At 37.0% G+C, this 144,179-nt stretch overlaps 8 protein-coding genes across 10 annotated transcripts; all 8 read right to left on the bottom strand.

Annotated features, from left to right (window-relative positions):
* Positions 1 to 5,018: 5,018 nt before the first annotated feature.
* On the bottom strand, positions 5,019 to 7,653 carry LOC125235761. The gene is made up of 2 exons (XM_048142346.1): positions 6,352 to 7,653; positions 5,019 to 6,022 (listed from the first exon to the last, which is right to left on the bottom strand). Coding segments are annotated over exons 1-2 (795 nt in total). The 5' UTR covers positions 7,145 to 7,653; the 3' UTR covers positions 5,019 to 6,020.
* A 23,527-nt stretch (positions 7,654 to 31,180) lies between these two features.
* On the bottom strand, positions 31,181 to 32,229 carry LOC125236070 (carboxypeptidase B-like). The gene is made up of 2 exons (XM_048142756.1): positions 31,977 to 32,229; positions 31,181 to 31,408 (listed from the first exon to the last, which is right to left on the bottom strand). The coding sequence occupies exons 1-2, from the start codon at positions 32,039 to 32,041 to the stop codon at positions 31,195 to 31,197; spliced, it is 279 nt and encodes a 92-aa protein (XP_047998713.1). The 5' UTR covers positions 32,042 to 32,229; the 3' UTR covers positions 31,181 to 31,194.
* An 846-nt stretch (positions 32,230 to 33,075) lies between these two features.
* Positions 33,076 to 46,404, bottom strand: LOC125235846 (carboxypeptidase B-like). The gene is made up of 5 exons (XM_048142455.1): positions 46,316 to 46,404; positions 45,690 to 45,899; positions 34,326 to 34,431; positions 33,791 to 34,102; positions 33,076 to 33,699 (listed from the first exon to the last, which is right to left on the bottom strand). The coding sequence occupies exons 1-5, from the start codon at positions 46,378 to 46,380 to the stop codon at positions 33,103 to 33,105; spliced, it is 1,290 nt and encodes a 429-aa protein (XP_047998412.1). The 5' UTR covers positions 46,381 to 46,404; the 3' UTR covers positions 33,076 to 33,102.
* A 6,390-nt stretch (positions 46,405 to 52,794) lies between these two features.
* On the bottom strand, positions 52,795 to 71,659 carry LOC125235848 (carboxypeptidase B-like). The gene is made up of 4 exons (XM_048142457.1): positions 71,407 to 71,659; positions 70,626 to 70,835; positions 57,433 to 57,538; positions 52,795 to 53,159 (listed from the first exon to the last, which is right to left on the bottom strand). Exons 1-4 carry the CDS (start codon positions 71,469 to 71,471, stop codon positions 52,809 to 52,811), a joined length of 732 nt encoding a protein of 243 aa, XP_047998414.1. The 5' UTR covers positions 71,472 to 71,659; the 3' UTR covers positions 52,795 to 52,808.
* Positions 71,660 to 72,685: 1,026 nt separating this feature from the next.
* Positions 72,686 to 89,576, bottom strand: LOC125235847 (carboxypeptidase B-like). Its single transcript, XM_048142456.1, has 5 exons — positions 89,478 to 89,576; positions 88,853 to 89,062; positions 73,936 to 74,041; positions 73,401 to 73,712; positions 72,686 to 73,309 (listed from the first exon to the last, which is right to left on the bottom strand). The coding sequence occupies exons 1-5, from the start codon at positions 89,540 to 89,542 to the stop codon at positions 72,713 to 72,715; spliced, it is 1,290 nt and encodes a 429-aa protein (XP_047998413.1). The 5' UTR covers positions 89,543 to 89,576; the 3' UTR covers positions 72,686 to 72,712.
* Positions 89,577 to 95,800: 6,224 nt separating this feature from the next.
* Positions 95,801 to 101,308, bottom strand: LOC125235919 (carboxypeptidase B-like). Of its 2 annotated transcripts, XM_048142558.1 has the most exons (7): positions 101,160 to 101,308; positions 100,631 to 100,840; positions 98,384 to 98,492; positions 97,679 to 97,801; positions 97,293 to 97,481; positions 96,405 to 97,020; positions 95,801 to 95,887 (listed from the first exon to the last, which is right to left on the bottom strand). In XM_048142558.1, the coding sequence occupies exons 1-6, from the start codon at positions 101,228 to 101,230 to the stop codon at positions 96,415 to 96,417; spliced, it is 1,308 nt and encodes a 435-aa protein (XP_047998515.1). In that variant the 5' UTR covers positions 101,231 to 101,308; the 3' UTR covers positions 95,801 to 95,887; positions 96,405 to 96,414. The 2 variants fall into 2 exon arrangements, with proteins under 2 accessions (XP_047998515.1, XP_047998514.1); XM_048142557.1 differs by lacking the exon at positions 95,801 to 95,887 and having other exon boundaries at positions 96,377 to 97,020.
* A 16,155-nt stretch (positions 101,309 to 117,463) lies between these two features.
* On the bottom strand, positions 117,464 to 120,294 carry LOC125235851 (carboxypeptidase B-like). 2 transcript variants are annotated; one of them, XM_048142460.1, is made up of 5 exons: positions 120,107 to 120,293; positions 119,492 to 119,704; positions 118,918 to 119,242; positions 118,399 to 118,716; positions 117,464 to 118,047 (listed from the first exon to the last, which is right to left on the bottom strand). In XM_048142460.1, the coding sequence occupies exons 1-5, from the start codon at positions 120,169 to 120,171 to the stop codon at positions 117,493 to 117,495; spliced, it is 1,476 nt and encodes a 491-aa protein (XP_047998417.1). In that variant the 5' UTR covers positions 120,172 to 120,293; the 3' UTR covers positions 117,464 to 117,492. The 2 variants fall into 2 exon arrangements, with proteins under 2 accessions (XP_047998417.1, XP_047998418.1); XM_048142461.1 differs by lacking the exon at positions 118,399 to 118,716 and having other exon boundaries at positions 120,107 to 120,294.
* Positions 120,295 to 120,937: 643 nt separating this feature from the next.
* Positions 120,938 to 126,495, bottom strand: LOC125235872 (carboxypeptidase B-like). The gene is made up of 5 exons (XM_048142494.1): positions 126,251 to 126,495; positions 124,599 to 124,710; positions 123,859 to 123,981; positions 122,319 to 122,507; positions 120,938 to 121,628 (listed from the first exon to the last, which is right to left on the bottom strand). Exons 1-5 carry the CDS (start codon positions 126,478 to 126,480, stop codon positions 121,017 to 121,019), a joined length of 1,266 nt encoding a protein of 421 aa, XP_047998451.1. The 5' UTR covers positions 126,481 to 126,495; the 3' UTR covers positions 120,938 to 121,016.
* Positions 126,496 to 144,179: the final 17,684 nt, after the last annotated feature.

Below are 144,179 nucleotides of genomic sequence, written 5' to 3' on the forward strand. Positions count from 1 at the left end.
CCACTAGACTTTTTTCTATTTGCATATGTTTTACAAACTATCTCAATTAACGCTCTTTGTAATATGGTTCAATATGGCTTAAATTTGTTTTTATTGGCTAGTAACATTTATTTGTACAGTTTGAAATTTGACACAACTTTTTGTGGATTTGAATTTGACCAGGCGACATTTCTTAAAACCCTTACTGCAAAACCTTTATGACTTTGAAACAAGGTTCAAATTGAGTTATAAATAAGTATCTTAATATTTTGGTCCACTATAAATCACCAAGCTCTCCATCTAGTATTTTTAAAATATGTTCTACTTAAGATTAACGAAATTTTAAGTATCGTGAGACTGAAACAGGAATTTAATCAACTAAACAAAAAAATATAATTATTATGCTTGCATATGATGAAACATGGAAGTAAGTTTCTGACATGTTACAATCGCCTCCCAAAATTTACTGTAGCTTAAATATATTAAGGATATATATGTGCAGAAGTAAATTTTCGAACAAAAGTATACAAAATGCTAAACAAAAATGATAAATTACTGCAAGTAAAACTATTAATAAAAATCTCTTTTAACATTCTTTCCTTCGTGTTAGCCTTTTTTTTTGTTGCGGCTGTGTGTGTGTGTAGTGTGTGTTTAAACCAAACTGAAGAATGAACATTTCTGAAGGAATAAGTCTACAGGGCCATTTATGTTAGAAATAAACAATTAAAAATGCAGCCAGTTAATTTTGCCTCAACAAAAGAATAGAAGTTGTGCTGTGTATGCCAATGGCCTACCCTTCTACCCATCCGACTGATACATACGAGAGTTTCCGACTTGAGTCTATATTTTAGCGACCAAGAAAGGAATCAAACAGTATCTCTTTTTAAGACAAAATTGAACCTTTTACCAAGGAGCATTCTATGCCACTCGAGGGGTTACTATCTTTAAAAGATTTAATTCCAACACCGTATCTGATGACTTATTTCCCCAAAAAGCCTTTCCTAGTCTGGAGCATGTTCATCAATAACGGGATGTCAATTATAAAAGTTTAAGCTATGCTATGCTTAAACTTTTGATTTCCAAATGAAATGACAAATAAACTGATGAATAAACTGTTTGTTATACAATCACTAAACAAATAGTACTAACCAATAAAAAAGCACAACTAGATTGCAAATCGAATCTTTCGAAACGAGCTAAATTACTAAATATCCAATATTAAAAGCAAATACGAAGCTCACTTCGTGATTATGCTTTTCCATATGAGAGAGTACTAAACATCTCGTTACTGATGGGTGTGTAGTGTTTCCTGTTCTGATGTTGTGTGTAGTATAGAGATAACACGGCGGCAGCTTAAACCTGCTAATATGCTCTTTTTTTTTCAGCGAGCCTAACCTAACTCCAAACTACCGTATTACCTCTTTTGTGTATGTGTGTGTGTTCCGGTCAGAATGTCAAAAGAAATATCGTTGTTTAGTTTTGTTATTTTTCCAGGGCCCTGCATAAATAAAAACATTTTTTTTTTTCATGCAATTTAACATGTTTTCTGACAACCATCATATTTATTCATCTTCATTCTCACTTTCACACATCCCCGAAAATGTACCAAAACTTTTCCTTTTTAAAGAATTGAAACTAAAATAAAAATTACAATTATTTCATTATTAAGAAAATCTACCATTAGCAAACATATACCCAATATATTTATAATAGAGATATACAAAAAAAAACTATTATTTTTTTTTCATATCTAATGGAAAATGTTCCCCAAAATGATCTATTTAAAATCAAGAAGAAGGAGAAAGAAAAAAAAATATAGAGAGCTCAGTTCAATAGCAATAAACCTTTGTAAAATAAGAAATAAGTAGCTAAATATAGTTTAAATATTCAGAGAAGTATTTTTTAATTGAAATTATTTTAAAATAGTAAAAACAGTATTTTTTTTAACTAGGAATGTTTTTTGTCTAATTTGAATATTATTATTTTTAACATACTGTTTTTAAATATAATAGAAATTTTAAAAATCTACGTGTTGAAGATATAAAATGCTGCTATATAATCTATATAATAAACGCTTCATTACTAATTATGTATTAGCATTAAAAGTCAGTTATGAATATGTGTATTTATTTTTATATATTTTAATAACTTAAAAGTATATTCATATATTTGATGTAAATACATAAAGTTATCAAATACTATATTTTATTATATGAACATAAGATTTTAGGTTTACACGTATAATACTTAACTATTTAATACTAGTTTTAAAACACATAAACAACATACTAATAAAAAAAAAAAAAAACCTTAACAATAAAATACCTTAACAAACTACCTAAATTAGTCAAACAACCCACCCCGCATCGTTCCCGACGCAAAAGTGCCCATCACACTTGCCGCGTTTCCACGCTGAACCGCGATGGACAACCTCTGCGCCAAGAACGACCCGGAGCGGGGGTTGAGACCCCTCTCCTGCAGACGACGCCCCAGCTCCCAGAGGAAGGTTTTTGATAGACCTGCACGCCAGATGGGTCGGCAGATCTAGCAACTTACAGTTGGCTTTGCAGGTGAGTTGCTACAGGGCGCGTGGGTCGCTTACCACAATCAAACCTCGGAGATTCTTCACATTCTTTATTATAAAGAACCGGAGAAAAAGGATTACATTTTCAGGACATCACAGCTGACACTAAACATTAAATTAACTTACGTATGGAGCGCTACATATTGTTAATTAAATTAAAATAAGGACAGAGGAGAGCAATTACGTGCCTATTCCATTGGAGGCCATGACGGAAGAGAAGGAAGGAAACGTCAAAGACCATAAACTTACATATTACTTTCATAGACAATCAGAGCAAGTTTAAGTAGCCAATACAGATGGTATATGGAGATTATATATTCTAACACTTCCCCTTAAGCTCCGTAGACCATTTACTAAACATAACAGAAGCTCACATTCAGGGCTTTACATTCATTAGCTTTGTAAACTCTACATGCTTAACTCTACCTAGTGGTTTAGTAAGCACATCTGCAATCATGTTCTCAGTTGGTAAGTATTTGACATCAGCAAACCCGTCTCGTATTAAATCTTTTACAAAATGATATCTAATGTCGATGTGCTTACTTCTCTTATGACAGTATTCTTTACATTCTAGGAGCTTATGTGCACTCTGATTATCATTATAAATTACAATATTGACATTTTTATTTGTAAGCTCAAAAATGAAATTTTTAATAAAACATAAGTCTTTACATACATCCCCAATCGATAGGTACTCAGCCTCAGTAGATGAAAGGGTCACACATTTTTGTTTTCTAGATTCCCAACCTATAGTAGAAGAACCCAGTTTTACAATAAAACCACTATAGGACTTACGGTCCAGCAGATTGTTCCCATAATCTGCGTCTGCAAATGCAGTAATTTTTAAGTCATTACTCCTATAAAAATATAGTGAATGATTTAAAGTACCTGCTAAATACCTAAGGACGCGCTTGGCTGCCAACCAGTGACTCTTATCAAAAGCATGGTTAAATTGACTTAACTGACTGCAAGCAAATGCTATGTCAGGCCGAGTACATACTGAGAGATACATTAAACTGCCTAGCAACTCTCTATAACGAAACATTTCATTATCAAGCAGAGTTGCAGTAGTTGATTCACTTTTATCTAATTTACAATTCAACATCATGGGTGTACTAACAGGCTTACATTTTTCCATGCCAAAGCGTATTAATAACCGTTTAATGTATTCTGTTTGATTCAATTTTAAGATGCCTCTCGCTCTGTCACGAACAACACTTATACCTAAACAATTGTTGAGATCTCCGAGATCTTTAATATTATATTCATTTTCCAATAGATTTAGCAATGAAGTTGCACATTCACGGTCCTGTGTAAACACATAAAAATCATCTACATACAACGCTATTATCGATAATTTATTATTGGACCTTTTTACATACACACAAGGCTCACATTTGCTTTGCACGTAGCCATTATCAACTAATAATTTATTAACACACAAATTCCACATTCTACTGGCTTGCTTTAAGCCATACAGGCTTTTGTTCAATAAACAAACTTTATTTGGGTCAGAAATGAAACCTTCGGGTTGCTCCATATAAATTGTCTCATCGAGTTCACTGTTAAGAAATGCATTAGCCACGTCAATGTGCTTTATGTCCATATCAAGGTCATTCGCCAATGAGAATAAAATTCTCATTGTAGAATATCTCACGACGGGAGCAAAAACATCATTGTAGTCTTCGCCTTTTCTTTGAGAAAAACCACGAGCAACTAACCGAGCTTTATATTTGTCTTTTCCGGAAGCTTCACTTTTGACTTTATATACCCATTTACACTTTACAATGTTTGTGTGTTTTGGTCGGTCTACTAGCCGCCAAACATTGTTGTTAACAAGAGCATTATATTCTTTTTGCATTGCAGCTTTCCAATTATCACAGTTATCAGATGCCATTGCTTCATGATAGAAAAGGGGCTCAGATTCAATATGAGCCATAAGGGATAAATCATAATCACCATACCTGTTGGGCATGATACCCCGTGTACTTCTGATGGGGCGTCCCGTGCTTGGCTGAGCGATGACATCATGCTCAGATGCTGGCGACTGCTCCTCAGATTCCTCACCATCACTGCACGACAGGAACTGGTGGTCAGGTGGGCTCATGGTCCACTCTGAACTCTCAGCACCGCCTTCTGTTGGCGACTGCGCCACACGCTGCTCCCCACCATCGCTAGATGAAGCTGGCTCTGCATTCAGGGGCTCGACCCGCATACTGGTGGCCTCATCACCAGCGCAGGGCTCCGACACTGAAGTTTCTGAAACATTATAATGTTTGGATGAGTCATAGGGTACAATATCATTGTTATTGTGCACTATTTCTTTATTAAAATTGTTATCATTCTGGGAGATCTCATTATTTAAAACATTGTCATTAATTAAAATAATATGATTATTTAAAATATTATTATTCATTGAAACATCATTATTTAGAATATTATTATTCATATTAGAATCATTCATCACAGTTTCAATAAAATGTACAGATCTCGCCTTAATGACTTTAGTAGGATTTTTGGGATCAATTAATCTATACCCTTTAGATTCCTCACAATAGCCCACAAAGATACATTCTTTGGACTTTTCACTGAACTTGGAACGTTTACAATCAGGTATATGGCAGAAGGCTTTGCATCCAAATACCTTTAGGTGGCTCAGGTCCACTTTGGATCCTGACCATAGTTCCTCTGGAGTGGCACCAGGCACAGCGGCAGTGGGTGACCTATTTTTAATATATATCGCTGTCATGACAGCCTCACCCCAATACCGCATGCCTAAGCCAGAATCTATCAGCATGCACCGTGCCTTGGTGACCAAGGTTAAATTCAGACGCTCCGAGACGCCATTTTGGCTAGGGCTGTAAGGTATAGTTGTTTGATGAACAATCCCACAATCAGCTAAATACTTGTCAAACCTACTATTACAATATTCACCTCCTCCGTCAGATCTCAAACATAAGATCTTATGGCCTGTCTGTCGTTCTACTAAATTTTTAAATTCAATAAATTTGCTCATAACTTCACTTTTATATTTTAATAAATAGCCATATGTTTTTCGACTGAAATCATCTGTAAAAGTCACTAAGTAACGTGAACCCCCCAAGTTGACTCCTCCATAGGACCACAGACGTCAGAATGAACTAATGCAAGCAATTTTTGTGCCCTCCTAGCTTTACCTTTAGGAAAACTTTTAACCTTTTGCTTCCCCTTAATACAAGTCTCACAATCCTTTAGCTCACAATCTTTAACAGAAGCATTTAAGCCATAGGACATATTAAGAAGTTCACACATACCTGCTTTGCTTAAATGTGACAGCCGTCTATGCCAGATGTGCGCAGGCACATCCGAGGTTGTAAGAGCACAATCATGCTCCCTCGTAGCATCCACGGCAGCACAAGAAGTGTACTCCTTGCTTGTAGGGGTGTGGTGGCTCTGCACACATGCTGGGGTATTCTTGTTCTGTGGATTGAAGTTACTTACACAATCTAACACATAAATACCTTTACTACCAGAAGCAGTGGCTAAACATTGCTGCAATTTGTTAAAAATATAACACTTGTCATTTGAAAATAGAACTATGTGGCCCTTCTTGGTTAACTTACGTACAGACAACAAATTAGTTGCTATTTGGGGGACATACATTACATTTTCAATAGTTCTAACAACATTGTTTTCTAAAATGACTTCTACAGTTCCTAAACCAAGGCATTGCACAGTTTCTTTGTTGGCTACAGTTACAACACTGGTAAAACTTTTATCAAGAGTTTTAAAATAATGTTCATGCTTACACATGGAGTTGGTACACCCAGAGTCCACAATCCAGTCTTCGGAGCTATACGCAGCAAGAGCAGACACTGTTAAACCATGTTGAACACTGTCACTATTTTTCTTGTCTCTCTTGAACTTAAAACATTTCGACTTATGGTGATTAGGCTTCTTACAGTAACTGCAGATTATTTTCTTCGAAGTAGTTTTGGTAAATAATGCTGCATTAGCCTTATCGCTGTCAATAGTGGTGCGTCGAAACTCCTCTTGAAGTAGTCGGGCTCGTACCATCTCGCTTGTTAAAGTTTTAGTAAGACTAGCAGCCTCCAAGCTCGAAACCAGGACGTCATACTCCTGTGGCAGCCCCGACAGTAGTAGCTCAGCAACCTCTGCATCTTCTGTTGTGCGGCCAATATCATCTAGCTTTTGAACAAGCGTTGTGACCGCCTCAATGTATTGTTGCATAGAACTATAATCTGTATAACTTGCCCGGTGTAGTTGCCTCAGCAGCACGACCCGCCTGTAGAGACCTTTATCTTCAAAAATCTGTTGTAAATTGCTCCATGCTTTCTTAGCTGTGTCAGCTGTCCGTAAATGTTGCATGCAATGCGGTTTTACCGAAAGACATATTCTTGCCAGAGCACGTTGAATCTTAGTTGTGTCTGTCTCGGTGCCTTCCACCGCCGACCACAAACCTTCCATGATTAATGCGTGCCGCATACAGAATTTCCAGTTTAGATAATCGTTCACTCCGTCCAGTTTGTCGAACGAGAACGTAGCGTGAGGCGTTCGCTCATTCTCGCTTGTAGTTGCCATGTTGAGTATAGGTTAAGTGAGGTTAGGTTACCATGCGCTGTGGTCGATCGTCGTCGTCTTCCTGTTCTCGACGATTAACGCTGGGACCGGAACCTGATAGACCTGCACGCCAGATGGGTCGGCAGATCTAGCAACTTACAGTTGGCTTTGCAGGTGAGTTGCTACAGGGCGCGTGGGTCGCTTACCACAATCAAACCTCGGAGATTCTTCACATTCTTTATTATAAAGAACCGGAGAAAAAGGATTACATTTTCAGGACATCACAGCTGACACTAAACATTAAATTAACTTACGTATGGAGCGCTACATATTGTTAATTAAATTAAAATAAGGACAGAGGAGAGCAATTACGTGCCTATTCCATTGGAGGCCATGACGGAAGAGAAGGAAGGAAACGTCAAAGACCATAAACTTACATATTACTTTCATAGACAATCAGAGCAAGTTTAAGTAGCCAATACAGATGGTATATGGAGATTATATATTCTAACAGTTTTTGCCTCCGCACACCAGCACCCACTAGTCTCCACGGCCACCGGAACAAATAAATAATTTGATAAGGCCGAGTACTTGTCCCTTTTTAGGTCCGCCGCCTGCTCAGCAGCTCCTCCTGCCGTCCGCACGGTGCGAGCGAGGTGCGAGGCGGCAAACGTGCTAACTCAGGTGGCGTCCCATAAAAGGCACTTACCCCTCTCCCAAACTTAAAATATAATTGAATTTAAAGATGGAATGAAGCCGCCTCACAACCCCTCCAAAAACAGTTAATACACACTAATGAATATAGAGTTCTTGAATAACTTTCTCAAATAAAAATAAACGTTAATATATTATGTATAACCCACATAAGCAAAGGACCTTACACAAAACAATAGCATTTTAACTACCTCAAATAGCAAAGGACGTTTACAAAAGTATATACATATGTGATTTAAAGAAACAGAATCTATTTACATAAAACGTATATGTTTTATGGTCACAATTATGAACTTCTAACCCGAAACAGTAGCTTTCCTTAATTCATAAAATTTAACAAATTTACCATACGAATACTGTACCACTAATACCAAATTGACCAGTAAGCAAAGATCCTTATAAATCTACTATTACCATATTTTCAATATATGAGTACCTAACTATAGATGGGCAAGATCCTACTTTTTTTTCGCTTTTAACTAACTGACAGTCATGACACGCAAAGATAACTCGTTTTACTAAAATGGTGTTTTGCTTTTCTAATAGAACCGATCCCTAATATACTTAAAACTTTGTACATGCCTTGGTGACTCATTACTTTATGTATCTGCTCAATAAATCTATTCTTAAAACTTCTGGCAAATATGTAGATGACATTTTCTTGTGAATTATCTGGATTGAAATATAATATATAATTATCAAAACTACACTTGAGTCACTCAATGCTTAGCTATGAAAACCTAATATTTTAATTTCCCCTTGGTCGTCTAATTGGTACAAAACCCCAGCTAAAACTATGGTAGTGCTTACGGTTTGCAAATAAAATTCTTTACTAAAGTCAGGGTGATGTAATTGTATTAAGAGCGTTATAACATTTCGGCGTCGGGCGAAATTAGGTATTTTACCCGCCGCGCGAGCCCAATATGCCGACCCTTTCTAGCACGTCTTATCACTCGCTCGCACTACAATAATGGACAAAACAATCTTGATCCTTTCTATGGAATTTTGATAACAACCACAATCTACTATCTCGATATAAACTTTTGGTTTCTAATAAACATTATTTTGTACGAAAATACGAGAATATAGCGCGAAATAATATCAATTATGTTAAAATTTATTTAAAAAATTAAAGTAATAATTATAAAAGTAGATCCCATCCCAAATATTTGCTTTTGTTATATGATAAGTATTAGAGTAAAGTATAATTATATTAATATGATGATAAAATAAGACAAATACAATTCTAATTACTTCAAGGTGGTGCTCAGGGTCTGATGATGGAGCCAGATGGTGGTCACCAATACCAATGAACAATATGACTATACAACTTCGTGGTTTACATGTCATTCTAGCATTTTCACTTTCACATTTCAAGTGCATATACCACGAGTATAGGTTTTCGGGTGTGCTGATTTAAAAATTAATGACCGATTTGGAATCTGACATTGCTGACTGTCACTTTGACACAAAAGTCGTCATGGGTGTCGTAAAATAGGTTTTAGGGGGTGCTGATTCCAAAATTAATGGCCAATGTGGAATCTGACATTGCTGACTGTCACTTTGACACAAAAGTCGTCATGGGTGTCGTCAAATAGGTTTGCGGGGGTGCTGATTCCAAAATTAATGAACAATGTGGAATCTGACATTGCTGACTGTCACTTTGACACAAAAGTCGTCATGGGTGTCGTAAAATAGGTTTTAGGGGTGCTGATTCCAAAATTAATGACCAATGTGGAATCTGACATTGCTGACTGTCACTTTGACACAAAAGTCGTCATGGGTGTCGTCAAATAGGTTTGCGGGGGTGCTGATTCCAAAATTAATGAACAATGTGGAATCTGACATTGCTGACTGTCACTTTGACACAAAAGTCGTCATGGGTGTCGTAAAATTGGTTTTAGGGGGTGCTGATTCCAAAATTAATGACCAATGTGGAATCTAACATTGCTGACTGCCACTTTGACACAAAAGTCATCATGGGTGTCGTAAAATAGGTTTTAGGGGGTGCTGATTCCAAAAATAATGACTAATGTGGAATCTAACATTGCTGACTGTCACTTTGACACAAAAGTCGTCATGGGTGTCGTCAAATAGGTTTCCGGAGGTGCTGATTTGAAAATTAATGACCGATTTGGAATCTTGACATTGCTGACTGTCACTTTGACACAAAAGTCGTCATGGGTGTCTTCAAAAAGGTTTCCGGGGGTGCTGATTCCAAAATTAACGACTATTTTGGAATCTCACAGTGCTAATTGTAATTTTGACACAAAAGGAATCATGGGTGTAGTCAAATAGTTTTTAGGGGGCACTGATTCCAAAATTAATGAAATGATTTAAAAAGTAATGACCGATTTGGAACCTGACATTGCACAGTACCCCTGGAAAGGAAACCTATTTGACGACACCCATAACGACTTTTATGTCAAAGTGACAGTCAGCAATGTCAGATTCCAAATTGATCATTAATATTGAGATCAGTACCCATGAAAACCTATTTGAAGACACCCATGATCACTTTTGTGTCAAAGTGACAGTCAACAGTGTCAGATTCCAAATTGGTCATTAGTTTTCAAACACCTCCGGATACCTATTTGACGACACCCATGACGACTTTTGTGTCAAAGTGACAGTCAGCAATGTCAGATTCCAAATTGGTCACTAATTTTGGAATCAGCACCCCCTAAAACCTATTTTACGACACCCATGACGACTTTTGTGTCAAAGTGACAGTCAGCAATGTCAGATTGAACATTGGTCATTAATTTTGGAATCAGCACCCCCTAAAACCTATTTTACGACACCCATGACGACTTTTGTGTCAGAGTGACAGTCAGCAATGTCAGATTGAACATTGGTCATTAATTTTGGAATCAGCACCCCTAAAACCTATTTTACGACACCCATGACGACTTTTGTGTCAGAGTGACAGTCAGCAATGTCAGATTGAACATTGGTCATTAATTTTGGAATCAGCACCCCCTAAAACCTATTTTACGACACCCATGACGACTTTTGTGTCAAAGTGACAGTCAGCAATGTCAGATTCCACATTGGTCATTAATTTTGGAATCAGCACCCCCTAAAACCTATTTTACGATACCCATGACGACTTTTGTGTCAAAGTGACAGTCAGCAATGTCAGATTCCAAATTGGTCATTAATTTTGGAATCAGCACCCCCTAAAACCTATTTTACGAACCCTGACGACTTTTGTTCAGAGTGACAGACAATGTCAGATTGAACATTAGTCATTAATTTTGGAATCAGACCTATTTTACGACACCCATGACGTGTCAAAGTGACAGTCAGCAATCTGAGGTACTACATATTCGTAATCTGAAAGTAATCAAGTCAATAATTTCAGTTATTTTGAATCGACTATGATTCCGAATTATTGGTAATAGTAATGATTGTATAGATGATTAGTGATTCCTTTACATGTAATGGTAATTTACCGTTTCACTTGATTACATTACAAGTAATCTGACACCCAGTAGTGTCAGATTACAAAGTAAAATCAAGTAATCGTGTAATCCGGAATCGATTACGATTTCCCCATCTCTGGGTTTAGTTATATGGTTCATTGGTACTGGTGACCACCATCTGGCTCCATCATCAGACCCTGAGTACCACCTCTTGTCAAAGGTCTTGTTGAGACGAACCCAACGAGCCTAAACACGAAGTCGTTTACTTACATGGTTCACTGGTACTGGTGACCACCTTCTGGCTCCATCATCAGATCCCGAGTACCATCTTGATGTGTCTTATCATCTTGACCGTATTGTAATTTTCACATTTTTATCATCACAACGTTGTAATACTTTAACATTTAAACATAACAAAGTATTACAAAAGCAAATATTTACGGATCTAGGATCAAATTCGTTGGTCGCTGTTTACACACACACAATGCGAGGATAGCCCGTGTAGAAACAAGGCGTCCGACCCACACAACAATAAATATTCTCGACGTTTGCGATGAAAACTCGGAGACCAAAGCGACATACGTCTTACCTCCTCGAGCTCCGGCGCGGCACTGAAATCGCAGGCGTCCGTCGCCGGTAAAATAGCGACAGGAAGGCTAGTTTTCAAAAAATTGGCAAAAAATCATGATAAAATATTATAACGACAAATGGATAACAGCAGTTTAAGCACATTGTGCAGATTATTTATATACTAAAATAACTTCGATAACATGTAGATTTTCGGAGAAATGATCACTTGTTTCGATGTATTTTCAAGACAAAATTGAGTTCGTTTTACTTTCAATTTCTCAATTTCAAAGGATTAAATGATAAATATTGTTTAATGGGCCTTAAGTACAAGATATTTGGAACTTAAATTTACCTCATTTATGAGAGTGATCTTATCAAATTGTACATAATAAGAGCTCCGAATTCTGTGCTTCACGCGGTTTTTCCTAAACGAGCATCAGAAAAACAATCATTATTAATTGAAAAAGCTTTTTTTTTCATATGTTTTTTATTTAACCGACAGTTAATAAGATGTTCTAACTGAAACAAGTACTTTCACTGTCTTTTAGTATGAGTAAAGTGTACAATTTTGTCGATAAGTATTGTGCATTTTACAATATATCGCCTTTTTTTGTCATAGCGCTCTTAATACAATACGTAATTACGTTATACAATATTATACGTAATTACATTAATAAATTTAACTTTTACTTCGTAAAATGCATGCTGTTGAATACTACCCTAATTCCAAAAATCATTTTTTTTTGTTAATAATTCAAATAATATAAGTATTGAATTATATATATTTCCTACTACAACTAATTATAAACCGTCGATAAAAGTTCATGAGCCTAAAATGTTTTCAATTGTTTTATATCTTTAGGTACTGTAAATTATGTAACCGAGCATATTTACTTCATTACATGAAACACAAAGTGTTACTAATCAACTAAATATAACCTTCCCTTTCTTTGTCTTTACTTCACAAACTGAAATAAAACATTCGTTTAAACTAAACGCAACTACTATTATTAATATAACTGCAACTATTATTACAATTATTTTCTGATTTCAACATAAAACAGGCGGACCGTATGCTTGCTTGCCACAGACGTAGTATATAAAAAAAACCGGCCACCTTGTCGGCGTGATTGATATACACACTGGCACCAAACTTCAGCCCTCCAGTGCCCACGGTTACCGAGATCATCCGCGGACGGACGGACGGACGGACGGACGGACGGACGGACGGACGGACGGACGGACGGACGGACGGACGGACAGACGGACAGACAGACGGACGGACGGACAGACGGACAGACAGACATGGCGAAACTATAAGGGCTCCCTAGTTGGCTACGGAACCCTAAAAAATACTATATTAAAAATTGGTATCCCGCTGTCCAAAATAACATACTGAATTTAGTTATATATTGAGTATCTACAAAGTAATCAATAGGTATAACGAAATTTAAACATGTAAGAACAACTATAAAACATAAAAAATAATATTCCCTACTCGAAAATAATCAAGCTAACTAGCGATAACGTTTTTATGCAAAAACCATAAATAACACTTGTTATATCGTCGACAAATGGTCAAGTGGTTGGCGCGACAACTTTTTGTTAGATTAACAAAAACAAAGGGACTTAAGATTGTAACGCGTCTAGTCGAACTATAAGTGTTCTCAAGGATTTAAGTGACGCCAACAAAGATGCCATAAATAACAATTCAGAATGGTAACTTATTTAATTTTAGTTTACTTCAAAATGATAATTTCACTCGCAAATATACTAAAATGTACGTCGTGTAGTATCCTATTTAAACCGCTTCTATGTAAGTACGTCCATAACGTAATAAACTATTTAAAACACTTCTATGTACGAACGTAATGTAATAAACTATTAAAAACACTTCTATGTATGAACGTAACGTAATAAACTATTTAAAACACTTCTATGTACCTACGCCTCCCCATGTAGGAAACTTTACTTAAACTTGAACAATACTTGATACAAATTAAAATATGAGTATGAATGAATTACAGTTGACTTGGTATACCTACTAAATAGACGTATGAATAAAATTTAAAATATTAAAAAAGTACCTATTTCATAATATGCTATCCGTCTTCACAACAACAATTGTGTTGCTATAATCAATCGACTACACGAATCAACTATAACAACAGCTTTGATCCAATACAAGATATATAACTCAATACTATAAAAACTAAAATGAAGAAATTAAAAATAATGAATACCACTGTAAATGAACTCTAAGATTTATAAAAGACTAAACACTTTAATCAAAATCTACTTATCCTAGTTACGCTGGCCTACCCCACCAAATAAAATATATGTATATCGTGGTAACGCTAGAGCCACTTGCACTATTATGTACATCCCGAGTCACGACAGTAAATAAAAAATATATATATACATCCTAGTCACGCACACCAATTGTAATATTCTGAACCTATAAATACCTAACTAACATCAATTACCTATTTAATTAACCTACATAACCATACAAAAATTGAATCACTAAATTGTATTAAATAAAATTAATTACCATGAAACGAAATCAATCAATTAAGTTAATATCTTAAATTGGATCAGTATTTTGACCTAGTGATCGATTAGTGTCTATGTAGAACCCATTGTTGTAGCCGCAAATAGTAACCAGTCCTTTTCGCATATTATGAAACAGTAATGTCCTATTACTCCTAATAACCCTAAAAAGTCAATAACCAAAATAGATGGAATAAGTCCACAACAAAAAACAGAATAAATAATAAGTTGTAATTAAAATATGAGATTTAATCAAATATAATCAGATTGTTATAGTTAAATAGAACATAAACAAATGAGCATAATTATGTCAAAATTAAAATAACTAATGTTTGTCAGTAAATAATCTAAAATATCACCATTATAATATAGAAAGTCAATAGTAAATATAATACAATTTAAAATATTTTATTTTTGGGGTTATAGATGTCGCTCCGCCTCCGCGACAGTCCATGGCCATCATCCAGTTACGGGTCAGACCCCTGCCCCAGTTCTGAAAGAACTATTTTGTGGTCCTGAAGGGACATCTTTTCATAATGACAGGACTACTTTCATTTGCCCGAGTCATTATGTTGTGACACTTTCATCACCACAGAGAGGATTTTCAAAGGGACAATTTAAAATATCAAATACTGGTAGTAGAGCAGTGTATCTGACCACTCCAATTCTCCAGAATTCTGTAATTTTGTACATCATTGTTTTTGTAGGTATTTATCAAAATAATATTATCCAAACTTTTAATGTAGTCATTTTGTATCACCTTTCGGACCAAAATAAACCACGATCTTGCAACTTTCTGCTTCGATCCAGTCTAGACAAATCATTTATGATAGGTATTTGGAAAAATATGACTTTTTATTTGAAAGCCATTAGGTATGTAAAAATTACAAACTCATAGATAACAGAATAGACAGACAAACTGCTGAGGGACAAGCTAATTAAAAATAAACATTTTTATTTTAAAAACAAAATGAATTTACAATATTACATTATATTGTGAGCTATTTATTTTAATTTCCTCACAATATATTTATTTACTACCAGTAGGTATACAAGGATCAAAAATATATATAAAGTCATAAATGTATATGTCGAGTTTGTCATTTTGTCATAAATAAACATAGTATTATAAATTCCTATAAGCCCTACTAATCCCAATTCAATAATTGAACATCATTAAACGCAAGCCTTCCTGAGCCTACCGTAGGACTCATACAATCCGTGTAAGAATGTCTTAAATTATTTATTTATTTATTTATTTTTAATTTATAAAATCACACACAGTTAAAGTCTAACATATTAAGTAGCCAAAACCCGTGTTAAAATTATATAGCTTAACTTTTTAGAAAATGAATAAAGACTTGAAAAGGAGAAAACAATTTTAATACTAATATTTCCTATACCAAACAAAATCCTAGCCCTAACAGCTAAACTAACCATCTACTCTACCGACATATTAGCAAACTAGCGATCCGGATCGCACATTTAATTTACTCGCGTGATTTTCCGAAAGTGCAATGGAAAATCTCTAGCTAAAGCTAACTAAGACGGGCGAAGAATAACCCTTAGACCTGACTCCCTATTTCTTCACGTGGGCTGGTTCTCACACTAGGGATTGGGACAGCAAGAAGTCAGCCAGACGGGTAAAGTAAAATAGGAAAGTTGGACAAAATGGACAAGAACCTGGCAAATTTAAGAAGTTTAGATAACAACTCAAATCGTCCAGATTCCAGGAGCAAAATCCTGTCTTAATAAACGCAGGAAACTGCCAAGAGCTCACTTGGACTCTACTAAAATAACCCAAGAAATGTCCCTTGGTTGACTAGGGCTGTAGTTGAACACCGTTAGGTTACCCGCCCTATCCCTCCAAAAGACAGCAAAATATCAGACCAGTTCAACCTACTAAAATAATCTACCCCAATAATTATTTACAAAAGTTATTAATTAACTAACAGAACTAAGTAATATATGAAATCCTTCAACAAAGATTATTCTAGCGTAAAATACCACTAAAGCAATCCAAGCTAAAACATTTCACACATTAAAACACAATTAACTCTTTAACTAATAAGAAACACTCACAAATCTAACCAAACTTTAAAACTTTAGCAACACTATTGTTCTACAACTCTAAACTCTACTAGTACACTTTATAATACTAGCAGTGATCGAGCTCCAAAACAATAACAATTAAGACACTTAAATTTACACCAATTAAACACTGAAATATACGCTTATTAACAAAATACTCTATATTATCCTCCAACCCTAACCATACCAGTATCATGAAATACTAGCAAAATCTAGGCTAGGGCATAATATAGGTAATCTAGATTTACCCAAATAAACCAAAATAGAACCAGTCTGACGGTCGAGCAGAAGGCTCTCTAAATCCCGAATGCTAATCAATGAATCCCCGTGCAATCCCTTGCATCCCATTTCAACATCCCTTCCAAGATTCTGAAATCTCCCACTAACACCCACTTCCTCACTCCTGATTGGTATTTCTTAACCAACGCTGAAATTCATAACTTCATACAATATTTAAATAAAATATGTTTTATTTCCTGATTAGAATAAGGTCCAATTTGATCTACTCATAGGGTGTGGCCGAACTAGTTTTTTCCACATGTTAGAATTGGCCCACTAGACTTTTTTCTATTTGCATATGTTTTACAAACTATCTCAATTAACGCTCTTTGTAATATGGTTCAATATGGCTTAAATTTGTTTTTATTGGCTAGTAACATTTATTTGTACAGTTTGAAATTTGACACAACTTTTTGTGGATTTGAATTTGACCAGGCGACATTTCTTAAAACCCTTACTGCAAAACCTTTATGACTTTGAAACAAGGTTCAAATTGAGTTATAAATAAGTATCTTAATATTTTGGTCCACTATAAATCACCAAGCTCTCCATCTAGTATTTTTAAAATATGTTCTACTTAAGATAAACGAAATTTTAAGTATCGTGAGACTGAAACAGGAATTTAATCAACTAAACAAAAAAATATAATTATTATGCTTGCATATGATGAAACATGGAAGTAAGTTTCTGACATGTTTATTTTTTTTTTTATTTATTTAAACTTTATTGCACAACTAAAGAAACATGTACAAATGGCGGACTTAATGCCAAAAGGCATTCTCTACCAGTCAACCATTGGGTTAAACAGAGACATATATGTTGGCGCAGGAGAAATAATAGCTAACAGAGACAAATATAATCGTGACATCAAACATAAATTTACTAAACTCAGGTTGAATACTAATACTTATATAAATTTATATAAAGATAGACTAATATATATAATTACATATATATGATGGTGAACATTATTTGAATTCTTCTGCCAGAAGATGCTTGCGGAGCAGTCGTTTGAAAACGAGTTTGCTTGGGGCTTGTCGAATAGAGAGGGGGAGAGAATTCCAAAGGCGGATTGCCTCGACGGCGAAGGAGTTAGAGACGAAACCAGAACGGTGAGAAGGAATGGAGAGTTTGAGAGAGCGGGAGGAACGTAGTTCACAGCCTGGACGGGGGTAATGAAAGTGAATTTACATTTCAGATAACTGGGAGAGTAGGGCTCGAACAAAATGGAGAATAACATGCTCAGGATTCTAAAAGACCTACGACGACGAATGGAAAGCCAATTTAACTGGCGACGATATGAAGAAATGTGGTCGTATTTGCGTAGGCCGAAGATAAATCGAATGCCATTGTTAATAAGACGGTCAAGTTTGTTGAGATGCTCCTGTGAGATATTGGTCATGCACGCGTCTGCATAGTCAATGACTGGTAAAATTAGCGCTTGCACGAGTAATTTCTTAGTACCGACTGGAAGAAAATTCTTAAATTTATAAAGATAACGGAGCGTTCCACACACCTTACGACTGACTTCAGATACCTGGTCATTCCAAGTAAGGCTTGAGTCTAAAACAAGGCCGAGATCTTTCACTTGCTTAGATATTGGAATGACGGTGCCATCAAACAGGATCGGTGCAACGGCAACAGCACCGAGCTTTACCAGCTGATGTTGGCTTCCTAAAACAATAGCCTGACATTTCGCTGGATTGACGCTGATACCGAAGCTACTGGACCATTCAGCTATGTGATCCAGGTCGTCATTAATCAGCGAAATGGCAGAGTCTATGTCTTCTACAGGAGCTTGAGTGTACAACTGCAGGTCATCTGCATACAAGTGGTAAGAGCTACGGATTTTGGAGGTGATTTGATCAATGAAGACGGAGAATAAAAGAGGAGAAAGAATCCCACCTTGTGGTACTCCAGTGTTCAAATCACACCAGGCAGATAAGGAACAACTGGATTTGACTGCCTGAGCACGGTCAGCAAGGTAGGACACAAACCACTCGGTCGATTTTGGCGAGACTTTCAGATGAGAAAGAATCGCAACAAGTAAGTCATGATCCACCGCATTGAACGCATTGGAAAAATCAATGAGCACCAACACCGTCACTCTCGAATTTTCCATGCCGTTTCTTACATCTTCAACCACATTGAGAAGTGCGGTGGTGGTGCTGTGACCAGATCGAAATCCCGATTGAAAAGAAGAGAGCAGGTTATTACTATGAATAAATTTAGAAATTTGACTATGAGCTGCTGCCTCAAGAATTTTTGATAGAAAAGGTAGAATGGAGATAGGCCGAAAATGATTGACTGAACTAGGGTTAGATAATTTAGGTAGTGGAATGACAAAGGCCCTCCGCCAGCATGAAGGAAAGACCCCAGAGAGCAGAGAAGTGTTGACAATATGTGTGAGAATAGGCAAAATGCAGTCGAGAGTAAGGGTGATCATGACTCTACTCACATTATCGTGTCCAACCGCTTTAGACCTAACCGACATAACTATCCTTTTGATCTCATCTTCAGTGACAGAGGTGAATGTAAAAGTGTCAACATTTGGGAAAGGTAAAGATGCGATATAACACAAGGTTTTGAATTTTATTAAAGAATTGAGAACGGGTGTCTGAGAAAAATGTAAATTTAAATGATCAAGAGAAAAAGGAAGTGAGTCAACATCGGCCTTGGTTTTACCAATTCCGAGTGACCGGAGAAATTTCCATGTGTCCGCGGGTGAAGAAGTCGTAATGTTGTCGTGTATGTAACGTCGTTTCGCCGCTCTTACCACCTGGTTGCAGCGATTTCTGGCAACTTTAAAAAGCCGCCAGTTATCGTCACACCGATTCCGCTTGTAAGCGCGGAACGCTCCGTCCCTCCTCATCATTGCCTTACGCACGTCACTAGATATCCAGGGAGCTGGTGGCTTCTTTAGCCTAACTGGTCGAACCGGAGCATGACCATCAAACAGTTTCAGAAGAACAGAGTTAAAGTGAGAGACTTTATCATCAACAGTTTGTGCCAGCAATGTGCCCGACCAGTCAGCCAAAGTGGCATCCTCCTTAAGTTTTTGAATATTAATACGCGCGAAGCCACGTAAGTGAACTACTACTGGTTCCGGTTTTGGCGGCTTGATTTTGTATGAGACATATATCAGGTCATGTCGTGAAAAGCCAGGTGCTAACATTTGACCGAATTTTACTACGTGATCTGGCGACGATGTGAAAATCAGGTCCAGCCAGGAATCAGAGGAGTCGATATTGTGGTGCGTTGCGTCCAAGGGCAATAAAGAAAAATCAGATGACGTGACAATGGATCTTAGCTTGCGCGATCTGGAACTATCTCTCAGAAGGTCTGTATTAAAATCACCCATTACAATGTGATGAGCACATTCAGTACCAATACCAGACAGAAGCACCTCGAGTGTTGAAAAATAATCAATCATTGGTGGGCAGTAAACTGTCCCCAACATAATGCGCACACCAAGAAGCTTCACCTCAACGATTAAGTATTCCATGGAACCGGAATATTGAGAGGGAGAGGAATCAATTATTTTATAAGGAATGTCCGCTCTGAGATACATGGCCACTCCTCCGCCGCCTTTGCCTGTTCGATCGTTACGTAATAGGATGTAACCAGGAAGGCTGCAGGAGGTTGAGGATATATTAGGTTTTAGCCAACTTTCACTGATAAGAATGGCATGTACGTTACACGAAGAAAACGAATCTAGAAAGTCAGTGAAGTGGCTTAAGATACTTTGAGCATTTATATGGCACACATTAAAAACATTTTTATTATTTTGAAACTCGCCCCTCAATGACGTACCAAGACCAAGGTTAATCGAGTCATCAAGTGAGTGAAACGAGTTAGACAAGCTGCAAGCAGAATAAAATGAGTCGTCACATCCATCAGTAGACATACAAATAAATAAATATAAAAGAAATAAAAATAATATATAAAATATATATTTATAAGATACAATAAATAACTAATTAGCGAATTCTAAATGATTACGGGCCTGTTTAACCCGCCGGTCAACTACACTACACACACTTATCCAAATAAATACTAAAAACTTAGAGAGAATACAAAGTATACAGTACATTAATATTGCAAAAGGTAGTTAATGAAAGCAACACAACAGGATATAAAAACTACACTACATGATTTCCGAACGTTCCTTCAGCGCTGTCAGCCGTCACAACATGAGCGCTGTCATTGTCATTCACATAACCACAACAAGTCACAACAACAAACGATTTTTATGTCGGTAGAATGTAAAAGTACAAGTAATAGATAAAAAAAAAAAAGGGTACTCGTGTAAAACAATATAAAAAAGTAATGGAATACCTAACTACCGCAGTGAATATGAGCTTATTTCGAATTGTTCTTGGCTCGCCTCGCACCACGCGTCATCGTATCGCTGGAGTCCTTATTGTCACCATCGACACCGACGTCTGTAGCAGGGCCGCTTGACGTAGCAGCCTGTTCTGTGACGGGAGGCGGGCACTCGCTGACCAGCTTACGCAGCTGCTCCGCCGTAACCACCCGAAGAGTCTTACCAGCCGAGACTTTGATGAAAATAGTGCCATCTAAAGTCCAGACACTACGCATGCCGTAATGCTTACGCGCGTCCATGAAAACAGCTTGTCGTTCGCGCGTCAAGTACTCCGACACAACAACAGGAGATCCTTTAAGAGCTGTCTTCTTCCTCCAGATGGCATTTTTGAGTGCTGGGTTGTTGCAACGAACCAGGATAACACGAGTCCGGCCCGCGGTAGCAGCGCCAAGCCTGTGGCACACAGAGAAGGCAGATGACGAGGCCTCCGCCAGCTGCAGCCTGTCCCGGCATATGGAAGAAACTGTCTCGGCCACATTTTCACCGGCCACCTCGGAGACACCCGTGAAGATAAGATATTTACGCCGGTGACGCATCTCAATGTGGTCAATGCTGTTGCTTAGCGCTGAGATTTGTGCATTGATAGCCGCTACCATGCCTACGGTCAACTCCTTGAATGTTTGCAGCTCCGCTCTTAAGGCTTCAATTGTGTCACACTGCGGAGAGGCTGCCCGCAGAGCCGCTTCCATGTCTGCAAATCGTTTTGTTATCAAGGCCTCCAGTGAATTTTGTGCAGTTGATATAGCCTCCAGTGATGACATTTTTCAGATTTTTTATTTTTAATGAGTCCAAAGTCCAGTGCAGTGAGGTTGCCGGCAGGTGCTAGTGAATAACTTTTTATTGGAGCATTGATGGAACTTGCCTACACTGTATGTATAAATTTATTAATTTTACACTATTTTTATCACAAATTTTTGAAAAAATATTTATTTAATACTATTAAAAGTTTACTTATGTTTATGCTGACTTGTCACTTTAATGAGCACCTACCCTCAACTCATACCCACAACTCAGACATGTTACAGGATGTAGGAAGGATTTTAAAGGCGAAAATCAAAGATGGCGACTTAAACATAATATGCGATATCGGTCAATGAATAAAGGCAAGAAATTGGTTCTAGCTGGGAATTTTCTAGAGATTGAAGACATTATTCCACCATTTGAACTTATGTGCAATAAAGTATAAATAAATCATTGGTTTTTGAAATTGTTGATATGTCATTTTCATAGGCTAACTGTAGGTATTATATCATTCAGGGACAGGGTACAGGGTTTATAGTAAAATAAAAAGAAACTAGCTATAATAACTTTTAATTATAATATACATTACAAAAACTTGTTTCATTTACTTGAAAATATTAGAGGTTTACCACATCACAACAAATATATTATGTAATCATCAATGCGATGAAATAAGTTCTCAGGAAATTTATTTAAAATGTGATAAGCCTTTGGTGGATGGCCTGCTTCTGCTTTTCTTGTTTTCGTGCTCCTTCATCCCATTGAAACTTCGATATTTACGCATTTTTGTCAATTCGTTTCGATTTGTACACAGGAGTAGACATGGGGAAACAACTCAAATGATTTTGGAACATACTCGTAACTGGGATTGGCTTCCACATCGGCTTTTCTACCTCCAATAAAGTTTGCATTACAAATTCACCGTAAATTCAATTCAATACTTGTATCAAATGATTATGCACTTTAAATAAAACTTCAGAGGTTAGATGACACTTTTCTTCTTACGGCTATTATCCACTTAAACGGTGGTTTCGTTTCCACCACAGTCTTGGAAATAGCTAGAATTTAGTCGCTATTTTTCTTGGTGTTATTACAATTCACCATAACAAATTTTACTAGGCCCATATTAAATTTATCTCGAAAATGTTTACTGCAATATGGATTTGACAGCGTAAGTCAGTGACAGGAATGTCAATTTTGGCCATAGTGAGCGCTGTCATCCTTTTAGTTACCCCCTCCACCCGCTTTGCACCCTGCACCTTGCCAATACAGTACAGACTTGTCCTCCCATACATCCGTCTCACGTTTTTCTCTTCAATCATTTGACAGGTGCAACTTACTGACTTATATAAGTATTTACTTTTCAGCAGGAACATCGAAACGCCTGACACATTAGTGAAAGCTAGATGATGGCGAATTTCGGGCCAATTGTCAAGACACGTTATGGTCTCGGTTGAAGTTGGTTTGCTTTTCAAGCCAGAGATCACGGGTTCGAATCCCGGCGGAGAGACACAAGTGAAGATAAACAGTTTTTTTGTGTTTTATTTTTATTTTATGGTTTTTGATTTTTTTTGCATAAGTTTTAACGATAATTCTTGAGCTTACCATGGGCCTCAGTCAATCTGTGTAAGAATGACCTATAATATTTATATTTATTTATTTATATTTTAATTCTGAATTATCTTGAACCAGAGATTATGGATTTAGTAGATATGTCCACCCCATACAAAAAAATGCGACCGCCTCAAAGCACGGCAAATGTAGATGGCGTTGCCTTGAGATCACTGTTAGATGGCGTTAAGTGTCACTTTTGAGACATAAATCTTTAAAAGAATATAATGAATTTTAGGACTCGTAACGCCATGCATGTACTAGATTGAAAGTTAGTTAATATTTCGCCACCCTTACTATCGCATAAATAGCTCAGTTATAGTAGCGTAAGACGATGGACGCGGCCCTGACGTCGTGGGTTCGATCCTCGGCAGTGAAAATCTTTTTTTTTTCTTTTTTTTTTTAATCTTTTATACCCTTTTCAACCATCTCTTTTTAAATAGTGATTTTTTTAAATATTAGATTCACAACCCATTTCATTGAAATTTTGTTAGACACATGTAATGCAATAAGTATTAGTATTCGTACCCATCGTACCTACTAACAGCAATACTCTGTCTTAGCTAACCATAGACGTTATGCTCTTGTAATAAGGATTACAATTTACAAATGTACAGTGACAGTTGTCCAGTTACATTGAAAGTTAGTCTAGATATATTAATATCGACAATTACAAACCGTCAACACATGTTGCTTTATAATATAATTAATAAATAAAGATTTTTTTTGAGTGTAGGTGGATATTGTCGATTTTGGTTTCGCTCAAGAACCTTTGCGTATACTTTACAGACTAAGGTGTAAATTATTTACGCATTTTGTTATGAAAAACGATACAATATACGCCTTAAACAAAACGCGGAATATAAATACATAACAAAAATTGCCTTGTGTTGCTTAATTCCGTGATTCAATATATGTATTTACAAAAGCTTTGCCGCCATCCACGTCTTACTCAGCTTTGACATAAGACTTAAAATCACTTAAACATTAGTCTTTGGAGTCAAAATCTTTTTACTATTTTTACAATGAATGAATGACAAGTCTAGCTAGGAGGTTTTCCACGAACACCAGAGTTTGCGCTATGTGGCTATATATGTCACTCTATATGCCTGGATAGGAGTAAAAGAGAAAGATGTCCGCGATGTGTTAACCCAGGTGACAGCAGTAAGCCCTCAGTACTAGTACTGTCACTGGCTGTCATGGCCAACATACTGCGTTTCGACACTGGTAAAATATCGAAGTATCATTCATTATGTTCTTTTTGTATCTAGGTTATTAATTAAATACGAATATCAAAATATCAAAATGATGATAATTGATGAATATCAAGATGATTTTTAGTTTAAAGCAAGAAGATAAAAATATTTTCAGAAATATGTACCTACTCTTTTTATATAACAAAACGCATCCATCAGTCAAGCGCCGTATAGCCATCATCTTCTATTTCTGAATTGATTTTTAATAATAATTTACTAAGGTCTAAATCAGTTTACGACCAAACTAGAGTTATGCGACGTTGCAGTCAGCAGTCTGGCAACGTTGCATTTTTAAGTAACAAAACATTTAATATTCATTCAATTTGTCGTGAAAAGTCTTCATGACTTACTACTCATATTATACCTATAAGTTACCTAATTTCGTCACTCTGATTAAGTAGAAGTTTGGTGTGGCGGTCAAAGATACTGCTTTTTAGCTGCGATAACTTGAGCAAAGTTCGAATCTCGCCGGAGACCTTGCTTTTTTTTGTGAATCTTTTTGTATTTTTTATTTTTTTAATACTTTGTGTTTGATTTATTTTTATTCATTATATTTGATGGGAAAATAAGATTAATATTTCAAATCTCAGGTTTGACATGTTTTTACACCCCGAACTACCAATATTCAATGTTTTATCAATCTGGACCAACACTTAGTATGGTAATGAAGAAACTTTTCAAAGAATTTGGTGAATAAAATTGGCCTATTAATATAATTATTGTTTTATTCCCCAATAATATACAACTTTTGTCTCATTCTGATCATAGTGCCGTCTGACTCTGTCGTACTGATATTATGTAGTTGTTTGTGGTAAATAAAACATTTTTATACTACTAAAAATGAAATAATCAGAAAGTAATAATTCCGTCAGTGCGTTTTCACATTATCCGATCCGATATCAGATGTAGGACCGGTATCGATATCCCATAATATTTAAGCCGCCATCTTTGATTTTTGCCTTTAAAATTCTTCCTTCATCCGATATCGCGGATAGGATAATGTGAAAACGCACTTAGAGTTGTAATATTTTACCTAGCATATTTTGGTTTTACTGGAATGTACGTTCAAGATAATTCAGAATTAAAATATAAATAAATAAATATAAATATTATAGGTCATTCTTACACAGATTGACTGAGGCCCATGGTAAGCTCAAGAATTATCGTTAAAACTTATGCAAAAAAAAAATCAAAAAACGTAAAATAAAAATAAAACACAAAAAAACTGTTTATCTTCACTTGTGTCTCTCCGCCGGGATTCGAACCCGTGATCTCTGGCTTGAAAAGCAAACCAACTTCAACCGAGACCATAACGTGTCTTGACAATTGGCCCGAAATTCGCCATCATCTAGCTTTCACTAATGTGTCAGGCGTTTCGATGTTCCTGCTGAAAAGTAAATACTTAAGTTAGTAAGTTGCACCTGTCAAATGATTGAAGAGAAAAACGTGAGACGGATGTATGGGATGACAAGTCTGTACTGTATTGGCAAGGTGCTGGGTGCAAAGCGGGTGGAGGGGGTAACTAAAAGGATGACAACGCTCACTATGGCCAAAATTGACATTCCTGTCACTGACTTACGCTGTCAAATCCATATTGCAGTAAACATTTTCGAGATAAATTTAATATGGGCCTAGTAAAATTTGTTATGGTGAATTGTAATAACACCATGAAAAATAGCGACTAAATTCTAGCTATTTCCAAGACTGTGGTGGAAACGAAACCACCGTTTAAGTGGATAATAGCCGTAAGAAGAAAAGTGTCATCTAACCTCTGAAGTTTTATTTAAAGTGCATAATCATTTGATACAAGTATTGAATTGAATTTACGGTGAATTTGTAATGCAAACTTTATTGGAGGTAGAAAAGCCGATGTGGAAGCCAATTCCAGTTACGAGTATGTTCCAAAATCATTTGAGTTGTTTCCTCATGTCTACTCCTGTGTACAAATCGAAACGAATTGACAAAAATGCGTAAATATCGAAGTTTCAATGGGATGAAGGAGCACGAAAACAAGAAAAGCAGAAGCAGGCCATCCACCAAAGGCTTATCACATTTTAAATAAATTTCCTGAGAACTTATTTCATCGCATTGATGATTACATAATATATTTGTTGTGATGTGGTAAACCTCTAATATTTTCAAGTAAATGAAACAAGTTTTTGTAATGTATATTATAATTAAAAGTTATTATAGCTAGTTTCTTTTTATTTTACTATAAACCCTGTACCCTGTCCCTGAATGATATAATACCTACAGTTAGCCTATGAAAATGACATCAACAATTTCAAAAACCAATGATTTATTTATACTTTATTGCACATAAGTTCAAATGGTGGAATAATGTCTTCAATCTCTAGAAAATTCCCAGCTAGAACCAATTTCTTGCCTTTATTCATTGACCGATATCGCATATTATGTTTAAGTCGCCATCTTTGATTTTCGCCTTTAAAATCCTTCCTACATCCGATATCGCGGATCGGGTATAATGTGAAAACGGACTTAAGGTTGTAATATTTTGCCTATTCTGGAATGTACGTTCAAAATAATTAAGAATAATCGTGAAAACTTACGCAAAAAAAATCTAAACAAATAAAAAACCATAAAATAAAAATAAAACCCAAAAAACTTGATATCTTTACGTGTGTCTCCACCGAGGCTTGAACCAGTGACCTCTGGATTGAAAAGCGAACGAACTTCTGATGAGACCATAACGTGCCATGACAATTTGCCCGAAATTCGGTATCATCTAGCTTTCGCTACGTGTCAGGCATTTCGATGTTCCTGCATAAAAATAAATTGTTAGTCAGTTCCACCTGTCAAATGATTGAAGAGAAAAACGTGAGACGGATGTATCGGATGACAAGGCTTACAAATTTATTAAATATAGATATGTGCCAAATGGGACTATGAGCGACATCTATCAATTTCCGCTGCAAACAATAGTTTCGTTTTGACAGTCGCATTTTGTGGTACGGGGTGGCTTAGTCTGTATATATGTGGTTTGTGCTTGAACGTACATTCCAGTAAAACCAAAATATGCTAGGTAAAATATTACAACTCTAAGTGCGTTTTCACATTATCCTATCCGCGATATCGGATGAAGGAAGAATTTTAAAGGCAAAAATCAAAGATGGCGGCTTAAATATCGATACCGGTCCTACATCTGATATCGGATCGGATAATGTGAAAACGCACTAAGACGGAAGTATTACTTTCTGATTATTTCATTTTTAGTAGTATAAAAATGTTTTACCACAAACAACTACATAATATCAGTACGACAGAGTCAGACGGCACTATGATCAGAATGAGACAAAAGTTGTTAAAATGATAGATATTATTGGGGAATAAAACAATAATTATATTAATAGGCCAATTTTATTCACCAAATTCTTTGAAAAGTTTCTTCATTACCATACTAAGTGTTGGTCCAGATTGATAAAACATTGAATATTGGTAGTTCGGGGTGTAAAAACATGTCAAACCTGAGATATGAAATATTAATACTTATTTTCCCATCAAATATAATGAATAAAAATAAATCAAACACAAAGTATTAAAAAAATAAAAAATACAAAAAGATTCACAAAAAAAAGCAAGGTCTCCGGCGAGATTCGAACCTCTGTTGCTCAAGTTATCGCAGCTAAAAAGCAGTATACTACTTAATCAGAGTGACGAAATTAGGTAACTTATAGGTATAATATGAGTAGTAAGTCATGAAGACTTTTCACGACAAATTGAATGAATATTAAATGTTTTGTTACTTAAAAATGCAACGTTGCCAGACTGCTGACTGCAACGTCGCATAACTCTAGTTTGGTCGTAAACTGATTTAGACCTTAGTAAATTATTATTAAAAATCAATTCAGAAATAGAAGATGATGGCTATACGGCGCTTGACTGATGGATGCGTTTTGTTATATAAAAAGAGTAGGTACATATTTCTGAAAATATTTTTATCTTCTTGCTTTAAACTAAAAATCATCTTGATATTCATCAATTATCATCATTTTGATATTTTGATATTCGTATATAATTAATAACCTAGATACAAAAAGAACATAATGAATGATACTTCGATATTTTACCAGTATCGAAACGCAGTATGTTGGCCATGACAGCCAGTGACAGTACTAGTACTGAGCTTACTGCTGTCACCTGGGTTAACACATCGCGGACATCTTTCTCTTTTACTCCTATCCAGGCATATAGAGTGACATATATAGCCACATAGCGCAAACTCTGGTGTTCGTGGAAAACCTCCTAGCTAGACTTGTCATTCATTCATTGTAAAAATAGTTAAAAGATTTTGACTCCAAAGACTAATGTTTAAGTGATTTTCAGTCTTATGTCAAAGCTGAGTAAGACGTGGATGGCGGTAAAGCTTTTGTAAATACATATATTGAATCACGGAATTAAGCAACACAAGGCAATTTTTGTTATGTATTTATATTCCGCGTTTTGTTTAAGGCGTATATTGTATCGTTTTTCATAACAAAATGCGTAAATAATTTACACCTTAGTCTGTAACGTATACGCAAAGGTTCTTGAGCGAAACCAAAATCGACAATATCCACCTACACTCAAAAAAAAAATTTATTTATTAATTATATTATAAAGCAACATCTGTTGACGGTTTGTAATTGTCGAATGTCGATATTAATATATTTAGACTAACTTTCAATGTAACTGGACAACTGTCACTGTACATTTGTAAATTGTAATCCTTATTACACGAGCATAACGTCTATGGTTAGCTAAGACAGAGTATTGCTGTTAGTAGGTATGATGGGTACGATGTTGAACCTTAGGTTACCTTCCATCAATACTAATACTTATTGCATTACATGTGTCTAACAAAATTTCAATGAAATGGGTTGTGAATCTAATATTTAAAAAAATCACTATTTAAAAAGAGATGGTTGAAAAGGGTATAAAAGATTAAAAAAAAAAAAAAAAAAAAGATTTTCACTGCCGAGGATCGAACCCACGACGTCAGGGCCGCGTCCATCGTCTTACGCTACTATAACTGAGCTATTTAAGCGATAGTAAGGGTGGCGAAATATTAACTAACTTTCAATCTAGTACATGCATGGCTTTACGAGTCCTAAAATGCATTATATTCTTTTAAAGATTTATGTCTCAAAAGTGACACTTAACGCCATCTAACAGTGATCTCAAGGAAACAAGAAATTTGTAGTAACGCCATCTACATTTGCCGTGCTTTTAGGCGGTCGCATTTTTTTGTATGGGGTGGACATATCTACTAAATCCATAATCTCTGGCTAGGTTTAGATTTGTAAATTTTATTTTAAGTAACAAATATGAATGTATTTGTACTTTGTGTAATTCGAAAAACTCGTTTTTCATATACATTAATAGCTTTTGCGGTATTCAAGTGACCAAAACTATGTCTATTCTAGTACTTTCAAGTTTACTTAAATTATTAAAAAGTATTGTGGATAATCAGGTAGCTTTTTCTGAGAACGGATAAGTTCACATCCTCTTCTTATTTATTGTTAAATAATCTTATCAATATATAATAATTATCATTATTATTCATTAAGATAATATAGTATATCTTAATCCGCTTGTAATAATAAGTATCACTTTTGTTTTGGCAAAAAACTTTCATCTAATAGGTACCTTATATTTTCAAATAAAACTTTAGTAATTTGTTTAAGCAAGCAAGGTAATAAGTACTAAATATTGTTATAAAACTGCCTGTAGTGCCTGTAAAATTATCAGATCTGTATTCTCCACACCTAGTTGGTAAATCGTAGGATCAAAGCTCCAGCCCTCACGATACTGGCTAAATCTAGTGTCTACTGTTTGTTCTAAGAAGCTCTTGTATATTTCTATAGTGTATTTTTCTATTATTCTTCTTGCTTTAGTGTTAATGGCAGCGCCATCTCTCTTCGCTAGCTTGTAATCACCTGAGTTGATTCGGCTAGGAGGTCGAACCATACTGTTCTACCTCAGGGATGGCCAGAGGGCGCCACGAGCATTCGGAAATGTCATATACTTAGAAATTTCGACCCTTGCTTTCGTGGACCGATAGCCGAGTGGTTCTGGCATTCGCCCGGTAAGCGGAGTACGCTGGTTCGATTCCAGCTCGGAGCACTGGAGGCTTTGGTCACTTTTTCTTTGTATATGACATTTATTTAATGTTTAGAACATAATAGTAGTGTTACTACTTAAAATAACGAGTTAAAATATTTTCTATGAAAGTAATTTAATTTGTTCTTAGAATTTCTGATTAGTTCAGTTAAGTATTGGATTTTTTTATAGCGATCTTTCTACCGATAGTTCTATCGACTCGTTAGCCAAATTTTCAAGACAAGTCAGTATACATTTTAGGATCATGTTCGATTTAACCCGAAAACCGAAGGCCTTTTTTGAAATCTCACGGGCCATACCTACTTTAATATTACAGTCTACTTACGCTTTCACATCCTCGGCATGTACTTTGTAATTGATAGCCAAGCCTTCTAAAGCCTTAGTGAAATCTGCCTGATGTTTCGGGGCTACTAGAACAACGCCCTCCCGTTGGACGATGGGGTGACTTAGGACATCTACAGAGTATTTGTCGAGGAGTGGCCCAAGGCTGCTCAATTGCTCCGCGGAAGCTGGTCCCACGTAGTAGGACTTCCATCTGTGAAAGGTATCAGGATTTCGAAATGATGTACTTGTCTAAAACAGCTACATCACTGTTTCATTAAGAGGAAAATCTCCGTGGACTTGTCGGCTCTTGTGTTGGAGGCAAAGAGCCAAGCAAATTATATTAAGATTTTAATTTAAGCAGCTCAATAAATTGGGCTCCTCAAAACCAAAAATGTTTCTAAAGCGGCAGTGCTTTAAATAATAATTAGCTGATTTTATAGTAACAATAAGTATGCTTTAGTAAAATGGTGTGACTATAAAGCTCTTCGGGTCTTTCAGATATGCTTGAGTTATAAAACAATAAAATAAGTAAAATAACGTATGCCTGAATGATGAACTTTAATAGTATGACAGTTACCTAATATTAGAAGCTATCACTCTAAAATGCTTTAAAAATAATTTGAGAAGGAAGAGATAGAAAATAACACAAAATTAAAAACATATTCTTTTTAATAAGTAAATTCCAAGAGATACCTTGAAGGAAATGGCAAATGGACCATTGATGCGACAAGAGAGTTGAATTTAGAAATGTTGTAATTAAAATTTGTTTAGTTGCTTACCCGTTATATTTCTCGTGCTTGGCGTACGCCAAGGCGAACAATAGAACCACGGCCAACGACCTCATTGTTTCGACTGCCTACGAAGCAGAATCTTACTTCGATACTTGAGAAATTCGAGAGATAACTCAAACGGGATACCCCCATTTGCCAGAATTTCATTTGCCATAATTTTATTTGCCATCCTATTCAACAATCATAATATTGTTTCTCATAACATCTTATGCCATAATCATTGTTTACTATATTAATCTAGTGCCAGAAACTTTGTTTCCCATAAAGTCAGTTTCCATAATGTCATTTGTCAGAATCATCGAAATCCGTAATTACCACATTCCATACCATCATTTGTCATACAAATTAGCGTCCAGAAAAGTCAATTTCCATAATGTGCTTTGGCAGAATCGAAAATTACTATAATAGTTACTAGAAGGACTAGAGAATGAAACTGCTATCAGAAAGTAGGTTAGGTTAGGTTAGAACTGTGACCCCTGGAAAATGAAACTGCTATCAGAAAGTAGGTTAGGTTAGGTTAGAACTGTGAACCTCTGGAAAAGGAAACTGCTTGAAAAGTAGGTTAGGTTAGGTTAGAACTGTGACCCCCCGGAAAATGAAAATACTATCAGACATTAGTTTAGGTTAGGTTAGAACTGCGACCCCTGGAAAATGAAACTGCTATCAGAAAGTAGGTTAGGTTAGGTTAGAACTGTGACCCCCTGGAGAATGAAACTGCTGGAAAAGTAGGTTAGGTTAGGTTAGAACTGTGACCCCTGGAAAATGAAACTGCTATCAGAAAGTAGGTTAGGTTAGGTAATAATATGGGCAACAATTAATATGGCAATAATTGCTTATGGCGTTTGAATATTCTATGAAACCATATTATTGCACTTAATAATATGGCTAACAAATAGTATGGCATTGTATGATTATGGAAGGTAATATTCGGATAAACAACGAGTATGTCATATGATTTTTATGGTAAACAAATCATTCGGGCAAATGAAATTCAGGCAAGTTAGATTCGGGCAAATGAATATTATGTTAAATGACTGTCGGGCAAACAATAGACAACCATTTATTCATCTAAATAAAACACGTTACAAAAATATGAGATACTTTAATCAAATTCTTATCGTCTAAACAATTCCCCTGCTCTTCTAGCTCCAACAATGATGCCTTCCCACGTCTCACGGCACACCTGCTCTATGTAAATAGGATCAAGGTGGAATCCTTGGAAACCACCCTGGAGACCAGGCAGTTCATAAGTATAAGACAAAGGAACTCCGATAAGATGCGCATAGTCTTCAGAGGCACCAGACGCGCCGTAGAAAAGCACCAATACAGCATTGCCAACAGTATAGTTAGGGAATCTCGGCAGTTTTGCGGCATCGATGGCAGTAGCCATGTTGACACCAACAGTATGGAGAGCGAAAGCGTTGTGAGACAGAGATCCATCATGACCCCATGCGTAGAGAATCATGCTGCCATAGCTATGCATGGTCAAGTATAAAGCCATGCGATGAAGGTACTCGTGGAGGAGGTCCCTTACAACTCTGGTTTCGACCTCGGAGAAGGCTCGGCTCCCGCCGTATGTGTCTGCGCAAGGTGAGTTGCTGGTGCCAACGGTGCCCCAGAAGAAGTCATAGTTCCGGTTGCCGTCTACTCCAGGACACGAGCCACTTAACGAGTGGTTATCAGTTGATCGAGTTTTCCGCCAGAAACGGTCCTGGAAATAACAAACTCACTTTGAACTGTCTCCCTTTTTTTAAAGTAAATTTAATTTACACAATATAATTTTGAGCAAAATCCATTCTTACCGATGAGAAGGTGAAGGCATATCCATCAGGATTAACCACAGGCAGGATGATCCAATCGAAATTCTCCAGAAGATCAGGCTCAGTCACATCTTCGGTTAACTTATGAATCATCCAGGTAACAGAAGGTGGTGAAATCCACTCTCTAGCGTGGATGCCGCCATCAATGAAGATCACGGGTTTTCTTTCATCTTGGAAGTTGGTGGTGGAAATCTTTAAGTAGTAGATGGGACGGCCTTCGAACGAATTCGCGGGGTTGACCAAAGTGACTGTGTTAGGAAAACGAGCAGCAACATCGATTAAATAAGCGTAGATCTGAAATGAGAACATAAAATCAAATATGTATTAATAACTCACGTGATTGTTTACTTTAAAGACTTGGATTCATAGACTCAAGAGGAATTCAAGGAGAATTTCTCTCACTGAACAGGTGAAGTTTTACCTACATAAGAGTGATTCCAATCGACAATCATTTGCTGCATTGGTCATATTATTGAGAGGCAAATGGTTAAATAGTTCGGTATTATTTTTAACTTACCGTATCCAGAGTCTGATAGTTGTCATAAGGAACATTTCTTCCGCTGTTTCTCGTGAAGTCTCGAGCCTTCTTAGCTGCAATCAGTGTATCATCGTAGTCCAAGGCACTGTAAATATTGAAATTAAAAATATGTATTTTGAATCAAGAAAACACGTCTGCAAACGATGATATACTGTCCAGGCATTTATCGGCGATATTTTGGTAAAACCATAGAAGTAAGATGACAAAGATGAACTGTCAAATTGGTATCAAAAGTGAGACCAAAACTGGACCAATAGGGAACTTGACTGTAGTTAAAATAAAATATTTTACACCATGCACGAAAAAAAACATACAGCGAGGAAATGTCACCAGTATCCTTGGTACAATGCCTCAAGGGCCTATTTTAGACATTAGCTAGCTTTTAAGTTTAGTCTTAGTTTCTTATATTAATTATGTAAATATGATGAAATAAATAACACAAGCGACTTTTAAGACTTATATTAAATAAGAAATCAAATTAAATTATACAGTAGTAATGACACGGCAAATTAGCTAGGCAGAGAGAGAGTTTTCGACAAGCACGAAAGTTATGCCGACAACATTGCAGTGATAGTTTATGCAGGGGTTTGCGTTCACACTTCAACATCCTCCACTGGACGCAAACCCATTGCTTTGGTAAAAGCCTTATGCTTTGGTTGATGCAGCGCCTTGGTCAATACGTCAGCCACCATATCTTCAGACTTCATGTATTTGACCACAATTTGTTTGGTAGCTATCTTGTCCCTCACGAAGTGATACCGGACATCTATGTGTTTGCTTCTAGCACGGAATGTCTCAGTACCTGAAATGCTAATTGCACTTTGGTTATCACAAAATATGGTTATAGGTGATTGTGCGAGCTCTGGCCAGAAGTCATCTTGTAACTGCTTTAACCAGAGTCCTTCTTGTACAGCTGCAGACAACGACATGTATTCCGCTTCTGTCGTTGATAATGCAATAGTTGGTTGACGTTTCGAACACCAACTTATGGCAGCACCCTGAAAAATAAATGTTTACCCTGTACACGATCTTCGGTCTTCAGTGTTACCGGCCCAATCGGCGTCGCAGTAACCAGTGATATTTTCATTATTACAATTAAAGGTCAATTTGTAATTAATTGTAGCCTTCAAGTATCTTAGGACCCTCTTCAGCGTCGTCCAGTGTTGAGCCGTAGGCTGACTATTGAATCTACTCAATGAATTGACAATGTATGCTATGTCGGGTCTTGTCCCTTGAGACAAATACAATAAACATCCGACTGCCTCATGATAAGGTATATCAGCCAGTACCTGCTCATTACTTTCAGCTTTCATTAATTGTATGTTTGCTTCGCTTGGGGTCCATATTGGTTTGCTATCTAACATGCCAAACCGACTTAAAATCTTATCTATGTAAATTGATTGGTCAAGTGATATTTCTTTATTTTTGTTTTCAGTAATCTTGAAACCAATACATTGGGTCACTCTACCCATATCCTTCATATGAAACTTTTCTTGCAACTTTTCTTTGATCATAGTAGCAGTGTTGTCATTATTGAACAAGCATAGCAAGTCGTCCACATATACAGTTACAAACAATATATCTTCTTTATTTGATATTCTATAGTATATACATGGGTCCACCTTTGATCTAACTAACCCAATTTCCAATAAAACACTGTTTAATTTCTTGTTCCATTGTCTACTTGCTTGCTTTAGCCCATAAATGGCTTTGTTTAAACAGCACACTTTGTTTCCTTGTTCAAAATATGGCGGCGGAGACACGTATATTTCTTCCTCAACATCGCCCTGAAGGAACGCTGTGACAGCGTCCATTTGATGTATCTTTAGCTGATATTTTGCAGCTAACCCAATGAGATATCTAACGGAGGAATATCTTACAACAGGTGCATATATCTCATGGTAGTCAATTCCTTTTGTCTGTTTATAACCTTTAATAACAAGCCTGGCTTTATAACGGGTTATATCTCCATTTTCGTTCATTTTTGTTTTATATACCCATTTGCATGGTATAATCTTTTTACCAGCCGGTTTATCTACAAGTGACCAAGTATTATTATTTATTAATGATTGATATTCTTCATGCATCGCTTTAATCCACTCTGTCGCCTTATCATCTTTAAGAGCCTCCTCAAGGCTTTGAGGGTCGCTATTGAGCAAACTTGGTGTAGATTCAACGTTCATGCACATATAAGAGGTTGGTTTTATATCAACATCCTGCTTGTCACGGCGTGGTCTAAGTTTCTCTTTATACGAAGGAAGAGTATGAAAGCTCTCATCATGATCAGGTAAGTATGTTTCATCTGTGTGGTTTTCATCCACTATAGGACTTGAGCTTGGTGATTCCGGCTCTATCGGAGTCCTCGGTGTAGCTAAACCGGTGTCTTCAAGAACATCACACACAGTAGAAGTGGAGCTTTGTGTATCTGAAAGTTCCAGTGTAGACTGATAATCTTCTTCATCTTCTTCTTCATCAGACCTCACTTCAGGCTGTTCTGTTAAAGGTAAGTATACTACATTTTTCTTTATATTATATTCTTTCTTCAATTGTTTATGACTAACTTCTTTTCTTTTTGTTTCAGAGTTTTCAGGCGTGGCAGGAACTATGTTTCGCTTTACACTTGATTCAAGAAACACGACATCTCGACTCATTATCATTTTCTTGGTTTTAGGATTCATAAATCTGTATCCTTTAGTACATTCCGAATAACCAACAAAAATAAACTCACTTGATTTGGCATCCAATTTCTGTCGTTTTTCTTTTGGTACATGCACCATTGCTTTGCATCCAAATATTCTCATATGGCTTAAATCTGGCTTGTTTCCTGTCCATACTTCTTCAGGTGTGATGTAAGCAAGTGCACGGGTTGGCGAGCGATTTACAATATACGCCGCAGTCGCCACTGCCTCAGCCCACAGGTCATTCTGCAACCTCCAACTGATGCGGTTTGTAGCGGACCACATACATCACTATGGATGAGCTCTAGCAACTCTTTTGCCCGGGAGCCATTGCTTGGAAAAGGTTGTCTGGTTTGCTTTCCTTCTAAGCATGACACACATACACCTTTTTCAGACTGCTGTACTAATTGAACACCGGTAGCACAGTTTGGTATTTTATCAACATCATTCAAATTCAAATGTCCCATTCTCTGATGCATTAAGTAGGTATCTGTCGCTGTGGTAGCTGTCATCGCTTTAGCTTCCTTTTTAAAAACATTAACCTTATAGGTATTATTGATTTCAGTGCAAGTAGCTACTATTTGCCCGGTCTGGTTTTTTATATTACAGCCTTTTTTATGAAAATCTACATTGCAACCAGATTTTATTATCATACTCAAAGATAGCAAATTTGTAGCTAATTCAGGTACATATAACACTTCTTTCACCAGAATTGCACTACTTCCACCATTCTTGTCCGGTACCTGTATGGTTAAATCACCACAACATTCAACATGTAATTTTTGGTTGTTAGCAATTGTTATGTTATTAATAGGCGGAGCTCTCACATTTTCTAACCATTCTCGGTGCATTGTTGAATGATTGGAGCAACCAGAGTCTACATACCAGTTAATATTATTATTTGACTGCATGGCTGAAAATGCTGCGACGAAACCACAATTATCTTTATTATTTTTAGCCTCTGATTTGTTCTTTTTGTGCCAACAATTCTTGCTCAAATGCCCATGCTTATTGCATGAAAAACAATGTGGCCCCTTAGGTTTGTTCTGAGACGGAGATGAATTACTCTTAATATATCTGTTTCTGGAGTTTGTGTAAAAAGCGGTAGCATCAGTACTTTTAACTTCTTGCATGAGTTTTGTCTTTATCATATCTGCGCTAATTTTTACACCCGAACTCTCTATCCCCATTATCATGGGCTTATACTCATCCGGCAAACCTGCTAACATAAGTGTCCCGAGCCACTCATCATCTACTTTAAATGATATATTTCGCAACTTGTGCGCTGCAGACATTAATTTATTCACATAATCTTCTACACTACTACTGTTTTCTAAGGTTGTATTTATCAAGTCTTTTAATAAACCAACTTTCCGTAACAAACCGGAGTCTTGAAATGCTTGTGTTAAATTGCCCCATACCTCTTTTGCCGACTTTGCGTCTTGTATATGAACATACAACATGGGATCCACTAAGAGTATAAGCTTTGATTTTGCCTTTAAATCTTTCTTAGTATCTGTTTCTGTACCTTGAACACAGTCCCAAAGTTCCTCATGTTGGAGATAGGCTTGGACGGCAAAACTCCAACTTGTCCAATTGTCACGGCCTGTGAGCTTATCTATGGCCATCATATGACTGTTTGATGCCATCTTTTACAACTTTTTAAGCTGAAAAGCTGAAAAAAATAACTCCGGCGACCGAAACTATTCTCGACTTTTGAGGTTAATTTTGACGCGATATACTTTTTATTGTTTTGGAACAAACACTTAATATTTCTCGAAACTAACTTTAACAGGTAGGGAGAGGCCCATAACCTGATGAAATAAATAACACAAGCGACTTTTAAGACTTATATTAAATAAGAAATCAAATTAAATTATACAGTAGTAATGACACGGCAAATTAGCTAGGCAGAGAGAGAGTTTTCGACAAGCACGAAAGTTATGCCGACAACATTGCAGTGATAGTTTATGCAGGGGTTTGCGTTCACACTTCAACAAAATATAAACATCAGATAATCTAAATATATAAAAGAAGAAGCTGACTGACTGACTGACTGACTGACTGACTGACTGACTGACTGACTGACTGACTGACTGACTGACATATCAACGCACAGCCGAAACCGCTGGTCCTAGAGATTTCAAATTTGGCACGTAGGTTCCTTATGTAGTGTAGAGGAGCACTAAGAAAGGATTTTCCAAAATTCACCTCCTAAGGGGGTCAGTCAAACTAATCTTGAGCCAAAATAGTCAAACTAATCTTGTTTCTCCATACAAACTTTGAACCCCCATTTATTTTATTCGAAACTTCACAGGAAGATTCCTTAAGACATATGACTGAATACGTGTTTCAGGTTTTTTGAAAATTTAACCCCTATAAGAGTGAAAAGGGGGTGATAAAGTCAAAAAATCAATATGGGTATCGTTTTTATGGTTTATCGGGTCGCTGATCACGATAAATACAACGTTTTTAAAATCTAACGAGGCGGAAGTGAAATACCTTCTCCCATGTTGTGGTGCAATGGGGTTTAAATATCAAAAATATATGTAAAAGAAGATATTGACTGACTGACTAACATATCAACGCACAGCCGAAACCGCTGGTTCTAGAGATGTCAAATTTGGTACGTAGGTTCCTTATATAGTGTAGAGGAGCACTAAGAAAGGATTTTTCAAAAATCGCCTCCTAAGGGGCTCAAATAGGGGTTCAAAGTTTGTATGGGGAAACAAGATTAGTTTGACTATTTTATACGAAACTTCATAGGAGGATTCCTAAAGACATATGACTAAATACATGTTTCAGGTTTTTTGAAAATTTGACCTCTAAAGGGGTGCAAAGGGGGTAAAGTCAAAAACACAATATGGGTATCGTTTTTAAGGTTTATCGGGTGGCTGATCACGATAAATAGAACGATTTTAAAATCTAATGAGGTGGAAGAGTAATTTTCTCCCCGTTGTAGTGTTATTAGGGTTAAAATATCCAAAATAGCCATAAGAGGAGCACTAAGAAAGGATTTTTCAAAGTTCACCTCCTAGCATGATAATTTGACAGGGGCAAGGACGGGGACAGGGACGGGGACAGGGATAGGGACGGGGACGGGGACGGGGACGGGGAAGGGGACGGGGACGGGGACGGGGATAGGGATAGGGATAGGGATAGGGATAGGGATAGGGATAGGGATAGGGATAGGGATAGGGATAGGGATAGGGATAGGGATAGGGATAGGGATAGGGATAGGGATAGGGATAGGGATAGGGATAGGGATAGGGATAGGGATAGGGATAGGGATAGGGATAGGATAGGGATAGGGATAGGGATAGGGATAGGGATAGGGATAGGGATAGGGATAGGGATAGGGATAGGGATAGGGATAGGGATAGGGATAGGGATAGGGATAGGGATAGGGATAGGGATAGGGATAGGGATAGGGATAGGGATAGGGATAGGGATAGGGATAGGGATAGGGATAGGGATAGGGATAGGGATAGGGATAGGGATAGGGATAGGATAGGGATAGGGATAGGGATAGGGATAGGGATAGGGATAGGGATAGGGATAGGGATAGGGATAGGGATAGGGATAGGGATAGGGATAGGGATAGGGATAGGGATAGGGATAGGGATAGGGATAGGGATAGGGATAGGGATAGGATAGGGATAGGGATAGGGATAGGGATAGGGATAGGGATAGGGATAGGGATAGGGATAGGGATAGGGATAGGGATAGGGATAGGGATAGGGATAGGGATAGGGATAGGGATAGGGATAGGGATAGGGATAGGGATAGGGATAGGGATAGGGATAGGGATAGGGATAGGGATAGGGATAGGGGAGGGACGGGGACGGGGACGGGGACGGGGACGGGGACGGGGACTGGGACGGGGACGGGGGGGACGGGGACGGGGACGGGGACGGGGACGGGGACGGGGACGGGGACGGGGACGGGGACGGGGATAGGGACGGGACGGGGACGGGGACGAGGACAAGGATAGAGATAGGGACGGGGATAAGAATAGGGATTGGGGTCGGAATAATCGGTCGGCAATCTAGGCAGTATAAAATGCAGGTGGCTCAGTGGGAAGGGATTATTAGTAAGTAGGCATCGGCGAGTATCCTGCATCCGTGATAACTATTATATTCAATGTGCTGTAAGAAGATGGTTGTTTGCTTTCCTTTTATATGTTTACGTTTGCAATAAGTATAAGCAAAATGGAAAAAATTGTAAGCGATAACGCAAGGAAGTACTTTTTACCCTACCGACCATAGCGTCGAGATACTGGCTATGTGGGTTGTATGAAGTTTCCCCAGTATAAATATTTATATAGGTAAAATACATACATATTCGTACCTACTACCTACGCTGTGGTCGCTGTGTAACAATTCTACAATCATTGCAAGAATTTCTTTTAAAACAATAGTAATAATTTTAAGGTACAGTCAGCCAAAAAACAGTGTAAGGTTCTTGGCTGACCGTACAGCAAATAGATCAGTTACAATGGCCCTCCAGTCGAGAATTGCCCCGCTTTACCTTAATTGAAACAATCGCGGACAGATGTACCTACAAAGAAACCTACGGATCCAAATGAAAATCTTATTTTTTGTAAACGTTTCAATAAGAATACTTTTATTACGCGGGCGAAGCCGCGGGTAAAAGCTAGTTAATTATAAGAACAACATGGATAGAAGTTATTTTTAAATCCAATTTATACAGTTGACAGATTTCATATAAATTCCATATTAGCAAGTCGTTCAAATTTGTTTTGATAGTTTTTAAAAAGAAGCTGATTTGACTAGGAGGCAAGTAGCTTATTTCTAATGGCATTGGGAGTACTAAATTCTGAATGATTTACTTTTCTATTAAACTGTTTAATCGAAATGAAGATCATCCATCCTCTAAATTTATACAACCACAATACCTACATAATAAAATATAAGTACGTAAAAGGCTTACGATAGATAAATTGTAGCTACGTAATAATAAAAACTATGCGAAAAGATAACAGAATCAATAGATTAATCATTAGATTGATTAGTTTTCATTATCAGTAACGTCATTAATAATAACACCGGGATAATCAACATCGAGAACTTACGTACCACCAGGGGCTTAGCCAACGTCACAATCGCTCACTCCATAGTAAAACAAACGTAACCGTGTCTCTCAGTGAAACACTAATTGGTACATATGTAAGAATGATAGAGAGAGCGATGCCATATCGTGTCCTCGAATCTAGATACCCCGTAGGTAAACATAAGTCGTCAGAATTATCTTGTACTAGCTTTTGCTCGCGTTAGAAAGAGACAAAAAGTAAAGTAACCTATATCACTCTCCAACCCTTCAACTATCTCCACTAAAAAAAATCACGTTAATTCGTCGCTCCGTTTTGCCGTGAAAGACGGACTAACAAACAGACACACACACTTTCCCATTCATAATATTAGTATAGAGTATGGATAATAAATCGGGATCCTTTTAATTTACCGAAGATTTTTTTGTCGAATTTCATTTCCCAAACGAATTTTGCCAACTACACGTTTGTCAACTCAATCTTTCCCATAATAACATTTGACAACGTTAAAATCCGTCAAATGATAATTTCCCAAACTGTTGTAATGCAACTTTTATAACCCCAACTGTTAATTTCGCAAATGTTTCACTTTGACTAGAAAAGTTTGCTCAACTTTACTTTCGTCAAATTAATTACTGGACAAAATTATTTAGTCAAATAATTTGTTTAGTAAAAAAATTTTTCCTTAAAAACACACTATGCAAAACCAGTTTTTGACAAGTGTTTTAACATGATTGTTTTCATTTACCGAATTTCATTTCCCAAACAGATTTTAACAACTACTTACACGTTTGCTTCCCACAAACACTTTTGACGAAAATACCATAATTATGACGAGTCAAATAATCTTTAAAAACCTAAACATAGCCCAAAAACCTAAAAGTAGGTTTAGGTTAGGTACGAACTGCGACCCCCACACAAAATGTTGCTAAAAAAGTAGGTTTAGGTTAGGTTGGAACTGCGACCCCCACACAAAATGTCGCTAAAAAAGTAGGTTTAGGTTAGGTTAGAACTGTGACCCCCACACAAAACTTTGCTAAGAAAGTAGGTTTATGTTAGGTTGGAACTGCGACCCCCACACAAAACTGTTGCTAAGAAAGTAGGTTTAGGTTAGGTTAGAACTGCGACCCCCACACAAAACTGTTGCGAAGAAAGTAGGTTTAGGTTAGGTTAGAACTGCGACCCCCACGCAAAACTTTGCTAAGAATGTAGGTTTAGGTTAGGTTCGAACTGCGACCCCCACACAAAACTGTTGCTAAATAAAGTAGGTTTAGGTTAGGTAAGAACTGCGACCCCCACACAAAATGTTGCTAAAACAGTAGGTTTAGGTTAGGTTAGAACTGCGAACCCTACACAAAACTGTAGCGAAGAAAGTAGGTTTAGGTTAGGTTAGAACTGCGACCCCCACACAAAACTGTTGCTAAGAAAGTAGGTTTAGGTTAGGTTAAAACTGCGACCCCCACACAAAATGTTGCTAAGAAAGTAGGTTTAGGTTAGGTTAGAACTGCGACCCCCACGCAAAACTTTGCTAAGAATGTAGGTTTAGGTTAGGTTCGAACTGCGACCCCCACACAAAACTGTTGCTAAGAAAGTAGGTTTAGGTTAGGTTAGAACTGCGACCCCCACGCAAAACTTTGCTAAGAATGTAGGTTTAGGTTAGGTTCGAACTGCGACCCCCACACAAAACTGTTGCTAAATAAAGTAGGTTTAGGTTAGGTTAGAACTGCGACCCCCACACAAAATTTTGCTTAAAAAAACCGGCCAAGAGCGTGTCGGGCCACGCTCAGTGTAGGGTTCCGTAGTTTTCCGTATTTTTCTCAAAAACTACTGAACCTATCAAGTTCAAAACAATTTTCCTAGAAAGTATTTATAAAGTTCTACTTTTGTGATTTTTTTCATATTTTTTAAACATATGGTTCAAAAGTTAGAGGGGGGGGACGCACTTTTTTTTCCTTTAGGAGCGATTATTTCCGAAAATATAAAAATTATCAAAAAACGATCTTAGCAAACCCTTATTCATTTTTAAATACCTATCCAACAATATATCACACGTTAGGGTTGGAATGAAAAAAAAATTCAGCCCCCACTTTACATGTAGGGGGGGTACTCTAATAAATCATTTTTTTCCATTTTTTATTTTTGCACTTTGTCGGCGTGATTCATATACATATTGGTACCAAATTTTAGCTTTCTAGTGCTAACGGTTACTGAGATTATCCGCGGACGGACGGACGGACGGACAGACAGACATGGCGAAACTATAAGGGTTCCTAGTTGACTACGGAACCCTAAAAAGTAGGTTTAGGTTAGGTTAGAACTGCGACCCCTACACAAAACTGTAGCGAAGAAAGTAGGTTTAGGTTAGGTTAGAACTGCGACCCCCACACAAAACTGTTGCTAAGAAAGTAGGTTTAGGTTAGGTTAAAACTGCGACCCCCACACAAAATGTTGCTAAGAAAGTAGGTTTATTTCGAATACGTTAAGATTTGGTTATATAAAAAAATGTCAAAGTAAATGTTTATTTATATTTTTTTTTGTCAACTGCTCGGTTTGAGTAAACAAGGTTTGTTAAAATAAAAAATGCCCAAGAAATGTTTTACCAAATGTTAGATTTGGCTTTTTTTCTGTTGGGATAATATTGGTTGGCAATTAATCATTTTGATTAATTGAAGTTTGGTAAAATGAACATTGCCAAAGTAAGGAAATGTCTAAATATTTATTTGGATATCATTATTTTGGCAAATATGTATATGTCACACGATAAGTTGGGAAATGATGAGTTGCCTTTTAAATTTTTGGGATACATTGTTTGGGATGTGAAAATCTGGCAAATAACTTTCGGTAATACATTAGTAACCCTAATAAATCAATTGAATGATGCCCTCATTTTGTCAGCCTTTTCATGTTAAATCTTATGATTCAAATTAGTCCCGATCATAAAACTACGTGAATTTGTCACATCCAGCGCCACTCCTTCTTGCATATTATCAATTGCAATATCAGCTGCTGTATCTTTGAATAACAAGATTATGAAGTGAATTTTCGGTGCATCTATTTTTGCGATAAAAATTTCGATTGTTATTTAATACGAATAGATACGTTTGTCCTCCTGGATCCGGGCTTTGGAACTATATTATGGAAACTATTACGGCGCGTTAGATAACTACCTGACACTTATATTGACCGGGATATAGACCGTGATTACCTTCTTGATTCGTCGAAATATCGGGAGCTCGACAAGAATCAAAAAGGTAATCACGGTCTATATCCCGGTCAATATAAGTATTAAGTAGGTACACCTACTCTCCTGGTAAATCTAAGACCCGTTTTAGTCGCGATGGTTTGGTTTTTGAACTCCGAGGGTAAAATTTGACATTACCCCATCAATTATGAACACATAATGACAACGGTACTAAATCTACTTCTTCCCACCACAAAATGTTCATCAAACATTCTTATCGTGCGTTGTATGTTTTTAACGTCGTCGTTAGCAAAATCCCTCCTGCCAAAAAAGGGGACAGCCATTTTAAAAAATCTTTCTGCTTAAAATAAACTGTAGGTACAATAAATAAAAAAAGTATTAAGTGTACTTACGCTTTAACATTCTCAGCATGAACCTTATAGTCAATAGCCAAATCTTCCAAAGCCTTGGTGAACCCGGCCTGGTGTTTCGGAGCTACAAGAACAACGCCCTCCCGTTGGACGATGGGGTGACTCAGGACATCGACAGAATACTGATCGAGGATAGGTCCAAGGTTCTTCAGCTGTTCCGCGGACGCTGGTCCCACATAGTAGGACTTCCATCTAAAATGTTACAACTGGTTGAGGTTATCAGAATTCCGGAATTATTCAGTTGTCTTTTTTGGTAGATTATGATTTGAAGTAATCTGTACTTTTGAATTTGTTCAAGTTTCTTGTTTTTGGATGCCTCGAGATGCAAAAAAAAAATCACACAGACAAGTAACATAATTTACTGACCAAAAACGGATAATTAAGTATGTTCATTTTGTAGGAAACTGCAGTGCACTAAAATTGTTTAATAACAGTACTTATTTTAGCTGTACCTAATGCTGTGAAATTTTTTCTTCGAATAAATAAATAAATAAATAAATCTTGTGCAAAAGAATCTAATTTAAAATTGACCAGATTTTATGTAAGTTTACAGGGTCAGTTCCAAGAAGTGTACAAGGTATCAAAAGTTGAAATCAAATTTTTCTTACCCCTCATATTTTTCGTGCTTGGCATACGCCAAGGCGAACAACAGGACCACGACTAGAAACCTCATGATGTCTAGTGTGAACTAAAGGAAATCGCCGTCTATATACTAGCAAAGTTTGATAGATAACCCGAGAGATAATTATAGATAATTTTACAGTTCGGATCGTTATCTAGCCGACCCCGTACACGGATATCGAATCAACGACTCCCCTCTCTTTTGCACGTACTGTTTAGAGGAGCGTGGATTAAGAATTTCTTTTCATTTAGTAACATTTTGTTTGATGCTGCTTCTACAGTGCGCTTCTGTATTGTTGGTTATTTTGGATACTTAATAGATAACAAGTATTCAATAACAGGTAGAAATCGGACAGGTCAGTGTTAAAATCTGCGAAGGCAAATGCAGCATAATCGGATCAGATTTCTGTTTCTGTTGCGGGGGGATAGAGAGCTCACACGCAGTTCTTTTACTTAAAAGTGAATTCGATCTATGGGCAAGGAGGAAAACTAAACGGAATACGGTTCCACTGATACTCTATAAGCCAAAATAATTTCTAAAGAGTCCTTCTGCAGAGCCAAAGACCGAGCTTTGGGTGGGAGAAATCATAAACCGGCAATACCTTATAAAGCGGCATTCCACGAGAATGGTGCTTACGACATGCTTTTGCCTGGTATAGCAAAATCCGTAATGATAGATAGATAGAGAGATAATTATTTATTTGTTTGCCACAATACACACAAAAAATACACAATTAAAACAAAAATAATAAGTATAAACAAAACAAAAAAAAAACAAGAAGCATAATTAAAATGTACGGGTTTGCTGTGTTGCAGCAAAACAAAACGGTCCTGGCTCTGTAATACGCTCCACTCTTTCAGGCGAAGCAACTGATAATTCTGCTGCAACCCAGGTCATTAACAGATCATGTACAAAAAACAAAATATTAAAAAAAACCTAGTTTGAGAAAATACTGCCAATTTGTTAAACAAGTCATGAAAGGTTGTCCGACACAACTTGCTTTCTTTCTTAATGTCTTCATACCAGAAGTATAATAAGAATTGCATGTCGTAAGCGACATTCTTGTGGAATGTCCATAAAACAAAGAATGTTTTTTTCAAAGAAATGTCTTGAAATTTATTCAACGGCATTGTATCAAATATTAATCAGAAGTGAAACTATAATTATATGGGATAAGAGTTCAGAATGAATAAAAGTTCCGTTGCATCTACGCATAGATTCAAAGAGCCCATAGCGGCGGTAGGTAATATTTTAACGAAAATGAGAATCACAAAGAACAGAGATACTATGCGTTCGGAGCACAGATGTCGTATATACCATAGATCAAGCAAACGTATCTACTTAGCGTGTCAAATGAACTCAGTGAAATCCACTGAGTTGTCCGTCTTTAATCGCAGCTTGCAGCTTTCGGGCGTCAATTTTTGTAAGTTGAAGTCAATCAAAACATAAAAAATGACTCGTTACGTGATATTCAATTGCAACAACACAAAAATTATGAACAATCAAGAGCCTGAGACATATTTAAAATTACAGGCAAGAAACAACTTCAGTACAAAATTTGACACGCTCGGCCACTATACAAATAGATGACCTTGTTTCTTCTATCTAAATAAAGTTCTGTGGTTCGGAGTATTAATAGTATTATTAATATCGGTTTGGTTTAAAGGAATAACCACAAAACTAAAATTTTGAAAAAACCCCCGACCGCAACATAGTGGACCGGTTTTCGTGAATCATGGCTAAGATCACTCCGGACTAACTCAGCTTTCAAACAAAAAAAAAACTAAATCTAAATTTACGGAGCTACGTTGCCACAGACAGACAAACGCAGACAGACAGACAGACACGTCAAACGTATAACACCCCGTCGTTTTTGCGTCGGGGGTTAAAAATAAATAGACTGAACATGAAACAAACATAACTGTTTGTTTGTTAAGTATGTATTTTGTATAGCGAATTGATTCGATATACGTAGAACCAGGCTATTTATCATAATATTTTCCATTTCTTTAAACGTCATTTTAGTCACGTTGTCTGATTATAGGACAATATTTTAATCACCGAAAATCCCTGTTATATTATATCAATTGTGATTACAGATAAGTTATTGGCTCCGTGCATGACTTCAGGAAAATACGCCTTATTAAGTAGCTGGTATAGGTGGAAAAGAAAGTCACCTGTTGTATGTGTGAGTGACGTGTTCGAATAAAGATAAAGATAAAAGACATTTATTCGTGACATTCACAACACGTACGTACATGTACTAGCAATAAGAAAACAAGAAACAGAACAGAACAATAAGTGCGCATCACGAAAATAGAAAATAGAGAACACATATATTTAAAATTAGTAACACAAACAAAACAAACGCCTCGCGCCTGTTCGAACACGTCACTCACACATACAACAGGTGACTTTCTTAAGTTTTTCACCTATATGTACATATTTGTTATGACCTTTACTTTGCTGTCTTTTAATAACGGTACGCTAATGAAACGTAAGCGATTGTGGTATTGCGTACACCCTGGTAAATATATTAATTTGAATCTAGCCAATCCAAGAATACTACAACGAACCATCAATAAAAAAAAGAAGCCAAAGTCAACCACGGTATGCGCGTCTGTTGGTTTAAATAAGTCTTTTAAATATATTCAGGAACATTTTAGAACTATTGAAACCTACGTTCGACGTTGTCCCACGAGACGCAAATAGTGCAAATACTCTGGTTGACCTTATACACCGTGTTTTTATTGAATTCCGTTAACTTCGGCATATAGTTAGGTCCATTATAGGAAACAGAATAGCATAGTTCGTTTTTTTTTATTCGTAACTTTTTTTAAAAACACCATAACCTGCGATAGATGTAACATCAATTTTATTGCTGTTAAGAAACGGGCTTTGTGTGTTCGATATGCGATTGACATGTCATAGTTTTGACACTTGCTTAGTGTGAGTTAATTTTGAAGCCCGTTTCTCAATCAGCAATTAAAGTAACATCTATCGCGGGTGTATGGTTTTTTTTAGAAAAAAATACGAATTTAAGATAACTAACTATTGTCCCAGATTTGTGAGTTCACATTTTTGACACATTTGTTTTGAAGTATGTTGCGATGTGGCTAAGACATATCGTTTGCCAAATCTAACGATTAATTTCGAATTGGTTGAATCGATTAGGCCCTATGTTACGTCCTCATATACAGATAATGAATATGAGTATGCGGACCAAGATATCGGTGAACCCGATCCCTTGCTAGAGGATTCGCAATATGAAGGTATGATTTTCAGTTATCTTTGTCTAATCATTTGATAGAATGTGTCTTATGTACATGCCAGCTTTGTTTTATTAAATAGATACATTGTGCAATGAGTATAGTCTGTAAGGTTATTACCGACCCTAATTTATACCTTCAGTTCAATCCGAGAGGTTGATCGCTGTGTAAAAGGGAAGCACATATATTCCTAGAGCATCAGTCCGTGAGGCTATGCCGGAATACTATAGGCAAGGACGATTATAAAGGACCAGCAGAGTCCATACTAAATACCGTACCCCGTTGGCAGCCGTAAATCTATGTCGCTAGATGTCACTAAGAGTGTCATTTGAATAAAAATGTTGTTTTTTTTTAAATACGCACGCGGTAGTTCAACGGCATTACAAGTGATACAGTGAAAAGTATATAGATGACGCTAGGGGCCCGTGTCATGTTTCAGTCCCTGTTTACAACGCAAGCCATCGTTCTTATTTTGAATTATGACAATCATGCAAAAGAGTACCATACTGTCAAATTTTCTATCTCTTTCATTTTGAGCGTGACGTCAATGATTAGTAATATTACTTTCAATATATTTAAAATTTAGATTTTAATGAGGCCATTTCGAACGGTGTTTATGATAGATATCATGTTGACAATCAATCTCCTGACCGTCTCGCTCACACCAATATATTCCCCTATATTTGAACGAGTGCGACCGAAACAGAATTATTGAAGATTTTTGAATGTCTAAAATCTTATTGGTAGTTGTCAAAAACCCGCTTTTTCCATAAAGTGTTGGCGCGACGTCAAGTGGGTGATAGGCGTACGAGCAAGTACGCGTTGGATGGTCGACTACTATGCGCGGCGGTTTTTACGCGTACTTACGGTGACACACAATCGAAAAAGGTCGTCGAGCCATAAGTACGCATACTTGCTCGTATCGTACGTCTATCACCCATTTCAGACTGCGTTTCGATCGGCGTTTAGCGTCAATAATTATCAGCTTGGCTTCATGGCTTTACGAACCTTAGCTCGGACCATCGAATATGAAACTTATAAACTTGTTTATACACAAGGGTATAAAGAAGTTTATAACCAGGTGCTCCATGACACCATTGCACAAATCTGTCGCCAGCACCACTACACTTCAACGGCCAAGTCACACAACATCCATACTAATATTATAAATGGGAAAGTGTGTGTGTCTGTTTGTTTGTCCATCTTTCACTGGATGGAAAGTGACATAGGCTACTTTTTGTCTCTTTTTATATCCCCCCACTTCCTTAGAATGGAGGATGGAAGTTTGTGGAGAGATTTTCGAATTTAACGCGAGCGAAGCCGCAGCAAAGGCTAGTTAACTATAACAATAAAGAAATCGCAGTAAGGAACTTTATGTAGATTTCATTACTTTTTAGAGATAAACAAGCAGTTCCATCGAGACGGCTATTTTTTACAGAATGTTTTTGGTGGGATATACATAGGCATATATAACATTAACCAAGTATCTATTGTCTTAGTCCGTTTTCACATTATCCGATCCGATATCGGATGTCGGAAGGATTTAAATGGAAAAAATCCAAGATAGCGCCTGTAATGTATGGGGTATCAGTCTTACATCCGACATCGGATCGGATAATGTGAAAACGCATAGTCTCATTAATTATTACTTATGTCAGAGTTTCACTAATTATTTCTTTTTATTCATTTATTATCTCAGTTCAAGCTGATAAGATTAGAATTATCTGTCAAACGGGTAAACAAAGAAGCAGTGGTCGTAGACCTTCCTTCTTCGATTTCGGCCGATACCACTGATTTCTTGGAACTTATAACTTATAATACTATGTACATAAGTTCCAAGAAATCAGTGGTATCGGCCGAAATCGAAGAAGGAAGGTCTACGACCACTGCTTGTTTGTTTACCCGTTTGACAGATAATTCTAATCTTAAAAGAAACGAAGTATAGGTTTATACGAGTACCAAACGAGTAGTATAAGAGTAGAAAATATATTACCAAAACAATACAATCTATCATTAATTTATTATAAAAACGTAATCCAAAGTGCCACACCTAGTCGGCCAGTGCATGGCCTACGCTGCCGATGGTTAGGGTGCTCGGAGTGACATACAAGAAACGCTGAACTATCCGCGTTCTGTCCAAGACGAAGCCTGAACGACGAAGCTAGCAAGTCTCTCTACATGTTAGCTGAAATACTGTCAAACCGTTCACTGTGATTACTCAGATTATTATAAGCAAAATGATCTTCGAATGAACTTTCTGGACAATTGAGATGCATGGGCGCAGTCGAAACCAGCTCGCCCCTTCAGCCGTGTCCCGTTGAAAATCGGAAAGATTCTTTTCCTTAGCACATTTAATGTTTACAAATTGGATTCGCCTTCTGTCACCTAAACTGGTAAATTTATGTATGAGGTCATTGGTCATACAATTATTAATTTATATAGTTATTAATTCTGTATCTCTACTCGCATTGCTGCTGCGATTCTAAAATATTTAATATCCATATATTATGAATATTCAATAAATCATACAATGACATTTGTGATGTGACATGGATGTCAGATGTCACATCTGTTGGCACAATGATTGCGTTTTGTTGAGCGTATTTGAGCTCAACATATAGGTTTATTATCACTAAGTATATTATATTAATGAACAAGTAACAACGAAACGGATGTGACATTTTCCTAGTCCACCGACGTCATCTAGTCATTTTATTTGGCAATAATTAGACAACATGCGAACAAACTTAGCCAGCGAAGCGATCACAACTACGTCGAGGCCGACCAAAAAATATAATTTGTAAAAATTGTGTTTTGAGCCAATATTTTGATATTAAAATAAAGTTTTTTGATAGTTATTCATAGTATAATATAAAAACAAGTAAAAATATGTGTGAAAATATGTTTTTTTTCCACTCCCGGGTTACGAAACAACGCCATCTAGTTTTAAAGCAAAAACTAAGCTTTTTTCAGGGGTACGCTTTTTTGTATGGGCTATATCAGTCTAGTATTAAATGGTCCTTGGTAAAACAAAGGAAAAGCTGATTGCAATGTGTGCGAGATGACATTAAATGAACACAATCGAATCGAATGAGGAGATGACTGGTGGCAGCGAGATATTCGCCAACACAATGGGATGAGAGGAAACAAATTATGATGTTTGTTTAAGCTGCGTTTATTGTGAAACAAATGAATAGTCATTTTACTATTTTACTGGCTTAAGATTACAATTAAATCAAATAAACTCACCGATGTGTGGGTGAACACATATCCATCAGGATTGACAACAGGCAGGATGATCCAATCAAAGTTCTCAAGAAGATCAGGCTCAGTCACGTCTTCAGTCAACTTATGAATCATCCACGTCACCGAAGGGGGGGAGATCCACTCTCTAGCGTGGATGCCTCCATCAATGAAGATCACGGGTTTCCTCTCATCTTGGAAGTTGGTGGTGGAAATTTTTAAGTAGTAGATGGGACGGCCTTCGAAGGAATTGGTGGGGTTAACCAATGTAACAGTGTCTGGAAAACGAGCTGCGATGTCAATCACGTAGGCGTTGATCTGAAAGTAGAATAAATTTACTTAGCAAAATCATCATCCTCCTTGCGTTATCCCCGGCATTTCCCACGGTTCATGGGAGCCTGGGGATCCGCTTTAACAACTATATTTTATGAAAGCTACTGCCATCTGACCTTCCAACCCGAAGGGTAACTAGGCCTTTATGGAATTAGTCCGGTTTCCTCACGATGTTTTTCTTCTCCGAAAAGCGACTGGCAAATATCAAATAATATTTCGCACATAAGTTCCGAAGAACTCTTTGGTACGAGCCGTATAACTTTAGAGCGTTTTTAATTATGTGATTCAGAATAATACTGCATGATATTGTGTACTTTAAAATAGAATCAATCATATAATTTTAAATCATTAGCAAACGTTGACAACTGCAAGGTTTTGTTTTTTTTGATATGATATCCGAAACTCTAAATCACTTTTATTTCATGATAAAAATACAAATTACATACAACAACAATATAACTTAATCTTATAATTAACTTAAAATTAAATCTTAAAACCCTAAAGACTAAAACTAACACATGCAGGTTATAACTAAATATAAAAAACCTCCCTCAGATCCCCCGCCTCCGGCATAGACCCAAGAATGCTTGCGGCGTTTCCCCTTTGCACCGCCAGACTCAACCTCTGAGCAAAGAAGGAACCGGCTCTTTGGTCCCCCGAGACACCTATAAGGCGTTCCGACACCTTTTTAATAAAATTTTTGGTGTCAGACGACCAAGGCCCCATAGTCTCCAATGCTAGCGCCGCAAACTCATAATCGTTCACTAAGAAAGAGTATTTGCGGCGCTTTATCGTTTGGGCTTGGTCGGCGGCAGACCCAGGTTTCCTAGCCGAGCCCTCCACGTGGGACGGAGCCAAAGTGTCGACGCAGGTGGCGTCCCACGCCAAGGCGCGACCCAAATTCCAAGGCACGAGTGTGCACCCATCGGGTCTCTTGCCATCCACGGCAGAGAGACCCGATGGCTCCAGAGTTGCGGGAAGAGCGGCGGTGGAGAGAGCACGTCTTACGAGGTCATTTATCGTGGAATGCCTGTAGAGTCGACCTGAGCTCTGTTGACAATGTAGGCCATGCCGGCCCAGAGCGTCCACGGCACTCCCACAGCGACTGCACGCGTGCGGCTCACAGATCTTAAGACCGAGGCGAAGGCACACTGCAATACGCACCGCAGAGGGATCCAGTACAGAGCCAATGTTCCGCGATGGCAACGCATGCAGCCAATGGCCCGATTCAGGCTCCGATACGGCTAGTAGCCTGGCACGCTCAGACTGGTTCTGCGAACTCTGAACCAACTGCATGTGTTGTAACTTAATGCTCGCAGAATCCCAGGCAGCTTGACTGGCTTTTTCCGTCGGTAAATGTTCGCCGGGGTGATTCGCCACCCATGCCGATTCTGCGACCGCCAAGCACGCCACCGGAACATTAGCGGTTGAAGGAATACGCAAAATACCGCTAATGAGGGTGAGAGTGCTGTGGATAGACGACAGAAAGGCCGGGAGCGCTAACCCACTTGTCGTGCGAATACCGAGACCGCCGAATTTTATTGGGAGAATCGCCTGTGACCAACTGGAAGGAGTGACTGAAATATTTAAAATTTTGCACACAGTGTCTTTCAGCAGCTGGTCCACATTCTCCGTAATTGAAGGAAATTTCCAGATCGGGGAACAACGGAGGATGTACAAAAATTTTGGGGAAAAGAGGCAAAGACGAAGTAAATAGATAGCCATGTGCGGGTTAATTTTTAGAAGCAGATCTAAACATTTATTAAACTGTTCAATTTTAGAGTCTATGGCTGACGGAATCGATTCATCGCAAATCGGGGCGCCTAAAAGTGCAAGATTCTCACGAGTAAGTACCGAAATATTTGGCGTGAGGTTATTGATGTCATTGATTAAAGACGCCCTGTTGTCCGCAGAAATCGACTCGGAAATATATACCTCACACTTGGCAGAGTTAACCGCAAGGCCAATCTCAGAGAATCGGTCGATGATTGCTTTCAAATCAGCCAGAACTGAGGAAGTTCTGCCGCCAATCGTGCCGTCGTCCATGTACCAAATGTTCAAATCAGATGTAAGTTGCGTGACTATTGGGTGGATAGCTAAATTAAAAATGACAGGCCCCAACGGGTCCCCTTGCTGGCATCCCACACAAGAGGAGATTTCGTGATCCCGGAACATGAGTTTCGTGGGCGTACCATAACACTGCCACAGGTAACCATGGATCTCCGGAAGTTCACTCTCTATTTGAGAAAGAAGAGCACCCCTATCGACAGAATTGAATGCATTAGCCACGTCAATTTTAACCAAAATTTCGAAGTTCTCACTCTCGATGAAAGACCGAGTTGCATGCACCGCCGCCTCACAACCGCCTTTTACCCCGAAACCTAACTGTGTAGGTTTAAATTTGTCTGTGAGGCGAGAGTGAAACTCGTGGCAGCAGATCTTTGACGTTATGCGCCGTAATGTGCTTCCCACTGCAATTGGACGGATGCCTCCATCCTTTTTCTTTAACGCGATGAGGTTAGCCCCGTATAGAACGGAGATAATATCAGGACATACTTTTCCGGAGAGCATCAAATTCACCAAAGCAGTGAGCTCCTCCATTAAAGTCTCTCCCGCATCCCCCGCCAATGGACCAGTTAAATCTTTCAAATGTTGGGGGGTGATGCCGTCCAAACCCCCGGCTGAACCAGCCGCAAAGGACAGCACCGCCTGTACCACAGCAACTTTCGACACCTGTAGAGGCTGGTTAGAACTCGGCGGGTTCAGTGATAGAGAGGACGCTGACGTAGTTGGGTGCTTCTCCTCCAGCGCACCGAGAACGGCCGGGGAATATGTTGCCAGACTGTCAGATGAAAAAAGCAACCTAGTTGCGCCTCTCACATCCCCATCAGATAACTTATTTTCAATCAATTTACACTTGTATTTCGAATTCGTGGAAGGCAAATGTGAGGATTGATTTATTGTGCTTACGTTACTGGCAGACCAAGAAATGGGATACGCCGGATGAGCCACATTATATTTAATAATACTGGTTAGGCTACGGTTTGATTTTGTGAGTGGCACATGCAAACGTTTATAGGAAAAAGTTAGAAGATCTTCCCACGCCGCGAAATTGTTCTGTGACACAACTCTAGCCACGCACTCCGACAGACTTCGCGCTGCCGCTGCGCGCGCCCCTTTAGGGATCCTCTTCGTGAGCTTAATGCCGGACTTAAGAGTCGCCAGAAATTGAGCCAGCGAAGCCGGTGCCGCCACGGAGGCCGGTGTCGTGCCCGGATTTACGCCACTGTTAACTATCACATCCCAAGTGATTGCCGGATCAGGAATCTGATCAATGCGTGGGCTGTGCGCACGAACACAGTGGATATTAAGGCCTTTCTGGCCCTTATACCGCTTGTGATCACGACAAATTGGACACTCCAGGAACGGGACCTGGGGCGAGGCATCAGAGTTAATCATAATTAAATGAATGAAGTAACAACAATCAAATAATAATATTTAAAAAAAAAATTGTAATTTTAGAATAATAAAAATTTAAGCAAAGTTGGAATACAATAAAACGTACGGAATAAAACAGAGAGATTACAATTCTACCAACCACTAAAATTAAATCGAAATAACATTAATTAATACTATACAGTCAAATATATAATTCTTTACAATAATTACAGTACGTACAGTCACGATAAATTAGCAGACTAAATGGATTTAAAACGAAACATCGGTCAAAAAACATTAAAACATTAAAAAAAAATATGTCAAAAATTAAGAAACAATCATACAATTATAACCTTAGGTAAAAATAACCGTAAAATAAATATAAAAATTCATCATATGCAAGTCAAATTGAAGAAGTCAAGGTTTTGTTGTATAGTTTAAACATGCCGTTTATCCCGTGCAGTAATGATGTGCAAGTTGCGGAAGCTTTCCAAAAAAATCTTAATTTCTCGAAAAATTCACGAAACTTTCACGAAAACTAAAGGGAATTTAAATTTATGAAATGGAAAGTTTCCATCCATACAATTGTCCATACAAAGTATGGAAAGTTTCCGAAGTTTTCCTGTGTGAAAATTTCAGAAATTTGGAAACTTTCCGTCGGCACATCAGTAGCAGTGCCATCAAAACCGTACTTGATACAACAGTTCCATAACTATATTATCAGTAGTAATTCATTCATACTGCCTTTATGGAAGTTTGACTTCGTCATAGTATTTTATTCTACCATTCAAAATAAGTACTATTTTAATGTTCTACATACCGTTTCTAAAGACTGATAGTTGTCATAAGGAAGGCTTTTACCGCCATTCCTCATTAAATCCCGTGCCTTCTTAGAGGCAATCAATGTATCATCGTAGTCCAAGGCACTGAAAACCAAACATTGCTAAGATGATTTAACTTAATTACTTCAAACTGCTAGAAACTTAAGAATAACATAAACGGATACCAACTTATTATCCCGGACCGAAAGATCAGTGCTGGAAGTCGCCAGCCGTCCGTCCGTCCGTCCGTCCGTCCGTCCGTCCGTCCGTCCGCGGATAATCTCAGTAACCGTTAGCACTAGAAAGCTGAAATTTGGTACCAATATGTATATCAATTATCACAGGGTGCCTTATTGTTAAATAAACTTAAAGCTCCGGCTGTACAAAATTAAGGACACAAGTGATAATAATAGAAAAAAAATACTAAAACTGAAAATAATAAAAAACGGTGTCGAAATAAGCTTGCTAGGGGAAGTATATGGTGGAGATAAATAATTTAAGATTTTGTATATTTTATAACATTTATTTATAAAGAAAATTCTTGCCAAAATGTGTTTGTTCAGTTGGTTCTTAATTTAGTTACTTACTGCGCTAACCGTGTGAAAACTGACCTATAATTCTCTTGTTCGACACCAATGAAATGTACAGAGCTCAGCGGGAAGCTAGGTCGCTTAAAAGGGTTCTAAGTAAATTTTCACACAAGTTATCTTAATTTTTAACTAGAAATTATACTATTAAAATACCCTAGGTACCAGTTCTCAAAAATATTTGCTTGCTCTAAATTACTGACTATGAATTTAATCTAACTAAATTTCAGCTGACGCAGTTGCCCTGACCATTAGAAGGATAAATTGGACCGACCTCTAAGATGGTGAACCTTCGGGAAAGCTGTGGAAGGTGGCACGGGACCTCCCGGGGAATGTTGGCTGCACTGCGGAGACTTTTCAACCCGGAACGCGTGCCACGTGGACACCGAGACAAATGCGGCAGAGGCAGGCCGTCTTCCAGCAACAGGACTCAGAACTTGCGCCGGTCACAAGGATTTCCAGAGTTAATAATATACCCATACAACCATTTCAGTCGCAAAATCTTCAAATCAGTAACTAACTGTCAAATGTGACATAACGCGTGGTAACGGCGTGCAAACAATGCGACCGTATTGATACAATAACAAAATGTAGTCGTCGTGTGCACTCGTTACGGTAACAAAATGTGTACGAATTTGTGGCTGTCAATGTCACTGTCAGAATGACTTTTAACGACACTTTATTAGTCGACGTTTGCACACATAACGGTAACAACATGTGGACGAATTTGTGGCTGTCATTGTCACTGTCAGAACGGTTTCTGACAGTGACATTGACAGAATTTGTACACACATGTGTAGGTCTGATTACCGAACTGCTCCTAAACCACTGTATCCGCAAATGACAATCTGAAATACGAAGGTTTCTCAAACTGTCTTGTGAAGTTGTGGACTGGTTGCTTTGAATCATTTAAATATGAGCGAATTAAATAATAATAAACGACGATGACCATTTAAGCACTCTTCGACATTTTATAGAAATGTGGGAAAGTTAAGAAAAGTGCAGAATGATAATACAAATAGATAAGCACTTTATAGTTACTTAATGTATTAAATATATAATTTTTAATTCTTATTGATAAAAATGAAGTGTAGTGTTGCTTTACACAATAAAAGTAGGAATCAAATGAAATAGAGTATTTACTGTGATATTAATAGAATTTCTGTTGCGCAATGATAGTTTTTTTCAGTACAGATGCTGCTTTTTTTAACGCAGTAGTGCGAGCAAATCAAGCAATGATTCATTTCTTGTCTGGTCGAAACTCTTAGCTTAGATTTAGGTACTGAAAATCGTCGTACGATACACGTGCGAAAAGGACATTCACAACTCGTGTCGATTTAAAACACTCCCTTCGTTCGTGTATTAATTTATTGCTACTCGTATCGATTTTCCTCTTTTCCGCACTCGTATCTACAAGTATTTTGTTTGGGTTACAAAAAAAAACACATTATTTACTCTACTACGTTTTATTTATGTCTCTTTAACATTACAAATTTGTAGACACTTATCTATACAAAAATCTTGACAAAAGAAGTACAGATCGCTGAAATGAATGTTGATAGTAATATTAATGAAGACTACTTTAACAAGTGTCAATTGTGAAATGCCGCACAATACTAGTTGCTCTATAGAAGACCATAATAATATGATCCCCGATCCTTTACAACCCAGCAGCTCGGTACGCACGTTACAATTTTTTTTTAATCTTCTTTAGTGAGGGCAACTGAGTACGACGGCATATTTAATTGTTTATAAAGTTTGAGGATACCTGAAAAAAATGAATACAAGAAGCCATTCTGCTTTCGGTCACGCGTGTACGCTGCGACCATTTTGCGACCGTTTGTTGACCGTTTGGTGACCGTTTGGCGACTGTTTTTTACATGGAATATTACCGTCTTAATCCATATTTTAACAACTTTATTGGTTTTCTAGGCATTATTTTTATCATTTCAGTATAGTATATGCACCAGAGCACTAAAACTTCACCAATCAATATACATAACACGCAAACACCGAGTAGTCAATAATATTATTACTGGTTAAACTGAGGTAAATTGATGGCGCGTTGATAAATTTAGACTTATTTTATGAAATCACTCGAGCAATTTAATTGGCCATGGTAATTAGCCCACATTATATTACAAATGCAAACAATATTTATCTTTAACAAATTCTTACGCCATTACATTTTAATGTCAAATGATTTTATTTCTTTTTTACTTTGACGTCTCTGACAGTCGCCATTTGAAAAGAATGAAATGAACGAATGATTTTGGGAAAGTAGTCGCCAAACGGTAACAATGTGTGCACGCGTAGTGCACACTTCTGTCACTTCTGTGACCATTTGTGCCTGTTACCAATCGTCCCCATTTGGGTCGCCGCGACTAAACGTCGACCGTACTGCGACTAAGCATTGAGACCCGAAGACCTGTGTGTACACAAAATAGGAGGATTTGCGTAGGAACGGCGACCGATTATGGTTATATGGGTATATATCTATAAATATAATCCCGGCTCCGCTAAAGGTCAAAGAAATTTCCTAGCGGAGCGCTCCCAATCCCACAGCAGAAGACAGATCATCCTCAATCCGAGGATTATTGCAGGCCTTCTGCTTCCACCGTTTTGACCACCATGCGGTATGGTCTTGGAGAAAGTGCGTGTGCACCCAAAAGGGTCAAAAAAGGAAATGGACCACCCAAGATCATTAACCTATTTGCATATGGAGCAATCAAGGACATAGGGTGACAAACCCAGGAAGACATAATATATCGAATTAATATATTATATTTATTTGAGACTCCATCAGAGTCATGAAAGATTTACTATGATGTACATAGCAAGATTGTCACTCCAGACAGGCCTCTTATTTAGAGTATTAATATAATAGTATTTTGTTATGTATTTAAGATAATTTTCTGCATTATTTCTATATAATTATATTAATTTAATTTATCAAAATGTACTGGAGTAACAATTAAAAAATCTCATACTACGCGTTATTTTTAGCTATCTGGCAACCCGTGCACAGATTATGCAGAAAAGTGCATACATGCGTGGATGCAAGTATTTTTGCACTAAGACAGGATTTGAAACAAAATAAAATTAAAGAAATTTCGATTTTAGATTTATAAAAAAATATTAATTACGACCAAGAAAATATACTACGTTACAATACCTCCCTCCGCGATTTAAAGGTTAACGTAGGTGAACCGCCCGCTGTCCCCAGCGGCTTTCATCACATTGAACTGTGAGGAACCAAGGCAACAAACAACCCTAAGGCAAGAAAACTGAACTATAATACTAAAAGAAATAGTATCCCAGAAGGACAATGAAAAAGGGAAAACAAAACGAGGCTTCGAGATTTTATTTAAAAAAAAAATGTCTACACAAAACCATCAAAGCTTCCTAACTTTTAAACAATTCTACCATTTTCATCAACTTGCCTGAAAGGCCATATCCACAAAACTCAAAACTAAAAAAATCTCGAACCCACGTAACCAATAACGGCAGGTAAAAAAAACTATGAGGCCAACCGCGCAACACATAGAAAAAACCTCCGTAATACCTAACAACCAGTGAACGAACCGTTTGGCGTTCTCAGCACAACGCGATGTGAAGCACCTTGTGCTAAGAAAGCCAATATCCAACGCCAGGACCGCTGATCAGCATTCCTTAAAATATACTCTGCTTGTCCGGGCAAAATGAAAATGTCTAGTCCATAAACTATGGGCCGACTCCGAAATCCAAAGAACCTGAAGTTCAAAAACAAAACAAAATCGTCAAAATCTAAGTTTCAGTCCCTCTTAGTTAAAACTTCTAAATATTCCAAAACCGTGTCCCCGACTAACTTGTCGGAGGAAACGAAACATCCAAAATCATGTTGCACAACACCCACAAAACATGGTATACCGTAAACAAAAACAAGGCGTGGCAACATGCGAAATAGTACCTAAACTAAAACGTTAGGTATTTAGCCTAACGACGCGTTACCTAAAGGATACGCTAACAAAATACAAAAAACCGTACTATTTCGATGTTTGTCCGGTATGGTAGTACCTGACAAAATTTTTGCAACAAATGTTGCTATTTGGTCATATTAAAGACGGCTCTGACCTTGAGGTTGAGAGGCACAGTAGCTGGTGAGTGGTTTGTCGTCCTTGGCGGCACGACGACAGGTACAAGACGAGGGATCGTGCGTCCAAGGATAACTCTTCCAAACTCTTAACCAAACTATAAGTACCTACAGCCCAATTCGATTTAAGACTGAGCACAGTATCGATCGCGCCTAGCATACTTCACGCATTCATAATACCTAACATACATCACACAATGCAAACTTAGTAACGAAACAGCTTTTCTGTTCGCCACGTTCCGAACAAAATTCGTGAATTAAATATTTACCGAATATTTAACACTACTAACGATTTCAACCGCATATGTTACATTACGAGAGCTAGGTGATGGCAGTTGTCAACCCTGGCGGCAAAGCGACAAGCCCTACAGGCTCGAGGCTTTGCGTCCAGAGATGACTTCTACCACAAAACCTGACTCCCGTTAATACCTACTTAAAGTCTTTAATATGCCACGACCCGATTGGTTGAGACCGTCCAACCTTTCGAGCTCGTAAACTAATGGGGACAAAACCTTCTTAACTCTGCACGGTTCATACTTAGGTGCGAGCTTCGACATAAAAAACTTAGAAGCGTCACTTTGCGTGTACGTACGCTTCTGAACAATATCCCCAACCGAAAATCTCGCCTCTCGGCGTCTCATATTATAATACTTGGCATTTGTTTCATGTGCTTGCAACATACGTACCCTAACCTGTTCAAAAATATCTTTCAAACAACCAAATTCGCCCGCATACTCTTCTCTAGGGATACCTACACCATATTGTTTATCGGTATCTTTATAAAAGGAGCCGTTAATGACCGGTTCCCTAGCGTGCACTAAAAAGAAAGGAGAATACCCGGTGGTTTCGCTGACTGCACTGTTTATGGCAAACCTAATCTGGTGCAGTTTTTCGTCCCATGTACGGTGATTTTCCTTTACGTAAGACGCTACGGCGGTCATTACAATTTTGTTATAACGTTCCACTAAATTCACGTGCGGAGAATAGCGCGGACTGTAAAAAATGTTAGGTACGTTGTAGCGTTTCAATAACTGCTTAAACTCTGATCCCGTGAATTGCGCTCCGTTGTCCGAAATCACGGTTTCAGGTACGCCATGTTCCAAAATGACATGGTTTTCAAAATGCTTCGCCACCAAAGCGCTAGTAGCGCGGCGAAGTGGAAACAGCAGTGTATGTTTCGAAAAGCAACATGTAACAACCAATAAAAATGTATAACCTGCCCGAGAGCGCGGAAGCGGACCGACGAGATCGATACTAACTACCAACCATGGTCGATGACATACCTTTGGTTGTCCCATGAGGCCTGCAGTCGGTTTCTGCGAGTGCTTGTACGCTGCACAGACATCGCAAGCCTTTACGAACTCGACTACATCCTTGTACATACCGGGCCAAAAGTATGTCAACGCCAACCGGCGATGAGTTTTAAAAACACCTAAATGAGCTGCAGTTGCTTCGCAATGGTTTTGCTGCAAAACTCTCTTTCGATCACTCTTCTTCACCACTTCTTTCCAATCAAACTCTCGCAACAAATTATACTTGGCCTTCGAAAGTCTAAAAAGTTTCCCGTCTTTTAAACAAAAATTCGGAAAATTCGCGGGAAATGACCTACAGCCATTTACAATCTTGTCATACCATTCGTCTGGCTCAGCGTCATCATTTGTAATATTTATAACGTCAACTTTCATAAGTCTCGAAAGTGCGTCAGGCACAACGTTAAGCGATCCCTTTCTGTGCTCAATCTCAAAATCGAATTGAGACAGTCTGCAACCCCAACGAGCTAACCTCCCTGACGGGTTTTCAAGGTTCATGAACCATTTGAGTGACGCGTGATCAGTGATCACTTTAAATTTACGCGAGCCTAAATATGCCTGAAATTTCTCCACTGAAAATAAAACCGCGAGAGCCTCCCTTTCTGTGGCGCTGTAATTTCGCTCACATTTATTTAAGGCGCGGCTAACGTATGCAACAGGATGCTCAACACCGTCGATGGTCTGAGAAAGCATTCCGCCAATCCCGTAGGACGACGCATCACAATGTACTGTAAATTGTTTATTAAAATCCGGTACCGCCAAAATGGGTGCCGTAACTAAAGCGTTTTTTAAAGTTTTGAATGCTTCCTCTGCTTCTACAGACCATTTGAAAGGTGGCGCTTTCTTGCCCTGTGACGTAAGTTTATTCAGAGGAGCGGCTATCGATGCAAAATTTCGGATAAACCGTCGATACCATGAGCACGTTCCTAAGAATGCCCTTACGTCACGCGCGCTCGTTGGTGTGGGGAAGTTGAGAACGGCAGAGATCTTGTCAGGATCAGTACGCAACCCGAACTCGTCTACGACGTAACCAAGGTATTTTATAGACTGCCTGAAGAACTTAGACTTCTCATAATTAATGGTTAAGTTCGCCTTTTCCAACTTCGCCAACACACGATTGAGCAACCGTATGTGCGTCTGAAAATCTGATGAACAAATAACGATGTCATCGATGTAACAAAAAACTAAACCGTTTTCGATGTCGCTCGTTATATTATGGTCAATAAGGCTGTCCATTAGCCTCTGCTGACGCGCAGGCGCTCCACAGAGGCCAAAGGGCATGACCTTGAACATAAACATACCACGACCGGGAACGCAAAAACTGGTTTTCTCCTGTGAGGCCTTAGCTAACGGGATTTGCCAGAATGAGGAACTTAAATCGATCGTGGTCAGGTATTTCGCTTCCTTCAAACTGTCCAAAATCTGGGGAATATACGGAATGGAATACGAATCTCCTTTCGTGATCGAATTTAATTTCCTGCAATCTAAACAAAATCGCCAATCACCGTTAGATTTTTTAACTAAAAGAGCCGGATTATTCCACGGGCTCTCACAGGGCGTAACTACGTCCAACTTCAACATACGGTCTAACTCGGAGGCTAAAGCAGCGCGTTTTTCCGGAGACAAAGGATATTGTTTCGTTTTGATGGGCATGGCGTCGCCAGTGTCAATGGTGTGCTCCATTAAGCTGGTTCTGCCAAGCCCCTTCTCCTCGAACGAAATGTTTTTAAATTTGCCTACAACGGTATCCGCGAGTTCCCTCTCGGCCGCAGTTAAGTGTTCGTAAGACCGGATCGTGTTTACTTGTTCCGCACTTAAACCGTTACACATAAAATAATTTTCAGGTGGAGTCATACGTTTCGCATTTTTTAAAACGTCAGGCAATAAATCGAATGCTTTCCAAAAATCTACCCCCAAAACAACATGATTAACAATAGAGGGTACAACTACAAATTTAATAACCTTGGTAGCATTCAAAAAAGTAACCGGGACAAAAATATGCCCGATTGTCTCACAATCGACTCCATTCGCAACACTACACGACTTGGAGTGTGCCTCTTGAAGTACAAAACCGAATTTCAAAAAGTCCAAATGTGCATTGTTACCTAAAACCGACAATGCTGAGCCGCTATCGGCTAAACCGTAAACCTCAAAATTATTTACACCTATTTTTAAATATGGCCTAATATCATCTTTATTTGGTGTAAACAGAATCGTAGCAATCGAACTTAAATTATTATTTTGTGTAATCGATTCTAAATTTAATCGATTCACTTGGCCATTTAACTTGCTGCGATTCTGCCTTAGGCGTTTTTTGATTGTTGTGGTATCGGTTTCTGAACGTTACCCTTTTGACAACAAATGTCACACTTTGACCGCACAGTGTCAGGCTTGCCACAACCGTAACATTTAAACGAACCATTTTTAGGCCTTTGTTTACAAAGCCTGAAATTGTGATTAGTTTTGTTGCATTTGTAACACACCGGCCGCTGTGGCTTTGAAATATTAAAGTCATTAGTTTTAAAATGTTGCTTTCTCTGTTGCAAAGTGTTACACTGTGGCACCGAACCGTCAGACTTTCTCGCGAAGCTTTGTTTTTCAGCAATAGCGTTTACTTGTTGATGTTTGGAACTGGAGGCCTTATACACATGATCGCGACAAAGTGTATGTTCACTAACCTTCGGCGGTTCTACAAATAACTTCGCCCTTTGCTGTGAAAACTCAACCTTTCTACAATAAGTCTTCAGTTCGGCGACAGAATGGATGTCTACCAATGCTAACTGCTGTGTAAAATGTGGTCGAATGTTGTGCAACAAGATGTCAAGCTTCGCTTCCTCCGGTAAGTCTGACTTTAATCTAGCAAACATTCCTGACATTACTGCAAAATACAAATGAATGGGCTCGTTCTCGCCCTGTGTCCTAGCCTGAATTTCCTGTTTCAACCTAAAATCATAATCACCAGGGACAAACTCATCTAACAAGAGCGACTTTAACTCTTGCCAGCTTGAAACCGAACTCTTAATACCACGGAACCATAATAAAGCACCATCAATAAACAAGTGAGGCGCGGCCTTAAATAATTTGGAATCTGACACACCATTTGCCTCTTTTAATTCTTCCACACGCTCCAAAAATGAGCGCGGGTCTGTCAATCCATTAAATTTGACTTGCCATTTAGAAATGTTCAAGTCACTCGAGCATTGTACACGCATTTCTCTAAAACTATCTGTTGGCATTTCAGAACTACCGGCCGAAGCTGAAGCACTTGGGTTCGAACCCTCAGCGACACCAACTGGTGCTGCAGTTCCCACAAGTGGACCTTCAATTTCCGCCAGCAGACTCTCCAACCTGGACTGCAAACTGCACTTCGTAACCAACAATGCCTGGTCATCCTCTTCGGGCTGGATCCTAGCAAGACGATGATAAATATGGTACCCTAATGCCTTCGCTCGGCTCAAGGCATACCTCTCCTTGGACTCACTATACTTCGCGACAAGGGACGACAAATCATCAATCTTCCTAGCCACAATATCCAATTCCGTGTCTGCCGCTAGCGAAGTTTCTAAAATGTCTTCGCTTGGAGCCTCGACAACAAGAACCCGAAGCTGTTTCCTCAGAGCATCTACTGTACTGGCGGGAGTTTCAGAACGAATTTTCACCTCATAAGTCAGCTCATCTTTCAACAATGCGTGAAACTGAATATTTCTCTCCATTTTGCTAAATGTGAATCTAATTCTTGAGAATACTGGTATTACAATGCTCTATTATGTAAAAGTGTGTACTTTAAACTATAAATATTCTTTTAAAAAATTCAAACCTTGTTTTATTTGAGTTACCTTTTAAAACAGTCAGCTGACTGACAAAATCTAATATTCTTTCTAAACTTGCCAAAGTCCAAGCACAAAACAAAAAAAATATGTGTCCTAAACAGTCTTAGAGTTACAAGCCACAAAAAAAACAAAAACCAAATGCTTGCTGGCTCTAAGCTAAATATAAAATCTAGTAACACAATGATAAAGCTCTGGCAAATTTGAAAGTCAGTGCAACTACTTTTAATCAAAACCCTGGTAAACTTTTGCTTACAAGTGCAGGCAACTTTTAGTTTTCCAAAAAATATTGTAAAACGTTCAAAATAATAATAAAAGTTTCAAGGCGACACAAATTATAGAAAATGCACACAAAATTATTCAAATTTCCAACTATGGAAGTCAATGCACACTAACACGTGTTCAACTTTCTTTGACACTTGAATAACCTCAAAATGATTACGTAATCACTAAACTTTCTCCTTTCTAAATATATAAAAAAATGTGCAGGAAATCAACAGAAATGCACTTCAATAATAACACAAAAGGAATAATTCATAGTCTAAGAGCAAGCAGCAAAAACAAAAGGTGAGTCATACAAAAAATTTCTAAATATTTCTCTGGTACCAAAATTCCACAAATTCCTTCAGCAAGCTTTTAAATTCAAAACTTTGGGCGCCAATTATCACAGGGTGCCTTATTGTTAAATAAACTTAAAGCTCCGGCTGTACAAAATTAAGGACACAAGTGATAATAATAGAAAAAAAATACTAAAACTGAAAATAATAAAAAACGGTGTCGAAATAAGCTTGCTAGGGGAAGTATATGGTGGAGATAAATAATTTAAGATTTTGTATATTTTATAACATTTATTTATAAAGAAAATTCTTGCCAAAATGTGTTTGTTCAGTTGGTTCTTAATTTAGTTACTTACTGCGCTAACCGTGTGAAAACTGACCTATAATTCTCTTGTTCGACACCAATGAAATGTACAGAGCTCAGCGGGAAGCTAGGTCGCTTAAAAGGGTTCTAAGTAAATTTTCACACAAGTTATCTTAATTTTTAACTAGAAATTATACTATTAAAATACCCTAGGTACCAGTTCTCAAAAATATTTGCTTGCTCTAAATTACTGACTATGAATTTAATCTAACTAAATTTCAGCTGACGCAGTTGCCCTGACCATTAGAAGGATAAATTGGACCGACCTCTAAGATGGTGAACCTTCGGGAAAGCTGTGGAAGGTGGCACGGGACCTCCCGGGGAATGTTGGCTGCACTGCGGAGACTTTTCAACCCGGAACGCGTGCCACGTGGACACCGAGACAAATGCGGCAGAGGCAGGCCGTCTTCCAGCAACAGGACTCAGAACTTGCGCCGGTCACAAGGATTTCCAGAGTTAATAATATATATATCTATAAATATAATCCCGGCTCCGCTAAAGGTCAAAGAAATTTCCTAGCGGAGCGCTCCCAATCCCACAGCAGAAGACAGATCATCCTCAATCCGAGGATTATTGCAGGCCTTCTGCTTCCACCGTTTTGACCACCATGCGGTATGGTCTTGGAGAAAGTGCGTGTGCACCCAAAAGGGGTCAAAAAAGGAAATGGACCACCCAAGATCATTAACCTATTTGCATATGGAGCAATCAAGGACATAGGGTGACAAACCCAGGAAGACATAATATATCGAATTAATATATTATATTTATTTGAGACTCCATCAGAGTCATGAAAGATTTACTATGATGTACATAGCAAGATTGTCACTCCAGACAGGCCTCTTATTTAGAGTATTAATATAATAGTATTTTGTTATGTATTTAAGATAATTTTCTGCATTATTTCTATATAATTATATTAATTTAATTTATCAAAATGTACTGGAGTAACAATTAAAAAATCTCATACTACGCGTTATTTTTAGCTATCTGGCAACCCGTGCACAGATTATGCAGAAAAGTGCATACATGCGTGGATGCAAGTATTTTTGCACTAAGACAGGATTTGAAACAAAATAAAATTAAAGAAATTTCGATTTTAGATTTATAAAAAAATATTAATTACGACCAAGAAAATATACTACGTTACACAATCACGCCAACAAAGTGCAAAAATAAAAAATGGAAAACAATGTTTTATTAGGGTACCCCCCCTACATGTAAAGTGGGGGCTGATTTTTTTTTTCATTCCAACCCCAACTTGTGATATATTGTTGGATAGGTATTTAAAAATGAATAAGGGTTTACTAAGATCGTTTTTTGATAATATTAATATTTTCGGAAATAATCGCTCCTAAAGGGAAAAAATGTGCGTTCCCCCCCCCCTCTAACTTTTGAACCATATGTTTAAAAAATATGAAAAAAATCACAAAAGTAGAACTTATAAAGTCTTCGACCTCCTAGCCGAATCAACTCAGGTGATTACAAGCTAGCGAAGAGAGATGGCGCTGCCATTAACACTCTAAGAACAAATTAAATTACTTTCATAGAAAATATTTTAACTTGTTATTTTAAGTAGTAACACTACTATTATGTTCTAAACATTAAATAAATGTCATATACAAAGAAAAAGTGACCAAAGCCTCCAGTGCTCCGAGCTGGAATCGAACCAGCGTACTCCGCTTACCGGGCGAATGCCAGAACCACTCGGCTATCGGTCCACGAAAGCAAGGGTCGAAATTTCTAAGTATATGAAATTTCCGAAGGCTCGTGGCGCCCTCTGGCCATCCCTGAGGTAGAACAGTATGGTTCGACCTCCTAGCCGAATCAACTCAGGTGATTACAAGCTAGCGAAGAGTTAACACAGTGTTAATGGCAGCGCCATCTCTCTTCGCTAGCTTGTAATCACCTGAGTTGATTCGGCTAGGAGGTCGAACCATACTGTTCTACCTCAGGGATGGCCAGAGGGCGCCACGAGCCTTCGGAAATGTCATATACTTAGAAATTTCGACCCTTGCTTTCGTGGACCGATAGCCGAGTGGTTCTGGCATTCGCCCGGTAAGCGGAGTACGCTGGTTCGATTCCAGCTCGGAGCACTGGAGGCTTTGGTCACTTTTTCTTTGTATATGACATTTATTTAATGTTTAGAACATAATAGTAGTGTTACTACTTAAAATAACAAGTTAAAACATTTTCTATGAAAGTAATTTAATTTGTTCTTAGAATTTCTGATTAGTTCAGTTAAGTATTGGATTTTTTTATAGCGATCTTTCTACCGATAGTTCTATCGACTCGTTAGCCAAATTTTCAAGACAAGTCAGTATACATTTTAGGATCATGTTCGATTTAACCCGAAAACCGAAGGCCTTTTTTGAAATCTCACGGGCCATACCTACTTTAATATTACAGTCTACTTACGCTTTCACATCCTCGGCATGTACTTTGTAATTGATAGCCAAGCCTTCTAAAGCCTTAGTGAAATCTGCCTGATGTTTCGGGGCTACTAGAACAACGCCCTCCCGTTGGACGATGGGGTGACTTAGGACATCTACAGAGTATTTGTCGAGGAGTGGCCCAAGGCTGCTCAATTGCTCCGCGGAAGCTGGTCCCACGTAGTAGGACTTCCATCTGTGAAAGGTATCAGGATTTCGAAATGATGTACATGTCTAAAACAGCTACATCACTGTTTCATTAAGAGGAAAATCTCCGTGGACTTGTCGGCTCTTGTGTTGGAGGCAAAGAGCCAAGCAAATTATATTAAGATTTTAATTTAAGCAGCTCAATAAATTGGGCTCCTCAAAACCAAAAATGTTTCTAAAGCGGCAGTGCTTTAAATAATAATTAGCTGATTTTATAGTAACAATAAGTATGCTTTAGTAAAATGGTGTGACTATAAAGCTCTTCGGGTCTTTCAGATATGCTTGAGTTATAAAACAATAAAATAAGTAAAATAACGTATGCCTGAATGATGAACTTTAATAGTATGACAGTTACCTAATATTAGAAGCTATCACTCTAAAATGCTTTAAAAATAATTTGAGAAGGAAGAGATAGAAAATAACACAAAATTAAAAACATATTCTTTTTATTAATAAGTAAATTCCAAGAGATACCTTGAAGGAAATGGCAAATGGACCATTGATGCGACAAGAGAGTTGAATTTAGAAATGTTGTAATTAAAATTTGTTTAGTTGCTTACCCGTTATATTTCTCGTGCTTGGCGTACGCCAAGGCGAACAATAGAACCACGGCCAACGACCTCATTGTTTCGACTGCCTACGAAGCAGAATCTTACTTCGATACTTGAGAAATTCGAGAGATAACTCAAACGGGATACCCCCATTTGCCAGAATTTCATTTGCCATAATTTTATTTGCCATCCTATTCAACAATCATAATATTGTTTCTCATAACATCTTATGCCATAATCATTGTTTACTATATTAATCTAGTGCCAGAAACTTTGTTTCCCATAAAGTCAGTTTCCATAATGTCATTTGTCAGAATCATCGAAATCCGTAATTACCACATTCCATACCATCATTTGTCATACAAATTAGCGTCCAGAAAAGTCAATTTCCATAATGTGCTTTGGCAGAATCGAAAATTACTATAATAGTTACTAGAAGGACTAGAGAATGAAACTGCTATCAGAAAGTAGGTTAGGTTAGGTTAGAACTGTGACCCCTGGAAAATGAAACTGCTATCAGAAAGTAGGTTAGGTTAGGTTAGAACTGTGAACCTCTGGAAAAGGAAACTGCTTGAAAAGTAGGTTAGGTTAGGTTAGAACTGTGACCCCCGGAAAATGAAAATACTATCAGACAGTAGTTTAGGTTAGGTTAGAACTGCGACCCCTGGAAAATGAAACTGCTATCAGAAAGTAGGTTAGGTTAGGTTAGAACTGTGACCCCCTGGAGAATGAAACTGCTGGAAAAGTAGGTTAGGTTAGAACTGTGACCCCTGGAAAATGAAACTGCTATCAGAAAGTAGGTTAGGTTAGGTAATAATATGGGCAACAATTAATATGGCAATAATTGCTTATGGCGTTTGAATATTCTATGAAACCATATTATTGCACTTAATAATATGGCTAACAAATAGTATGGCATTGTATGATTATGGAAGGTAATATTCGGATAAACAACGAGTATGTCATATGATTTTTATGGTAAACAAATCATTCGGGCAAATGAAATTCAGGCAAGTTAGATTCGGGCAAATGAATATTATGTTAAATGACTGTCGGGCAAACAATAGACAACCAACTCAAACGATATTGATAAGATTTACAGTATTATGTATTTGGTTATCTTCTTAACCAATCACCTCATTTCTAACTACTCATACTCTACTCATTTTTAACTACTTTTTTTATCTTTATTAGATTAGGTACTGAATGTTTTTTCCTGTGATTAAATTAAATATGATAATATTATAAAAGAAGAAGATATTTATTCATCTAAATAAAACACGTTACAAAAATATGAGATACTTTAATCAAATTCTTATCGTCTAAACAATTCCCCTGCTCTTCTAGCTCCAACAATGATGCCTTCCCACGTCTCACGGCACACCTGCTCTATGTAAATAGGATCAAGGTGGAATCCTTGTAAACCACCCTGGAGACCAGGCAGTTCATAAGTATAAGACAAAGGAACTCCGATAAGATGCGCATAGTCGTCAGAGGCACCAGACGCGCCGTAGAAAAGCACCAATACAGAATTGCCAACAGTATAGTTAGAGAATCTCGGCAGTTTTGCGGCATCTATGGCAGTAGCCATGTTGACACCAACAGTATGGAGAGCGAAAGCGTTGTGAGACAGAGATCCATCATGACCCCATGCGTAGAGAATCATGCTGCCATAGCTATGCATGGTCAAGTATAAAGCCATGCGATGAAGGTACTCGTGGAGGAGGTCCCTTACAACTCTGGTTTCGACCTCGGAGAAGGCTCGGCTCCCGCCGTATGTGTCTTCGCAAGGTGAGTTGCTGGTGCCAACGGTGCCCCAGAAGAAGTCATAGTTCCGGTTGCCGTCTACTCCAGGACACGAGCCACTTAACGAGTGGTTGTCAGTTGATCGAGTTTTCCGCCAGAAACGGTCCTGGAAATAACAAACTCACTTTGAACTGTCTCCCTTTTTTTAAAGTAAATTTAATTTACACAATATAATTTTGAGCAAAATCCATTCTTACCGATGAGAAGGTGAAGGCATATCCATCAGGATTAACCACAGGCAGGATGATCCAATCGAAATTCTCCAGAAGATCAGGCTCAGTCACATCTTCGGTTAACTTATGAATCATCCAGGTAACAGAAGGTGGTGAAATCCACTCTCTAGCGTGGATGCAGCCATCAATGAAGATCACGGGTTTTCTTTCATCTTGGAAGTTGGTGGTGGAAATCTTTAAGTAGTAGATGGGACGGCCTTCGAACGAATTCGCGGGGTTGACCAAAGTGACTGTGTTAGGAAAACGAGCAGCAACATCGATTAAATAAGCGTAGATCTGAAATGAGAACATAAAATCAAATATGTATTAATAACTCACGTGATTGTTTACTTTAAAGACTTGGATTCATAGACTCAAGAGGAATTCAAGGAGAATTTCTCTCACTGAACAGGTGAAGTTTTACCTACATAAGAGTGATTCCAATCGACAATCATTTGCTGCATTGATCATATTATTGAGAGGCAAATGGTTAAATAGTTCGGTATTATTTTTAACTTACCGTATCCAGAGTCTGATAGTTGTCATAAGGAACATTTCTTCCGCTGTTTCTCGTGAAGTCTCGAGCCTTCTTAGCTGCAATCAGTGTATCATCGTAGTCCAAGGCACTGTAAATATTGAAATTAAAAATATGTATTTTGAATCAAGAAAACACGTCTGCAAACGATGATATACTGTCCAGGCATTTATCGGCGATATTTTGGTAAAACCATAGAAGTAAGATGACAAAGATGAACTGTCAAATTGGTATCAAAAGTGAGACCAAAACTGGACCAATAGGGAACTTGACTGTAGTTAAAATAAAATATTTTACACCATGCACGAAATAAAACATACAGCGAGGAAATGTCACCAGTATCCTTGGTACAATGCCTCAAGGGCCTATTTTAGACATTAGCTAGCTTTTAAGTTTAGTCTTAGTTTCTTATATTAATTATGTAAATATGATGAAATAAATAACACAAGCGACTTTTAAGACTTATATTAAATAAGAAATCAAATTAAATTATACAGTAGTAATGACACGGCAAATTAGCTAGGCAGAGAGAGAGTTTTCGACAAGCACGAAAGTTATGCCGACAACATTGCAGTGATAGTTTATGCAGGGGTTTGCGTTCACACTTCAACATCCTCCACTGGACGCAAACCCATTGCTTTGGTAAAAGCCTTATGCTTTGGTTGATGCAGCGCCTTGGTCAATACGTCAGCCACCATATCTTCAGACTTCATGTATTTGACCACAATTTGTTTGGTAGCTATCTTTTCCCTCACGAAGTGATACCGGACATCTATGTGTTTGCTTCTAGCACGGAATGTCTCAGTACCTGAAATGCTAATTGCACTTTGGTTATCACAAAATATGGTTATAGGTGATTGTGCGAGCTCTGGCCAGAAGTCATCTTGTAACTGCTTTAACCAGAGTCCTTCTTGTACAGCTGCAGACAACGACATGTATTCCGCTTCTGTCGTTGATAATGCAATAGTTGGTTGACGTTTCGAACACCAACTTATGGCAGCACCCTGAAAAATAAATGTGTACCCTGTACACGATCTTCGGTCTTCAGTGTTACCGGCCCAATCGGCGTCGCAGTAACCAGTGATATTTTCATTATTACAATTAAAGGTCAATTTGTAATTAATTGTAGCCTTCAAGTAACTTAGGACCCTCTTCAGCGTCGTCCAGTGTTGAGCCGTAGGCTGACTATTGAATCTACTCAATGAATTGACAATGTATGCTATGTCGGGTCTTGTCCCTTGAGACAAATACAATAAACATCCGACTGCCTCATGATAAGGTATATCAGCCAGTACCTGCTCATTACTTTCAGCTTTCATTAATTGTATGTTTGCTTCGCTTGGGGTCCATATTGGTTTGCTATCTAACATGCCAAACCGACTTAAAATCTTATCTATGTAAATTGATTGGTCAAGTGATATTTCTTTATTTTTGTTTTCAGTAATCTTGAAACCAATACATTGGGTCACTCTACCCATATCCTTCATATGAAACTTTTCTTGCAACTTTTCTTTGATCATAGTAGCAGTGTTGTCATTATTGAACAAGCATAGCAAGTCGTCCACATATACAGTTACAAACAATATATCTTCTTTATTTGATATTCTATAGTATATACATGGGTCCACCTTTGATCTAACTAACCCAATTTCCAATAAAACACTGTTTAATTTCTTGTTCCATTGTCTACTTGCTTGCTTTAGCCCATAAATGGCTTTGTTTAAACAGCACACTTTGTTTCCTTGTTCAAAATATGGCGGCGGAGACATGTATATTTCTTCCTCAACATCGCCCTGAAGGAACGCTGTGACAGCGTCCATTTGATGTATCTTTAGCTGATATTTTGCAGCTAACCCAATGAGATATCTAACGGAGGAATATCTTACAACAGGTGCATATATCTCATGGTAGTCAATTCCTTTTGTCTGTTTATAACCTTTAATAACAAGCCTGGCTTTATAACGGGTTATATCTCCATTTTCGTTCATTTTTGTTTTATATACCTATAATATGTTATCTTCTTCTAAAATAATAACGAAAGTTGTTGCTCTAAAAAAAGAGAATGTTTTATTAGGCACAAACAAAGATATTTAAATTATAATGCACATTGAACATGTAACAACCAAAACACTTACCTAAAAAAAGAGAAACAACATTTAATGCTATTATTCCCTATCTTTATATTTTAAACGATTTACAATGTAACGTTATTTATAGAATAAAGCCTTTGACATTTTATGTGAAAAATACAGCTGTCAAAGTCATGGCCATGTCATAGATACTCACAAGAGTTGTAGGCTGAATAGGTAGCAAAAAGGCTTTATTTACATCTCCCCCTCCCAGTCTCATAAATATCTCATCATGATATTTATGAGAAAACACATTATATCATTTACACAACTAATTAAATGATTTTGATAACGGAACAAGTTTCGTTATGTGAAAAAAATTCGACTCTAATTTCTTGTGGCCCGTGTTTATTTTATAGATGGAGTCTGATATTTTTTCAATGATTTTATATGGCCCTACCTTTATTTCATCGAGTTTCTTTCTATTTAAGCGGTTTCCATTTTCAACATAAACTAAATCTCCTATTTTGAACTCACATATTTTCCTATTTTTATCAAATTGTTTTTTATTATAATTATGTGACTTTATTGTATTTTCCAACGCAATTTCTCTGTCTTCTAATAAGTTCTTCCACGTTCCTCTTTGTTTCAATTCTTTCGGTAAAATATCCACATTTTGTCCTTCTAATAAATATTTCGGGGAAAACCCTGTCACTGTGTGTTCAGTTTCATTATATCTTTGCGTACATTCGTGAGCAATAGTAGTCCATGCTAGTTTATCCTTTCTTTCATTAATTTTGCAACGGATTTTGTTGACCAAAGTTTGGTTTAACCGTTCGTTTAATCCATTGGAAAATGGAGCATTCACTGCAGTGAACACAATGGGTATATCTTCATTTTCTAAATAAAGTTTGAATTCTCTTGAATTTATACCTGGGTATTGATCAGATAAAATCAAACCAATTTTACTGTTCTGTGGAACTTTTTGAATAAGTTTTATAAAATCGTTAGCATTCTGTGTTTTAGATGTTAAAATATAGGCATGTCTAGTAAAGTGGTCTACAAGTAAATGTAGATATGTTTTTGTAGAGCGTGAGCCACCAAATCCACCAATAGTATCTATAGACACAATTTCGAATGGGGATGTAGCAGGACCCAAGTGTGACATTAATCCATATTTATATTTTCCTCTTGACTTATTTTTTATACATATTTCGCAGTTGTCACAAAACTCTCTGATATGTTTAGATAAATTTTTTGCCACATAAAATGGTTTAATCTTTGTTTCCATTTGCTTTATGCCTAAGTGACAGTAATAATTATGTGTATTTTCAATCACTATTTTACAAAAATCTTCTGTTAATATAATTTTATCTTTTTTTCTAATATTTTTATAGTATACGTTATCTTTTAACTTCAATTTGTCTCTATTTCTTTTTATTTCATCATTTTTACCTTGATCGTCTATAATGTCTTTTAATTGAATGAAATTTACAATTTTTAGTATTTCATCTTGATTTTCACTTGGTTCTAACACCGGATTCCTACTCAAACAATCTGCTTCTACGTTGTATTTCCCTGGAGAATAAACGACTTCAAAATTAAATTGTGACAGATAATATGTTAGGTCTCCTAATTCTTCATCTGTCCTAGCCTTAATATTCATCTTTTCCAGTGGTTTGTGATCTGAGAAAACAGTAAATTTCTTCCCTATGAGCCAATATTGCCAATATTTTACTGCTTCCTTTATCGCCAAACATTCAAGGTATATCGCTTTCTTCTTTTTCTGTGTGTCATTTAATTTTCTTGAAAAATATGCGCAAGGTTTTTCTTTTGTATTATTTTGTGGTTGTTTTAATATCGCTCCTATGCCTTGGATTGATGCATCCGTGTAAATATGTATTGGTAGATCTGGGTCAAATATTGCTAAAATAGGTTTTGAACATAATAGTTGCTTAATGGTCTCGAAGGATTTTTGGCAACTTTCGGACCAAATAAATGCCTGTCCTTTTCTTAACAGATTATGTAAAGGGTCTAATATAATAGATATGTTTGGAACATATTTTCCGTAAAAGTTAATTTTACCCAAAAATTGACGAACATTTTTTTGTGTTTTTGGTGTCGGGAAATCTCTAATTGCAATTAAATTATCCTTAAGTGGAGAAATCGTATTGTTTTGTATCACGTGCCCTAAATACTTGACGGAATCTTGAGCAAAGTTACATTTTGAAAACTTCAGTCTAAACCCTTCCTTTGATATTGCCTCTAAAAGTAAAGACAAGTGTTTGATGTGATCTGCAAATGTTTCCGAAAATATCAAAATATCGTCAATGTAATTCACTGTGAATTCTGATAAACCATGTTTTCTTATAATGCTACTAAGGACTCTTTGAAATATGGCAGGTGACGTCTTCAAACCAAATGGAAGACATGTCCATTGGTAATGCCCTTCTTGAGTGACAAAAGCAGTTTTTTTCCTATCCTCAACCTTCATAGGGATTGACCAAAATGCTGAATTTACGTCTAAGGTTGAGAAAAATTTACACTTCCTAGTTTTAATCATCAAGTCTTCAATTAATGGAAACGGTTGTGATTGAGGAACCACGATTTTATTTAGATCTCGGAAATCTATACATAACCTAGTTTTTCTCCCGTCTTCTTTTTTATATGCCAATGTTACCGGAGCGGCGAAAGGGCTATAAGATTCCTCAATCAAGTTTTTTTGTAATAGCTGTGACACCTGCTGTTCTATTTCTTTTCTATCTTCAATTGTGCACCTATAAGGTCTTTTGCTACAATATTTATCTATTTGGAGGTCAATGTGTGCCTCATAATCTTTCACCGTACCTATATCAAACTTATCTTTTGCAAAAAGTGGTTTATATCTATTAATCAATTCATCTATTTCAGATTGCTGCTGCGAAGTCAGATGACTCACTACAGCATCGAAGTTTTTAACCTCTATGTGTTCATTAAAGTTTATTTCATATATCTTTTCTTTTTTATTTTGAATCTCTTCTTTTATAGATAAATCACTATCTTTTAAGCCATTATTTTGTTTTTCTTCTATTTCGAAACCTACATCGGGATACATTATAGCTCTTCCGGGGTTTTTACCTTGGTCACTTTCTAGGTTTCCTAACATCCGTGTATTTTGTGAAATTTCCAAAGTGTCGTGTTGGTTAAGGTGGAATTGTTTTATACAATCTAACCCAATCAAGAAATCATAGTCAAAGTTTGTCTCATCTATAACGAACACATTAACGTCATGTTCCATATCAAAAATCTTTATATTTAAAGTTACCATTCCTATAGGATTTTTAACGCCATTAATTGTTTTCAAGCTAGCAGTTACACCGTTATTATTAATAGAATTATTTTTAAAACGTAATAACTTCGAACTTATTAAAGATACATTTGATCCTGAATCATAGATTCCAAAAAGATGTAAAGTATTATTTAACACTAGCTTTGTTTTAATTAATGGCAGAATAACTAGTTTTTTGGATCAATTTCATTTAATTCTACCTCCAACTCTGAATGGTTAACACTTCTTATCTGCTCTCGTTTCGGCCCATCACTATTTTTATTTTTAAACCAGCATAGAGATTCAGGATGATACCGGTTTCCCTTATTTTCTTTTTCGCAAATTCTACATGGATGATAATCTTTTCCATTCTTATTCTCCTTACCCTTATTTTCTAAACTCACCGGCTTCCTTTCCCAAATCTTCTTGCTCACTAGGTGCTCTAAACCTCTAAGATTGTTAAATAAATCCTCCGTTTCCTTAAGATCTTCTCTGTCTATTCTATCAGCTACAAATATTGGTAGCCCTGTAGCAATAAGGTCTATCAACGTAGATTTATCCATATTTTTATTGATCTCTAGCAGAAGCCTTTCTTTTTTTATAGCATATTCAAGTAATGATCCCTGTCTATATTTAAAGAACATTGCATACCTGACCGGCGACCAACCTTTGTCCGCAAAAGTTTCACAAAACATTTTCTTCCATTGCGTCCAGTCCGAGTCTATTGTATGTTTAATTATCATTGACCGGTACCAATCCAAACAGCAATCTTCTAAAAACAGCCTAAGCGCCTCAATTTTCTGAGTATCTTCTTCAATTGCTATTCGATGGCATTCGGTTTCAAAAGTAGTAAGCCATTGATTTGCATTTGTTGTTTTGTTTGTAAACTTTTCTAAAACCATCTTTTCTGTTAGCTTCTTTATGTTGTAGTTTTTGGATATGTCCCTCTTATTATCAGTAAAATTTTGTAAAATCTTTGCCAAAGCCTCTTCCGAGATACCCGTAGCTTGCGTCTGTAATGGAGGTTCAAGTGTCATTTCTTCTAATAAATAATTTTTAAACTGCATATTTCCGTCTTCGTCCAAATAAACTTTCATCTGTTCTGGTGTCAGTGATATCCATACCTGTCTCTTATCGTGTCTTTTTTGTAACGTAAGTTTGACTCTCTCATATGCCGCGGTTTTAGAAATCATTTCATGCAGTCTCACTGGTTGCAGTTTCTCCGGCATCAAATAAATATTTTTGTCCGTGTCTATAATTGACGTAATGCAGCAGACATTTGTTTTTGGATCTTCGCCCGCTTTAACAACAAATTCGAATTTCAGTTTTTCCATTGTTGTTTAATAGCCGTACAAATGTTGTTTTATAATATGTTATCTTCTTCTAAAATAATAACGAAAGTTGTTGCTCTAAAAAAGAGAATGTTTTATTAGGCACAAACAAAGATATTTAAATTATAATGCACATTGAACATGTAACAACCAAAACACTTACCTAAAAAAAGAGAAACAACATTTAATGCTATTATTCCCTATCTTTATATTTTAAACGATTTACAATGTAACGTTATTTATAGAATAAAGCCTTTGACATTTTATGTGAAAAATACAGCTGTCAAAGTCATGGCCATGTCATAGATACTCACAAGAGTTGTAGGCTGAATAGGTAGCAAAAAGGCTTTATTTACATACCCATTTGCATGGTATAATCTTTTTACCAGCCGGTTTATCTACAAGTGACCAAGTATTATTATTTATTAATGATTGATATTCTTCATGCATCGCTTTAATCCACTCTGTCGCCTTATCATCTTTAAGAGCCTCCTCAAGGCTTTGAGGGTCGCTATTGAGCAAACTTGGTGTAGATTCAACGTTCATGCACATATAAGAGGTTGGTTTTATATCAACATCCTGCTTGTCACGGCGTAGTCTAAGTTTCTCTTTATACGAAGGAAGAGTATGAAAGCTCTCATCATGATCAGGTAAGTATGTTTCATCTGTGTGGTTTTCATCTACTATAGGACTTGAGCTTGGTGATTCTGGCTCTATCGGAGTCCTCGGTGTAGCTAAACCGGTGTCTTCAAGAACATCACACACAGTAGAAGTGAAGCTTTGTGTATCTGAAAGTTCCAGTGTAGACTGATAATCTTCTTCATCTTCTTCTTCATCAGACCTCACTTCAGGCTGTTCTGTTAAAGGTAAGTATACTACATTTTTCTTTATATTATATTCTTTCTTCAATTGTTTATGACTAACTTCTTTTCTTTTTGTTTCAGAGTTTTCAGGCGTGGCAGGAACTATGTTTCGCTTTACACTTGATTCAAGAAACACGACATCTCGACTCATTATCATTTTCTTGGTTTTAGGATTCATAAATCTGTATCCTTTAGTACATTCCGAATAACCAACAAAAATAAACTCACTTGATTTGGCATCCAATTTCTGTCGTTTTTCTTTTGGTACGTGCACCATTGCTTTGCATCCAAATATTCTCATATGGCTTAAATCTGGCTTGTTTCCTGTCCATACTTCTTCAGGTGTGATGTAAGCAAGTGCACGGGTTGGCGAGCGATTTACAATATACGCCGCAGTCGCCACTGCCTCAGCCCACAGGTCATTCTGCAACCTCCAACTGATGCGGTTTGTAGCGGACCACATACATCACTATGGATGAGCTCTAGCAACTCTTTTGCCCGGGAGCCATTGCTTGGAAAAGGTTGTCTGGTTTGCTTTCCTTCTAAGCATGACACACATACACCTTTTTCAGACTGCTGTACTAATTGAACACCGGTAGCACAGTTTGGTATTTTATCAACATCATTCAAATTCAAATGTCCCATTCTCTGATGCATTAAGTAGGTATCTGTCGCTGTGGTAGCTGTCATCGCTTTAGCTTCCTTTTTAAAAACATTAACCTTATAGGTATTATTGATTTCAGTGCAAGTAGCTACTATTTGCCCGGTCTGGTTTTTTATATTACAGCCTTTTTTATGAAAATCTACATTGCAACCAGATTTTATTATCATACTCAAAGATAGCAAATGTGTAGCTAATTCAGGTACATATAACACTTCTTTCACCAGAATTGCACTACTTCCACCATTCTTGTCCGGTACCTGTATGGTTAAATCACCACAACATTCAACATGTAATTTTTGGTTGTTAGCAATTGTTATGTTATTGGGTCTATATTAATTCGCATAACTGAATACTCCTAATATGAATTGGCATACCGTTTATTACGCATAACGTTTAATACGCATATCATTATTTCGCATAACAGATTTCGTATAATGCTAATGCGCATAATGTAAATTGTTATAACGATGAATTGGTATAAGTATAATAAGCATAACTTTGTTTCGTAGAATGTTTAAATGGCATACAAGAAAATTATATTTTCACCACACTAACGGGTAACGGCTTACGCCGTGGCTTGCGTGGACGACGGTCGCGCGATGGTCGCGCGACGGCGATGCGACGCATACGAAAATTACGAAATCAAACCTTATCGATATGGAAGTACCTATGAGACGCGACGGCCCACGCAAGACACGGCGTTACTTTTCTGTTCGAAAACAGATAGCAAAATTGCATTTTATCCACAAGAGTGCAAAGTGATTTCATACAAATTTTAACTTGATGTCTTAAGGTAGCTGATAGAATTATACCTATAAATGATGATTTTGAATTATAAATATTGAAGAAATCGATGAATTTGATTTAGTTTGATGTTTTATATTCAGTATTTTGTTCGTGTTGGGGTGGTGAAAAATTTGGTTTTCAAACTCGGTGGCAATGTTTAACGTGCCGTACAGTCAGCAGCAGAAGTTGCGTAGCGGGCAAGGTGTTCAAAATGAACTTGACACGATCTTATTTTTAAGACAATAAGAGCCTGTTAGGATTATTGTGAACACCTTGCCCGCTACGGAACTTCTGCTGCTGACTGTACGAAGGTTAATGTGCCTTGAAACCCTCGCAACGCTCAAGATTACACTTTTTGAACCACTCGCTACGCTCGCGGTTCAATATTGGAATCTTCCGCTTGCTCTGGTATCTGTATGTGCGATCTGCGAAAATCTTAACGATGAAATAATATTATTTAAATACTATCCATTTTCAATTTATTTAGTAAGGTACAGCGGGGCAAATCTAGACTAAAAAAGGCAATTGTAACTAATCCATTTTTTCCATTATTACACTATTTCCATTATTCCATTATTACATGTACCCACTCAACACGCTTACTACATAACTGGTAGACACTCTATTTTCTGAAAAACACTTAGGAAAAACGAAAAAACTTAATAAGTAATGTAACTATAATATATAACTACTATACTATAATATATACTATATAACTTTTTAATTTAAGATTACCAGATAAGTTCATAAATGCATGTATGTTTCTTAAAAATAAACAGTTTTTTTTAATAATGCAAACATATTGTAAAACATGGAAGTAATTGACCAGTTACATTTGCCCCCCACTCGAGATTTGCCCCGCTGTACCTTACTTACCCCTATTTTTTCATGCTTAATAAGTGAGACAGACAGATAAAATTAAACACTCAAAATCGAACGCTCGAAATTAGAAAATCAGCCCCTGATTAATCCAATCGCTTGCTCCATACAGTTAGTAAGTATAGCAATTCATTTTAGAATAATTAAAGTTATACGAAATAATAGTATGCAAATTTCAATTATGCAGGTTCATTGTTATGCGAAATAAGAATTATGCATTTTTAATATTATGCTTATTCAATGTTATGAACAATTATGTTATGCCAAATCTGTTATGCGAATTCAAATTATGCGAATTAATGATAGGCGAAATAGAGGGCACCCTATGTTATTAATAGGCGGAGCTCTCACATTTTCTAACCATTCTCGGTGCATTGTTGAATGATTGGAGCAACCAGAGTCTACATACCAGTTAATATTATTATTTGACTGCATGGCTGAAAATGCTGCGACGAAACCACAATTATCTTTATTATTTTTAGCCTCTGATTTGTTCTTTTTGTGCCAACAATTCTTGCTCAAATGCCCATGCTTATTGCATGAAAAACAATGTGGCCCCTTAGGTTTGTTCTGAGACGGAGATGAATTACTCTTAATATATCTGTTTCTGGAGTTTGTGTAAAAAGCGGTAGCATCAGTACTTTTAACTTCTTGCATGAGTTTTGTCTTTATCATATCTGCGCTAATTTTTACACCCGAACTCTCTATCCCCATTATCATGGGCTTATACTCATCCGGCAAACCTGCTAACATAAGTGTCCCGAGCCACTCATCATCTACTTTAAATGATATATTTCGCAACTTGTGCGCTGCAGACATTAATTTATTCACATAATCTTCTACACTACTACTGTTTTCTAAGGTTGTATTTATCAAGTCTTTTAATAAACCAACTTTCCGTAACAAACCGGAGTCTTGAAATGCTTGTGTTAAATTGCCCCATACCTCTTTTGCCGACTTTGCGTCTTGTATATGAACATACAACATGGGATCCACTAAGAGTATAAGCTTTGATTTTGCCTTTAAATCTTTCTTAGTATCTGTTTCTGTACCTTGAACACAGTCCCAAAGTTCCTCATGTTGGAGATAGGCTTGGACGGCAAAACTCCAACTTGTCCAATTGTCACGGCCTGTGAGCTTATCTATGGCCATCATATGACTGTTTGATGCCATCTTTTACAACTTTTTAAGCTGAAAAGCTGAAAAAAATAACTCCGGCGACCGAAACTATTCTCGACTTTTGAGGTTAATTTTGACGCGATATACTTTTTATTGTTTTGGAACAAACACTTAATATTTCTCGAAACTAACTTTAACAGGTAGGGAGAGGCCCATAACCTGATGAAATAAATAACACAAGCGACTTTTAAGACTTATATTAAATAAGAAATCAAATTAAATTATACAGTAGTAATGACACGGCAAATTAGCTAGGCAGAGAGAGAGTTTTCGACAAGCACGAAAGTTATGCCGACAACATTGCAGTGATAGTTTATGCAGGGGTTTGCGTTCACACTTCAACAAAATATAAACATCAGATAATTATAAGAACAACATGGATAGAAGTTATTTTTAAATCCAATTTATACAGTTGACCGTGACGTCACACAATTCGATTTCATATAAATTCCATATTAGCAAGTCGTTCAAATTTGTTTTGATAGTTTTTAAAAAGAAGCTGATTTGACTAGGAGGCAAGTAGCTTATTTCTAATGGCATTGGGAGTACTAAATTCTGAATGATTTACTTTTCTATTAAACTGTTTAGTCGAAATGAAGATCATCCATCCTCTAAATTTATACAACCACAATACCTACATAATAAAATATAAGTACGTAAAAGGCTTACGATAGATAAATTGTAGCTACGTAATAATAAAAACTATGCGAAAAGATAACAGAATCAATAGATTAATCATTAGATTGATTAGTTTTCATTATAAAGCAAGGATCCTTTAGTTAGGACTATTATACAAAATGACTTTTACTGTGATGACTTATTAACAGGCGCAGACTCTGAAATAGAGCTGCTTCGTATACAAGCAGGTGTCTCACAGGCCTTAGCCTCTGGTTGTTTCAATTTACGTAAATACCGCTCGAATTCTAACGCGCTATTAAAGTCGGATTATATTAATAAAGATGATCACTTAGCATTGAGTCAAGCTTGCCAAACACTTGGACTAGGGTGGCAACCTAGCCAAGATGTACTAAACTTTTCCATTAAAAATGATCATTCTGATAAAATAGTTACAAAAAGAAAAATCTTATCTGAAACGTTCCAAGTCTTTGATCCATTAGGACTCTTAAGTCTATGCACAGTTAAAGCTAAAATATTAATTCAAACCTTATGGAAAGAAGGCAAAGCTTGGGACGAGCCAGTGTCTCCTGAAATACAGCATATCTGGTCAAAATTCTTTAAAAACTTACATCACATTAAATCACTTAGCATACCTAGATATGTATTATGTGAGGCAACCTACACAATAGAGTTACACTGTTTTTCTGACGCTGCGGAGACTGCATATGCAGCCTGCATTTATGTTAAATCTATTTCTGAATCCGGTGAACAGAAAGTACATTTGCTGTGTGCGAGGGACAGAATTGCTCCAATCCGTCGCACATCTATTCCTAGACTTGAATTGGCCGGGTGCTTGTTAGCAGCCCAAACATATGCAGCTGTAGTACGAGCCTGGAGACGTCCTGTCTCTCGCACAATATTCTGGACTGACTCTAGCTGCTGCTTGGCTTGGCTAAAAACAGACAGATCAAAGCTTAAAACTTTTGTGGCCAACAGGGTAGCAGCTATAGACAGCCTTGCTCCCGGAGCCACCTGGAGACATGTACCTACAAAACAAAATCCAAGTGATCTTGCAACTCGTGGTGTGGATCCACAACATGTCTCAGAGACAGCTCTGTGGTGGGAAGGCCCCGAGTTTCTATTAAAGCCTGAGAATGAATGGCCAGAATTAAACGCTGTAGAGCCGGAGGTCTTACCTGAAACTAAAGTAACATCAATGCTCACTACTAACACAGAAACCTCATCTATTATAGATTTTGACAGATTTTCAAAATACACAGAACTACAACGTACTGTGGCCTATGTGCGTCGTTTCATAAATAACTGTAAGCCCCGTGGGCCTAAATTAACTGGTACACTTTCAGCACAGGAGCTTACAGGCGCAGTTCACACTTTAATTAAACTTGCACAGCAGGAGTCATTCTCTGCAGAGCTTGAAACGCTTCGCAAAGGTCACAGGTTGAGTCCCAAGTCACACATACTAACCCTGGCCCCGTTCATCGACTCTCAAGGCCTCTTGAGAGTAGGCGGGAGGCTGGATGCTTCAGATTGTACTTAAGATCAGAAGCATCCAATGTTGTTACGTGCTAAACACACACTAACTAAACTCATCTTTACACATGAACATGTACGTCTCTTACATGCCGGGCCACAGTCATTGCTAGCCTCAGTACGAGACGAGATATGGCCGATCGGAGGCAGGAATTTGGCACGAAGCACGGCCCACAATTGTGTCACCTGTAAACGTATCGCTGGCCAAACTTTAAAAAATATTATGGGAAATTTACCAGCGCAGCGAATTAAGGCTGATTTTCCATTCACGTCAACAGCTGTAGACATGGCAGGGCCCTATTTAATAACAGATCGCCGGGGGCGTGGATGTAAAATCGTGGATGTATCGCTCACTCCATAGTAAAACAAACGTAACCGTGTCTCTCAGTGAAACACTAATTGGTACATATGTAAGAATGATAGAGAGAGCGATGCCATATCGTGTCCTCGAATCTAGATACTACTTGTTCCGTATATTGTCCTTTAGAGTCATCGGCAACCCGAACCCTCCTTGGAACTTGTACACTCCTTTTTGCTGTGTACTTAACACAGCAAAAGGGAATGTACAAGTTTCAAATGGGGTGGCAACGCGCATGTGACACTGTTTGCATTGCATGCGTTCATAGGTTACGGTGACCGCTTTCCATCAGGCGGACCGTATGCTTGTTTGCCACCGACGTAGTATAAAAAAAAAAAAGATACCCCGTAGGTAAACATAAGTCGTCAGAATTATCTTGTACTAGCTTTTGCTCGCGTTAGAAAGAGACAAAAAGTAAAGTAACCTATATCACTCTCCAACCCTTCAACTATCTCCACTAAAAAAAATCACGTTAATTCGTCGCTCCGTTTTGCCGTGAAAGACGGACTAACAAACAGACACACACACTTTCCCATTCATAATATTAGTATAGAGTATGGATAATAAATCAATTGAATGATGCCCTCATTTTGTCAGCCTTTTCATGTTAAATCTTATGATTCAAATTAGTCCCGATCATAAAACTACGTGAATTTGTCACATCCAGCGCCACTCCTTCTTGCATATTATCAATTGCAATATCAGCTGCTGTATCTTTGAATAACAAGATTATGAAGTGAATTTTCGGTGCATCTATTTTTGCGATAAAAATTTCGATTGTTATTTAATACGAATAGATACGTTTGTCCTCCTGGATCCGGGCTTTGGAACTATATTATGGAAACTATTACGGCGCGTTAGATAACTACCTGACACTTATATTGACCGGGATATAGACCGTGATTACCTTCTTGATTCGTCGAAATATCGGGAGCTCGACAAGAATCAAAAAGGTAATCACGGTCTATATCCCGGTCAATATAAGTATTAAGTAGGTACACCTACTCTCCTGGTAAATCTAAGACCCGTTTTAGTCGCGATGGTTTGGTTTTTGAACTCCGAGGGTAAAATTTGACATTACCCCATCAATTATGAACACATAATGACAACGGTACTAAATCTACTTCTTCCCACCACAAAATGTTCATCAAACATTCTTATCGTGCGTTGTATGTTTTTAACGTCGTCGTTAGCAAAATCCCTCCTGCCAAAAAAGGGGACAGCCATTTTAAAAAAATCTTTCTGCTTAAAATAAACTGTAGGTACAATAAATAAAAAAAGTATTAAGTGTACTTACGCTTTAACATTCTCAGCATGAACCTTATAGTCAATAGCCAAATCTTCCAAAGCCTTGGTGAACCCGGCCTGGTGTTTCGGAGCTACAAGAACAACGCCCTCCCGTTGGACGATGGGGTGACTCAGGACATCGACAGAATACTGATCGAGGATAGGTCCAAGGTTCTTCAGCTGTTCCGCGGACGCTGGTCCCACATAGTAGGACTTCCATCTAAAATGTTACAACTGGTTGAGGTTATCAGAATTCCGGAATTATTCAGTTGTCTTTTTTGGTAGATTATTATTTGAAGTAATCTGTACTTTTGAATTTGTTCAAGTTTCTTGTTTTTGGATGCCTCGAGATGCAAAAAAAAATCACACAGACAAGTAACATAATTTACTGACCAAAAACGGATAATTAAGTATGTTCATTTTGTAGGAAACTGCAGTGCACTAAAATTGTTTAATAACAGTACTTATTTTAGCTGTACCTAATGCTGTGAAATTTTTTCTTCGAATAAATAAATAAATAAATAAATCTTGTGCAAAAGAATCTAATTTAAAATTGACCAGATTTTATGTAAGTTTACAGGGTCAGTTCCAAGAAGTGTACAAGGTATCAAAAGTTGAAATCAAATTTTTCTTACCCCTCATATTTTTCGTGCTTGGCATACGCCAAGGCGAACAACAGGACCACGACTAGAAACCTCATGATGTCTAGTGTGAACTAAAGGAAATCGCCGTCTATATACTAGCAAAGTTTGATAGATAACCCGAGAGATAATTATAGATAATTTTACAGTTCGGATCGTTATCTAGCCGACCCCGTACACGGATATCGAATCAACGACTCCCCTCTCTTTTGCACGTACTGTTTAGAGGAGCGTGGATTAAGAATTTCTTTTCATTTAGTAACATTTTGTTTGATGCTGCTTCTACAGTGCGCTTCTGTATTGTTGGTTATTTTGGATACTTAATAGATAACAAGTATTCAATAACAGGTAGAAATCGGACAGGTCAGTGTTAAAATCTGCGAAGGCAAATGCAGCATAATCGGATCAGATTTCTGTTTCTGTTGCGGGGGATAGAGAGCTCACACGCAGTTCTTTTACTTAAAAGTGAATTCGATCTATGGGCAAGGAGGAAAACTAAACGGAATACGGTTCCACTGATACTCTATAAGCCAAAATAATTTCTAAAGAGTCCTTCTGCAGAGCCAAAGACCGAGCTTTGGGTGGGAGAAATCATAAACCGGCAATACCTTATAAAGCGGCATTCCACGAGAATGGTGCTTACGACATGCTTTTGCCTGGTATAGCAAAATCCGTAATGATAGATAGATAGAGAGATAATTATTTATTTGTTTGCCACAATACACACAAAAAATACACAATTAAAACAAAAATAATAAGTATAAACAAAACAAAAAAAAAACAAGAAGCATAATTAAAATGTACGGGTTTGCTGTGTGCGACTGCGTTGCAGCAAAACAAAACGGTCCTGGCTCTGTAATACGCTCCACTCTTTCAGGCGAAGCAACTGATAATTCTGCTGCAACCCAGGTCATTAACAGATCATGTACAAAAAACTAAATATTAAAAAAAACCTAGTTTGAGAAAATACTGCCAATTTGTTAAACAAGTCATGAAAGGTTGTCCGACACAACTTGCTTTCTTTCTTAATGTCTTCATACCAGAAGTATAATAAGAATTGCATGTCGTAAGCGACATTCTTGTGGAATGTCCATAAAACAAAGAATGTTTTTTTCAAAGAAATGTCTTGAAATTTATTCAACGGCATTGTATCAAATATTAATCCGAAGTGAAACTATAATTATATGGGATGAGAGTTCAGAATGAATAAAAGTTCCGTTGCATCTACGCATAGATTCAAAGAGCCCATAGCGGTGGTAGGTAATATTTTAACGAAAATGAGAATCACAAAGAACAGAGATACTACGCGTTTGGAGTATTAATAGTATTATTAATATCGGTTTGTTTTAAAGGAATAACCACAAAATTAAAATTTTGATTAAACCCCCGACCGCAACATAGTGGACCGGTTTTCGTGAATCATGGCTAAGATCACTCCGGACTAACTCAGCTTTCAAACAAAAAAAAACTAAATCTAAATTTACGGAGCTACGTTGCCACAGACAGACAAACGCAGACAGACAGACACGTCAAACGTATAACACCCCGTCGTTTTTGCGTCGGGGGTTAAAAATAAATAGACTGAACATGAAACAAACATAACTGTTTGTTTGTTAAGTATGTATTTTGTATAGCGAATTGATTCGATATACGTAGAACCAGGCTATTTATCATAATATTTTCCATTTCTTTAAACGTCATTTTAGTCACGTTGTCTGATTATAGGACAATATTTTAATCACCGAAAATCCCTGTTATATTATATCAATTGTGATTACAGATAAGTTATTGGCTCCGTGCATGACTTCAGGAAAATACGCCTTATTAAGTAGCTGGTATAGGTGGAAAAGAACTTCACCTGTTGTATGTGTGAGTGACGTGTTCGAATAAAGATAAAGATAAAAGACATTTATTCGTGACATTCACAACACGTACGTACATGTACTAGCAATAAGAAAACAAGAAACAGAACAGAACAATAAGTGCGCATCACGAAAATAGAAAATAGAGAACACATATATTTAAAATTAGTAACACAAACAAAACAAACGCCTCGCGCCTGTTCGAACACGTCACTCACACATACAACAGGTGACTTTCTTAAGTTTTTCACCTATATGTACATATTTGTTATGACCTTTACTTTGCTGTCTTTTAATAACGGTACGCTAATGAAACGTAAGCGATTGTGGTATTGCGTATACCCTGGTAAATATATTAATTTGAATCTAGACAATCCAAGAATACTACAACGAACCATCAATAAAAAAAAAGAAGCCAAAGTCAACCACGGTATGCGCGTCTGTTGGTTTAAATAAGTCTTTTAAATATATTCAGGAACATTTTAGAACTATTGAAACCTACGTTCGACGTTGTTCCACGAGACGCAAATAGTGCAAATACTCTGGTTGACCTTATACACCGTGTTTTTATTGAATTCCGTTAACTTCGGCATATAGTTAGGTCCATTATAGGAAACAGAATAGCATAGTTCGTTTTTTTTTATTCGTAATTTTTTTTTAAAACACCATAACCTGCGATAGATGTAACATCAATTTTATTGCTGTTAAGAAACGGGCTTTGTGTGTTCGATATGCGATTGACATGTCATAGTTTTGACACTTGCTTAGTGTGAGTTAATTTTGAAGCCCGTTTCTCAATCAGCAATTAAAGTAACATCTATCGCGGGTGTATGGTTTTTTTTAGAAAAAAATACGAATTTAAGATAACTAACTATTGTCCCAGATTTGTGAGTTCACATTTTTGACACATTTGTTTTGAAATATGTTGCGATGTGGCTAAGACATATCGTTTGCCAAATCTAACGATTAATTTCGAATTGGTTGAATCGATTAGGTCCTATGTACAAGGAGCTGCTTAAACAAATAATATACGATTTCTATCAACTTAGTGAAATGTCATTTGAATCGAAATGACAGCACTAGTTGAAAAATAAAAATTAATGATAAATGACATAATAAGTAAATCCTGGATGATAAATTAATATCGTAAAATACTCACTAACGAAGATCTGCAAAAATGTAACATGTGTTAGATGTTTAAAGTAAGCGAAATATTGTTTTTAAGTACTTGAATTTTTTAAATATTATTACAGGATTTTATTTAAAATTTCATTAGGTTGCGCAAGTTTACGTTTTGTGGACGCTGTCATGTGTCAAAAACAGGTTCTTACAAATGAGGGACAATATGTCATTCTGTTTCCTATAATGGACCTCAATAAAAACACGGTGTATAATATTGTGTGAAAGTTGGTGAAGACTATGTCAAGAAGATTTGGAATCATCAGAGGTTTGTTCTGCTCTCATAAGTAGGTATCTTGTTCTCTCTGCAACACCTTACCCAAGCGCCAAGATTAAAAAAAAAAACACTTTATTTCGACCAACTGGGATCATACAATTTAGGTACACACATAAAATATCACAAATAATCACAATTAACAACAATAAAATTTAATCTAGGAATTAATTAGAATATAAGCTAGGTTTAGATTTGTAAATTTTATTTTAAGTAACAAATATGAATGTATTTGTACTTTGTGTAATTCGAAAAACTCGATTTTCATATACATTAATAGCTTTTGCGGTATTCAAGTGACCACACCTATGTCTATTCTAGTACCTTCAACTTTACTTAAATTATTAAAAAGTATTGTTGATAATCAGGTAGCTTTTTCTGAGAACGGATAAGTTCACATCCTCTTCTTATTTATTGTTAAATAATCTTATCAATATCTAATAATTATCATTATTATTCATTAAGATAATATAGTATATCTTAATCCGCTTGTAATAATAAGTGTCACTTTTGTTTTGGCAAAAAACTTTCATCTAATAGGTACCTTATATTTTCAAATAAAACTTTAGTAATCTGTTTAAGCAGGGTAAGTATATGTACTAAATATTGTTATAAAACTGCCTATAGTGCCTGTAAAATTATCAGATCTGTATTCTCCGCACCCAGTTGGTAACCCAGTCCTCACGATACAGGCTAGACCTAGTGTGAGGGCTACTGTTTGTTCTAAGAAGCTCTTATAAATAAAATAAATATTATAGGACATTAATTCTTACACGCTTACACAGATCGACTGAGTCCCGCGGTAAGCTCAAAAAGGCTTGTGTTGCAGGTACTCAGACAACGATATATATAATATACACATACTTATATACATAGAAAACATCCATGACTCAGAAACAAGTATCTGTGGTCATCACACAAATAAATGCCCTTACCGGGATTCGAACCCGGGACCGCGGCGTAGCAGGCAGGGTCACTACGCGCTAGGCCAGACCGGTCTTATATATTTCTATAGTTTATTTTTCTATTATTACTTAGGCTTTATGTAATGTAGATTTAGAAAATAAATGTATTGTTTAAATTTAAAAGTGGAAAATGTCTGCCTTGGGTGAGACTTGAACTCACGGCCTCTGGATCGATACTCCAGCGCTCTGCCAACTGAGCCACTAAGACTTCAACCAAGCCAGCGAAATTTTCCACTACTAAGGTCAATGGGACCCGTAGCGACATCTACCGTAAGAGTGTTAAACTTCTTAAACGGCAACCGGAGTTCCAAGTCATATTGGAAATTCACCAGTTACGATGCGCTAACCATGCTAAATTTTTAACTTCTGATTAACAGAAACGTCTGCAATCGATGCCACTAGACTTAGAATAAATTTAAAAGTGGAAAATGTCTGCCTTGGGTGAGACTTGAACTCACGGCCTCTGGATCGATACTCCAGCGCTCTGCCAACTGAGCCACCAAGACTTCAACCAAGCCAGCGAAATTAATTAAGCCTAGTGGCATCGATTGCAGACGTTTCTGCTAATCAGAAGTTAAAAATGTATTGTTTGTTTGTTTGTTTTGTTTGTACATGAACGGTAATTGAAATTAAAGTTTTGTTTAGTTTTATATCATCGACCATTTAGTTCCAGTTTTTCTATTTGAGGTGCATTTATATTTGCATTTAAAAACGGGTTATTTTGCTCAAGCATTGTCTAAAATTGTAAGTAAATGATTTGTTTTCCTATTTTCTTTTAAAACTACATAATATATATGGTTACTCTATCGCCGCCAATACGCACGAGCGATAGAGATACCTAGATATCAACGAAATACGAGCGTTTCGTTTCGTGAGCATTTATGCCATTCGGCTAATACGTACCCTGATGATGGAGCTGGAAGGTGGCCATAGGAACTCAACAACTACCCGTAAACAACGCAACACGTCATTATAATTATATTTTAGGTGTAACGAACTCAAAGCATATTCAGGCAATATCTGTAAGCTTTGCCTTTTGTGAAGCCGGTTCAATACTCCTATATCTCACTAAACCACCCACCTAAAAGCGTTCTCCTTCAACCCACAACATTTGCGATATAACATCAAAGGCGTAACAACGAATTATTATCTACAAAAATGTCTGATAGATACACCAATTTTGTTCTTAATGCTTTTCCGATAATTTGGGTTCGAGTTACAAGAATTTATCGTGAGTTACGTTAACACTCGTTCTGAGTAAACTAAGGCTGGTATAAATTTTCTTTCGGCGAGATGGAAAAATATAGCTCGATGTCTTTTTTTAGGCTGTATTTCTATACTTGGAAGATTTGATCGTATTTAACTTGTGCGGAGTGTGTTTATTTATATTGCCTATGAGAGATTTAAAGTTTTATCAAAGATTGCTTCTCGATTTCTTGTATCTTGAACGATTTTTTTTAAAGAAAGAAAACCCCAGCTTTCTGCTGAGGTGAGGTAGATGTATGGAGTTTCGATGAAAAACAACTTCTGTCTATAACGTACATATCCCAATTCACACGAAATATTCCATTAATTTATCTCATTATTTTGGTTATTTAAGTTCGCCTTTGTACACCATAACTATACTGTATTTCTATGTCCTAACTTGTTTTTTTTTTTGGTGGAAATATCTTTATTTACATGAACATATTTACATAATTATTTATAAGAAACTAAGACTAAACTTAAAAGCTAGCTAATGTCTAAAATAGGCCTTTGAGGCATTGTACTTGTCTTATAAAGTGTTTACAGTGTTTGTCTTATAAAGTGTTTATAAACATACATAGGTACATACATTAGTAGGGCGGCAACGATTTTTGTGGCTGTGTAAGCAAATATGGGTGTGGCAAACACGACCACAAGCCAGGTACAGTCAAGTGTAAATACATGCATGTGCAAAAGTTCATCAAGAATATGTACCATAGCTCTTATATCGATGAATTTAGTGTGTGCCTACAAAAGTGTAATTAACATATGACGAACAAGTTGCTGGTATTACTTATTTAGGAATTAAAATCTTTGAGTAAAGCGGTTGTGGCATAATCGATTAGAGAAATAAAGAAAAATAATGGTTTCATGATTTATTTTCACAGAGAACCTCCTATAGAGTAGCATTCTTGTATATTTTGTTCGCGATACGAGTCACCAGTGCCAGGGGTGCGAGGAGCGGGCGGGGAATGTGTTAAGCGCGCTGTGATTGGCCGTTTCAAGGACGGCGGGCAGTCGCGCCAGATGAAAAGGGACAGAAGTATGACTGTCCCTCTACTGACGCGTAAGTGGCCAATGTAAGTAGACCTATGCCGGCTCTGAATAAATTATAAATATGACTTATTTGTGGAATGTAATGCCGTCTGTTTTTAAATTTGAGCTTCTTGTTACCTTTCCACACCATTTCACACTACAGGTGGACATCTTTAAGGCATCAAACTACCCTTTTCCAATTTTTTAGTGCGAAAAACACGCGCTGCTTTCGGGTCTGTTACTTGGTCGATACTGATCGGGCACGGCGAGCGCCCGCACTTATATCAGTGCAAATACTAGGAAGGCTGGCGACCGCGAGTCGTCTTGTAATGGATGTCTATAGGGGTTGGTCTGTGTTTATTTTACATAGATTACTCCTTATACCTAGCCCTATAATTGTCAGCAGCATATCTGGCACCTGCCTTGATTCCCTGCCAAGTCTCAAACCCAGCCTGCTCGATGAAATCAGGATCGACCAGAAAACCACTCACGGTATTATAATTATTTCTATAAGCAGGCAGCTCATAAGTATAAGCCAGAGGGATTCCAAGACTCTGGGCGTAATCTGAAGTTGTTCCTGAAGCAGGATATAAGAGTAAGGCAGTGTTTCCGACTACGTAGTTCCTATTCGAAGGCCATTTGACAGCGTCAATAGCTTCAGCCATCCTGACACCGACCAAATGGATGATTAATCCATTCGGGGGTAGGACACCATCGCCGTACCCATAGAGCATCCAGCTTCCGAAACTGTGGATGTCTAAGAACAGTTCTATCCTGTCACTGTATGCTAAGGTGATGTCCCTGATGATGGCAGCTTCAGGTTCGGAGAAGGCGCTGCTGCCGTGGAAAGTTTCTGAGCATACGGAGGCACTGGATGCTTGAGACCATTGGTGGCCAAAATTACGGTTCAGATCAACACCAGCGCACATGTTTCCGACCATGAAGCCGGTTGCACGGTTTTTGCGCCAGTAACGACTCTGGAATACAAAAAAAAAATGAAATGTGAACTGCTGTTGTGTTGCGAATGTCTTCTGCATTTTGACTATTAAGCCAGCATTTACAACATATTTTTTTCTTACTTTGGAAACGGACGGATATTCCGTTGAATTTCCCTCTGTAACTTTGACCAGCGACATCTTAGATCCTACCCCGCTGCTGGCAGTACGCTGGATTAGGTCTTGTATATTTTGCATATTGCGTATTTTATAATATACCTATTCTTCTTCAGAAAGAAAATGACGATACTTACGCTCGTGTGGGTGAATTCATATCCATCGGGGTTGGCAATAGGCAGGATGATCCAGTCAATGTTATGCAGTAAATCCTGCTCCTGGACATCGATCACCAGTTTCTCAATGGCGTATAAGGTGGCAGGCAGGGTGACCCATTCGCGGGCATGGAGTAGAGATTGCATATACACTATGGGTTTGCTTCTATCCTGTAATGAGTAAAATGTTATTTAAGCGATCTTCTTTGTTCTTTATGTTATTATTTTAGGCAAGGTTCAAATTAAGCATAGATTTTTCTGGTTTTTTAAACTGAGTAGTTGAAGCATACATCAGATTAAATTATAAACAATGATTAAATATTAGCATTACTGAGCGTAAGATATATATATCCGAATATTGAATTTACCTGGAAGTTTGTTGTGGAGATTTTCAAATATTTAATATCACGACCTTCAAAACTCCTTCCAGCAGACACCACTGTGACGAGATTTGGAAACCTGTTGGCAAGCTCGACTAGGTAAGCATCAACCTGCAATGAAAACAAATGATGGGTAAAGAATTTCACAACCTTTTTCCTTCCGTGGATGTTGTAGTGAGTTTCATGTGCTCTTCGCACCCCTTTCAGGTGTAGGTACAGGCGTTTATTCGTATTTTTTAAGTGTTTTCGAGAACTATTTTTCCAAACCAAGCCAAAAAACAGAAAAGGATCTAAAACAGAACCTTGTGGTACTCCTTACAGGACTGTGACAAGTTCCGCTAGACTAGGTTTTGTTTACAACATTGTTTGTACTTAGTATATTTATTGTTAATTGAGGAAAATATAACGTTTAGGGTTTGTCTAGTTATAGCATAGGGTTCTTATTTTAAAATAACATTACAAAGATCACAAAATACCTATGTCAATTGCTTCATAGTATTTTTTTTTCAAAAACTATACTTACTAGGTAAGGACATAAAAGACATTAACTGAGTAGCATAATTCCGCTGTGCAATTCACAAATGAAAGATTGTTAAAGACCATCAAGGAAACCCTTTCTGAAACGGGCTTTTATGACCTTATTACTATCACTTGGTACAGTTACTATGGGTAATTTTTCACTTGTTGACTTACAGCAGCATATCGGTGGATAGCATCGAAGGATAGGCCAAGTCTACTGCTCCTAGTAATGTTGCTTTTACCTGCCGCTTCTGATAACAGTTTCTCTTCCAAGTCCAACTCCCTGTAAAGTAAAGGTTGAAAAAGATATTGAATGGATTTTATGGGAGACATGCCTATGTCAGGGCCTTCCACGAATACCGAAGTTATCATTAAGTGTGCTTATATTTCTTTAAATATGATTTGAAATTTGATTTTTTTAATGTAACAAATAATATTAAGACATCTTTTGTAATATTTTTTGGTTCATCTAAATAAAGATTTAGATGAAAATATTTACAAAATTATATAAGAAACTATGACTAAACTTAAAAGCTAGCTAATGTCTAAAATGCGGCATTGTACCAAGGATACTGGCGACATTTGTAATATTTTAACATTATTGTAACAATGTTCGACAGACTTATATTGACCGGGATATAGACCGTGATTACCTTTTTGATTTTTGTCGAGCTCCCGATATTTCGACGCAGTTGCATGCATCATGATCACGGAAAACTGACGAAGGCGGGTGGATGTTAAAGTTGTATAATCATTGGATCGAGTTGCATAGTCCTAAGGTAATTTCGACGGAACGCCACTACATACCGAGATTGGTAAGAGAAGCCATTGAGATTCACAAATATAAAAATTTCAATCGTGAGGATGGCTTCAAACTATCTAATGTATGGAATCCAGTGATTTGTTTGTGTAAAAAACCGGTGAAGTCAGAATTGAACAAACGTAGTGACACTGTGAGTGTAGTGTGTTTGGACAGACCATCGAGTGTGAACGCGACCAGTGGTAACGCTGAAAGTGAACGCAGCCGACGCGCGCGAAGGAGGGTAGATCGCGCGCTGTCTATACAACTTTAACATCCACCCGCCTTCGTCAGTTTTCCGTGATCATGATGCATGCAACTGCGTCGAAATATCGGGAGCTCGACAAAAATCAACAAGGTAATCACGGTCTATATCCCGGTCAATATAAGTCTAATGAAAATAACCGTGAATCATTCAAAACTCTTAATGTTCGACAGTGTATGATCAGTACCAATAAACGTATCTCTCTATCTCTTATCTATAGTAACTAGAAAGAGCCTCCTCTATGTTTATGTTGGTTTCGGATCTCGCCTCCCAAAGGTCCGGAATAATATAGTTACGTAATGAGAAAGACATTCATTTGTTCTTAGATAAATGATAAGATTTTGGTAAGTATTCAAACTATTTTCCTCTATCAATTTTCTATGACATTTTGTCCTTATTAAGATTAAGTAGCTAACTATCAGATTAACCTGTATTATCTTATCATTTCTGCGTTCCAGATATTTATATTATTATAAAACATTCCGCAAAATTCCAACTGATAAAATACCGATCAACTTAATTAATTATTATCCTACAATAAGTATAAGATGACAATGTAATTTTAAAGCCATAGAGCTGATGATTTCCTATTTGGTGACCGGTTAAGCATATCACCACCCCTTTTCCTCCACTTAAACATCCACTGTTTGGCAAGTTGCTTTAACAAGAACTAATTTAAACATCATAAAAATTTTCTGAAGACCGATGATTAGACGACACCCTGTGCTGAAGCCTGTATAACATGTTCTATAAGTACTTACTCTTTAACATTGTCTACAGCAACTTTGTAGCCAATTCCAGCAGCTTCTAAGCCATCTTGCAGCAACGATCTTGCTGGCCACCATCATGGGCTCAGACGTCATGGTTGAACCGATGCTCCAAGTCGGCTAGAAAAGACCCTTGCCCTTCTGGACATCGATCATACTTACTATGAAGTCAGACAATACTTGAAGCTTGTAAAGAATGTGTCCGGAAAGTCGCCAGTCTGTCGGTGTTTTACAGGTTGCACTTCGGGGAGCGTGCTCAAGAACTACACGAGCTCATTGCAACGTCCACATTCTGCCATCGGACTCTTAGACGCACGGCCGGTTTCCATCCTTTCTTTGCTTCTTTAAGCTTTGAAGCTTAAGAAACGCTTTGCTTCTTTAAGCGCTTTGTGCACCGCCAAGGAGTGGAATTCCTTGCCGGCGGCTATATTTCCGAGCTCATATAACCCGGCAACCTTCAAATCAAGGGTGAACAGGTATCTTCTGGGCGAGCTCACTCCATCGTAGGCCACGTCTTTGCCTTTGGCTAGTCTGTGGTCAAGAGTAAGCCCGTTCATAATTTAAAAAAAAAGTTCGATAAATATACTTACTCTTTAACATTTTCTACAGCAAGTTTATAGCGGATTCCAGCAGCATCCAAACCATCTTGTACCAAAGATCGAGCGGCTTTCGGTACCAAAACAGTCGCGGGGGTACCCTGACCACCGTGGGCCCAGACGTCAAGGTTGAACCGATGCTCCAAGTCTACTAGGAAAGATCCTTGCTCTTCAGTTTGCAGATCGATTTGGTAGAGGGCGTGACTGAAAATTTTAAGTAATGGATTTATGTTAATGTAAAATATGGTGCGGAATTATAATAAGCAGCTGATATTTTGTTTAATGATGTATCGAATGTAATAGCAATAATAGATACATTATCGTAACAAATGTAAAGTGAATATCCTATCATAAAATCGAATCACAGTCGTAGATAATAAGTACTATATTGATTCATAAGGTTTGAACCAAGATTTGTTGCTACAAAATTATACAAACTTTTTAAAATTTTACGATTATAGATTTTACAGTCATTTTTAATATTAACGTTTTATTTTCAGTATTGATAGTATTTATAACTTACCCATCATAAATTTCGTTCTTGGCGAAAACATAACAAAGGGCCAAACAAAACACCAATATGGTTTTATACATTTTGGCCTTCTTCTATTGGCTACTAGTTTCGTACTGATTTGTTGATTACTTTTCATCGATTATTTATTTGGTATTAGCAAGGACCATTTAATACTAGACTGATATAGCCCATACAAAAAAGCGTACCCCTGAAAAAAGCTTAGTTTTTGCTTTAAAACTAGATGGCGTTGTTTCGTAACCCGGGAGTGGAAAAAAACATATTTTCACACATATGTTTACTTGTTTTTATATTATACTATGAATAACTATCAAAAAACTTTATTTTAATATCAAAATATTGGCTCAAAACATAATTTTTACAAATTATATTTTTTGGTCGGCCTCGACGTAGTTGTGATCGCTTCGCTGGCTAAGTTTGTTCGCATGTTGTCTAACTATTGCCAAATAAAATGACTAGATGACGTTGGTGGACTAGGAAAATGTCACATCCGTTTCGTTGTTCATTAATATAATATACTTAGTGATAATAAACCTATATGTTGAGCTCAAATACGTTCAACAAAACGCAATCATTGTGCCAACAGATGTGACATCTGACATCCATGTCACATCACAAATGTCATTGTATGATTTATTGAATATTCATAATATATGGATATTAAATATTTTAGAATCGCAGCAGCAATGCGAGTAGAGATACAGAATTAATAACTGTATAAATTAATAATTGTATGACCAATGACCTCATACATAAAATTACCAGTTTAGGTGACAGAAGGCGAATCCAATTTGTAAACATTAAATTTAATGTGCTAAGGAAAAGAATCTTTCCGATTTTCAACGGGACACGGCTGAAGGGGCGAGCTGGTTTCGACTGCGCCCATGCATCTCAATTGTCCAGAAAGTTCATTCGAAGATCATTTTGCTTATAATAATCTGAGTAATCACAGTGAATGGTTTGACAGTATTTCAGCTAACATGTAGAGAGACTTGCTAGCTTCGTCGGTCAGGCTTCGTCTTGGACACAACGCCGATAGTTAGGCCGCCAGGTGTGGCACTTTGGATTACGTTTTTATAATAAATTAATGATAGTTAGTATTGTTTTGGTAATATATTTTCTACTCGTATACTATACTTGTTTGGTACTCGTATAAACCTAAACTGAGATAATAAAAGGAAATAATTAGTGAAACTCTGATATAAGTAATAATTAATGAGACTAAATGCGTTTTCACATTATCCGATCCGATATCGGATGTAGGACTGATACCCCATACATTACAGGCGCTATCTTGGATTTTTTCCATTTAAATCCTTCCGACATCCGATATCGGATCGGATAATGTGAAAACGGACTAAGACAATAGATACCTTGTTAGTGTTATATACCTATGCCTATGTATATCCCACCAAAAACATTCTGTAAAAAATAGCCGTCTCGATGGAGCTGCTTGTTTATCTCTAAAAAGTAATGAAATCTACATAAAGTTCCTTACTGCGATTTCTTTATTATTATAGTTAAGGCTGCTTTCAAAAAAAACGTCAAAAGAATGTAAAATTGATAGTTTTAGTCGGTGAAATACTACACTTTCCGTTATACAATAGATTTATTGAATTCAAGTTCCAGTTAGAGCATCTTATTATCTCGATTTTTATAAGACTGGATTTTTGAAAACTAACTCACTAAATTAATTATGAATTTTTCTCTAATGCACGTTTAGAAAAACGCACGTATAGAGCTGAATCAGTCGATCTTATTTGTAAAATTTGGACAATTTTGAATATTAAAACGGGTAAATTTATAATTCGTATATCCTGTAGGTACCACAATCATTTCAGACTAGATTTTTATTTTAAGTTTTTGAAAAAGAGTAAACTAGCCTAAGGCGAATTCAATTTTTTTCAGAAATTACCTAAAATTAAGTGACAATTTCTTTGAAAATCTACATCACATAGAAGTAAGTTTTATACTAAATTAATCTGCAACGTTTACTTAAATTGCTGTTATGCCTTAGTGATTATAAATTGCTATTATTGATTTTTGCCAATTTTTTGAAAACGAGCCTTCACCGGTACAATTATTACCACTTTTGGACATTTTCTCATATTTTGTTAGACCAAGTAGAAAAAGTCCTATAATGTGATATATATTTATAAACTACTCGCAAAGCCCTTTAATTTGATACCACACACGGTATGATCGAGCGCTCGGTTGCGATTTCACTATTTTTAACACGAAAGCCCTCTTAACTAGCCTTTAAGTCATAAGTCATAGTCATAAGTAATTTATTTGCGAAAGATAGGGTATACATAGGTGTTTGTTTACAATAAAGTGAGCCAATCTACCTTGTCACACAGTGACATGCAAATCTCAGATTGTACCTAGGTCTAGTACTATGCATGCACTTAAATAATACCTATCTAAAGCTAGATTATATCTACATAGAAATATTAATATACAAAACAATACAAATTATCGAATATAAATAAATTAATTAATTGAGATGTCACAGATTTAGCGGTTTAGTAGTCTAAATATTCCTTTACAGAGTAGAAAGTCTGTTCATTTAGCCATTCAAATAATCTTCTTTTAAACAAATGTAAAGTAAGGCCTTTGATAGTGTCTGGGAGCTTATTATACAAAAGTATACTCATAGGATAGCAACTTTTCTTATATAAACTTGTGTGTGTTCTCGGACATATGAGTCTGTTAGGGTACCTCGTATTAAAGTTACAGAATTCATAATTTTTTGTATATAAAGTTTGGTTGCATTTTACAAATACACACATTTCAAATATATATAAACAAGGTACTGTAAGCAGATTTAGTTTTTTAAACAATGGTCTGCATGAAGTTAATACGGACACACCACAAATCGCACGTATACATTGTTTTTGAGCTATAAACAATCCAAGGATATTTGAGCCGTTCCCCCATACAGTTATACCATACCTCAGACTAGATGCCACGTAGCCATGATACGCTTGGACGGCTGTTTTTTGGCTTGAAATCTTAGTTAAGCGCCAAAGGGCATACGCAAAACTATTTAATTTCTTACACACACCTTCAATATGATGGTTCCAGTGACACATATCATCAACCACTATTCCAAGAAATTTGACATGATCTGACTCAGTAATTTGTTGATCATCATATGTAACAGTCATTGGTTGTTTTTCTCCATACCCATTCCAAAATTGAGTATATGTGGTTTTGCTAAAATTTACTTGCAAACTGTTTATATTTAGCCAGTCTATTATATTAGAAAGTGCTGTATTAACATCGTTTGTGTGATTGCTTTTGTGTTCACTGGATATGACAACAGACACATCATCAGCAAAAAGAATGCAATGATGATTCGTGCTTAATGGTAGGTCATTGATATATACCAGGAAGAGTAACGGCCCTAAAATACTCCCCTGAGGGACACCAACTGTATGAGTCTTGAAGTCAGATCTATGGCTTACATATTCATTATCTTCATTTATGTTCGAGATCTCCACATATTGTTGTCTGTTTGTGAGATAGCTTTGTAACCAATCCAGTACTTTACCACGTAATCCGTAGGTTTCACATTTGACCAAAAGCAGTTCATGTTGTACTAAATCGAACGCCTTGCTCATGTCGAAAAATATAGCAGTCGTTGAGGCTCGCTTATCTAAAGCCTTTGTAATTTCCATTACCATTTGAAAGGCAGCAAGGCTGGTAGATTTCCCTTTTTGGAACCCATTTTGCTGCTTGGAGAGCACTGTATATTTGCTAAAAAATTTAGATATTCTCTCATACATAGCTTTTTCAACAATCTTTGATAATATTGGTATGAGAGCTATCGGTCTGTAATTATCCAAAGTACCTCTATTGCCTTTCTTATAGATTGGTTTTATCAATGTTGTTTTTAGTTTTTGAGGAAACACTCCCTGAACAAATGACAAATTTATAAGATGGCTGAGAACTGGTGCAATAAAGCAAGAACAGTGTTTAAATATTTGTGTGGATAAATCATCATAACCTACGGAGGCAGTATTTCGAAGTTTATGAATTAATTTATAAACCTCTTGACTATCCGTGGGGAAAAGAAACATACTAGCATCAACACGAGTCATCTTAGCGGGATATCTAACATTTTTTTGCTTTTGGTGAGTTTTTGAGCCTATAAAGTGGTTAATAAATGCGTCTGCGATAAGTTTAGGATCATTGATCGACACATTATTACATGTTATTTTGTCAATGATTTTTCGACCAAGCGAATTATTTGATGTATTTTCTTTAATTACACTCCAAGTTGCTTTACACACATTCCTTGCATTCATTATATATTTATTGTTACTTAATTTCTGCGCTGTTTTCAAACATTTTTTGAATGTTTTTTGATAATCGCAGTACTGTTTTTTATACAATTGATTTTTTGTGGTATAATATTTAAAACGAAGTTTACGTTTCGTTTTTGATGCTATTTTTATTCCCTTAGAGAGCCAGGTTATTTTAGAAGATTTCCTTTTTATTTTGATTTTTATTATAGGAAAACATAAATTGTAAAATAAAGTTAAATACTCATGAAATATGTCAAATGCTATGTCAATATCTGATTCATTGTATATTTCATTCCATGTCAATGAGTTCAAACAATTGCAAAATTTATCTATATTTTCATTGCTGAAATCTCGCTTTTTAATAAACCAAAATGAATTACGGTTGATCTCTGGGACATCTGGTATTATTAATAATTGACCAGTATTATGATCCGATATTTCTAGCGAATGAAGCTCACCAATAGCATTAAAATCATTACTTATTATGTGATCAAGACAAGCATTTAGTCTGGTAGGTTGATTAATATGTGACATGTAGTTATAGTTTTGAATTAGTCTATTATATTCTAAGGTTACCTTATTTTGCTTCATTATATCAATATTAAAATCACCTGTTATTATAATTCTTTTTTTGTTTTACATCTCAATCTTTCCAGTAGTAATTCAAGTTTATTTAGAAATATGAAAGGTGTGGGATTTGGAGTTCTGTAGATGCAAATTATTATCGAGTTATACTTTGGAATTTCTATGCCACAACATTCAAAATGGAGTTCTGTTCGCATTTCTTTTAAGTAATTTATAGGTTGATAATCTAGGTAATCTTTACACATTATACAAACTCCTCCACGTTTTTGTTTTTGCCGCGAATAGAAATCTGCTAAATGATAACCTTTAAGATGTATGTTGGATTCTTCCCCGGATTTTATGAATGTTTCGCTCATACATATCACTTCCACTTCTCTATTTATCTCATATAGATCATATAGAGCTAATTCTAAAGTATCCTTTTTACTTAATAGCCCGGCAACATTTTGGTGCAGTATGATAAATTTACCCTTAATTGGTGATACGAAAAAACTTATTCGTTCCTGGTGCGTTGCTGTCAGCGTTGGATTTCGGCAATACGACGGAGAAGTAATCCAGTATGGTAGTTTTCTTTTTATCCATTGGTGCGCTCGGTGGTGAGTTCGGTGGTGTATTTAATGCGACTCTACCTTTCTTCATACGATGGAAAAAATAAGGTATAGTACCTTTTTTATATATATTTGTGTCAGATTCTATTATTTTAGTATGATTATGTTTAATACTAGCCTTAAATGTCAAAAACTTTTTATCATAATATTGTGAGTCAATTTCCATATTAATTTTACAGGATAAATTATAAAGGTAGTGCTTTGTTAACATATATGTCTGCGAGATATTAATAAACTTACAGTTCTTATGATTTTCACAAATCAGTTTTAGCATGTTATTAAGTGCTTTTTCATTTAAGTGGTCGTTTTGCATAACATTTATTATATAAATATCTAAATAACTGTAAGTTCTAACAAAACAACTTAAGTCCATTAAAAGCTTAGTAGGATTACAGTCTGTTTCCCCGACACAGAGAACTAATTTGTCATCGCACGTGATGTTATTCAGGACCGAAGGAGTGTTCAGTATTTCTTCACATGATGCGCCTGGTTTCAGGAAGGAGTACACCTCGTATTTTTCATATTGTGTATTCTATCTTGATTTTATTATTTCTGAAGATAGATTTTTACATTGATGTCCTCCCAAAATATAGATCCTTTTTGATTTTTTTTCATTATACGAAGATCGAGATACTTGTATTTCATCCTGTACTGAAACTTGAGATGCTCTTGTTTTTAATATTTCAACCTCTGAGACTGAAGAAGTTTCGATAGAGTGATCAATTTCCGGCTCCATGTACTTGCTACGCAAGCTTGTTTGTGTCGATCGCTCTATTTTATTTTGAGTCTTTACAGGTTTAATGATTTTAGGCGTAGTTTTACATATATCCTTTAGTTGTTGTATTTGTCTTGTGGATTCCGATAGCTGTTTCTTAAGATTTTCATTTTCAATTAAAAGTTTAGTGCTATAATTGTCGGAGAGCTGAAGTCTCTCTTGTAACTGTTCTATTTTACTCTTCAACAACTCAACCTCATCTTTATAATTTACGCTCATATCTGGACAGCTCCTGTTTAAGGTATCATTACGAAGTATAGAGATATCGGTCCCTTCGTCAGATAAAGAGTCAAATGAATTTTGTATAGGAACGTTGTACTTCCTTTTTGTAACGTTATCAACCGAGTAATTTAACTCTTGTTGTTGTCCACGCTGCTCCAACTCGGGACAATCGATAGCAGTTACTACCTTGGGGCTTTTTTCTTCAGGCGGAGCTGATTGAGCTCCATTTTCGGTATTAATTGGTGAACAATTCAATTCTTGCAGTTTTTGTACATTTGTCGCGTCGATCTGAGGTATTTCTTTCGTATGTTCATCTTGAATTTTCATTGGCTTTGTTGTATTAGGAGCATTTTTTTTAGTAGTGATCGGTGTACTGGTTTTCCTTACAGTGACTTTTGCTTGTCGACATTTACTACAGCTCCAAGATTCTTTACGTTCCGCGTCCATTAAATCATAGAGTTTTCCTGAATGAGCGCAGTTTAAATCATATGATTTTCCACATTGTGAACAAGTCAAGAAATGTTTATCCAAGATTTTTTTCTTACAGTTTGCACAAGATGCTTTCGGTACTATTTTCGGAGGCATTTTTATACTTCGAATTTATTCCTCGATTTATCAATTGTGTAAAATATCCAAAAAATAAATAAAAAAAAAACAAAAAGAAAAATAAAAGTTTTGGCAATGCTAGGTTTTGAACCCAGGACTCCTCAGGAAGTTAAGCTCAACAGCAGCGCTTGCACGCTGCGCCACGAACGCTAGTGACGTAGTCGGCGAAACTTGACATCTGATGATAACACTGCAGCAAGTGGTTGAAAGCGAATGCTAATTGGCTAATGGCTTTCGTGTAGAATACACTTGCAATGTCAATGTGTGTGTGAGATTTGAAGCACAACAACGGATTTCACAACGTTAATCACTGATTATTTGTATAAATTGTCCACTTTTCGTAATAATTTATATATATTTCTTTAGCCTAGGTCTTTAGCTATATAATTTACATCACAGTGCATGGTAACAGTCACAATTTTTTCACTTTTTACAATATATTTGCGGAGCTAACTGACACACGTCTTCTCATAGAGAGCGCGCACGCACACATATTGCCCGCGGCTTCGCTCGCGTTAAATTCGAAAATCTCTCTACAAACTTCCATCCTCCATTCTAAGGAAGTGGGGGGATATAAAAAGAGACAAAAAGTAGCCTATGTCACTTTCCATCCAGTCAACTATCTCCACTTAAAAAATCACGTCAATACGTCGCTCCGTTTTGCCGTGAAAGATGGACAAACAAACAGACACACACACTTTCCCATTTATAATATTAGTATGGATGTTGTGTGACTTGGCCGTTGAAGTGTAGCGGTGCTGGCGACAGATTGGTGCAATGGTGTCATGGAGCACCTGGTTATAAACTTCTTTATACCCTTGTGTATAAAGAAGTTTATAAGTTTCATATTCGATGGTCCGAGCTAAGGTTCGTAAAGCCATGAAGCCGAGCTGATAATCATTGACGCTAAACGCCGATCGAAACGCAGTCTGAAGTGGGTGATAAACGTACGATACGAGCAGGTATGCGTACTTATGGCTCGACCACCTTTTTCGATTGTGTGTCACCGTAAGTACGCGTAAAAACCGCTGCGCATAGTAGTCGACCATCCAACGCGTACTTGCTCGTACGCCTATCACCCACTTGACGTCGCGCCAACACTTTATGGATAAAGCGGGTTTTCGACAACTAAGTACCAATAAGATTTTAGACATTCAAAAATCTTCAATAATACTCAACTGTTTCGGTCGCACTCGTTCAAATATAGGATAGGATTGGTATGAGCGAGACGGTCAGGAGATTGATTGTCAACATGATATCTATCATAAACTCCGTTCGAAATGGCCTCATTAAAATCTAAATTTTAAATATATTGAAAGTAATATTACTAATCATTGACGTCACGCTCAAAATGAAAGAGATAGAAAATTTGACAGTATGGTACTCTTTTGCATGATTGTCATAATTCAAAATAAGAACGATGGTTTGCGTTGTAAACAGGGACTGAAACATGACACGGGCCCCTAGCGTCATCTATATACTTTTCACTGTATCACTTGTAATGCCGTTGAACTACCGCGTGCGTATTTTAAAAAAAACGACATTTTTATTCAAATGACACTCTTAGTGACATCTAGTGACATAGATTTACGGCTGCCAACGGGGTACGGTATTTAGTATGGACTCTGCTGGTCCTTTATAATCGTCCTTGGTATTAGCGAGAACGTGGTAAAATCTCAGATAATACTCATTTGTTATTATCATTTTGTTATCTTCGAATATAGACTAGATATTAAATTAAAAATTTTGGTTTTACCAAGATAATAAATGATAAGTCGGTTTATCTGTGTTCAATCATTTTAAAGAACTAATGATCAAAAACTTAGAGAGTTTTTTCTAATAATTTCAATATTAAAATTAATGAAAATTCATAATAGTAAAAACACCGACCAGTTTTGGATCTATCAATTCAATGAAGTAACACACAGCGCATGTAAGTTATATTTCATCGTAAAGTATATTTAGGCATCGAGATATATCGAAGGACGGATATAATGTTATCTGCGTATTATAATGCGGCAAAGTATTTGTAACACTTTCTAAAAACAATCCATCATCAAAAAACAAGTCTAAATATATTAGAAAGATTTTGAGCGAACGTATTGCTACCGTATCTGCGAGTGCATGATATTTTCAGATAATAAAGTTTTTTTACGTAGATCTGCGTATAAGTACGTAAAACATACCTATATCGTATATGCCTAGTGTGTTAGCGCCTTAAAGCGGTTTCGCACTACGTCCGATCCGAACCCGTGGAAATATCCGTTAGGTCCGTTTTAGCCGTAACTATAAAACTATTTCTACGCACTAGATCCGATCTCCGTCATCCGATTTGTTTCCGTCATTCGGGTACTACGGACCATATTTTTCATCGGACGTAGTGCAAAACCGCACTTACGATTTAAAATTAAAACACATAACGTTCGCCGCGTTTATCGCATAAAAGAACTTATCGATAAAAGAATATCGACACCCGCCATCCTTACTTCAGCTTCCTTGGCCCGAAATGCTAAATGTGCGTCTCGAACTTTCGATGAATTTAGGTGCATCGTTGCAGCCACGCCGGCAACGGAATCTTTTATCCCCTTTGACCCCTTTTATCCGGTCTAATCCTCGATTGGCTAATTGCTCTAGCTAATACCGTTGTAAATATCATGCCGTTCACGATGACGTGCCATTCGATAAATCTAACCTTTAATCGCGTGAAAATATGAATCGAGGCCTGCGACTTCGCGAATGACACGATCTTTATTAGGTTATAGATCTACCTTATGCCTTTAAAGAGGTTTATTATTGGTCAGAAACGTAGGATAGCATGTAATTGGCAATCGGATTAAACTTGCTATGGCTTGCCGAACTTTCTGGAAGGTTATGATAGAAAAACAAGTAAAAACATTTTAAGATTTAGTACAATTAGATTCACTGAAATTAATTAAGAGTATGCACGATAGGTAATTGTATTTCTTTTATCTTATATCTGCTAATAGGATTGAATACCAGTGGAACATCTAAATTGAAAATTTCCTGACGAACATATTTCATTTCGCCGGTTTACAAAGATCCGATTGAAAATACCGCGCGTTCTATAAAAAAAATGGTCCGCTCTTTTCAGTTTTGCTGAAAAACCTGGAAAAAAGTATGTTCCAAACATGTGAGTGATGTGATTGTGAGAGTGTGTGATTCATAAACGTACACTAAAGTTATCAAGCCGATAAAGTTCGTTTGTCCCTTTCCGACGTATTGGTGTGATAGAAAGGGACAAAGGAACTTTATCGGCCTGATAACTTTAGTGTACGTTTATGAATAAGGGGGTAAATGTTTACCTACTTAAACCTACACTGATAGACATTTGATTCAGCCATAGGTATTGTTTTTCCCAGGTAAAGAGGAAATCAACAAATACCGCCGCGTCTAAATAAGAGGGGAGAGGGAGTACTGTATATTGCCGAGAGTCGAACATGCAGCAACCTGAACAAAAGGGATGGGGGAAATCGACAACAAGGTAATCAATATATTTTTTATTTGCTTACAGATTTTTTTTTGCTATACTGAAAGAATATAAATATAACGCAGAAAAAAAAATTAAAAAAAAAAAAATATTATAGGACATTCTTACACACTTACACAGATTGACTCAGGCCCACGGTAAACTCAAGAAGGCTTGTGTTGTGGGTACTCAGACATCGAAATATATAATATATAAATACTTATATACATAGAAAACATATATGACTCAGGAACAAATATCTGTGCTCATCACACTAATAAATGCCCTTACCGGGATTCGAACCCGGGACCGCGGCGTAGCAGGCATCAGGGTCACTACCGACTGCGCCAGACCATTCGTCATAGATGTAAACGTATAAATTAATGGTAGTATATTTATTCAGCTTTGATTGTATTCCCTCACACACGTCTTGTTTGGGTGAAATATGGAATATTGACATAGTCATATTGAAGAACTTATTCCACTGAAGTAGATGACCAGCGCCACTTTATAATTTTTTTTTTAATCTTAAAGTTGAATTTTTAGGTTAGTATGAGATTTTCAAAATTTCAACCCTAATGCGGAGGCAGAAGATGTTGATTTAAAAAGCTGAAAATTTGCACAAAGACTTCATAGACTAAGGGGCATTGATTGATAACTATTAGGTTTGCTAATTCCAGAAATAGTACATTACATCAGAGACCGGGAAAATGAGGATTTCCGGCCAAGTGGTTATATAGGGATACGAGGCCGGGAATCCGTTTTCACGCCGAGGCATGTATAGTGCTTTTCTCAAACATACAATAAAATAAAATAAAATGCTCTAAAGGACAATATTTTATAAAAAAAAGTTACTTTGCAGGCCTAGGCCTAAAAAATAATATGAAATCCCTTTACAGTCCTCTCGAGTTGTTGCGCCAAAAAGCGATACTTCCCAGCCCATTTGAACGTAAAGACAATATTTCATTGAATGTTTGAGAAAAGTGTTTTTTCGCTCCACCCTAGTACGTACCTACTACACGAGTTCTTTAAAAACCGTATCCCCAACCGAAATTCAATTTCTCTCCTCTAAAACTACAAAAAGAGAAGCAAATATCGATTCCATCGACACCAAACCTATTTCAAATGCCGTGACCGGTACGTTTCTTTTTTCAAAGTCAAAATACGTGAACAGAAAGTCAAGAAAACGATTCCTTTAACTTACCGAGATTTTGCTTGCATCTAGCTTTTACAGTTGCATTTTGCTTGCGAAAAGGTTTGCACCTTAATTATTTAACATAGCAAAGTTTTGTAGCCACGTATGTTGTGGGGGGTTAGTTATAGCTGCAAGCAAACGGTGGCTGCGGTCATATTTATGAACTGAAATAGTTATTGGTTTTACAAGGGGGCAAAGTTGTTGTTTAACTGCACGTGCCAATATTGATAACCGAGCAAGCGAAAGATTCCAATATTAAAACACAAAATGGAATCTTGAGCGTTGCGAGGGTTTCAAGGCACGAAGATTAAACAAACTTTGCCACCGAGTGAAACACAAAATTTTTCACCACACCAACACGAACAAAATACTGGCTGTAAAACATCAAACTAAATCAAATCCATCAATCTATTCAATATTTATGCTTCAAAATCATCAATTATAGGTAAATTCTACCAGCCAGCTTAATCTTAATCTTAATCTTAATACATAAAGTTAACAAGCACGACGAAGGCTGTGAGGCATACGTATTGTATGGTGTTGGACATTTGCGGTTTGTTCTTTGTCAATTTTGTGTAGATTAATTGGTTAATTATTTTTTCACATAGTAATGGTAAATTTTTTGAATATTGTATAATTAGCTTTATTAATAGTATGTGAACCTGCCTTAGAAATCTATATTATTTGTGGTCATAGTTCGTTCATATTTCTTGTATGTGGGTAGCTTTTGCACATTGTAATTTTTCCTCAGTCACCCGTTGACCACGAACGCTGTAAAGAGTTCGAAACGTCGGGATGTATTTTAAATTCATTATACGCGATTTAATCCGTTTCCATAGTTTTATTTCATGACATAAAGTTAAAATTTGTATAAAATTATGAATAAAATTTGATAAAATGCAATATTGCTAACTGTTTTCGAATAGCAAAGTAAGTCTTTTCCAGTTGGTGTGGTGAAAAACATTTTCCATGAATGACGGTGGAACTATTAAGCTGCCTTGCGTTTGACGGTATCTCCGGTCCCATACTTAACAAAAAAAAATATGTATGTATATTCGATGCACCAAACAGAGGTAAGTTTGCCCTGCTATTTTGGCGTACACAGTGGTACTCTGAAAAACGATACCGTACTACCTTATACTGCTTACTGCTTCTGTCACCTTTCGCCTATAATCAATTTTTTTTATTTACATGAACATATTTACATAATTATATAAGAAATCATATCTTTGATTATCTAACTGACGGACTAATTAATTTTTAGGGTTCCGTACCTCAAAAGGAAAAAACGGAACCCTTATAGGATCACTTTGTTGTCCGTCTGTCCGTCCGTCCGTCCGTCTGTCAAGACCCTTTTTCTCAGGAACGCGTGGAGGTATGAAGCTGAAATTTATATCAATTACTCAGGTCTACTGTCCCTTGAAGCTGTGAAAAAATCAAACTTCTAAGCCAACGCAATCAAAAGATACAGCCGTTTATGCCGCAAATTTTCGACACTTGCAAGGGAATCAAAACCTACAGGGTGCTTCCCGTGAACTCAGAATCTTGAAATTTGGTACGAAGCAACGTCTTATAGCATAGATAAAGGAAAAATTACGAAAACCATAAATTTGTAGTTACATCACATAATATATTTTTTTTTAATAATTTTAACCTTACTACCCATTTCCTCATAAACGCGTAGAGGTATTAAATTGAAATTCATACCAAATACTCAGGTCTATAATACCTTTAAGCTGTAACAAAATCAAACTTCTATGTCAACGCAATCAAAAGAAACAGCAATTTAAGCTGCATATTTTGAAACTCGCAAGTACTCGCAAGGGAATCAAAACCTAAAGGGTACTTCCAGTCGTCCTAGAATCTTGAAATTTGGCATGAAGCAACGTTTTATAGCACACATAAAGGAAAAATTCCGAAAACTTTAAATTTTTAGTTACATTACAAAATATATATTTTTTAAGGTTTGTACGGAACCCTCGGTGCGCGAGTCCGACTCGCACTTGGCCGGTTTTTTTTAGTCTTCTCGCCTATGTTTGATTGGCTAGAGCTGGCTTGGCCAACACTCGTTCACCGTCGCGAACATCGCCAGGTTAATCGGAAATTTCTCCTTGTCCTGCAACTGTTCCAACGTTGTTCTAAAAGAGAACTATTCGGAACGGAATGTCTGTTGAGTTCTTTTTGTTTGTGTGTACTCTATTCATTTTGCTATGCCGTTGGTACGTTATGAGACATTTTGTGTTGAGGCTTATTCGATTTTACGTGCTCCGTTTGTGACAAAAACCTTACGGGGCGTATGCCTAATGTTTAGGAGTGTCAGTAGTATATGGACGCTTGTAATTCTCCGAAGGTGCAATGCTAAAAATATTTTTATGTTAGTAGTTGTTAGTCTATGGGGGCAGTCTCTGCTCGTTTACCTCCTATCGAATTAAAAAATATGTGTACTCAAAATTACAAGCGTTTTACGACCTAATAGGACAAAAAATGACCCAAAAATAATATTTGTATGTATAATATTACATTTCTTTTTTAGATCTTTTGATTGCAAGATTAGGAATCTAAAAAAACAATTTTTTTTTTAATGGTTGATATTATTTGCCATTTCTATAGAACTACAGAATTATATAGCTTCACAACTTCAATGTCACGCAAAAATGAAATACTTATACTAAAAAAACATTTTCCAACGCACAATATTCGATTCCCCGCAAACATTAAATAAAGCCCAATGGTAGCTATTTAATATTCCCGTTTCTCAATAATAGAATCCATCTGAGCCGGAGACTGCAACAAATCTTATCGGAACGTATTAAATTTTGAAAGAGGGTCGTTATTGCAGAGTTTAAAATGAGATTTTCTCTTTCGAAGAACGTAGAGAAAGAAAAATAGACTGCTCATTTGATACACCGGAAAGTGCTACTCAAGGCACTGGCAAGTCCAACTTCGTAAATAGTAGTTGTCCTTGTGGACATGCCCTGAAAACTAGTACCGCGTCTATTAAATACGGTATTCGCTAAGTGGCATCCTATTTGGTGTACTAGTAAAAAAAAATCCGAAAACTATTTTTTATGAAATAAAACTGTGAAAACTGATTAAAAAAAAAGTTATTATTACTTGTTGTTTTCATTATGTATCTGTATGCCAAATAAATATTTTCTATTATATTCTGTTTCTAAATCATCATAATAGGTGTCTTAAGTTAATTCTTAAGGGATAGGATAGTGACCGCCATTATTAATGGTAAAGAATCACTATTTTTAGAGGGCAAAGTTGCAGCATTTGACTGTAATACATTTGTCTAAACGCCTATTATTTTTGTAGCCTAGAGGTGCTTACACTTACCTACAAGTAGGAAATCCCACCAAAACATTTTCATGAAAAATGTTGCTGAGACAAAACTGTAAGGTTCGCACTATCAAACAACTGTATTTACACCGTGCTTTTTTCTTTCCGTTCAATTCGACATATTATTAGGTATATTAACAGAAATGAATAATAAGGTGTGCGAGTCTGTGGTATATGGAGTGAGCACTCTATTCTTAATTATTTCTCTTTGTATGAGATCAGTTTCCAATTTGGTGAGACATTTCTACTTCAAATCAGTTTTATTTCAATAAGCACTGAGTTATGACCACAAATGTATAAATGTTTAATGTATAAATGTATAAATGTTTAATGTATAAATGTATAAATGTTTCTAAACGATGAATTCTTCAAATGTTAAAACTGAAACAAATTACACATATGAAAGTAAAAGTGACCCAGGCCTCCAGTGCCTGAGGCTGGAATCGAACCAGCGTATGCAATCGCAGCAGAAGCCTGTTTCCGCTAGGCCACCCAAGTCACAGCTGCTGAGGTCGAAATCCCAAGATTTGGCGTAAGTAAACATTAGTTTTACGAAAGCATCTGCCTTCTGACCTTCCAACTCGGAGGGTAAGTAGGTCCTATGGGGATTTTTCCAGTTCCTTCACCGAAAAGCGACTGGCAAATATCAAATGACGTTCCGCACAATAATTCCGAAAAATTCATTGATACGAGCCAGGGTTCGAACCCGCGACCTTCCGGGTTGAAAGTTCGCTTTTACCGCTAGGCCACCAGGGTTTTACCACCGCTTTCACCTATTATTAATTAATAAATAACTCTTGCAGTATGCAGACTAAATCACGGACAGAAGATAATGAATTGTATTTACGCATCTTGCCGTAATATACAGGCTTCGCTGGTGCTTTGTGATTTAATTATAACACATCGCTACAAAATGTAATTAAAGTAATTAATTTTCCTATCCTCTAAACATTTCTCTTATTTGTCAATTGACAAGTATCGTAATTAAGTTCATTATAACTGAGATTGACAGGTAAGACATTAAACGATACCAATGAAGATGGCTACAGGCTTGTAAGAAGAATATGGTTACGCTACAAGCTTGTAAGATTTATTCTGCATATCTGATTCATCTGCATTCTACAACTTTACAATCTGGCCTCGTAAAACGAAAAAGACATTAAACTTCATTTGGTTTTATTTTTTATTTTAGTTTATTAACCTATCAGCGGCTACAGCCACAGCTCGCCAAACATCTTCAACAACGTCAACTATTTCACTTTCTGGCACAATAACTCCGTCAGATCCTCGTCTCACAATATCGATATTAAAAGCATACATCACATCATTAACCCTGGCATAATCTGAACTCGTGCCAGACGCTCTATCTCCGTAAGCTACTGATGCTACATCTAGATGATATTCATCATGCATTGCTGCTACCATTTCCATGGCAAGCAAATGATTTTGTCTGAATGTACCACTTGCAGCAAATTCATACTGCCAAGGATAGGAAATATAGCCTCCACCATTCTGTAGAGATATGTACATGCTAATCCTATCTTTATATGTATGTATGATGCTTTGGATCAATTGAGTTTCAATTTCAGAATTTGCTTCAGTACCAGCATATAAGTGACTGCAAGCGCTGGAACTGGAATCAGCTCTGGACCAGTCGATGTTGAAATTCCTGTTGATGTTGACACCAGGACAGATAAAGCCCCAACTGCTTTTCGTGCTAAGGTTCTTCTCCCAAAGATGAAGCTGTAAATAAAAAAAATGAGTGTTTATTCATACAACAAGGAAAGTGCAAATTTGTCGAAGAAATGGCGCCACCTTAATAACATAATGTATTATTATGCAGCTGAATTTAAAGCTAAATTATCAAACGTTATCATGCCAAATATCAGATTCTCAGCGTTATCAGAAGTGTTCGAAAATAGCGTGAACTACTCGACTACTTAGTGGGATCCCCCTAAAGCTATATGTATATCAACAGCAATAATGTCAAAAATTACTGTTCCTTTTTTTTGTTTTTGATGTCTCTTAGTTTCGGTTTTATCAAAGGAGACATTATTTATTAGTAAACAATCTAGGTATACATCTCTTACTTACGTCAGTATGAGAATATTCATATCCATCAGGATTAACCACAGGTATGATAATCCAATCAAAATTATCCAAATATCTCGCTTGGTTACCTTCCAATACTTCTTCAATAATCTTTAAAGCAGAGGGAATAGTAATCCATTCCCTTAGATTTATTCCTCCCTCAATAACAATAATAGGCTTGTTTTCATTGCCATCGCTTCTACTTAGTTTTAGATATACCAAAGGTCTATTAAGATCAGTTAAACCAAATTCAATAACATCAATAGAAGTTGTCTGAGAATCTTCGTATCTGTCTCGTATTTTGTAAATGTATTCCAGTATCTGAAAACGATCAAACCAATACTTGAAAAATGATGAATGATGAGATATAAAAATATATGTTACGAATAGAAAGAAATAGGTTAACTGTTAATGATAGTTTTTTGCAAATTATGTTACAAGTTTTTAACAACCATATTTCTGATAACTATGGTGGCTAGGCTTTCAAAGTTTCAATCATAACTATTGCAACAACATACTAACTGTGCTATATCGATAGTAATAATCGAATCCAAAGGTGATATCATCCTCGTCACTCTCAGTCAATGTTACAGCATTAATCTCTTCAGTCTTATCATCTTCGTTAGTAACATCAGTTTCTTTGGTTTCACCGCCACCGTTCCCATCTTCGCTAGTGACATTAGTTTCTTCAGTTTCATTGACACCATTGTCTTTGTCTGTGACGTTATTTTCTTCAGTTAAATTATTTTCTGCCTCGTCATCAGATCCATCTGTTTCATTAGAGTCATCGTTGTAAGTGAAGCTTGGTACTTTCTGTTTAGCACTTGATTCCTTTGTAGATAAGTATCTGTAAGTAATTATGCAAAATATGAAAAGTTAATTGAATATGTCTGAGTGATACATTTTTGCACCTTTTATCTATCTTACTATACCTTTAGGTATACCTTTTTTTTCATTATTCGCAGTAATTTGATTAATATTTGTAAAGGTATGCATCAATTTTTATATTTAACATGTTTAAAATTATATCATGAAAGTATATTGACAAAATAATTAATAGACTATATTAATTTAGTTTCTTTATAATTTTACATACTCATATACATCTTCAATAGCAATTTCCTTTTCAACTTGCAATTCTTCAAGTCTTTCTTCAAACCAGTTAAAGTGTGACGGAGGTACCATAGCTAAACCTGTGACGTCATACTTGAAGTTTGGCTTTATCCAGTAGTCTATTACGTCTGCTTTTAGGAAGTGCAAACTTTCCTGCTGTTCCTGTGACGTGAGTTTCACATTGTATACTTTGAACCTGTGGAATTTATGAATCGATAATAATTAAAGTTGTTAAGAAATCGTAAAAATATAATAAAGTCAATATCTTGTTAGTGAGAATCGGAAAAACTAATAATCAGACTTGTTATACTAGTACTAGCATTCATAAGACAAACACTATTAAGGCAATCCTGAAGCAAAGTGATTTAGTTTTCATTGTTAATATTTCAAAGGTTATCAATATCAGATATTATTAACAGGTTGTTTATAAATTCCTTCCTTCCTTATATTGTGAACACTGCCAAAAGAATATCCGAACGAACTAACATTATTTTTATAAATTATTTCATGCACCACAATGCACATAATGCACTTTTCAAATAAAAATTTGCAAACCTAGTAAATATAACTACTTCAAAATGTACGCTGTCTTACTTACCCCATGTACAATTCATTTTTAGCTATCACTATAGGCACGAAAGTTAACAAAAATAAAAATAACATTTTAAAAAAACGATAGCACGGCAGCAATAGCAGTATTATACGGGAAGCCTACCTATGCCAAGAAATCAGACCGTATTAGGCATAGGCAGGCATAATGAATGATATCAGGGTGGTAAATGATTATTGATAATTCAAATACTTTACAATATTACGCGATAAACAATAAAATATTTTATGATATACATGACAGTAGTAGTGATTGATGAGAAAGTCTTCAACATATTGTTATATAAAATTGACTTTTTTATCAGCAACATTGAGAAGCTACTAAAGACCAAAAATATCACCAATTATATACCAGTAAATGGATCCCTGCTGATTTCACGTTCGTTTAAAATGTTTATTGGAACAAAATGTCTAAATTATTATAACTTTATATGAGTTACATTGAAATAGGAATTCTCTTATAAATGGATTGTATTTTTTTAGATATTCTTCTTGGAAAAAATGCATGGGTTACCATCATAATAATAATTGTATTCATATTTAAAATTGCAAACGGGACTTAATCGCATATTTACTATGTTTTAAACACTAACCTCCGAATTTTATTAATTAAAAATAACTGGTCAGAAGTAACGGAGAATCGGGAATTATGGAGAGCCAGGGAGGAGGCCTTTGCCCAGCAGTGGGACACTCCAATAGGCTAAGAAAAAAACTCATATCATATTTTACTCATGAATGTAGGTATCAAGCGTCAAGTTTAATGGTATGCATGTAGTTTCAAAATTTAGTCTTTATTATATAAATCTAAATTAAAAGACGATTTTCATATGAATTGCTTTTATTGTTGTTGTTGTTGTAAATAAAATAAAAATACTAAATAAATTAGTAGGTATTACAATTTATTTCGCACCAAACTTCGTTCTATAGATCGCCAGTGCACTTCTAGCGCCTGTCTTAATGCCCTCCCAAGTCTCAAATCCAGCCTGCTCAATAAAATCTGGATCCACAAAGAATCCAGCACCAGTTCCTAAACCATATCTATGACCCGGCAGCTCAAAGGTATACGCTAACGGTACTCCAGCAACCTTAGCATAATCCATAGCTGACCCTGACGCTTGATACAACACCAGAGCAACATTACCGACTATGTAGTTGCTGTTCCAGCTCATTTTAACAGCGTCGATTTCTTGAGCCATGCGGACGCCTGATGCGGAACCTACATTCAGACCGTTGGCTGGAAGAACACCGTTTCCGTAACCATATAGGATCATGCTTCCAAAACTGTGGATGTCGAGCAACAGTTCCAATCGGTCTTTATGTTCGTCGATGATATTCCTGATGATGGCGGTTTCTGGCTCAGAGAAGGGAGCTCGCCCGTGGAAAGTGTCCATGCAGACAACGTTGCTGGATGCCGTGGACCAGAAAGCGTCGAAGTTGCGGTTGAGATCTACTCCGGCGCACAGGTCACCAACCATGTAGCCGACGGCACGGTTCTTTCTCCACAGACGTTGCTGAAATTTTAAATGAAGTGAAGGTTATAATGGTAAAGAAATATTTGCGAATTTCTAACGACAGTTGGATCATATTAAAATGTAATAAGTATAAAGAATATTATATTTCCTAAAACCACCAAACTGTGGAGTTTGTCGCCTGCGGTATTTCCGGACCGATACGACCTTCAAACCTTCAAGAAAAGAGCGTACACATTAAAGGCTGGCAATGCACCTTCAACACTTCTGATGTTTCGGGTGTCCATGGGCGGCAGTGATCGCTTACCATCAGGCGACCTGTCTGCTCGTTTGCCTCCTATCGAAGATGCGATTTTATCCAGACGATGTAATTGTAAGCACACTAACAGCGACAGTCGAATTCTGTCGAATTCTATTACAAAGGAACAGTGCACCGAAGCAGTCTTTAATTCACATGGAATTTGCCTAGCAACTTGTGGGCCAGGATAGAGCGTAAACTAATAAAAAAACCATCAATGAGCCCATTGAAGTGACTAAGCCTAGTGGTTGTGGCCGGGCAAGAACTTATTTCCTTAACCCTTAAATGCATAGTGATGTATATATGCATCATGCATTTTTGACTCTATTGACAGCATGTCAAAATTCAAATTTGAATAAACATTTGTCAAGGTCATGCATTTAAGGGTTAAGTTCCCAAAGATAATTTTACTACAGTAGAGTATAATAATTTACATCTGTATGCGTGAACTCGAACCCATCAGGATTGGCGATAGGCAGGATAATCCAGTCAATGTCCTGCAGCAGGTCTTGCTCGGTGACGTCTATAACAAGCTTCTGTATCGCGTAAAGTGTAGCTGACTGCGTGATCCACTCACGGGCGTGTAGCAAAGATTCCATGTACACTATCGGTTTGCTGGTGTCCTGGAAATAAGAAATAAAGACTTGTTTAGACGTCGTACGAACACTAATGCGATTTTAGATATATTGCGGATTATTGTGATTTCCTTTATCCAATTCCGGACTAATTCCAATAAGGCGGACAAAGCCGGACTAATTCCAATAAGGTCTAGTTAGTTAAACTTCAGGTTGGAAGGTCAGATGGCAGCCGCTTTCGTCAAACTAGTGCCTACGCCAAATCTTGGGATTAGTTGTCAAAGCGGACCCCAGGCTCCCATGAGCCAAACTGCCGTGCAAATGCCGGGATAACGCAAGTAGGATGATACAATCATCATCCTCCTTCCTCCATCCTCCATCTCGGCATTTTGGTTTCCTACGTCCAATTCACGCGGCCGATCTGAACCTCCAGGCCACTCAATCATCATGGATGGATGTAATAACACAGGAGTTGAAGGTATTTGTCTGGATTTCCAAAGGTGACTATGAGAAGCCCTTATTGGAAGTGTGCCTCCCTTTTTCTTTAATATGCGTTATCACATAAGCGCTGGTAGCCTAGCGGTAAGTACGTGCGACTTTCGTTCCGGAGGTCGCGGGTAGGAACCCCGGCTCGTACCAATAAGTTTTCCGGAACATTTGTGCGAAATGTCATTTGATATTTGCCAGTCGCTTATCGGTGAAGGAAAACATCGTGAGGAAACCGGACTAATTCCAATAAGGACTAGTTACCCTTCGGGTTGGAAGGTCAGATAGCAGTCGCTTTCGTAAAACTAGTTCCTACGCCAAATCTTGGGATTAGTTGTCAAAGCGGACCCTAGGCTGGGATAACGCAAGGAGGATGATGATGATGCGTTATCTCATTTCGGATTATAAGTATTGTAACGTATAACTAAGTTTCAATTCAATTCAATCATTTATTCATAAATAATAATTTACACGTCACATCATCATATTACAATTTGCATTTCTATTATAGTTCGTGTGGGTAAAAATAATAATAGTAGGTACTTAATCTAGTATTAAATAGTATTAACCATAGTTTTATAATTTTCTATTCATATTACAAACTCTGTAGGTATTTTACATGCATGTTTTTTTTTTTTTTAGTTATTCCGAGTATGAATGTTCCGTCTATCCGTTGTATTACTTAGGTTAGTAGGTTCAGCTATTATTTACTTTTTTACTTGGCTAAGTAATCGTGCAAAGCATAGTACGCTTCGGAGATTAAGAGAGATTTTAATTTTGACACGAACAAGCTGTTACTTTTAGCGGTCTTGATGTCCTCGGGCACTTTATTATATATTTTAGGACCGATATAATTGAGGCACTTTTTAGCCTTGGCCAATCGGGTTCGAGGCGATCCGATCTATATACATACCTGAAAGTTTGTCGTAGATATCTTTATGTACTTGATGTCTCGACCCTCGAAGCTCTTGCCAGCGTTGACTAAAGTAACAATGTTAGGATATGCTCTGGCCAGTTCTTCCAAATATGCGTTAATCTAAAAATAATAATTAAACAGTATGTAAATTTAATAACGGCGATGGTTTTAACGATTACGGAGTTAGGTAACAGTAGAAGACCGCTTAACGCTTGTATACAGTTGATATAACAAGCTGTATCTTGTAAGATCGCGTCTTATCGTAATATAATGTTTACAGTAGATACATGCTGCTTGAACATTTTTGAATAAATACGCGGTCAAAAGAACGATTATGCATTTTTTTTAATTCGGATAAAATTATGTTTGGTTAATTTCATCACCTGTTTGATACCCGCCCACATAATTCAACCACTACATGACGACCGGTCTGGCCTGCTACGCCGCAGTCCCGGGTTCGAATACCGATATGGGCATTTATTTGTGTGATGAGCACAGATATTTGTTCCTGAGTCATGGATGTTTTCTATGTATATAAGTATTTGTATATTAAATATATTATTATATATCGTTGTCTGAGTACTCACAACACAAGCCTTCTTGAGCTTACCGTGGGACTCAATCTGTGTAAGAATGTCCTATAATATTTATTTATTTATTTATTTACATGAGGACTTTTAAGGTCATTTCAGAGTTACAGTATCACCGCAAATATTACACTCCTAATATTTTATTACCTCATCATATCGGTAGACATTATTCAAAGGCAACCCAGAAGCAGAGGCCCTGGTAGATGTACGGTTCTTGCTTGCCGCATTTATTATTAATTTATCTTCTAAATCCAGTAAACTGAAAATACACAATAACAAGTATTAATCAAGCATTAACAAATGTATTATCTGTATTAAAAAGGTATGCAATTAGTCGTAATTTGTAATAACAGTGGTAATTAACCTTATTATCGCTATGACGAAAGCATTATTTTCATGTTTTTCGGCGTGCCTTGTTTATCAGACTATGTACTTATGACAAAATAAGGACGAAAAGTTTGGGTGAAAGTGAAAAAAACAGTGGAAACAAATAAAAATTACATTTTTAAAAGCAGTCTTCCAGCCAACCCTTTGCATTGAGACTTGTTTAAAGATTCAATTGAGAACATTTCTTATTTAAAAATTGTACATCATCACACAGCCAAAATCGCCAAATGCGCCCTTGCTCTCTATGGTCAGGCTATGTGGATAGTTGGGTGATCTTCGGGCCTAGCACGCTAGTTTGATAATAGCCTATTAAATAGTTATTTGTTACACAAGAAGGGAAAGTTGTATTTTAACGCCGAGTGTGGAACTTGCGAGTTTTTTAACACACGAGAAGTAAAATACATTTGCACCCGAGTGTAACACAAAACTTTTCCCTCACTATAGCGAGGAAACTTCAACGCAAAAAATGCTCCAGTAGTTTCACAGGTGGTAAATCATCTTTATTACTAGATTCTTCTGATTTTATCAGTTTTAAAGCAGTTAATTTGAATTTATTCAAGGTTTAATTACTTTACCCGCTAGTGGATAAAATGCGTTTTACCCGCTGGTATTAAAGGACAAAACACGTGTTTCCGAGCTAGTGAGGGAAAATGTCCTTTCTTCACTTACAGAAAGTGCGAATAGGACGGACCAATGCGATAGGCCTTATTACACGACGCTCGTGTCCGCCTGATTTGTTTTCGAATGATTTCAATGTCACCTTGTCCTTGACAATCCTGATATTCAAAGCCACGGGCCATGTCTATTTATTTTATTCCTATTACGTCTCTTAGGCTGGTTTTAGTGTCACGCGGACCGACTACTAAAACCAAACGCGGACACTAAAACCAGACTCAACCACACCTCGGACACTGGCGATCAAATATATTGAAAGAGGCGCATTCCTAGCACACAGTCTTAGCTCGTGTAGGTGAACGCGTACTATGCTTGTATGAGTGAAATATGACAGGTCGACTGTTTGTGTTTTTGATAGGCGGTAACTGTGAGGTAACCGAGGGGGTGAGCGGCACTTTCAGCGGGGATCGGGAGTGGCCATACTGTACGATAGTTCTCTATTATACTGTGCCTCAAGTAAGTAATTTGCGACCGGTTTGGCGTAGTTAGTAGTGACCTTGCCTGCTAAGCCGCGGTCCCGGGTTAGAATCCCGGTAAGGGCATTTGTTTGTGTGATGAGCGCAGATATTTGTTCCTGAGTCATGGATGTTTTCTATGTTAAGTATGTAGTTATCTATATAAGTATGTATATCGTCGCTTAGCACCCTATAGTACAAGCTTTGGTTAGTTTGGGGCTAGGTTAAATTGATGTGTGTAAGGTGTCCCAATATTTATTTATTTAATTTGATAATACTTACTCCTTCACATTTTCCACCTCCAGCTCAGCTAGTATCCCTTCATCAGCCATAAGGTCCTGGAACATCTGGCTTCTGGCTCTCGACACCATGACTGTACCAGGGTGGTCCACAGTGGCTTCCGACCATACGTCTAGTCCGAAAGCTTCTTCCAGGTCTTTGAGGAGTAGGACATGGTTCTGGTTTTTTATGGTCACTTTGAAGATTTGATGGCTGAAAAAAGATAACACCATTAACTGTACACTAGCTTTCATCCGCGACTTCGTCTACTTGGAATGATGATGATGGAAACCACTGATATTATGATAACCATTACCTGCATAACAATGTCAGAGTAGCCTGCTCAGCCACGACATTGGTCTAAGCGCGACAGCGGTGAGCGGCGGCCATACATTGAAGCGAGACACAGCGATGGCACTTTTTATTCGCATTCGCTGCCGCTCACCGCTGTCGCGCTTAGACCAATGTCGTGGCTGTTCCGATACCCAAGAGCTGACGACTTCCTCGCACTGTGATACAATGATGAAATGTGGCCAATATCCTTGTTACAATGCCTCAAGGGTCTACAGGATGTAACATTAATGCCGGTGATCCATTTAAGAGCATAACCGGTATCGAATAGCGGTTACGAATACCACTTCCTTTTTTAAAATAAACACCATGAAAATTGTAGGTACTATAGAAGGTAATGTATAAGCCGTAGGATTTATCTTCGGCAATTATGTTACATAGTGTATTTTAGATATATCAAGCTAGTTCTTAAGTTCTATTCTTAGTTTTAGTTTAGCACTGTCAGCTCAGCTGCTCAAAGCCTTCCCGCGCACGCGCGCAGTATCGTTATAACAATTCGTTGCCATGGTTACAGAGCCAAACAATCTGTTTTCAGTTTTTTCGATACTGCGCGCATGCGCGGAAATCCGGCGGACACTGGCTTTGGGGAATATACTTTTATGTAGGGTTGTAAAGATCTATGCACGACCCTGTAAATGACGAATAACAGTTTGGGAGTAGAAAGAATAATAAATATTTAACAATTCCTTTAACAGTTTTAACGATTAAGCATGTAACAAACAGACATACATGCAGATTTATTCCGTGTCTGGTGTCCATACTCTACAAATATACATATACTCATGCCTGTATTCCTAAAAGTAGTAAGCAGAGCACATGAAACTGCCCAAGTTAGTGCCTCTTTTAGCGATTAAAGGGTCGAAAGAAAACGAAATTGTGATATTGCAGTGAGAAGTCCGAAACGCCAGTGTTCGTCCGGCACACCGCTATCATTGCGCCCCGCTAACGCTTCGCTGTCAAAATGCTTTATGTGTGGCGGAGGCTTCCTATACTCCACACTCCACAGTCCACTTCTACGACACCCACCGAATAGACGGAGAGCTGGCAGGATTTTTGGAGTAGGTCCTTGAGGCAACCTGGAAAGGTGCTCAGATGCTTCTCTGATCATAGCCAACATCAGGTCTGCAAGTCTGGCAGCTGGGGAGCGGGGCTTTATCGATTTATTTTTTTTTGATGATTTAATTTTTTGAGGCCCAAAAAAGGTGTTTGAGGCAACTTGGAATTATTAAAAAGTGAAAATAGAGTTCCTCAGAAGTCGCATAGTATTTATGCCAGATCATTTGGCCGGGTCCTTCACCGTGCCAGAACGGTACAAAGTGGTAAAAAAAAATATTCCAAAAAAAGGTTCTTGAGGCAGTCTGTCATTTTTACCAGTGAAAGAGGAGGGTCTAAATAGCCATGGAAAAATAATGCCACGACATGAGGTGGGGTCCGTACCCTGCCATTCGATCTTGAAAGTCAATTTTTAAGTTTTTCGTAAATAACTCGTAAACGGTGGCCCGCAGCAAAAAAATATGTTAAACAGAAAATATCTACATAAAATTTCCTACAAGAAAGGTTATGTACGTTTTTTCGATAGGATCAATATATAAATGGATAATTAAGTAAGAAAGTTTTTTTTAATCGATTATATGCTCCGTTTTTCGTCAATACCTCGTAAACGGTGGCCCACAGCAAAAAAATATGTTAAACAGAAAATATCTACATAAAATTTCCTATAAGAAAGGTTATATAAGTTTTTTCGCTAGGGTCAATTTTTTAGTTGGAAAGTATTTTTAAATAGATATTTGGGCCGTTTTTTGTTGATAACTCAAAAACGGTGGCTCACAGCCAAAAATAATGTTAGACAGAATTAATCTACATAATATTTCCTACAAGAAAGGTTCTATAAGATTTTTCGCTAGGATCAATATTTTAGTTGGAAAGTATTTTTAAATAGATTTCATGGGCAGTTTTTTGTTGATAACTCGAAATCGGTGGATCACAGCCAAAAATAATGTTATACAGAATTAATCTACATAATATTTCCCACAAGAAAGGTTCTATTATATTTTTCGCTAGAATCAATATTTTAGTTAGAAAGTATTTTTAAATAGATTACATGGGCCGTTCTTTGTTAATAACTCGAAATCGGTGGCTCACAGCCAAAACTAATGTTACACAGAATTTATCTACATAATATTTCCTACAAGAAAGGTTCTATAACATTTTTCGCTAGAATCAATATTTTAGTTGGAAATTATTTTTAGATTTCATGGGCCGTTTTTTGTTAATAACTCGAAATCGGTGGCTCACAGCCAAAACTAATGTTACACAGAATTAATCTTCATAATATTTCCTACAAGAAAGGTTCTATAATATTTTTCGCTAGGATCAATATTTTAGTTGGAAAGTATATTTAAATAGATTTCATGGGCCGTTTTTTGTAAATACCTCGTAAACGGTGGCCTACAGCTAAATAAAATGACGAGAAAAAATCTACATAAGATTCCCTACAAGAAAAGTTCTATACGATTTTTCGCTAGAATCAATATTTTAGTTGGAAATTTTAAATGGGCCGCTTTTTTGTTGATAACTCAAAAACGGTGGCTCACAGCAAAAAGTAATGTTATACAGAATTAATCGTCATAATATTTCCTACAAGAAAGGTTCTATAAGATTTTTCGCTAGGATCAATATTTTAGTTGGAAAATACTTTTAAATAGATTTCATGGGCCGTTTTTTGTAAATGCCTCGTAAACGGTGGCCCACAGCTAAATAAAATGTTCACGAGAATAAAATCTACATACAATTTCCTATAAGAAAGGTTGTATACGTTTTTCGCTAGGATCAGAAATTATTACCAGAAATAATATTAAACAGAAATAATCTATATAATATTTGCTACAAGAAACGTTATGTAAGATTTTTGGTTAGGATCAATATTTTAGTAGGACAGTATTTTAAATAGATTACACGAGCCGTTTTTTGCAAATAACTCGAAAACGGTGGTCCACGGCTAAATCAATCTTTAACGGGAATAACAAACATAAAATTTGCTACAATAAAAGTTTTGTACGTTTTTTCGCTAGGATCAATAATATTTAAATAGATTTATTTATTTATTTACACAAAGAAAATTACACAGTATGACAGTATACAAAACTAAAGCACCGTGAATTTTAAATAAACATTACAACAAGTAACACAAAATTAAATATTAAATAAACAGCAAAATCAAAACATTACATACCAAAACATAACTAATAAATAACAGATGAAGGCCTAGCATCCAATCCCACACAAAACCTCATGCATTCGTCACGTATAAACGCCCATCTGCTCGCAAGAATATCAACATTAGGTGCCACGTCTAAAAACTCATTCACTATTTGCAGTGCACGAACTAGCGGTGACTTGCGGAAAAACACGGTTCGAGCGGCCGGCACCACCAGTAGGGGTGCCTACATTCACGAAAAGCATATTTCGTCACAGGGGGAACAAATAGACGTACCAGCTGGGATACTAAAACCAGGCAATCTGACTCCCCCTTCAAAATACCACATGCATCAGACATCAGCACGACATTACGCCTAACTTCTAACGAGAAGAAACCCAACGTCCCCAAAAGGAATTTTGTTGGGTACAAGAATCGGTAATACCCGTACATTTTTTTATAAAAGAAACGCAAAAATGTTTTTTGGACCTTTTCGAGCAGCAGGATGTAGGGCGCTTCATGGGGATTCCAAACGGCTGAGGCTGTCTCAAGCTTACTTCTCACGAGGGCAGTATAAAGAAGCTTTATGTCCCTGGGATCGTCAAATTCTTTGGCGTTGCGGACAACAAACCCAAGCCTGCGGTAACAGTCTGCAGCAAGCATTGTCATGTGCTCATGAAAGTTAAGGTGGGAACCTAAAACAACCCCCAAGTCCCGTATCGATGTGACACGGGCGATGGGTTTCCACCCCAGGAGATACTGCCTACACAGGGAACTACGCGCTTTACAAAAAGTAATAACCGCACAGTTGTCAACATTGAACTGAAGTTTCAGAAGTTTGTTTACAAGACTCAATTCATAAATTTATTTATTTAATCTTTAAGAAACAAACGGTCATATACAAAAATGTCTACAATGATACTGTCTACGCTAAAGACCTACAGTTTCCTTAATTAATTATAGATGTGCTAATTTAGATATTACCTATATGTATATTAATATTAAAAAAATTACAAATCAACAACGGAGAAAACTATGACAGTTACACATGGTTTTATAAAATGTAATACTTAATTGTAAGTAAGTATATGGAATCTAGTGGTTTTAAGTAACAATGGCAAATCGTAATACTAATCATTGGAACAATCTCTTCAAAGATGTTATACTCCCGTTAAAAATATCAAAGTCTGTTAGTGTATCACATTTATTAAAAAAGTTGCAAGCGCGTCTAATAAATATATTACGGGCATAACATGTTTTGCTAATAGGGATTGAGAATAATTCCTTTCTGCGACATTTACGTATACGGGCACGAGGGACCTTGAGAGAAACCTTTTCAAGTAAGCAAGGGATTTCTAATTTTGAATTTAAAATTTTATAAAGAAATACAGAGTCTGCACAGTCACGCCGATTACTGAGAGGCTGCATTTTATGACGCTGTAGAGAGTTAGTGTAATTAACATAGTGATTACCAGTTCTGAAATCAAGTGATTTTATAAATTTATTTTGGAGCTTTTCAATTCTATTAATATGAATAGAATGAAAAGGCTTCCAAACGGTGCAAGCAATCAAGGCGGCTACGGACATAGCTGTTGTATAATATTTTATAAGTTGATGAATTTTTGAAGGGTTTTCCGACACGTAATATAAAACCTAATTGTTTAAAAGATTTTCTATATGAGGAATGAATGTCAATTTTGCATCTAGTGTTACACCAAGGTCTCTAATTTCAGATACTCTACTTAACATTTTATCACAAAGTGTATTACGATACTCAATATTGTTCTTTTTTCTTGAGAAACTAATTATATTACATTTATAATTATTTAAAAATAAATTATTGTCCAAGCAATACCTTTCAAAATTTAGTAAATCCTGTTGCAATAGGTCACAGTCAGAAACATTTTTGATTACTCTAAAAAATTTAGTATCATCAGCATACAGTAATATGTTTGAATATTGTATATACTCTGTGATATCGTTTATATATAACATAAATAGTAAAGGGCCCAAGTGAGAGCCCTATGGTACCCCAGAAGTTATAGATTTGTATTGTGATGTAACGTATGCGGAATGAAATCTGGACAAAATTCAATGTTTTATAAAATTAATATAACATAGTTTATTTTTGATATCTTTCGTGATTTTAATTATGTATTGAATATCGATAAATAAAAGACTTAGTTTTCTCCAATGTAAGGCTTCTAACAGAACTTGTGATACTTTATGTCCATCGGTGTCGATAAAACCAATGTTAGCATTTTTAAGGTCCAAATTTATCTTCCATATGATAACTTTTTAAAGAAGCTTCGTATGCTCGACATTTTTCACATTCTTGTCCGTAGGATCATTAGTGTTCTCAAAATAATAGTTTTCTTGTCGTGAAATTCCATTTACTCGACATATCATTCACGACAGTCATTCCCCAAAAATGCAAAAACAGCTGTTTTTTTACATTTTTTGACTTAACAGCGTAGCAGCTTTTTCAAAGTTTTTTATTTTATTTTTGAAGACTATAGGCCTAACCTTTTTTTAATGTGTATCGATACTCATGTCTTCAAGATATTTTTTATCGCTTTCGCTGCCCCATTCGAATGCTGTCTCGAGCTCTCTGTAAGATTTTGTGCCTTAGGAGGCCGACATTTCTTTTAATCAAATCTCTCCCGGAAAACTTGCCAATGCTGTAATGTTTTCTTGAACCACGCTTTGTTGCAGTAGTTTTTGTAAAGAAAAAGGACGCAAAAATATTATAAATTGACTATTAGCTTCTAACCCTTCCTACAAAACTTTCCTCGGGCTTTGCATTCGGCCACAGAAAATTGGTATGTAGAAATTACAAACAGTTTCGCTAGGTCGTTCTTCTCGATTGACCATAATTTCGAGAAAAGGAATCCAATACTCATGAAACTTACCAGTTTAAATGACAGATATGTAAACTTTAATCTGGCATTTATACATTATTTTAGTTTATTTATTTACTTACCCTGTACGATATCAAAACTTTGTCCAGATTTCATTCCGCATACGTTATATCCAGACAAAACAACAGCCTGAGTCCTATTTTCTACATAGGATTTTATCCAGCGAAACAGATCGCCATGTATACCGAGTCGCCGAGTCGCATAAACCCGATCAATATCACTTTGTAAAGATTGTAAGTCAGAATCTTCCTAGACCCTGTAAATTAGTTTCAAGTCGTCAGCATAGAGTAGGCATTGCGCATGCTTAGGCACCAAGGCCAGATCATTGACCATAACACCAAAGAGCAGAGGACCCAGAATAGAGCCCTGACTGACCCCGGAACGGGTGGGGTAGGCACTCGACACAAAGCATCCGTGCTGCACATATTGCCGTCTATCACGTAGATAACTAGCAAAAAGGCAAAGCAGTTTTGGCGAGAAACCAATGCTGCATAATTTGCTTAAGAGTACGTCGTTATCTACGCGATCAAAGGCTTTTTTGAAATCAAAGTACAGCACGTCCACCTGCATCCCTCTATCTAAGTAGCGCGAAACGGAATCAACCAAGGTTAAGTTAAGAGGCCTTATTCCTAAAGAAGAGCGTTTTTTGCAAAATGTAACATTTTTCATTCAAAACTATAAAGAAACTATACTACTATATACAATATTATTAAAAAAACTGATAATGTTCCTAAAATAACATATCTTAAGCTAGTTAATCATAAGATAATATTTTAAAATGTCTTTTTATACTTAAAACAAATCAGTTTTTTCGGAAGACGTTTTCAAATTTCGTAGTGGGATAACTCGTTTAGAATCGTGATTGTGCTGTTAAATATGTTATTTGGGGTAATAAATGATCACAATCCTATTTGTTATATCCAGCACGGGAAGCATGGTCGCGCGATAGACGATAAAATATCAGGCCGTCCCTATCGCACCTACAAATAGTGCGATAGGGACGGCCTGCTATTTTATCGTCTATCGCGCGACCATGCTTCCGTGCTGTACGACGTAATCATAGTTTGACATTTTAAGATTTATTTGAAATGGTGGATAAATAACCTTCCGTATCTTCCCCATTTTTAGGGTTCCGTACCTCAAAAGGAAAAAACGGAACCCTTATAGGATCACTTTGTTGTCCGTCTGTCCGTCCGTCCGTCCGTCTGTCAAGACCCTTTTCTCAGGAACGCGTGGAGGTATGAAGCTGAAATTTATATCAATTACTCAGGTCTACTGTCCCTTGAAGCTGTGAAAAAATCAAACTTCTAAGCCAACGCAATCAAAAGATACAGCCGTTTATGCCGCAAATTTTCGACACTTGCAAGGGAATCAAAACCTACAGGGTGCTTCCCGTGAACTCAGAATCTTGAAATTTGGTACGAAGCAACGTCTTATAGCATAGATAAAGGAAAAATTACGAAAACCATAAATTTTTAGTTACATCACATACCTAATATATTTTTTTTAATAATTTTAACCTTACTACCCATTTCCTCATAAACGCGTAGAGGTATTAAATTGAAATTCATACCAAATACTCAGGTCTATAATACCTTTAAGCTGTAACAAAATCAAACTTCTATGTCAACGCAATCAAAAGAAACAGCAATTTAAGCTGCATATTTTGAAACTCGCAAGTACTCGCAAGGGAATCAAAACCTAAAGGGTACTTCCAGTCGACCTAGAATCTTGAAATTTGGCATGAAGCAACGTTTTATAGCACACATAAAGGAAACATTCCGAAAACCTTAAATTTTTAGTTACATTACAAAATATATATTAAATCGATTGTCGTAATGAACGAACTTTGTAAACCTTGCAGGTTTGTACGGAACCCTCGGTGCGCGAGTCCGACTCGCACTTGGCCGGTTTTTTCGATAAAAAGAGGTTTTAAATTATGTATTTTTCCTTTGACTCCTGCCTTTATTGTAATTCTTAAATAATATTATCCTAAAGTAGAACTTCTTGTTGACATGTAAGAAAAAAATTATACATATAGGACATACCTTTCTGTCGACAGACATTTTGGCAACGCATATGTGCCGCTGTTTGAATTGCAAGCGTCCATAGGTTACGGTGACCGCTTTACATCAGGCGGACCGTATGCTTGTTTGCCACCGACGTAGTATTAATAAAAAATCAGATTTTCAAATTTGGTTCCGATTGATTAAGTTTTAGAGGACGAAATAGTCGAGAGTGGCACCTCGATTGTTTTCTATAAACCTAGTTAATAAATAACAAGAGTATATTTAACAAATATTCCCTATTCGAAAGGGGACATTTCCATTTTAGCATTTTCGCTCCTGTTGTCTCTTAACAAACTACGTAAAGAAGAAATTTTTGTATTCAAATTTGAAGATCATTTGTTTGGATTCTGTTCTGAATTTAAATATATTGGATACATTTCTTTTTAACATTAGGAGTTTACCTTTATTTGTCAATACACAGAGATAGGTAATAAAAAAGTTTTGTATGTGTAAATTAAGAGGAAAGGTAGTGGGGGATACATCATTGCTGCATATTAAACGAGTCGATGATAATGTAAGGTTTGATGGCTACTAGAAATGTCTCGAACCAAGGGTAATTCATTAATGCAAATAAATAAATAAATAAATATTATAGGACATTCTTACACAGATTGACTGAGGCCCACGGTAAGCTCAAGAAGGCTTGTGTTGTGGGTACTCAGACAACGATATATATAATATATAAATACTTATATACATAGAAAACATCCATGACTCAGGAACAAATATCTGTGCTCATCACACAAATAAATGCCCTTACCGGGATTCGAACCCGGGACCGCGGCGCAGCAGGCAGGGTCACTACTGACTGCGCCAGACCGGTCGTCTAAAACTCGGTCGTAAATGAAAATTTACTTTTGTAAGACTAACATGGACACATCTCTTTGTAGTTGACTGTACATTGCAGACCTTACGCGAGCATTTCTTTTTTTTTTGACAACAAAAAAATTTTGATTGTTTTAGGAAATTTTAGGTCAATTGTACTCAGAATCACGAGTACTTTCAATCTCACTGGGAGACAAAAAGTGTCCCAGAATTTCCATACATTTTTGTTACTTTCCTCTTTTGTTACCCTATACAACATGTACGGAAAATGGTAACAAAATAAGAAAAAATTGCATGGGACAATTTTTTTAACTACTAGGATTGAAAAAGCTAGTAATTCTGATTAGAAATAAAAAAAAAAATGAAAATGAAAATGAAATATTTATTTTTCAAGTAGGCATATTACAATGCGCATATGAACGTCAAATAAAGCTACGCCGGCTCTAACCCTACGCCTCAGCCTCGAGAAGATTTCAGCATAGCATATTTTTTTTAAAAAATATCACACTTCATAAAAGTGGCAAAAAAGAAATGCTCACGCCATGGCTTTCGGGGGCGACGGTCGCGCGATGGTCGCGCGACGGAGATGCGACGCATACGAAATCAAACCTTATCGATATGGAAGTAGACGATGCGATGAGACGCGATGGCGACGGCCGCGCGACGGTCGCCCCTCGCAAAACGGTTTACATAGACTGTGGCGCCCCTATTAATTTCTACTCTTTTTGCCAAACTATTAATGCGGTAAATGTCACCGGTTAAAACTTTGCCTCAAAAAGATTTCAAAAAAAGTTTAAGCGCGGAAATTTAAAAAATTATACCTATATTTGCTCGGATTTATCAAATACCTATGCTTTTCAAATTTCAAAATGAGTTCAGACAAAAGTGATGTGGATGTGGATTTAAACTGTAGTAACCTATAACTGCAGTAACCTTTTCTTATAGGAAATTTTGTGTAGATTTTTTCTCGTGGACATTTTATTTAGCTGTGGGCCACCGTTTACGAGGTATTTACAAACACGGCCCATGAAATCTATTTAAAAATAATTTCCACCTATAATATTGCTCCTAGCGAAAAATCTTATAGAACCTTTCTTGTAGGAAATATTATGTAGATTAATTCTGTATAACATTATTTTTGGCTGTGAGCCACCGTTTTTGAGTTATCAGCAAAAAGCGGCCCATGTAATTTATTTAAAAATACTTTCCAACTAAAATATTGATTCTAGCGAAAAAACGTATAGAACCTTTCTTGTAGGAAATCTTATGTAGTTTTTTTCTTGTGAACATTTTATTTAGCTGTGGGCCACCGTTTACGAGGTATTTACAAAAAACGGCCCATGAAATCTATTTAAAAATACTTTCCAACTAAAATATTGATCCTAGCGAAAAATCTTATAGTACCTTTCGTGTCGAAAATATTATGTAGATTAATTCTGTCTAACATTATTTTCGGCTGTGAGCCACCGTTTTTGAGTTATCAACAAAAAACGGCCCAAATATCTATTTAAAAATACTTTCCTACTAAAAAATTGATCCTAGCGAAAAAACTTATATAACCTTTCTTATAGGAAATTTTATGTAGATATTTTCTGTTTAACATATTTTTTTGCTGTGGGCCACCGTTTACGAGGTATTGACGAAAAACGGAGCATGTAATCGATTAAAAAAAACTTTCTTACTAAATTATCCATTTATATATTGATCCTATCGAAAAAACGTACATAACCTTTCTTGTAGGAAATATTATGAACATTAATTCTGTGTAACATTAGTTTTGGCTGTGAGCCACCGATTTCGAGTTATTAACAAAAAACGGCACATGAAATCTATTTAAAAATACTTTCTAACTAAAATATTGATTCTAGCGAAAAATGTTATAGAACCTTTCTTGTGGGAAATATTATGTAGATTAATTCTGTATAACATTATTTTTGGCTATGATCCACCGATTTCGAGTTATCAACAAAAAACTGCCCATGAAATCTATTTAAAAATACTTTCCAACTAAAATATTGATCCTAGCGAAAAAATCTTATAGAACCTTTCTTGTAGGAAATATTATGTAGATTAATTCTGTCTAACATTATTTTTGGCTGTGAGCCACCGTTTTTGAGTTATCAACAAAAAACGGCCCAAATATCTATTTAAAAATACTTTCCAACTAAAAAATTGACCCTAGCGAAAAAACTTTTATAACCTTTCTTATAGGAAATTTTATGTAGATATTTTCTGTTTAACATAATTTTTTGCTGTGGGCCACCGTTTACGAGGTATTGACGAAAAACGGAGCATGTAATCGATTAAAAAAACTTTCTTACTAAATTATCCATTTATATATTGATCCTATCGAAAAAACGTACATAACCTTTCTTGTAGGAAATTTTATGTAGATATTTTCTGTTTAACATATTTTTTTGCTGCGGGCCACCGTTTACGAGTTATTTACGAAAAACTAAAAAATTGACTTTCAAGATCGAATGGCAGGGTACGGACCCCACCTCATGTCATGGCATTATTTTTCCATGGCTATTTAGACCCTCATCTTTCACTGGTAAAAATGACAGACTGCCTCAAGAACCTTTTTGGAATTTTTTTACCACTTTGTACCGTTCTGGCACGGTGAAGGACCCGGCCAAATGATCTGGCATAAATACTATGCGACTTCTGAGGAACTCTATTTTCACTTTTTAATAATTCCAGGTTGCCTCAAACACCTTTTTTGGGCCTCAAAAAATTAAATCTTCAAAAATTCATAGCTCGATAAAGCCCCGCTCCCCAGCTGCCAGACTTGCAGACCTGATGTTGGCTATGATCAGAGAAGCATCTGAGCACCTTTCCAGGTTGCCTCAAGGACCTACTCCAAAATTCTGCCAGCTCTTGGACCAACATGTGTTAATTTGACCGTAAATTGGATTTCGCCAATTTACGGTCGATACCTACTAACTTTCCGGCATTTCGAATGTTGTACTTGGAACATATGTTGTTAGTTTTGTCACAGAATATATGTATAATAGTACAAGTACAGAAGGCTCACTCCTTTGATGTTCACAAAATGACGCCATTCTAAATTCTTACCTACATTAACAAACGGACCGCATGTCATTTGATATTTGCCAGTCGCTTTTCGGTGAAGGAAAACATCGTGAGGAAACCGGACTAATTCCAATAAGGTCTAGTTACCCTTCGGGTTGGAAGGTCAGATGGCAGTCGCTTTCGTAAAAACTAGTGCCTACGCCAAATCTTGGGATTAGTTGTCAAAGCGGACCCCAGGCTCTCATGAGCCGTGGCAAATGCCGAGATAACGCAAGGAGGATGATGATGATTAACAAACGGACCGCACGCGAGCAGCCAACATTGAATTTTTCCCCTCACTAGCTCGGTAACACGTGTTTTGTCCTTTAATACCAGCGGGTAAAAACGCATTTTATCCACTAGTGGGTAAAGTAATTTGACCTTGAATAAAGTCAAATTAATTGCTTTAAAATTGATAAAAGTAGGTGAACCTAGTAATAAAGATCATTTACCACCTGTGGAACTACTGGAAGCAGTGATAAACGCATTTTTTGCGTTATAGTTTCCTCGCTACAGTGAGGGGAAAAGTTTTGTGTTACACTCGGGTGCAAATGTATTTTACTTCTCGTGTGTTAAAAAACTCGCAAGTTCAGGATTCTATAAATAACTCGCAAGTTCATGATTCTATAAATAACTATTATACAAATAACTATTATTGCACCGCGCGAAGGTCGTCGCCAATGAATGGGCCGCGAACTCGCGGCCGCTGACATGTACTTGTAGCGCGGCGATAGAATCGCGGAGTGAGCCGCCCCTGGTTTTGTATGCTGCCAAGTTCTCTCTTACATAAATGGCTACCTGCATGATAACTATTGCAGGCAGTGTAATGAGTGTAAGGATTCTTATTTTTTAAAGAGTTCTTTGGCCGGAGTGTCTACTGTCTACAGGTACCTGAGCAACGATCCTGACAGCTCGTTTCTGAAAGCAAAAGACCCTCTCCCATTCAGCACAACGTCCCCAGAGCTCCGCACCGTACTGTATTAATGAATGGACAGTGGCGAAATAGCATGTCCGGGCTACTTCTGGAGCCACAGACTTTGCAACTCGACCTAAGGCAAAGCACGCACTGCCCCGACTACCACACGGTTTATCTACTTGCTGGTCCCATTTTAAGCCCTGATCAATCTTTAAACCTAGGAAAGTAGTCGTGGATGCCTGTTCAAGTATTTTCCCATTAATTATGAACTATCAACGGCGTGGTCATGCGGCCCGAAAGATTAAAATGCACAAAGTGAGTCTTTTTGAGATTTAAAGCTAAGCCATTCCATGCGAACCATTGAGACAGCTGAGTTGTCGTTTCATTCAAGGCTCGCTGAAGACTTTCAGACGTTGGTGCAGTAACTATGGCAGCAACATCATCGGCGTACATTAAAATGTTGGTAGCCTGTATCGCAACCGGTAGGTCGTCAAGGAGAAGTGAAAAAAGTATGTTAAATACACGATCTAAGACTGTGTGCTAGGAATGCGCCTCTTTCAAATATTTGATCCCCAGTGTCCGAGGTGTGCTAAGAAGCAAAGAAGATCGAGTATTATAGAGTTAGAATCAAAGTAAAATGTGTAATCACAGTGCATAGACTGCCATCTCTCGACGTAGGCTTAAGACTTTTGAACCTCAGTTTTGACAATTTGGCCCATATTCTTAGCTTAATATGTTTTAAAATTTCAAATATTAATATTAGCGTCATCTAGCTGAGCCCTTCTTCTGTGTGGTACTGAGGTAAGTAAGTTTTATTCTTAGACTTTATCTGTCTATACGGAGTTATATATGTCTTTGACTAGAAGTATAGGTACTCTAATGAGTATTATTGTATTTAGCGCCGTCTCTCGGCAAAATTTACTAAGTAATTTACGCGACTTGAGACTTGTGCGAAACTTTAGGCATGGAAAGTCACATGAAAAGTTGTCGAAACTAATAATAGATGGCGCTGCATTTGAATTTCTTGACTGATAACTCTAATACTAAATTGAATATACTCTAAGGTAGAGCAGAGTCTAACTGGGGAATTACCTCCGCTTTACAAAAGATCGCAGTCAAGTAGCACTAGACTTTACTCATTGTTGTGTTCCTGCCGGTGAGTAAGGCAGCCAGAGCTCAACGAGGGTGCGGTATGCTGACGACTGGAGGACCTACGGAAGTAATTAGGACAATAGATCCTTCCTCCTTCCTCCTTCCTCCTTCCTCCTTCCTTCCTTCCTTCCTCCTCCTTCCTTCGGTCCTTTGAGTCATCAGCACCCAGGCCCCTTCTAAGTACAGGTTTGTACAAGTTTCTAATGAGTCGAGTCGGCAACGCACATGTGCCACTCCTTGAGTGGCAGGCGTCCATATGTAACCGTGACCGCTTTCCATCAGGCGGACCGTATGCATGTTTGCCACCTACGTGGTACAAAAAAAAACTCTCGACGAATTCACCTTAAACATTAAAAACTAAATCTAAATCGATTGATTCGTTCGGGAGTATGATGCCAGACAGACATGTCAAGCGTCAAACCTATTATTATAGGCTAGTTTCCTACTAGTCAAATCAGCTTCTTTTTATGAACTGTCAAAACGATTTGCTAATATGGAATTACTATGAAATACTGAGGAGTGACGTCACGATCAACTCATTTACTTTATATCTTTCTCTTCGACTTATTAAATAGAAATTATGTTTAAAAATAACTACTGTCCATATTTTTCTTCTAATTATGTGATGCTTTATTTCGTGCACTGAATAAAATATTTTATTTTAAGTATAGGAAACTAGCCTATTATAACACTCCGTCGTTTTTGCGTTGGTAGTTAAAAACATGAAACCTCCTTCAAAACTATAATAAAACACAACTTTCTATGAAAATCGGTCAAGTGCGAGTCGGATTTCGACATTTCCATACAAAAAGGTCATGAGCGCCTGACGACATGTGATAGCAATGTACACTAGATTTGTACTTTCAAAAATTTGAGTACATTTTGGAAACTATAAGAGATAGAGCAAATAGACTTCAGATTTTGGTTGTCGGTAATGTCGGTGGCACAATTTTTTTGTTTTCGTATATATACACCATTTTTTGGACCTATTAGGGCAATATTATGGTCAGTGCAGTTCTAAACAGTCTTAAGCGCCTCTTTTTTAGTAGGAACTTAAGTCATTTCGGCAAATGATTAAAGTTTTTAACAATTTCTAAACAGAAATGAATTTCTTTCTATCTGTCCATGGCGCTCACAAAATTTCAAAACATTTAGTAAGTACTTGCAGCGGCAGTGAGTGAAAATCTCAATTTGAGTTTTTTCTCTTAAGTCCGACTTACGCTTGACTGTAGATTTCTAATAGGGTTTCCTGTAATTTACAGGTAGAGGGCTATCTCGTGTATTTGTTTGAAAATTTTACGCTAAGTAGTTTCGGAGATAAGGGGGGGGGAATGGTCATTTTTTGCTTATTTTCTTAAATTACTTCTAAATTACCAAAATAAAAACTATAAAAAAAATATATTTGAGATGCTTATAAAATGCTCTTTCATTTGATATGTAACACAATATAGTTCTAATAACTTTGATTTTTAATTTTCAATTTTACCCCCCAAAAGTGCCCCCTATGATTAAATTTCGTTCAATTTCATTTAATTATATTAATGTCCGTCTTTGGGCCACAGGTTTACATACGTGTGCCAAATTTCAAGTAAATCGCTCTAGTAGTTTCGGAGAAATCGGCTGTGACAGAGGGACAGACAGACACGCGAGTGATCCTATAAGGGTTCCGTTTTTCCTCTTTGAGGTACGGAACCCTAAAAAAAGCCAAAGTCAACCACGGTATGCGCGTCTGTTGGTTTAAATAAGTCTTTTAAATATATTCAGGAACATTTTAGAACTCTTGAAACCTACGTTCGTCGTTGTCCCACGAGACGCAAATAGTGCAAATACTCTGGTTGACCTTATACACCGTGTTTTTATTGAATTCCGTTAACTTCGGCATATAGTTAGGTCCATTATAGGAAACAGAATAGCATAGTTCGTTTTTTTTATTCGTAACTTTTTTTAAAAACACCATACACCTGCGATAGATGTAACATCAATTTTATTGCTGTTAAGAAACGGGCTTTGTGTGTTCGATATGCGATTGACATGTTATAGTTTTGACACTTGCTTAGTGTGAGTTAATTTTGAAGCCCGTTTCTCAATCAGCAATTAAAGTAACATCTATCGCGGGTGTATGGTTTTTTTAGAAAAATACGAATTTAAGATAACTAACTATTGTCCCAGATTTGTGAGTTCACATTTTTGACACATTTGTTTTGAAATATGTTGCGATGTGGCTAAGACATATCGTTTGCCAAATCTAACGATTAATTTCGAATTGGTTGAATCGATTAGGCCCTATGTACAAGGAGGTGCTTAAACAAATAATATACGATTTCTATCAACTTAGTGAAATGTCATTTGAATCGAAATGACAGCACTAGTTGAAAAATAAAAATTAATGATAAATGACATAATAAGTAAATCCTGGGTGATAAATTAATATCGTAAAATACTCACTAACGAAGATCTGCAAAAATGTAACATGTGTTAGATGTTTAAAGTAAGCGAAATATTGTTTTTTCCCCTCACTAGCTCGGAAACACGTGTTTTGTCCTTTAATACCATGGGTAAAAACGCATTTTATCCACTAGTGGGTAAAGTAACTTGACCTTGAATAAAGTCAAATTAACTGCTTTAAAATTAATAAAAGTAGGTGAATCTAGAAATAAAGATGATTTACCACCTGTGGAACTACTGGAAGCAGTGATAAACGCATTTTTTGCGTTGTAGTTTCCTCGCTATAGTCAGGGGGAAAAAGTTTTGTGTTACACTCGGGTGCAAATGTATTTTACTTTTCGTGTGTTAAAAAACTCGCAAGTTCAGGATTCTATTCTCGAACCACTCGCTTCGCTCGTGGTTCAACTATAGAATCACTTTCACTTGCTCGTTTTTCAATTCCACACTCGGCGTTAAAATACAACTTTGCCCCTTGTATAACAAATAACTATTAAGTACTTGAATTTTTTAAATATTATTACACACAGACCAACCCCTATAGACATCTGCAAGATGACTCTGGTCCTTCAGCCTTCCTAGTATTTGCACTGATATAAGCGCGGGCGCTCGCAGTGCCCGATCGAGTATCGACCAAGTAACAGGTCTGGAAAGGAAACTTGCGTTTTTTTTTACAAAAAACTTGGAAAAGGGTATTTTGATGCCTTAAAGATGTCCACCCGTAGTGTGAAGCATGGTGATGCGTAAAGGTAACAAGAAGCTCAATTTAAAAAACAGACGGCATTACATTCCACAAATAAGTCATATTTATAATTTATTCAGAGCCGGCATGAGTCAACTTACATTGGCCACTTACGCGTCAGTAGAGGGACAGTCATACTTCTGTCCCTTTTCATCTGGCGCGACTGCCCGCGTCATGAAACGGCCAATCACAGCGCGCTTAACACATTCCCCGCCCGCTCCTCGCACCCCAAACACTGGTGAC

Source organism: Leguminivora glycinivorella, chromosome 18 (genome assembly GCF_023078275.1).
Source record: "Leguminivora glycinivorella isolate SPB_JAAS2020 chromosome 18, LegGlyc_1.1, whole genome shotgun sequence".
NCBI classification, from domain to species: Eukaryota; Metazoa; Arthropoda; class Insecta; order Lepidoptera; family Tortricidae; genus Leguminivora; species Leguminivora glycinivorella.

Bases quoted from the DNA above. Each gene is read 5' to 3' on its own strand.
- LOC125235761 (XM_048142346.1), bottom strand. From the start codon at position 7,144: ATGGCAACTACAAGCGAGAATGAGCGAACGCCTCACGCTACGTTCTCG.
- LOC125236070 (XM_048142756.1), bottom strand. From the start codon at position 32,041: ATGAGGTCGTTGGCCGTGGTTCTATTGTTCGCCTTGGCGTACGCCAAG. The intron at 31,409-31,976 runs GTAAGCAACTAA...TACCTTTCACAG, and splicing joins AAGCACGAGAAATATAACGG to ATGGAAGTCCTACTACGTGG.
- LOC125235846 (XM_048142455.1), bottom strand. From the start codon at position 46,380: ATGAGGTTTCTAGTCGTGGTCCTGTTGTTCGCCTTGGCGTATGCCAAG. The intron at 34,432-45,689 runs GTAAGTACACTT...CAATATTTACAG, and splicing joins CATGCTGAGAATGTTAAAGC to TGCCTTGGACTACGATGATA. The intron at 33,700-33,790 runs GTAAGAATGGAT...TGTTATTTCCAG, and splicing joins ATGCCTTCACCTTCTCATCG to GACCGTTTCTGGCGGAAAAC.
- LOC125235848 (XM_048142457.1), bottom strand. From the start codon at position 71,471: ATGAGGTCGTTGGCCGTGGTTCTATTGTTCGCCTTGGCGTACGCCAAG. The intron at 70,836-71,406 runs GTAAGCAACTAA...TACCTTTCACAG, and splicing joins AAGCACGAGAAATATAACGG to ATGGAAGTCCTACTACGTGG. The intron at 53,160-57,432 runs GTATGTAGAACA...TTCTACTTTCAG, and splicing joins ACTATCAGTCTTTAGAAACG to ATCAACGCCTACGTGATTGA.
- LOC125235847 (XM_048142456.1), bottom strand. From the start codon at position 89,542: ATGAGGTTTCTAGTCGTGGTCCTGTTGTTCGCCTTGGCGTATGCCAAG. The intron at 74,042-88,852 runs GTAAGTACACTT...CAATATTTACAG, and splicing joins CATGCTGAGAATGTTAAAGC to TGCCTTGGACTACGATGATA. The intron at 73,310-73,400 runs GTAAGAATGGAT...TGTTATTTCCAG, and splicing joins ATGCCTTCACCTTCTCATCG to GACCGTTTCTGGCGGAAAAC.
- LOC125235919 (XM_048142558.1), bottom strand. From the start codon at position 101,230: ATGTATAAAACCATATTGGTGTTTTGTTTGGCCCTTTGTTATGTTTTC. The intron at 97,802-98,383 runs GTAAGTCAACAA...TTTTCATTGCAG, and splicing joins CTATCCACCGATATGCTGCT to GTTGATGCTTACCTAGTCGA. The intron at 97,021-97,292 runs GTAAGTATCGTC...TTTGTATTCCAG, and splicing joins ATGAATTCACCCACACGAGC to AGTCGTTACTGGCGCAAAAA.
- LOC125235851 (XM_048142460.1), bottom strand. From the start codon at position 120,171: ATGTTATTTTTATTTTTGTTAACTTTCGTGCCTATAGTGATAGCTAAA. The intron at 119,243-119,491 runs GTATGTAAAATT...AATTACTTACAG, and splicing joins GCTATTGAAGATGTATATGA to ATACTTATCTACAAAGGAAT. The intron at 118,717-118,917 runs GTTAGTATGTTG...GATCGTTTTCAG, and splicing joins ATTACTATCGATATAGCACA to ATACTGGAATACATTTACAA.
- LOC125235872 (XM_048142494.1), bottom strand. From the start codon at position 126,480: ATGGTGTTATCTTTTTTCAGCCATCAAATCTTCAAAGTGACCATAAAA. The intron at 124,711-126,250 runs GTAAGTATTATC...GTGTATTTTCAG, and splicing joins GAGGTGGAAAATGTGAAGGA to TTTACTGGATTTAGAAGATA. The intron at 123,982-124,598 runs GTAATAAAATAT...TATTATTTTTAG, and splicing joins ATGTCTACCGATATGATGAG to ATTAACGCATATTTGGAAGA.